The sequence below is a fragment of the Poeciliopsis prolifica genome, unplaced genomic scaffold, assembly GCF_027474105.1.
Source record: "Poeciliopsis prolifica strain line A6 unplaced genomic scaffold, Auburn_PproV2 SCAFFOLD017, whole genome shotgun sequence".
Lineage (NCBI taxonomy): Eukaryota > Metazoa > Chordata > Actinopteri > Cyprinodontiformes > Poeciliidae > Poeciliopsis > Poeciliopsis prolifica.
In genome coordinates this window covers 7,039,309-7,183,487 of record NW_026562392.1, presented here as the reverse complement: position 1 = coordinate 7,183,487, position 144,179 = coordinate 7,039,309, and the positions used below count along the sequence as shown (strand labels likewise).

Genomic DNA, 144,179 nt, shown 5'->3' with positions numbered 1-144,179 from the left:
AAATTGTCAGTTTGTAGGGGTGCTTGTGGGTGGGGGGATGGTCATTATGCTTAAAATAATGAAAGGATCTGTGTTAATGTTCTTTGGATGAAGCGTTGTGGGTGAGTTTCTCCCTCCACCGGGATCCTGTTTAGTGTCATCAGTGATGTTTGCAATTTGTTTTATCAGCTTTACACAGTCTCATTCGCTTCACTGAGATGTTGCCTGTGGCATGGGTTTGATGATTCCTTGTGTAAATTCAATGCATTGTTTGTGAAGGGTTGTGCAGACAATGTATTAAGATTTTTTTCCCACTTTCCGAAAGGTGCAGGGAATTGCAAAGTCTCCACTTTTGTTAACTTTTTTCCGACATCTTATGTTACAGCACGAGAGTTTTTACGCAGCAAACTCACCTAAATAAATGTGACTTGAAAGAGAAAGGATACATGCATGAGGTGCCTGTTGATGGCATTAACTTACATTGAATTTTCATTAAGGGTATCAAAGTAAATGGGGCTGAATGTAGATGCACTACACACCTTTCAGATTTCTCCTTCTAGTTTTACAAGTACGTTTTTTTTTTTTTTTTTAATGTTTGTGCAAATATCATTGCAAAAACAAAATCTCACCAAGTATTTTTGGTCTAGTACTTAGCACAAATATCTTCATAAGCTTGAAATACAAAAGTAATTTACAAATAATTTTTCAGAAAAATACAGAAGCTTGTTTTAAGTGACTAATTCCTTAAAATTGGTAAAGAAGTACTTATTTCACTTATAACAATGCAAAAATGTATTGTTATAAGTGAAATAATCTGCCAATTGAACTGGTATTTTTTCATTAAAGATTTATGTAAAAAGTTACAGTGTGAACAAGCTTCTACATTTTAGCAGAAAAGTTACATTAATTTTGTCTTATTCCAAGTGTACTAAGTTATTTGTACTAGAAAGTACAAAAATACTTGCTCAGATTTTGTGTCTTTGCAGTGTATTTTGGCCTGTTAAGTTCCAGGTTAGTCAGTTAAATAAAATCCCAATAATAGATGCTGGATTTTGTCCCTGTGATGTGATAAAAAAAACACAGAAGTTCAACAGGTGTGAATATATTTGTGAGGCTGTTATGTGGAAGCGATGTTGACTCTGTTGATGGCTTAAGTAAAGACCAAATGACGCTTCTTTCAGGTTTCGTTCTTCTACTGGCTGTTGTTTCTGGACTTCACTGCACCCATTCAGCTGACCACGCCATTGTTTATCATGGCTGGACTCATAAATCTGAGTTATTACCTCTGTTCTCTATTTTTAAGGGTCTTGTAAAAGTGCAAATGGACTAATATATTTGTTGAGAAAGGTGGCTGTGGGTGGGAACTTTCTATTAAGCAAAACCCATCGCATGGGTATGATGACATATTGGGACTGGTCTGAAAATAAAATATCTGTATGGGATACATTGTACCTTAACATTTCAATAAAAACATCAAATGTAATATTTTTTTATGACGTCTTTATTTCTGTCCTCGATTAACCCCTGAGACAAAGGTTAATAGCAACCCTAAATTATTATTGGCAAAGCATTCTGTTATTGACAGCTTTTATACGGAAGAATTGATGGCTTTAGATCTTGACTTTTCATCCAACAGTTTTGCCTTCGGGCAAAAACAAATGCAAAATGGATGCATGAATCAGATATCCGAGCAGCCATGGGAGACAAAAAGATAATGAAGCGACTGCCACATCAATTAGCAAGAAGCGCGAGGTAGCCTCAGATAATGCTAAGCTCTGCAAGAGCCTGCAGAGTTAGAACAAGTGAGGCTCCGTGTTTGCCGGCGGGCCTCGGCGTCGGCATGTCTGTGCGTGATTGAGAATGAATCAGTAAAATGAATCCTCAGAGGAGTTACGTCTGACTGAATTCTGACTGAGTCTCAAAGCAGAGCTGAGAGTTGGATGATTTTTCTGTGGGGGAGACGGGCCGGCAACTTGATGGATTTCCCCACTTGTGAGTGACGGCAAAAAAAAAAGAAGAAGAAGAAGAAGGACTTCTTCAGAGAGCAACCAGCAACTGTCATTGTGGCGTTAAACGAAAGAAGCGTGTGATTAAATTCATAGTGTGTTTGTGAGCTCATGGAGACGAGGACGGGAAGCACAAACAGATTAAAAAGAACCTGCGCCGGCCCAAGGTGACCCATGACACAGTCAGGCGTTAAAAGCTGCGATTTGTGAAAGCGACGTTGTTCTGTGTTGAAAATTATTATAGTAAGCAACAGAAGCAAAACGGTGAAACTTTTTTCATGTCTTAAAAAAATTATTCAAAAGTTGCTAGACAATTTATCCAAGTATGTATAAAATAAGCTGGTAAGATTACAATAACATTCTAGGATCGTATGGAAGTAACATAATGCCCTTAAATTTAAAAGAGAATAATATTAAAATATCAGATGAGTTCGTCTTTCGAGTTGTTAGATCTTTGCTCCCCTTAAATGCATCGTACACATTTATTTCAAAATAAACGCGAGTCATGATGCTTAGTCATTTGAGTCAAATCCAGAGATCACTTTTATCAATGTGTAGATGAATAGAATAACTGAGTGGAGGATCCTTTTTTAATATATAAGCTTATTTGAAGTCCTAGTGTGAATTCAGCTCCTGCAGAACAACCAGCCTCTCAGCAGCATCGCTGGCTTCAGTCCAAACAGCAAGATGGCGTCAAGTATTTCCAGGTCAGCTGACTTACTTAAACGGAGCAAAACAAGAAGTCCGAACACAGCAGAATGAAGAGGAAGATTTTTAACTTGAAACTGTAAAGTTTGGTCGGCTTGCTGTGGTTCCTCTCCAAGACGGGCCGTTATCAAAATTTGATGTTAAAACATCTTTCAGACTCCAGCGAACAATATCTCAGGGGCTAAATTATCCTTTGGAAGAAAACAGATAAGAAGCTCATTTCTTTTTCCAATCTCAGTCCTTTCATCTTTTTTTTGTTTTGTTTTGTTTTTAGAAAACCTTTCCAGGCTCTATAAGTCTGATCTTTGATGCAGCGATCAAAACCGTTTCATCTCGCAGTGCTTCTCCAACTCCGCTCTTCCTACAAAAGTTATTTCTTCTGCTGATCTGAGCTTTCGATGTGGTCTCCATTTTACTAAACCTTTGTTGTCCCCTCTGTGTGATCTTGTGTCTCTCTGCAGATGATGAAGAGAATGTGACTACAGCAGTTTTGGCTCTGAGGGTGACTCAGACTAATCAAGTTTACAATCCATCCTGCAGTTTTCTCAAAGAGAGAGAGAGAGAGGAGAGGGGGTTAGTTAATGGATCGGCAGCTCTGTGGAAGAAAAAAAAAAAAGAAGGTGGGAGAGTGACCTGTTGTTCACTGGGAGCAGACTGACAGGAAACAGACTACTAAGCGACACCGTGGGCCGGCGGTGGGTGTGAGGCTGAGCCTGACCCCTTTATCAGGAAACAGCACTGAGCTGCCGAGTCCAGGCTGCCGCAGCACAAATCACGCAGCCGCCTGGCAGTAAAAGAATGGAATTCAGCACCAGCTTGAATTCACACAGCCAGCCAAATGACAGCCTGGTGGAGAGAAAATAGCAGCTTTCAGATCAGTATCGCTCACATCAGTCGATAAACATAACGGGTTTTCACCTGTGCCATCAAATTTTCTATTGCACAGAAGTAGAAGAAATATATTTTTTAAAAAGAGAGAGAGAGTTTTAAGCTGGCTGGCTCAAGATGAGTTTTTCCTTTTTTTTCCCCCTCCAACGGTTGGCAGGCGGCTAACCTGAAGAAAAATAAATCATAACCTGCCCGGTGCCAAATGACAGCTGAATCTTTCATCATAGTGTCGTGGCAGGGTGTCAAATGGCCCCCCCAAAAAATCAACAGGTGCGTTTCAAAAAGCTCAACATGATGAAAAATAGCTTTTAAAAAAAAGGTACACACACTGCATGTGTGGGGTCAGCTTTGTAATGATGTAATGTATGCTATTTTGTGAATAATAATTCACCAGTTTCATACACAGCTAATATGCGAGACCAAAGGCAGCAGACAGCAGCGAGCAAAGACAAGGGAGACTCAGGACCGAAAGAGAGACCCCAGGGTGGGATTCAACTACACGTTTCAGATTTACCTTTAATTGAGACCAGCAGTGTGTGATAATCATCCTGTCTGATCAGCATCTTGATACACTACACCTGTAAAGAGGGATGGATGGATGGATGGATGGATGGATGGATGGATGGATGGATGGATGGATGGATGGATGGATGGATGGATGGAGGATGGATGGATGGATGGATGGATGGATGGATGGATGGATGGATGGATGGATGGATGGATGGATGGATGGATGGATGGATGGATGGATGGATGGATGGATGGATGGGATGGATGGATGGATGGATGGATGGATGGATGGATGGATGGATGGATGGATGGATGGATGGATGGATGGATGGATGGATGGATGGAAAGAAGTCCTCTCTCACTGGGATTTAGACAACTTTGTGAATAATATTTGAGAGAAATGGGTCCATGTAGAAAAAGGTTTGGAGGTTTGAGTTCAGCTCGTAACATAAAAGGGAACAAAAAAAATATACTTATATATATTTTAGTTCACTGTACATAGGCTGATGATTTATTGCTTCTATTTCAAACCTCTGTGTTTCCTCTAAGGCTGTGTTATTGCTCACCTTTTTTTTTTTTTTGGTTGCATCACAGGTTAAAGTTTGAGTCCAGTTGCACAAAAAATGATTAAAATGTTCTCTTGCTATTAATGGCTGTCATCTACATAATTAAATACAGCAAGTATATTTGACAAGCCTTACAAATGCATGTACAAGTCAAATATTATTGTAATTAAGTCAGGCAAATCGAGCAGGCATGTTTTCAGACTGTGGGAGGAAGTTCACGGGGGAAGTGAACTGTGTCACTGCGCAGCCCTACAAACCCTCACATGACTATACGATCCACAACGAGGGCCTGAAAACCCTTCTTTAAGTTGTTGGGTTCTACCTTTAAAAAAAAAAAAGTTTGTCACCAACCATGACATTCTCACCCTCTTTGATCCAATCACACACTTCTATCCTCAGAGTGTATCTGTAACTTTTGTTGTCTTCCTGTTTGGCGGATGGTTCTCTCACACAGCTGGGCGTTGGGGGGACAGTTCATGTGTCACACCATCACAGCTGGTTGACAGCTGGAAATTCTCCCACTGGCTTCTTTTCTTTAAGTAGCATCTCTCTGCCGTAGAACAGCTCTGTGTTGGAGGTGTAGCGAGGTGAATTTCTTTATTTTTTATTATTATTATTTTTTTGGACAGGGGCAGACTTGTGGCTGTCTGCGGCTCGGCTCTGTCTGCCGGAGCACGCAGCTCACTCCAGCTGTTTTGTTTTTTTCCCTCCCACTGCATTCAGAGCTTTTTTAAGGTGTATAATGGCTCTCTGACGGCTCTTTATTCTTTGGTGCTTTCATAGCTTCATCCTAATATGACTGCTGAATGCGTTATTCCTAATGCTTAGACATGAGATTATTGTTTTTTTTTCACAGCTTCGATTCCTCGCTCTGTGGAACCCAGAATATAAAGAAACGATCAACATTGATGAGCAGTCAGCAGACTTAAATGGACTCTACAGAAAAATACCTAAATATGTATAACTTTTGGGGGACTTGAACACTAACATGTTATTGTTTTTAGGCTAAAACATGAAAAAAGCAGCATATAGTGCCCCACTCTAAAGAAATGTTTTAATTATGTTTACAAAATTGATAAAATTATAATCCTCAGAATTCTCATTTTCTGTCGAGAGTCTTGTCTCGTTCTGCTGCAGAGTTGCAGCATCTGAATCCAGAAGACGCTGAAGAACAAGAAACGTCAGAACATGAACAAAAGCAAAAATTTTCTGCTCTCGTGAAACAAGGTGCAAAACAAGTCAGGGACATTAACAAAAAAATTTTAAAAAGTACCTATAACACTAAACTAAAACAGCACTTTTGCATTTTCTTGATTTCAAATATTCCTACCTTGTGTGCCGTCCTTCAACAGGCTGCCACTGTTTCCAAATCCAACATCTTCCACTATAGAAGAGTTTGAAAATTCAATACACTGAAATGAGGCAACTTTCTGTAATCCTGTTAGCACTCCTGATGCTGCTCTTTGCTGCTCATCTGCAGAGATTCGAGCTTCACTCATCGCTGATTATTCTTTAAAAAATTAAACAAAACTTGCACAGCTATAAATATTGAAAACACAGCAAAAATCCATCTTGTATTTTCTTCTTGTCAACACTAAAATATCTTTCTCCATCTCCAGGCCTCTACAACAAGCTCTACCTGCTTATTAAGAGTTTAAGTATCATGTACTTCCTGAACAATGAAAAAAAAAACTTCTATTGATATAGAATCCTATAACTGTTTATTATTTAATTCTGCAGCTCACTTCAGGAGCAAAACCCTTGGAAAATGCTCAGGACCATAGTAATGACCCCATGTGTGAATCTGTAGATGATCTTTGTCAATATCAGCTCTGATATATGTTTTGAACTCTATACTTAATTAAGAAATTCTTAATGCCCTGAAATGGAGATTTTAAAAGGTAGATTTAAAAGAAATCCTTTTCGTAGCGTTTATGTTTAAACTTGGATGATGATGTTTCAAGACTTACATTTCAAAAAAGAGCTAGCTGTATAACGTATTGCAGTTAAACTCTGCAATTTTTCTGAAATCACTATGATTGACTGAAAAGCTTTAATGCTCCCAGACAACAAACCTGAATGACAGTGGAGGGTCTGCAGGTTCTGGTTTATCTTTGGTCTCCTTTGCTCTGTCATCATTGCGTTGGTAATGGTGAACAGGTTCTCTGCTTTTCTGAGGGCTGCACACATGTGCTAAACCTACAGGCCTGTACAAAATATTTTTTCTTTTTTTTTAATTTTCCAACACAAACGTATAATCATTCTGATGATAGAATTAGGTTTTCACCGTCACCAGTGCAATGTTTGGGCTGGAAATTAAAATAACGGTGATATTTTCTTTTGGTGCAGCCAGAGTTCAGACTTGAACATGACAGAGACAGGAAGGAATCTTATCTTAACGACTCTGAGCCATAATACCTTAAAATATTTTTCTATTGGTCATTGCAAAGGGTAAAAATTATTCTTATTTTAATGTAAATTCAAACAGGTGTAAAGAAAAGACATATTTTGAGAGATGAGTGTCTCGTTCTTTATCAAAAATAAATCTGTGATTGAATACAAATAATTAGAAATCTAAATCCACCAGGAGCAAGAAAAATTCTGGGCATAACTGAATTGCAAGAGTCACATTAAACTCTTCAGATGAATATGTAAGCAGTTCATCTGTATCTGCTGCAACAATATTCAAGTTCCAATAAGTTTTTGTCAAGATCATATTGTGTTATTGGTTTTGGTTACAGGTTTTTTTCGCTTCAATAGTAACAATGGGGATTTGTACAGTAATTTGAATCATCTCACATTATAAAAGTGATGGAAAGTGTATAGATAAGTTACAGTCTGCACATTTTCCCAGTGTAAATGTCCAGTGAACATAAATTCAGAAGATTTGCTCAATTTTTCCCCATAAACCGAGTCAAATCAGCCATGCACACCATTATCAGTCCAATATAATAGTGGTAAAACATCCAGACGACGTGTATGTGTGAGGCTGGAGGTAAGCTATGTCGAGCCACGCTTGCAAACAGCAATTTCTGACAATTTGAAAGGTCCTGGAGTCAAAAGACGCGTTTGGAAAACCCAATTTCAGCGTGGAAAGAAACTGTGTGTGAATTTATCCGTGTAGAGCCCACAGTAAACTGTGTGGAGAAACGCTGACACTTCAAAAAAATTACAAGCACTTGTCCTTGGCCAATGGCTCTCCAGCGGGGGGATTCGAGAGCGTCAACTTGATTTTCTGTAAATCACTTACCTGTGGGCCATCATGCCCTTAAAAAAAATGGTTACGGCTGCTATAAGCTTACGCTCCATCTCACCCCCACAGTAACAGGTCGTCAGCTGCATTTGAGTGCTAGAGCATCACCGCCCCCACCCTCAGGTGGCGTGGAAGAAATCAAATTAAAATATTGTAGGAGGGAGCGAGAGCGCTGTGCTGCATGTGCAGCAGCGTCTGCTTTGTTTACCAAAAAGCCACCGTCTCTGGCGCCGAATGGCCTTTCTCGACATGAGCAGCGGTTGGCAGATAGGGACGAGGCCTCCTGGGGCTTTTGATTTACACAGCATTTTGTCATGCGCTGCGGTGTGTGCGGTTCAGGTCACAGGTGGCAGCCAAAAAAAGAAAAGAAAAAAAATCATTGCGGCAAAATAATGCGATTGAATGTCAGTGAAGTCGATGCGACTTCACCCGGGTTATGGTCAAAACCTGAGTCCAGGGGGAATGAGTGGGGGGAGAAATGTAAAAGAAAAAAATGTAATAATTTGCCTTCTCGAGCTGCTAGAATAATGTAGTGGACTCATCCAAAAGGTCAGTGGGAACACTTAATTTCATCAACATCAGCAATGTTATCTGAACAGGCAGAGCAAAGCATAAAACTCACCGAGGGACGGAAAGTCTTGAATTCCTCTAATGTGCAACGGGGAGATGCTTCATGCAGAGATGAAAAGAGACAGGCAGATGAAAAGCTGAAGGGTGAAAGTGGAAATGATAATAAAATCCAGGGCATTACGCGTCCAGCGCTTCAAGACGTGATTAGAGCTTTCCATTGGATGGGCCCCTGTGTACAAACATTTCAGTGGCATTCAGAGGGCACTGCACTGCTAAAAGATCATCATTGGACTTAGTACTCCCCAAAAGATACTAATGGAGCAGGACTTTCATTACCCTTTCAAATGGAGTATCATAATTGAGAGCCTCCCCTTTTGAGTGGTTCCCAATCGAATAAGGCAAATGACATTGCGACGTCCCTCTCTCTCTTTCAGTCGTCTAATGATGTTTCATTGGATTTTCATGAGAAAAATGGAGAAAACAGATGCGGCAAGGGAGCCTGTTTACTTGTTTGACATGCATGAAATCTATGTGCAGATGTTAGACCAAAGCTGTGTGTGCTCAGCTTTGGTCTGCTCAGCTTTCGGCAGACGTCCAGAGTCGTGCGTGCAAATTGTTCTTTCTTTACAAATCTCGGCGGTCGCAAAAAATTGCGCTTGTGTGGCCGATTTTCGCTTTCATCATCACACGTGAGCGCTCGTGGACACTTCCCCAATTAATCATTTTTGCACAAAATGTCTGCTGGACCCCACGTGTCGTCGGGTGCAGGCCGTGAAGAAAGGGAGAAGCGCAGAGGGGGAGGCAATTTCACACAACATAAAATGGCAGCAGTCACTGGAAATTTTTAAGAAAAGAAAATTTGAAGGACTTGCAACATTTTATTGTGTCGGTTTAGAGATCAGAGCAAGGACACGAGCAGGAGGGGGGAGAGAGACTGTCAACTACAAGACAAAGACAGAAAAAAATCCTTTGGAGAAGTAAAATCATAAAACTGCTGCATCATGTTTTTAAATGCTGGGTTTATTCTGGTTGGGTAACGTTTGGGATGTCTTCTTTCTTCCCAGGCCGCCATTTTGAAACTGTATCTCATCAGACTTCACTGAACCTCTTCCTCAGGTGGAATGAGGAAATCATAAGGGGAGAAATGGTGTTGTATGATAACGTTAATGTCAGGTATGAGTTAACACTAAACAACAGGCCTTTGAGCTTGAGGCCTGTTAGCAGAGCCATGCGCTCGCTATAGGAGCTCTCCAGTTCTACAGTCATTAACGGGGTGGGAGACATTGACCAAGAGTGATAATTTTTTATTTTATTTTATTTTTTCTTGTCTCCCACTTCCTGCACTGGGTCGAGGGAACATGCCATGACAGCGCTGGCCTTTGAGATAAGCCTGTCCAGCCGGTTGCTTTCAGCTGCCGATAAGCTGCTGCAACACCAAACAAGATGGCCGAGAAGCCATGCATCGGTTCTTTGAATATGCATTTCAACATACACATTTGCTAAATAAGTCACTTAAATTTCAAGTTTCAGCCTTAATGCATAAAAGATAAGCTATGATTGTGTTTGTTTTTTTTTTTCTTTTTTACAGTGTTAATTACTGAGAAGGAAATTTGGGCATCCAAATGTTATTTTCTATAAAAGACAACAAATTTGTCCTCTGCTGCTTTTTGAGTCCAAACTCATTGTCAGGACAGCTCATCTCTCTTAATTGCCTGAAGGTGTGTGTGTGCGTGTGTGTGTGTGCATGGCTGTCCAGTGTGTTTATAAATGGTCAATTACAGATTTTAATATAAGATCATACATCCTAAAAACTTATATGGTGATAACTCGGTTTTGCCTAAAATGAAATTTATCTTTCTTGTTGTTGAATCTATCAGACTGAAGCTGTTCCAGTGAAAGCAGCAAGAGCACACATGCTAGTTTATCAGTAAAACATGCAGCAGACATCCTTTTTTTAATACCTGTTGGTCTTTGGGAGACATCGCACACGTTTTTTGCTTGTGTGAACACTCAGTTTATCGATCTGAACTCTGGACTTATCAGTGCGCCTGCAGTAAAGCAGGCAATTTATAAGTCTGACCCTGAATTGTAATATTTCTGAGACCGGTCTGAATCTTGTCTGAAAGCCAAAGGCATCAACACCTCGACCACATTTTTGACATTAGTGTCGGCGTTGTGAAAACGGACGTGTCCATAAGTGAAGATAACTGCGCAAAAAAGGCCAATTTAACCAGCAAAACCTGTTAAATAATCTGCAAGGTAGGAAATCAAGTCAGTATGGGTGCCAGTTGTTCAGGCTGAATATAGTCGATGTACAATGGAGGAGAGAAAAGTTTCTTTTCAGAGGTCTAAAACGACCTATATACCTTCAAATAAAAAAGGAAAAACAGTCTGGAATAATAAAAAAAAAAGTATTTCCCTCAAGGACGAGCAACAGCACCGACACGGCACTACGGTTTGGTAACCGTATTTGAAAGAATCCAAATCGATTCAATCACCTTGGAAAGAGAGTAGTTGTCCTAATATGGCAGAAGATGCAAACAACCAAATGGGCAAATAAAACAATCTTGAGACCAAACATGTCCCCAGAGGAAATGGCAGGGAACGGCGGCGTACTCCAGAGGAGATCGAAGGGATTTGGGACGCGGCCAAGTGAAAAAAAGGACCAACAAAAAAAGAATGAAACATTAAGTGGAGACAGTCAAAGGAAATAAAGCAAAAAAAGGAAGAAAAAAACCACGCTAAATCTCACATAGAGAGATGAATAATTCAAAAATAATGGGATGTTCATTACTTCCATCTTACTGGCACCCAGTGGGGGGATGAACACACCTAAATTAGGTGCTGCTTTTCATTTTGAGAAACAGACAGACGACATTACACCGAGAGTGAGGAGGAGTGCGCGAGGAGGTGAACTGAATGTTAATGTTTACCTGCTGGAAAGAAATATTCAAATGTGCATCAGTCAATCTGGGGACACAAGCTGAGGCCGAGGCGTGGAGTGCATGATTGAACATCAAAGGGCCGAGTGCTATCAGCATTTATCTTTGAGATTCACAGCTGGTAGATAAGTCGCCCTTTAATTGTGGCTCTGTCTATCATAGGTCACAAGCGGCCCATCAATCACTGTACCCGGGGCAACCTGGCACCACCAGACTTAAAAGGAACAGAGGGAGGACGACGAGGAATTATAATAGATGGCTCCTCTTGCATATCCTCGTTTTCTTCATTAGTGGGGAAAAGAAATCTTGAGAAGTCAACAAAAGAGGGCGAAGCGTTAAAGTTTTCGAAATGAAAAGTTTGTTGAGCAGGAATGGGTCAGTTACCGGTTTCAAACTGCAATTATAAATTAAAATATTTTTAATCAGACGTGAGAGAGACACGTGGAAGAAGCTTTGTGGCGCACGGAGCAAACACAGAGCTGCCCCTCCCTCCCTTATTGCTGCCAATAAGCTGACACTTCCAGTTTTCACTCACCTACAAAAAATTGTGCATGTTTGGAAATATCTCCAGGTGAAAAAAATGCAGACAGGGCACAAAAATGTTAGGAGCGTCACCCATCACTCTTGTGTCATATAGAGCTACACTTGGGAAACCCCGAGTGGCATGTCTGTCTATTTTCTTGCTACCTGAGCAGATAGCCTGACTTAGAGGATATATAATCAGCTTGATGTATCTGTGTTTTTCTGACTGTATGGAGTAGAGAGTAAACCCACCCCCACCTGTTGCTGTGCACCCGCTGCTGGCTGAAAGAACACCACCTTACGCTCCCTGGCTAACACAAAAGAAAAACGTGTCTGATAGAAATATCTGTGGTTATAGAAAGGGAACATTGCACGAACACTATATTGGTGTCACTCGTCTTAACAAAGTCAAATGCTATTGGTGCATTCATACTTCAAGTATTAACTATACACAACACTAAAAAGTGTGTCACAAAAATGTGTTTTCACAGTAGAAACTGAGAAAATAAAAATTATTTCAGACGTGCATTCGACAAACCATCTGCACTTTCTGCACTGTGAACATCCAGGTCATGTTTAGTCCGAGGGGCTTGGAGGCACAGAGAGAGGACAGTGAGAACGGAGGTAAGCAACTGGGATCGACACTAAGAAATGGGTTTCAGGTCGGTCTGCTGGCTTTAGTGGGCATTGCACCGGACGGGCAACTTTGCACAGATTTGACTCTGTTTATTCTGAAGCACTGCAATCAAAAGCTTGACAATTGTGGCTGTATAGCTGATATCAATGCAATGAGAAACAATTCAAGCAAAAACCCGCGAAGAAGGAAATGTGAGGAAAAAAATGAGAAAAATACATGTCCTCATAGCAACAGTATACGAGCAACATCCCTTTGGTGACTGAAATCCAAATAGTTTTGTCAACGTACGTGTTTTAAGATTCTGCAATATTTTTACACGAGGGAACGATGCACTGAGAATCTCAACTTTCTCAATTTCTAATGCTGACAAGTCTTAGACAAACACGCTTAATAACAAATGGAGTTTATTATTAAGAACCTAATAAAAAAAAATTCCAAAGGTGTTTTAGGGCCATAGAGTCCCAACGGTAATCTACAGGACAACGATTTGCTGGAGAAAGTTCAAGAAAACTGAAGTTGTGGAGGATGTTTGAGTGTTCGTCACTATCCTGCCATCCTTTTAAAACTTAAGTAGCTGTTGGAGCTGTTTTTATTGACTCACTGTAAAATACCTTAGTGGCATTTAAGAAATGCCCTTTTCACTGTCCTGTCAAAAGGAAGATGAGAAAATCCATACAAGTTTCATAACTGTAAATTATCAGGTCTGCAGCCAGCAGCCAATTGGCTCAGACTTGCAGACATTTCATCAATGATGGCGAGTGATAACCCCAAATATTAGATATCATCATACAGTACCATGAGCATGGATGGAGACACAAATGTCCTACGAAAGAAGAAAAACAGAGAAGCTACTCTTTCTTGGAGCAGGCAGGAAACTTTCCACATGGCAGTAGAAGCAACATTCAGCTGAATGCCTACAGGCATTGATTTTTTTTTCTCGGTTGAGTAAACTTCAGTGGGATTTCCCTGCAAGGCATTTCTGCTTTTGCTTAAAATTTTTAACCCGGAGATTATGACCATCTTTTATACACAGTGAACTGGGCTTCGGTAACCCAAAGTGACAGTTTTTCTTGAGATGTGTCAAATACAGACAACTGAGAAACGGGGCTGCATCTTGGTTTTCTAAACCTCTTGAGCGAGCTGCTGCCCCGTGGGGTTCATATTTAGGCCCAAAGTTATTCATACACCGGGCAGAGTTGGAGTTTTTCTTGCCGTGTGTTTGGAAGTGGGACTAGCAGATGCTATAAGAAATAAAAAGAAAATGTACAAGGGGTGTCATTGTGGAAAGTGTTATTGCACTTTATTGATTTACCCAAGCTGAAAAGCCACCATGTCTAAAATGATTTGCACCCTTCTTACCCTTACTTACACTGAAATTTACTTTGATTAAGTTCTCTGTATCATGTTGCGTAACATCTACAAAGCTTTATGTTCCCACAAGCACACTGGGCCCTCTGGAAGGTGTTCTTGGGGTGAAATGCAAGATCACTGAGGACAAACAATCCAGTTTTAGATTTTTATCTGAAGCTTTGTTGCGCTTATTCAGAGAAGCGCCTTCCTCACTGGTTCGTATCCACGGCGTCCATCTGTATGCAGCGTCTGTTCATGAATGCCGAGAGTCCACTTTATACGGCTAAAGATCACCGGCAATGGTTTTGTTTTTGCTTGTTTTTGCCATGCTTGTCACAAACCAAGTGCAGAGCGCTGATTGATAAAACCAGCTGTTTCCTCAAACTCCAGGCTGAATTTAAAAGCAAATAAAGTTTTGATTTGGAGATTCGTTGTTGCCCTTACACGCTGAGGTCGAAAAGATAAGACAGATGAGACAGCAGGAAGGAAACCATCTTTAGAAAAAATACATGCTTATATTTTCACTGTCAAACATGCAGAGGGAAAGAACACTGAGAAAATAAAGTCTTCCACGCTTCAGCTCTAACATTCTTTGATATGAACAATTCCTTCTGGCTTGATATTTAGGTGAACCTTGACCCGATTTTCAAGGCTCAAAACGGGTTTTTGCTTCATCCCTCCTCCAACCAACTCTGACCAACAGTCCATCCACACGCTGATGAAAACAAACATTGTCACAGCATGGAACTAAATCTGTCCAGACGTTTTTTGCAATTATCTACAGACAAAAAACACTGTATGCAAAAAGGCGTGCCAGTTTCTACTTTAAAAATACATCTTGGCATGCAAAAGAAGAACAAACAAACAAGAAAAAATAAAAATAAAAACATTCCTTGTGTGCAATCATGGCCTTCACTAAGACTCGGTAATCAAGAGACAAAGTATCTGAACACTACATGTAGCATGTGATTGATCTTGAGCAGTAGTACCCTCGGAGGGCTGGGGATAAGGCACGACATTAACGGTGGAGTGGGATCACGACGAGGCGCTGCAGCCTCGCCTGAAGCTCACGGATGCATGTGACAGACAGGGTATCATGCTCTGAAACCTTTCTTGAAAGGCTCCTGTTGCTGCCGTTCTGGGGATTAAACCAGCCTCATAATGGCCTGCGGGATTTGTGCCACTGCTGGGTGACAGCCGTCAAATTGGGTGGCAGGCAGAGGCGAATCGCAGCCCAAAACACAGTCCTCAGTCCATAGAGTTGCCAGTCAAAGATGAAGATCTAAAGGCCACAACGGGAAAAAAAAGGAGGAGGATAGATAAGGCCAATAAAGAGCTGTCTCCATGACAGGTGGCGCCGAGCTTCGCCACGTGAAGAGACGTATTAAGAGGCCGCTGCGTTGGGTTTTGCGTAAATAATCCCTGAAATGCTAAATTCCCTAACCCACATCTCTTCCTACAACTGCATCTGCTCTTGTTTTGGGGATTTGCAAGATTATTTTTCCACAGGAACTACTTTACATCCTCAACAGCCACTCTGTGCAGAATCCACAGTTGCCATGGCAATATCTGGGCAAGAAAAAAATAAAAAATCTGGAGAGAACGAGGGAGGGACGAGAGAGGGGAAAAAAGAGAAAAAGTATTCACAGATGACAGGGAAATAACGGGTTTCAGGAGCCAGATGATTCTCTCCATCACCATTGGCAGCTCGGTGGCAGCGCTGTGTATGAGCAGTGATAGATTACTGCTGGGTCAAGGTGCTGCGGGCCACGCTTGCTGATTAAATGAGCCCAAACTGATGTGTCTGAGATCCCATCCCAGCCTTCTCCTCAGGAAACTAAACAGACAAATCCCTGGATCCTAATTAAAGTATTTCTCCCCAACCGTTTTCCCGCTGTTTACCCAGCTAAAGGCTTCCTTTCCGAGCTCAGCTCAAAGCACGTGGTTTAGCTTGATCTCTCCACACAACAAAAAAAATATTTTTTTTCTATTTTTTATATAAATATATAAACAAGATGAACTGAAAATTGTGGAGGGGGAAAAAAATCTTTGGGAAGGCATAAGGAATCACTTTTATATACACAAACTTTGCTCAAAACTATTGCATCAGCAGGCCAGAGGCTCAGCTACTGTGGTCTTTCTGGGAAAAAGTAGGAGGGAAAAAAAAGAGAGAGAGAGAGAAACTTCTGCCTGATATTTGAGGATTTTCATTTCCACCAAGTCACAGAAGACTCACGGTCTATTTGGCAGGATATAGCGTGGGAGGGACAGGGAAATCTCAGATGCAGCTGCTGTTTATCAGTTTGAGTGTACATCTCCCCTGCAAACAGTTTAACGTCTCAGAACAAAGTAGCACAATGAGGAAAAGACGCTCAGCACATCTAAACCCACATCATTACCTCGAGTGGGACCAGACACAGAATGAGCGCGGGGAGCCGAAGCATTTCAGCGCTGTGTTTTTGTTGAAGGCACTCGAGACAAAACCGAAGGATGAAGACTTGGTTGTTGCTAACCTGCTGCTGACATGACAAAATGATCAATCAAATTCACTATACTGCTTCGTTTAGCACTTCTAATGGACCAGAAATGATAGATGATTGTTGATAGTTGTGTAGGACTGTCTAATCTATTTGCTGACGAGTCAAAGAAAAAGCCAAATAATCACTGATTCATTTTTGCATTCAAGTTTGCTATGATCTATATTTAGATTACTCTAACACATGAATTCGATTCGATATTGAACTCCTATGGAGAGCTTCGTGTAAGTCTATTTGCATTTTCTAGGCAGAACCAATCAATCAATTTTATTTATAAATCACATGTCAGCAACAAGGCAGGTTACATCATAAAAACACAAAAATAAATCGTCATTAAAACAACAGAAAGCACCAATTGAGAAACCAGGAACAACCATAACGTTGCATTGATTACAATTCAACTCTAAGATGAACCTCTGTCCAACTTTCTAGTGTTTTGTGTCTTTAACAGGTTTTCCTCCCCAGTTGCCTTTTATTTAGCTTCATCTATTTACTCATCATTTTTGAACAACTTTCCTGTCCATGCAAGATAATAGGTATAGGAAGCATTTTTGAATACATAAAAACCATTATGCATTCAAGCCACAAAGGTTTTTTTTTTTTTTTTTTTGTAAAGACTGTAGTTTCTTCCTCCTTGTAATAATGTGCTTCTTGTTGTGGTTGTTGGTTGCAATCTGACTGCAGTGCCTGAATACTTTTGCAAGGCACTGCATTTACGGTTTGAGAGCCTGAAAATTGCTGCAGGACATAAAGACAATCAATGACTCTGACGTTCGGCAGAGGGGACCCGTCCTCGGTGGAGACATCATGTCAAAGCAATCAACATCTCTTCGACCTTGGGGTCTCTCAAGTCAGTCATGTCAGTTTGATTGGCATATGTGCCGCAACAAACTTGCAGCTAATCATGCCGCTGCTGACCTGTCACAAACGATAAAATAAATTAACAAGAGGCAAAGCAGAAGTTGGGACTGAATTTGGTGATCAGTAACTAAATGTGTATATTAACTTTTAAACGGTGGCTCTACAGAGGTTCACGTCCGTAGGTGTGTGTGTGTGTGTGTGTGAGCATATTCCTAATTTCTGCCCCACTTTAGTATCCTGTGTATCCAGCAAGTGATAAATGCCCTGTGCTATAAACACAACCCAGTAACTAAAATTGGGCCAGAAGGAGTACATTTATACATGGTCTCCCAACTTCTGCTGCTTGTTTGTAGGCTGTAACTGTCTTCTGAAATATTTACGGTAGTCAGAGAGGAGGATGGATGTTTTACAATCAATACCCAAAGAATAGAGTGAGGACAATTCATGTTTGGTTGAGTTTAGCCCAAAACAAACACATTCTTATAAACAATAATTGTTATAAATTTTGGTCGACAGTGTTAAGGTAGATTTTGGCTAAATTTGTTTCCCTATTTACCTGATTAAAATAGCCCTTTCTACATTTTTTTTGCAATGATTTTAGCATAAATCATGGATAAAAAGTTCAATGAATTCTCCAAAATAATATTTTTTTTTTTTTTTGAACTTCCGGAGTAAAATGCAATGTCTTAACAATTTGACATTTCAGTTGCGTGTTTGGTCACACTTGTACTTTGAAATTTTTTTCCTGACTGCCCAAAAAAAAAAAACAAGTTTTGGAGAATTAAAAAAAAAAAAAAAACTTTTTTGTTATGTCAGTAACAGATTTAACGTAAATCTATGCTATTTCATGACAAATACTTTTTAGTAACAAAAACCAGTAAGGCATTATCTTGAAGAGGTAAATTATTATAAATATTTTCACGTGGCACTTTACACATAAATAAAAGGTTGAGCACAAAAAGAAGACTATCTTGTTGGTCTTCATTCTCATGTGATACGATGTTGATGTTTCATTTAGGCGTATTCTTGATATCGCACTTTCTGAAAAGAACATAACATTTGCCTGAGCCACTCCGAGGCGATGGATGCTTTTCTCCAGGATCGCTGTCCTGCGGGAAGGTCCAACGGTGCCCAAGGCCAGGTTGTTCTGCAGGCTGATTGGAGTCTGTCCCAGGTGTCTTAATGTAGTCCTGCTTTCATTGGCTCATCCGAAATTCAAGGATTGAAGCCCCAAGGCAAGCAAGATGAATGTGAGTAATTTTAGTACAAAGGTTTTATGACAGGAACTACAATGCTCGACTCCAAGGACACAACCCGCAGAGAACCGCGGTTAACCAAGACAAGCACACAAAGCACTGGTCAAGAAATCAATAGTGACTTCACCTTTAAATGCGCTTACATCACATCAATGAACTGATTTAGCTCGCAGCTAAGCAGGTAACACAGGGACGGTGACTAAGGGATTTGACTTACAGCTGTGGAAACATCCAGTAAGTTGATGAATGTTGTTCCAAACTGCATTTAACAATTCCGCCTTTAAACTTTCCCCAAGTCTCATATTATCGAGAAAAACTTCACACTTGACCTGGTGGACAACTTTCACTGAAATGTTCTTGGAAAAGTTTTGCATTTTCATGACTGTGCGGCTGTCAGGAAGAAAGATGTATGTGTAGATTTCTCTGAACTGGAGGGATATTATGTGGAAAAAGGAACCATTATTTGATCAGCGACATATCGTCTCCCTCTCATATTCTGCTTAGCATTTTTACAGCTTTTTTCCTTTTCAGCGTATTTAGGCTTGTAACTCACACTGTAGTAGTTGTATTCTTTTTTTATGGCTAAAGTCAAGGAAAAGGTGAATCAATAAGAGTCGAGAAGAATGTTAAAAAGAGTAACGTCAAAAAGAAGAAAACAAGCTCTGGGCGACTGAGCACACAGCCGGCAACTGCCAGAGTGACAATGTATAAGATACTGAAATCAGACATGAATTCATTCTGCTGTCCAACTTTAGTCAATGTCAGCCTTGGGCTGATTTGACATCTTTTTCCATAAGGAAGACATTTAGCAAGCAGTATTTGCATGAAACAGTTCATCTGTAGCGTTTTCTCATCTTCCCGATTAAGGGCTTGGATGAGAAGTCAAAGCACTGATATACAGTCAGACATTCATTAAAAAAAAAAATCAAAAACCAAGGTACTTGAGAAACTTTATGCTCACAAACAGCACCTACAGTTACCTTAATTCTCTGGCTACTGATTCCACCTGTTGTTGCTGCAACATGGCCTGTGTTGTGTTCTCAGCTTCGAGCTGTTCCCTCTCTTGAAGCCATGAATATAATTGTTTTATAATCACCCATTCACTTTAATGAAACTTCCTGGATAGAGGATCTAACAGCATGAAGAACATAGGAGTGCTTACTCTCTCCTTTTTACGTTAATAGTCTGTTTAACAGATTATTTGTCGAGACAAAAATTCTTTTGACATTCATGGTTTGCTGTCACACATTGTTATCATCCATCATAATTTCATCTGTACCAAAATAAGAGACGATATTATGATTCCCATTCATGAGGGGATCAGGGGGACAAAGTTGGACACAGGCATTGTTACCACCTTGCGCTTGTCGTCTATTGCCCTTGACCTCCCACCCCTGCAGTGACAACATGGTTTACACAAACTACTTTGAAGTTATATTGCTGTCTGCTGAGAAACCATTTGAAGCTTTGTCACCAGTGCACAGCAGGAGGTTGTCCTGTCTGCGTGACCTCACATAATGATGGTGGTCCAGTTAGAGGACATGGGGAGGAGGGGGGGGATGTAAAGTTCATGCAGAGTGAGAAGGATAATCATTAAATTCACCTTTAAAGGTCAACATCTCTTTGTGCTGACTCAGATGGAGACAATTCAAATGGAAATTCAGTTGCAGCTTTTCAAATTAAAAAAAAAAAAAAACTCCACAAAATTTCTTTATGCAGAAAATCTTATCACACAACAAATCAATCACAGGAACAGGTGCGCCTGTCGAGGTAGCAGAAAGCTTAATTAATGAACATCAGCCAAGCCCTCTGGTGTAAATTAATATTTTTCCTTCATGCCAGCCTGATTTAAGGCAAGAAGTGATTTCCGGCTCCAGTGTTACTGTTCTAATAAGCGTTTATCATATTGCTTGACTGGTAATTACTGTTAATGACATTGTGCCGCTGACAGGCAGGAGCACTACAAGTTATTACTTGTCTTGGCAAAGCTGATGACAAGTGAAATAACATCACACGCTGAATTAGGACAATGCTGTCTAAATGCAGGTCCAGAGAGGAACGTCCAGGCATGCGGATGTCTGGCGCTGGAGGGTAATTATAACACCACGGACTGAACAGAGATTGTTCAGTGAAGGGTGCGAGATGAGCTGGTTTTAGGATCCCTGTTGCCAGGATGGACACTGGTGATGAGCTCCGAGGAGGAAAAGGAGGACTGTTTATAGCTTCAGGGGTAAATCTCAGATGTGTGGCAAGCTGCGGAGGATAAGCGTAAGAACAGCTTACACTTACTTACATTTGAGGTATTTAGCCAATGCGCCCATGCAGGGCGGGTTAATGCGATATTCATGGACACTTGACAGGCTGGTTACTGATCAGTGCAGGTTTTACGCCGCCTCCATCAGCCAGGAAAGTTGAGAATGAAGAAGGTTTTGAGAAGGTTAGAGGTTTTTTTTCCCCCTTTTTTTCCTGGTGTTTGAAGCGTACAGGTCCACCAGATTGTCTCGTCTTTGATCCACATTGCAGCTCTTCAAAGAAATCCTTAAAGTTTATTTCTGGGAGATTTACAGTCCTAAGAATTTACCTTTTGCGAGTACAAGCAGAGCTTGTATTTTGAAGCCAGCTGGTCGCCCAGAGTAAGCAGAGGCCTGTTCAGATCGATGAAACTCAATATTGCTGACAAGATGTAGATCAACACACGCAGAATGTCTTTCTACCTTCACAGGGATTTTGCATGAATTTAAATTTCTTTTTCATTCATTCTTGAACCTAACCCCGACATTTACATTACACCTAAACTCAATTCACACCTCAGTCCTAAACCTAACCCAGAAACATAATTTCTTCTTATGGGGCCCATAGTATTTGTCGGAAAAAATGGGCTTTAAAATATCAAATGAAATTGATATCGTTCTAAAATAATGACCCAAGTCATTTTTTGCCAAAAGTGATTTTTGAATAAAAATCCCTTCCTCTTTTATACCAAGATGATTTAGGTAAAAAAAAAATCCCTTTTGGCAAAAACTGACATACGCCATTATTTTAGGAAGGTGCCAAAATGCAAGCTATATAATATACAGATCTTTTTGGGGTTTTCTCCCAGCAACAATTTAGTCTTTGTCATGCTGAGCGACCAAACCGTAATCCATCTTTTTACCGGATGAAAGAGTTTTTTGCTGCAAATTTTGCAGTGCATGTCCCCATCTGTCCTCTCCCTTTTGCAGAGCATTGTTTCCACCTTCTGGTTCAAGGTTAGGATGCTGTTCTTGAGATTACACTCATCCTCAAACAGGTTGATCATCTGCATAATCCTTAATTTATGCAGTAAAATGCAAATAATTTAAAAAACACAATGTGATTTTCTCTATTTTCTACCACAGTTGTGTGCCTTCGATGAAAATGACAGACCTCTCCACTGTTTGTAAGCGTGCAACCGTGAAAAATCAAATGGGTATCAAGTACGTATTTCCCCCTATAATTTTAATATAGTTTTCAAACATTTTGCAACATCTGTGTCCTAAAATGATAGATTTGTAAAACATCTGCCAGTCTTTCAGCTTATTCACTGGGAGTTTCTAGAAATTCAGCGCCACAGAAAGCAACATTAACTGTTTCAACCGGCTGAAACAAGGTTGGAGCCGAGTTCATGCAGAGATGAAGCAGCAGGACAAAAAGCCAGCGGAGGATCAACTCTGCAGGAGTCGTATATGTAAGGTAGTGGTTTCCAACCATTTTCATCATCCAGCCCAAAAGAAACTCTGGCAGACGACTTGTGATTATAACTGGTGGAAGCGTGCAAGCAAGGTAGTTTTTCACAGGCGTAGAAAAACAAAAAAACAGCCTGAACAGTCGTGTTTTTATCCATTTGTGACATTGATTTGGTTCATTATGTGGAACAGAAAAATAAATTACTGCCAAACATTTGAGATCTTCTGGAGGTCATCCCAAGAACGCATCCTTGCAACTTTACAAACTAATCAGGCCCAGAGCCAAACCGATAAAACCCTCGTTCTGTTTCTCTGTTGTCAGTTTTGATGGCTATAATAAAAATCATTTATTCTTGTCTTTAAAATGTATCAGTTACAAAAAAAAAAGTGTAAAAAATGTTGGCAATGACAAAAAATCTTCTTTTGTTAAAATATCTTAACTGCTCCATTTTCATGGCTAATAAAACTTAAGTGACAAATAAAAAAAACTTTTCAATGACTTATCCCTGCTAAAAAAATAACCTCATAGCATCACTTCAATGGATTCAGGAGAAAATGCCATCAAGGACAAGGCTGTTAACATTACTGTCATTCAGACTGAATTAGAAGAGGAGAATGGCTATTTTAAATGGAGTGGTGCTTGAATATCTTTTTATAAACTGTAATTAAATCCAAGGATTCACATGCAGACTTCGTTTGCATCAATAGGACTTCACAGGCCAGATCATTGTCACAGCTAGCAAAATTCAACCCAAATCAGTCTTTAGTGAAATCATCATGAGCTTCGATTACTTTTAAAAACAACACCAGTGAGCCTCAGGACTGTCTGCACATTAGCTTTCAACAAAAGGACTCGGTTGCCTCCAGAGCAGGAACGGCAGCAGGCAGGTTTACATGTGGATGTTGGCCTCATTTTAAGAAGGTTACACTGTCAGTGTACAATAAATTACACTGACATTCTGCACAAGGAGTGTCTTAGGCTTATGTCCTCTGTGAAATCCTCATTCAGACAGTTTGGGAAATCCATCCACAGAAAAAGAAATAAAGAAGGTGAACGCTACGAGTCTCATGTTAAACCAACAGTGAAACTTCCTAAAACCCGTTGTTTGGGATGAACTCGTCTGAGACAGTGGACTCACAATGTTGCCCAAAAGGCACTAAAATGCAGAGCAACTCGAGAACAAATTGGGATAAAAACAAAACACTGAAATTTTGGGTTCTTGGCCAATAAACACTCCAGACTTCAATTCTATTGAGAGTATACCGAATGATTTCATAGACCAATAAAACTGAACTAAAATGTCTAAAATTGGAGGTCAGTGTTTCATAGAAACATCACACTAAAAAAGTATAGAATTACAAAAAATATATAAAAATATCATAGTAGGGAAGATTACAGACAAATGGTGGAAGTCATGACTTATTCCACAAGTTCCCCTGTTGGCCATTTGTGAAGACATTACCTTGTTGAATAATTTCTGGAGTTTTCCCATTAAAGTTTTTGCCTCAACTAAAACTTCTTTTAGAAATAACACTCAACTTTGACTCATGCTTCTGCCTCCGTTCTTTTTATAACATCTGTTGTTCCCACGCGAGGCAGCACAACAGACTGACTCCACCTTCGTGAAGTTTGAGCTGCAGACGAAAAGCAACCAGCAACAACAACTTCAATGTTTCTGTGTAATTATTTTATATTCCAAAGGAGCTCTAGCTTAGCATGTCAACATTCTGGAGGAAAACAGCCATTCGCAGAGCTCTCTCCGAGGTTTAAGTTCTACAATTTGCTGTCGGTCCAATTAGAAGAGGATGGTTTATTGTGTCAACACACAAGGAGGCAGGAAACGTGGAGACGCAGGATTTTATTTGAAACAAAACAAGGTGTCAGACATAGTTTTCCCACAGATGTAAGCATAAAAAAAAAACCTGGAGATTTCTGCTGACAAAAAAATAGATGAGTGATGCTCCTGCAGCTGGTGGCGAGGTGGTTTTCGCGTCCCCTTTGTCTTTCGGCATCTTCACTCTTTTGTCCGTCCTCTAGTTGTGGCCTTGGAGCGCCTCGGCCATGAACAGCTTCCCGAGGTTCTGCGAGGTGAATTCCTTCACGTTCTGGCAGTAGTTGTTAATTTGCCCTGTTGGAGGATTGCCGCATGCATTCACACGCCCCCACACACGCAAACGCACGCACACGTGTGCACACGCATATGTACATAAACACACATGAGCATTTGTACAAACACAAACACGCGGAGGCGGGGAGGAGAAAAAAGAAAGGGGGAAAGAAAAAAGAAGCAGAACAACAACAAATTAGCGGTGAAAGGAGTAAACGGTTGGGTCAGATCGTTGTCGGAAGGGGTGGGGGGTCGAGAGCTGAAAGGCGTCAAACAGCAGGGGAAAAAAGGGGCGGCTGAGCTGGAGACTCAGCCAATAAACTTTAAATTAATGTTAATTTTAAGATAATGGCAGAGATAATTGCTAAACAGAACCTGAGCCGCTGCGAGCAGAGCAGAGGCGGCAGATGGAATTTAGAGAGGAGAGGCGGGGGTGGTCCTCTGACGCTGGTGACAAAAGTCTTCAGAGCGTTGTGTGTGTGTGTGTGTGCGTACCTGCGATGAGCAGTGTATCCATGCGCGGTGGTGCCTGAGGGGGCTTGAACAACTTGGTGATGTCCTCCTCCGGTAGCGGGGGCTCCCCTCTGCTCTGCCGCTGGGCGTTCTCCTGCTGCCGCCTCTGGACATACTGCAGAGAGGGGCCCACAAAGGACGGCATTAGTGGGGGCAGATGTAGAGGGAGCAGAACGTTGGGGGGGAAAAGGATGCATAAGATGACGACAAGATGTGGGAGTACCGAAGGAAATAATAAAATAAATGTTGCAGGTAAGGAAATGGAGAGCGGTAGCAGGGGAAAAAAAAGCGGGAGGCGTAAAGTCGGAGAGCACAAAGTAAGAAAAGTAGAAAAACAGAGTGATGAAAGCAGAGATGGGGAAACGGAGACAGAAGAGTTATAAGTGCTAACAGGAATGGAGTGATTTGTGGCGGGCTGACAGTTGGTAAATCAGTGAGGTGCCACGTCTCCGGAGATCCTAAAAGCCTTGTTAATTTGGCGAGATGAAGGCGAAGAGGAGGAAGGTTGGAGCAGACAGAGGAAGTAGCTGGGATTCAAGCAAGTCAAGTGCTTTCAACCAAACATCCCACAATGCACCTGTACAGGTTCATCAGATAAACACAGAAGCATTTTGATCTTTTATTTCCTCCTCTCCGTGTGGCACAGCACGACTGGATCACTGAAATGGAAATGTGCAAAACTTTTCACACATCTTCCTCGTATAACTGCTTTATAGTTCCCGAGAAGTGTCTAAACGTTACTGGAAATTAAAGTTTTAAAAGCCTGGTGCTAATATCGAACGAATGTGTTCATGTCAGCAAAACAAAGGAGACGCTCTCTGCCTTTTCGCCCAATCTGCTCAGCAAAGAGCACATTTACCAAGTTATTGTTGAAACGGAGTTGGACTGAAGCCTCTTGTTAGTTTACACTTTACATCTGATGATGAAATGCAATCATCTTCCAGCATCTTTCCTGCATTTTGTAGTGTTTACCTCTTTCTGTAAATTTAGAAGCATTAAAGCACCTGCTGGTCATGAAGGCGTGTTCTCACTTTTATCAGTCTACAGACTGTTTTGAAATGTTTCTACAGTGCTGAAGCAACTAGGCAATTTATTACCGTTACCCCCCACCCTGAAAAAAACTGTGAAATAAGATCTGGTTTCTATTGTTAAAATCATATCAAGATCGTAGAGACTCCCTTCAGATTTTACGAGCTCAAACGGCATCTGCCATGTCTCTCGATGCCCTGGAAGCAGGAGGAAATCAGATTATGATGATTTCTTGGCCAGGAAAAAAAATAGGAAAAAAAAGCATTTAATTGTAATAATGGTAATTTCTATCTACCATTCTGTGTCAGGTCCCCATGGTAACGAAGTGCTACACTGGCTAATGGATGGATGCCATTTTACCTACTTAACCATTTTTTTCCTCTTGAAGTTTAGGACACTTTGTACCTTCTTTAACAACCAATAATTTTAAGTCATTTTCTCTGATCTAGAACTAGTCTGCTGTAAGGAAATCTGCTAGTGAGAGTCCAAAACTATTTCGGTTTGATCATGGGTCATTATCTGGCATATTCTATGCAATTCAATTGGCATAAAGGGGTTAGATAAGAGCCCACATGCATAGTGCACTGCACATAGGGCACAAAGAAATAAAGGGGATCATGAAAAACCATTCAAATTAATAATAACAACAACATATTTAAGTAATAATGTGTGGAGCATTGACTAAGGAATGCAAAAGTAACTAATTTCCCAAAAAATAGTTACTTTTAATCTGACTAGCAGTGCTACAGTCTGTTCATTTAAAAGTTTAAAACATAATTAATTTGGTGATTTTCTGGCTTCAAGAAGCTCCTCCTAATTAACGAAGGCAAAACGAAATGGTTTGACTTGAACTTTTTCTTTTGTGTAAAAACTACATTTTGTGTTTACTTGTGAGGCCTTTGACTAATATTCAATTTGGTCTGACCACCCGAAACACTGAAGTGTCACAAACTTGCAAATAGACAGAAACTTGGGAAAGGGGCAAACACTTTTTAACACCACTTGCAGAAGCTACAAACTGTTGGCATTTTTTTATTTCTTATATTTGAGAGGGGATCAGATCTCAACCATGCTTGATTACCGCCTCGTTCTCCAAGCACACCGTGCATTCCCAGTAGGTCAGCTCACCCAGACAGAATACCCTCATAGTCTGAACATCTCGTCCAGACTGCAGCCAATGTCAGTTTTCGAATTACAATTAGCATCCAGATTGAATTATACAGCAGGAAATTAACATCTTACCAATTTCAGATAGCCACAGAAAGAAGTGAAGAAGTTATTTAACTTCTATAAAGTCATCGTTTAATGCAGGGGTCTACAACATGTGGCTCCGGAGCGGCATGTGGCTCATTAGACCGTCCACAATGACTCTTAATAACTTTGGCTGAAACATAAAAAGAACCAGCTAACTTTATAAATAAAGCCGAAGTAACAAATTCAGGGTTTTAACAGTTTTTTCCTGCAAATATTTGCATTAAATTTTCACACAAAAAAAGACAATAGAAGTACCAATAACAAGCTTTTAGATCCGTTTTTCTTGTCATGCTAGAATTTTTGTGTTTTTTCATCATTTCATTATTTTCAGAAAAAAAATCAATACTTTTCTTTTAAAATGTTATTTTTTAGTTCTAAAAATTAGAGATGAAATGGTGCTTCTTTGAAAATAAATGTTTTTCTAAAGAAGATATTTATTTAAATTAATAATTTGTTTATTTCTTTTATTTCAAAAAGTCATGTTGACATTTGTGACTCCAAATTCTTTTTTCTTTTTTTGGCTGACGTGAAAGCAGAATGGCCCTTTAATTCATAAAGGTTGCTGACCTCTGGTTTAATGTATATTAGATGTATCAATCTTATGTTTATTTTTTAAAGACAAGCTTTTGGTTCAAATAAGAAAATTTTGAGTTCTCTTCCAGCAACAGTTGTTTAGGAATAAAGAGAATATCATATTCCTGCTCATCTCAAAGGGCATGTTTGCATCAGTCACAATTTAGATTAAGCCCAATTACCCTCTGCTCACCTTTGGCCCAGGTCTTTTCTGTTCAAAAATTCATTTCAGCACACATCGTCTGTATTATGCTTTTACACTGGGTTCCAACATCCTCCCTGTCAAAATGCTGACATCCTCCCGCCGGTTTTCCACCTTTCTTTTGGCACAACAACCCAGACGTCACGGCAGCTTCAACCGATAGACTTTTCACAACCTCTCTTTGGCAAAGCTCTCTTCTTCAGCTGCTCTGGCTCGCCTTATACGCGTTTCTTTGAAAAAAAATTCCTCGGGTTGGTAAATCTTTTAATTGTCGCTGAAATCTTCTATTAGGCACAATTTATGCTTCCTCAGTTCAGCGGATTAAAACACTGCAGCATGCCTAATCGACAGCAAAGTGTGGTGCGGGCTTCTTTGGATGCGAATGAATCAGAACGGAGGGAGCCACACGTTCCCGGCAACAAAAGGACCCAACTTGGCTGCGGATCGCGCGTGCCGAGGAATCTGTTATTTACCAAACACAGAAGGCTACAGGAGAAAAATGGAGCCCCCTCAGCACGATGGTTTTTTGCAACTTTCTATGATGATTAATAAGGTTCCATTTGTCCGTGAAGCAGCAGGGTCAATAGCACAAGATTACAAGGGGCACGCAGCGTAGATATCTGAGAGGTTTAATAGAAGCTCACTTTCCTTTTCCCTGTGTGCTTTATTGGTTCATAATAGGGTACCATGTGAAATGTGAAAAAGCTGACACTATAAAAGAAGGGCTTGTCTGTGTGATATTGTATACGAGTCTGGGTGCAAGAGTGAAAGCAGAAAGCTTGGGAGACTGATAAGACGAGAAACATGGAGAATGATGGATTCAAATGCTCTGAAAGTGTGAGGATGAAACGTATTCACTTCCTCTTGAGGGTTCATAAACTCCTGCCTATAGTTACGGATCCACGTTTCATCCGACTCTGCCTGGTTTGGCGAGAAGCTCGCTGTAACTTTATCTCCTGCTTGATGATAAAACGATGGCGGTGACTCAGCCCGGATCAACATTAATACCTCAGACATTTTCTCGCTTCCATTTCCACAGACTAATGACTGAATAATGTAGCCGTTTCGATGTAGGTGTATGTTTGTGCGCACATCAGAGTCACAGTGAGCTGCTATGCTCCCATTTCCTCGAACAATACACATTGCCGCGTGACGCTGGCGGCTTCCATTTGCTGCCAGATGTTTATGATGCAACCGGCGGAGGTTGTAGCTGCAGATGGCACTATGTGCACCCAGACTGTGTGTGTTGCGCTTGTTTTCACTCTATTAGGGTATTTATTTTTCTGAAATTGCGTTTGCTCCTGCTTTTAAGCTAAGTCGAAACTGTGATGAGGCTGCACCTTCTGCTCAGAGCAAGATCGGCTTCTTCAGAGAGCCTTTTAGCAGTCCTCGTCCTCCTGTAACTTTTTCCGCCTTTTGTCACTCGACAAATTGAAACGTGCATATCGTTTTTGGACAGGCATGCAAAAGATTAACAGAAAATAGTGGAAAAGTGGAAAGATATGAATACATGGTTTTAGTCTTCAACAGCAAGATTTGTATTCAGCAAGAATTTAGTTACCTAATAGATTTCCCGTATCGCTCATTTAGCTAACCTTTTAATTTTTTCATCTTTTTAGTTTGATAAAAGTTACAACGGTTTTCCTCCATATTGCTGTGTGAGCAGTCTTCAGTCTGCAGCAGAATGTGTGTGTTTTACCTTCAAACCGGTGAGGCTTGAGCCATTAGTTGTTTCCATCGTTGCTACCTTTTCAAATCAAACATGGTGGGCAGAGTGTGCATTTACTCTCTAAAGAGCCAAGTTTTCAAAGGTTAGAGTGGTCTAAAGCATGAAAGTACGTCAAGTTACGAGATAATATGGAAGGTCTGGCAGCTTGACGAGATTCATTATGAACTGCAGCAGCAAAGTGGAGAAGGGGCAGACACTCCTCAAAGCTGAGGATGAGCACAAAAAATTATTGAGACATATTTTTTTTCCAAGTCCTAAATTACTTTCTGAAGTTGGACAGGTTGTCTATTACACATTCCTACCCTTTCCACGTGTTTGATTAGTTGCCTGCAGGCATTAATTCACTTATTCAGAATAAATACGTTTTACTCCGTTTTACGTCAATCATATTTAATTGTAAAAATAAAGTATCTAAATAAATAAACTTTCTGCAAAACCCATCCAATAAATACAAATTATTTTACAGCTAAAATTCCTATTTTCTAATTAGTATTATTGGTTTTATCATTATACAGTTTTAAATAAATGCAAATGCACATCTTGTGTATCTGTCAATACATAAACAATAAGTTGACTTTTTTGTCATGCTGAAGGTGGCACTGTAAACACACGCTTCACACTTTAAAGTGTTACATCTAATTTTGTCAAATGCAGAAATTGTCATTAGAAAACCTTTTTTTAAGGTGAAATTTGTTTTAAAGAATTGTCTAATATATAAATTAGATGATAGAGTAAAATCACGCAATCAGACCTTTTCCTGGTTTTCCATCAAAGATCCTTAGCAAAATGTGGTCCTGCCACAAAAAAAACGTGCATGCCACACTTTTCAGATTTGTATATGTAAAAAAGTCTACTCAGTTTCGTCTACTTGACAGTTATGCAGTACTTTGTGCTGGTCTCCTACATAACATACATTGAATTTTGTGGTTGTAAACGACATGAAAAGTACTGGGGTAATGAGTACTTTTGCACAGCCCTGTATACACAAACTCTCCTTGCTCTTAATGATTTCTGAACCTTACCTGCAGTATTTAACCTTCTGCTGTGGACACACATGAACAGCCACAGTGGGAAGAGTTTACATTATGGCAGCTACAACAAGTCAATGCGACCTTATCAGAGTGAACTCAAGGTAACAGAAATGATTCGTGACGACCGTTTGCCGTCGCCTGGCCTTTACTTACACTGTTGGTGCTTTGCTTCTTCTACACTCATTTAGTTTATTACGCTAATAAGAGTCTTCAGAGAAATCTCTCGTTGATACATTGAAGGGGAGTTCACAGCTCTGAAAAGCTGTAACGATGGTGTTCATTTGTCTGGAAAAAGTTAGATGTCTTGTCTTTTTTTCTTTTTTTTTTTATCGTGCTCTCAGTGGAGTAACACATTTTAAATGGCTGAGTTTGAAGTGATATCTTGTCAGCTACTTTAATGTGTCGAAAAAACAGACCTTAGCTTCTAATCGAATAAAAATATCTAAAAAAAAAAAAAAAAAAGTGGTGATTGTTGATGCTGTTAATTGGTGTAAAAACTGATGTTCACTCGACACAGATGTCAATAAGCACAATTATGCAACACTCACAACGAGATGTTCAGATCTGGGGATTTGCATATCCGTTTCTTCCCTGCAGTGATTACAGCTTCAATTTGGTTGTGTCCACATCCTACAGACACAAACCTGCTGTTCTCCTGCTAAGAATGGGACTGTGGGTGCATCTGTTTGCGAATACGTGTGATAGTTGAGCGAAAGAGTCTGTATATGCATGCTGGTACGCTGATGTGCCTGCTGCTCCTGCTGGCTCACTGTGTGGGTGGTGTGGGCACTTTGCTTCCCTGAAAGCCTCGCCGTGTACAAGTTCGCTTGCAGGAGTTACCTGGTGCTTCTGCTGCTGCTGCTTGCTCAGGTTGCGGCTGTAGGTGTTATATTTGACAATGTCTTGGTTCAGGTCGTCCACCCTGTCCATCAGAAGCTGAAGACTCTTCTCCAAGTGGTTGCTGGAATGAAATGACAACTGTGTCAGGCAGAGTTTTTGTCTTGCATGACAGAATTTGTGAAAAACATCAGCGAGAACCGAGACGTATCCCTCATCTCTACTGACAAGTTCCATTAAGCTTTAATTTAAAGATATTTTACAAGCATATAGAGACTTTATAACTACAGCCACAGCATGTTGCAGATCATAAATACAGCATTCAACTCATAACCAAGTGTTTGGTTATGAGTTGTACGTTTGGTTATTTTTCACGCATAATAAGAGTCTTTCAGACCATAAATTTACAATAAACATGTCGGCACAAATCCCACTTCACTGCTTACTTTGTGATTAACATCATACAAATCGATCCAGCGGGATCACAGGGATGTGTGATTCAGCAACTTTCTCATAAGCACTATGGATAAAATGTGTGTCGAGTATGAAAAGGTAACTATTATATTTTTTATCAGATTCAAGTCTGAACTATGGCTGAATCACTCCAAATCAGAAAATTTACATTTAACTTTAAAACTCAATCTACTGGGGGAATTAAGAATTTGGGTTTAGTTATATTTCAAATTGTCTTTTTAAAAATAATAATAATAAAAGTGATAAGACTTTTCAAAAACTCAAACATAAAAAGCATGATACCAAGTCTTACCAAATCCCAACAACAACAACACTTCTTAGAGTGGATGCTGTTATGGAGTGAAGACAACCTAACGTTTGTTCTTTTCAGTATCAGTAAGTTGAAAACTAGAGTCAGATGAAGCAAAGATGTAAGGAGACATTTAAAGGTAATTATTTAGTATAGCTTAAAATTTATGTTTTTAGGGACAGAGCTAAAAAAAACTTAAACACAGTTCTTATGTTTTATAAAACACAAATATGTGTCAAACCAGGGAAAATGAAAACCAATTTTAATCAAAAATTTCATTTAAAACTTCTTCTTCGTTGCTTTTTTTATTTTCTACAATATGACTACTGTTAGTTTATTTTTGTTTCTAAACGTCTGTGTCCTTGATATTTTTGGTTCTGTAAAGTGATTTTGTGGTTTTGAAAAGTGCTTCATAAATGCTTTTTATCCTACTTTGGCAATACTAATGCAACCTAAATTTACTCAAAAACAGTTCCTTTTACAATATGAACCAATTTTCAGGTCAGTGAAATGTCAGGATAGATGGATGCATTTTCCATAATAACAGCTGCTGCCTGCTGAGCCTCAAACACCTTGTGAATCTCTCCGATTTAGAAAAGGTTTCTATGCATTTTATGGAGTCTGGGGTCTACATAGTAAATGGATTGGCTCCAATAGTCTCTTTGTTAGCTTGAGTAAGGTTTATTTATTTATTTATTTATTTATTTTTTTACAGTGCATGTGTCGTTCTCAGACAGAAATGTCAGAGAGGGGGAAAAAAGAAGAATATCAAAACAGAATGCTTGTCATCTCCCACCTGATTTTTAGGAACAGTACGTCTCTATCTTGCACCTTGAGTTCAACCTTGACAAGGCTGCAGGTCTCGGCTATAGCTTGAATCCCTTCTTTGTTTTCGTTTGTTGAATTACGTTGTTTCATTTATGAAGGTTTTGAGTGCAACACAATGCAGCATGTACTGCGAAAACACTTATTCCTGCCTCCGTTTGACAAATTCTACCAGGATAACTTGTCTTTGTATAGGTTTGGGGAAATTTGCAGAGTTAACACTGTTTTTTTTTTTCATCAGGGTTACAAACTCACAACTCATTTCTTCCAGAGTTATTGGGGCTACAGTCCTATGCTTCTTGGCAACAATTTTTGTTTGTTTTGGCTCAACAAGAGCAGAAGTTTACCTTACATGACAGATGGATTCTTCTATAATCACAGCCAGGAGAAAAATCCCTACTTCCATGTTCCAAACTTTTCTTTTGTTTTGTAGCCAAAATATCAAAATTCAGGCTAACAAGATTCCCATACTGCAGGCAGGAGATTTTCTTTTTCATTCAGTAACTGGTTCAGTACTTTGTTAGACAGATGTGTTGTTGACAAATAGATGCTTCATGCTATCCACTGCCATTATTTTTCCTTAAACTTTCTCTGCAGGGAATCCAACAAAGTTAAAAAAAGAGTGGGATGATCTAAACCACCAGTTTAGAGACAAAGATCAGAGCTTTCTGAACTTGATGGATCTCATCATGCTGTTAGGTAAGATTTTTTTCAAAGTCTTTTTAATCCTAAATTTCTCCACATAACATAAATAGTCATAGATTGTTAATGTCTGGGAAAGTTACTTTTCGCTTCGTAAGTATCTTTGGAAAAAGAAAAAATCTTGCGCGAACAAAGTCGGGAATGTGAAAAAAACAGAGCTGAAGCCTGTATTCTGCCCAAAGTCATGAATTTCCATCTAACTGAGCTTCCAACCTGACGCCGCTAAGTTTGCTAAACATCGTTCATCTCATATTTCAAAGATATCTCGGATCAAATAAACAGTATTTAGACTCTAATCTTGTGATAGAGATAGACTAAACATGGGCCTCCTCAAGTCTTGCACATTAAACAAGCCTAATCTCAATTTTTAAGCATGAAGTAGTGGTTCTCAATTTTAATTCCAACTATGCCATCAGTTCAAACTCCATTTAACTTGTGGTTATGGTTCAACTAAATAGTGTCGCCATAAAAACTTGGCTGCAATGTTAAACTTACATAATACATCCTACAATGGAGAGTGAATGAAATATGAGTCTGTGAGTTTCTTCATACATTGTTGATGTAACTAGTAATTACTAGTTGCAAGAACTAGTAATTACTATTAACATTATTACCACAAAGAGCTAATTGCAAGCATTAAATGCAATTTTCCAAAGATCCTAGCGTTAGGGCAAACTCCTAGCAAAAGCATTTAATAGCACTTTTCCTCATTAAAATTGTGTTCATTAGCAGAACTGTGGTAGAATATTCAAGAAAGGCAGACTTGTTATTTTTCTGCAATCTGTAAAGAAAAAATAGCATTTATATTACTCCCATTACATAACATTCCTAATTATCTTCTCCTGATCCTTAGTTTACTAAAGACAAGCAAGATAAGTCTGCAGCAAAAACTGCTATGATTCTTGTCCCTTTTTTGTAGGTATGTGAATGTACTGCAGAGCAAGCATATTGCACAATTGTTCTGACTCCTGCTCTTTTAATATCAACTCAAACTATGAGCAAAATGTCAGACATATAAATCGTTTGGCCAGAGTCCACACAGGAAAGAGAAACTAAACGACCGCACTGCTGCATAAAAATTAACCCCCTCTCCCACATCTCTCAAAAATATGCACATCTTAAAGACAGCTCTGGATCATCTCAGCTTAGCGTCAGCCTCCTTCCACTGCTAACACCTTAATCACATTAAAATGCAAACATGCACTGCAAGTAACCATGGGCATGCGCATAATTACGCAAACGCAGCTGATGATGATTTATGGGGTGCTATTTTCATATGCCTCAACTATCTGTGACACTACTCATATTAAAATATTGCACCTGCTTGAGGTGGGTGCTAATATCTGCGATTACATTATCTGCTTAAAGGGATAGGTGTCTGTTGCAAAAGGAGGACGCACTTCATTAGCCAGCTGCAGTTTTAGCAGATTCTGAAGCGGGATGCTCACTTTTGAACTGAAGAGTAAAAGCATTTCCAAATGAACAATGGTTGGGAAGGCCCATCATTTCTGTGTTCTGATCTGGTGCCAGTCCGGTCGTGTTACACAGTGAGGGGCGCTGTGATAGAGTTTGGCTTTCCTGCATGAAAACTCAATGGCTCGAGACCAAATCACAGGATAGCGCTTCCCTGCTGTGGCCCTCCGACTGCGTAAGGAACGGCTCCCTCCAAGAATGGCCTGCTTAAAACTAGTTTATTAAAGCGACATGATGGCTAATGCGTGTGATATGTTTAAATATTGTATGCACGGATAATGATGCAGTCAGAACAGGAGTCCTCAAAGCACCATTTGTTTATGTTTCAAACCAGTCGATATTTCAGAGCAAATCTTAGGTGTGGGAAAAAAAAATGATCAGTTTGGTTTTTTTCCCCCTTTCTTTAGGGGTTTAATTGTATCCGTTAGGTTAGAAGGTTGGCTCAAGTGAGAAGTTTTCAAAAGAGATGAAAAATGTTGCACTAAAAATTTGGAATAGTTTTAATTAGAGTTATAAAACAAAGGCTAATACTTTCACATGGGTTGTATTAAGAATTAATGCACTGATACTTCAGGTTAATATTTGTCATAAAAAACAAATTGTCTGAACACAAATTCAAGTTTATGTCCAAGTTAACTTGCAAGGAAGTTGAACTTTTTAACCCTGAGACAGTCGATAACAATTAACAAAACATCTTTACTGTGGTTGTCAGGGAAACTGCTCCATGTCATCTTGTTAGGAGATATTTAAAAAGCTTCTCCCTATTTCAGTAACATGTTATGCCTTCACCACAAACTATTTTTTTCTTTAGAACATGGAGGATCAACCAGAAGCCATCAGAATTTTTTTTGAAATCATAACATCCTCTGTGATTTTCTAAGACTGAGGCTAAATTAGTGACCTGATTGATTAGCAAGTTTGACAAATATATTTATTTCCCAGTGAACTGGACAGATGAAATAACCAAATACACGTTTTCTTAATTACCTGCTCTGGCAATAATAAGTTAGCATTTTACTTATATAATGACTAACAATTTAATTTGAACTGTCCATATAACCACAATTAAACAAAAGTAAAAATCATTACAAGGGTTTGTTGGGATCTGCTGCCTGATTTCACCACCTTACCACCTCTTTACCTTCTAAAACGTTTCATGCTGCATTAAACAGCAAGTGTCTACAAACATATCGCAGTCAGATAATCTGAATGTATGGTAGTTAACTAATTACTACACTTAGTGCAGTCCGTGCAGTTCTTAATCATATTGCATCAAGTGATGCATCAAAGATAAATTCGCTATGTATTTTGCAGACCGAGTACAGATGGTTCATTTCAATATGAGTGGGATTATGCATCATGTGGCATTAGCGAGAAACACAGCGGATACGGAAAGCATTCAAACCCGTTAAAGTTTTTCACTCTTTGTTTCATTGCATCCATTTGCTAAAATCCAAAATGTTTATATTATTTATTATGAATGTACATGCAGCAGCTCCTCTTGACAGAAAAAAAACCCAACCAGGAATGTAGAAGGTTTTTGCAAATGTATTAAAAGAAAAGAAGAAATATCACATGGTTCTGCTCTTAAGACCAGAAGCCTTTCCAGGACAATTTGCAAAAATTTCAGACAAGCCATTAAATTTGAAAAGTTCACTTTATTTTTGTTTATTTCTTCAAACTATAGGTCTAAAACCAGAATAGTACTTTGTTTTCTTTAAAAAAAAAAAAAAAGATTTTCAATGGAAATATGTCGAATGGGTCTGTGGCTGTTTATCTGTCTCACAAAAAAGGATAAAGTGAGCAACTTTGCTGCAAAGATCATCTATGTTGGACACGCAGGTGAGATCAGTGGAACTAAGAAGGTGAAGAGGTCGGATTTTCCCTCAACCAGCAAAACAATGGCCTCTGTCCCCAGGATTACAAAACTATTGGAGTCCTGAATTTCAGGGAAGGAACACATCAAACCAGAGGAATGAGAATACAACACAACCTTTAAAATAGTTAAAAAGAAAACCTTGCAAACATGATACGACACGTCTTAATATATGATCGCATTTTTTTCCTCTAAACTATGCATTAGCAGTTAAACATCAGGATTATGCATTTCAGAACAGCCAGTTTCTGCTGACAACTTAAAAAGGTTAAATTATTCAGACCGGTCCACAAGCATTCTGATCAATATTGTATTAGAAATCGAGAACCGACTAGGTATTTCCAATCATTACGCGCTCTATTTAAAGGTCAGCTTCAATGGCACCACATTCAGTGCACTGCAAGTCTGTTCATACATACTCAAATTCCAGTGGGACAATGAAGGACAAACTCTAAAATTGTACTGATGTGTGAATAGAAGAAATTGGTTGACATTCAGTAAATTGAAGGTTCAGAGGGGAGCTGTTTAACAAAGCTGCTGCGAAAATGACTTCCATTCTCCGAATGAGCATTTTATTCTGATGGAGACTTTTTAACTGATGGAGCGGGGCACAAAAGGGATAGATGGATCACTTGCTTCCATAGCTGCATAATTTGTTTCAAAGGAGACATGAAATCCCCTCTATACATGAATAACAGCAGAGTGCATCATTAAGTTGGTTAAAATAAAGCTAAAAAAAAAAAAGCATAAAATTGGCTGTTACAAAAAAGATTTACATTGAAGCTGGTCCACATTTCAAAACCTTGTGCAAACGTTTTAGTTCATTTTATGTTTAAATCCAACGCTGTCAATATTTTATTGCAAAAAGGGTGACAGGTTGAGGAGAAGGAACTACGAAAAGCTTTGATTCAAAATATCTGCTCTGAAACTACATTGCAATGGCTCAAGTTCATCTGTCAAGGGTAATTTTTTCCCCCACATTGTATTCAATTCACAGCAACATCCCCATCACCATCTCCTCAGTGACCCCATTTCTCTGGCTTGTCCCAGCGCTCGGCCCCTTTCTTTTACTGGATACACATCATCAGGGTTGCCTGATAGCAGCTCACTACGTATTTTGCAGACCGAAAGAGCAACTGTGTCATGCAAGAGCTTGGATGTGTGAACAGATAAAATGGAATGGAATACATCTTGGATGACTTCAAAGAGGAAAAACAAAACATTATTTGACCTTCGTATGTCTTGTTGAAGCTGCAGTAGGGAACTTTTTAAGAAATATTACAGCTAAAACTGTTGCTGTTCTGTTACAGTATAAGACAGATAATCTTTGGGGAAAAAAAATAAAGAAAACTCATATCTGTGGTTCTACTGTCATCTGCAGAAATACACCGCTCCTGGTCAAAAACAATCAATGAGGACCAGGAGGAGGCTTTTAGCCCCGTCAATCACTCTCGTGTATGCGCAGCAGCTGTGCTAATGAAGGAGAAACAACTCAACATTCCAGGAAATGTTTATCCACTATGCTAACCAGATTTGTTTAAAGAGAAAATCTAAAGTATTTGAAAGAAAATACAGATTTGAGGTTAAAATACCCAATACGTAGATTGCCAATATACATTGTATAAGGTAGTGTTTGCAAAGCAGGTCATCCAGAAGCGCTCTTCATTTTCCTTGGCGCTGATTGGCTGTATCCGCAACAGTGGAGACAAGGAGGGCCATGAATGTCAGCTTCTGAGGTAGCAGTTACCACTGAGCATAATAATGCATGTTAAGGCAAATTTGGTGTTTCCAATATTAAAATGGGCAGTAGTGTTTTCAAGAGGGACTCAAGTATTCATGGATCTCAGCTATTCATGGACACCCAGCGAATACTGGAGGGCCGCTGTATTTAGGTGTTCAGAAATATTTCTGGTTGCAATAAACCAGGATAGTCATGGAACAGAAACTAACATGGGGCCAACTATCACTGCTAAGTGAAAGCAAAGTTGTTAAGCCATGTCCACTGAGCAGCTGCTGGCGGGCTGCACCTGAGCAGATAGCCTGACTAGTTAACAAGCTACTATCAGCTTAGTAAGCTTGAGTGAAAGATAAGAGCAAAGCAGCAAAAACCTTTAATGATCTGCACAATACAAATGTTTATGTGGATACTAAGGAATAATTTGGCTCTGAATATTAAGAAGATCATGAAGGGGGTCAAAGGTTTTAGGAGGGGGGAAAAAGGATTTCATCCTCAAACATGAAACTCTCCACACACACTTTATTGCTGGGGACTCCAATCTCTGAAGATCTTTCCTGGACAGCACACAGGAAAGAAGGATGAAAAAGGCCCAGCAGCAATTCCACTTCTTGAGAGTCCTCAGATGGAAAAGACTGGAGGGGATGCTGCTGGTGACCTTCAATTGCTCCACCATTGAAAATGTGCTGGGGTATGGTATCGCTCTCTGATACGCCGGCTGCACTGAGGCTGAGAGGAAGAAGCTGGGCCAGGTGATAAAGTCAGCTGGTAAGATAGCTGGCTGCCTTTTACACTCCATGTTCAAATGTGTTTACAGCAGGACAAGTTACTGTTTCTTTCCTGTTTAAAATAAATTATATCAAGTCAGGCTTTTTACAGTTTTAGTGGAAATACCGTTGTCCAATAAAACCAAGGCATTTTTACAAAAAAGTTAAACTGTGAAAATCCCATACCAACATTAGCCTAACCCCCCAGCAACAGGACATTAAAGTCAACAGGCACAGTTAGGGTCAAGACCAAGAGTGATGGAAGCAGAAAACCTTCTTTTAGCAGTTTTTATGGACTAGCTAAAGGCCAGCACAAAATAACTTGGGGACCTTTAGTAAAGTTGCTCTACAGTTTTCTAGAGTTGAGCCACGTGACATTGACAGAAACAAAAACCTTTAAACTACACGTCAGACGTAAATAGAGTACCATCATTATGGCTTCTCCAAAGACGCGTTGGGACAAAATTAAAGCAAACATTGTGAACACTGTTTGGATCGGCTACAGATGGGCTCTCGCTCCTATTTTAAGAGACTCGACAGCTTAATGGCAAGAAGCTCTGCTGAGATCTCCCTAAAGGAAATCACCCTGTAATGAAATCCAGTGGGAGGTGAGCTGTTGCTGGATGACAACACTCCACATGTGAGTCAGACCGTCAGCCACTCCGGGAAGAGTGTTTCCAAATTCCCAAACTGTGACTGGGAAAAGGTCACGCCACACTTCATAAAGCTTTTATGGACTACCTTTGAGAGACTGCAAACTGCAAAATAGGCTACTTGAACCACCAACTGATGTAACTCAATCATTGTCAAGTTTCAACCAGGATCGACTATTTTTCTTTTGGTTAAACAGAAAAACTCCTCCCAACTGGAAGCATTTTGCCACTTGCGAAGACATGGTCGCTGCAGCTGTAAGTGGAACTACTTTTAACATAAAATGACCATAGAACGCAATTGGGCACGTCGAAAAAGATCAATGTTAGCAGCTTATCTGTGTCCGACACCATCCTTGGTATTATGCTGAGCTTTGAATTGAATCTGCATGCATTTAGCTTTTGTTGACATCTCAGAAATAAATGTGAACAGAAGAAGCAAAACATAAACCACACAGGTTCAGATCCATGGACAGAATTGCCATAAAAGTGCCTGATAAACCGCTATCTAGTCCTTTCAGTTGCAAATAAGGCACTGCTACTTTGCTACATTTTATTTTTAATTATAGTCATTTAGCAGCTGACAGAGGAAACCTGTTTATTTAACATGGGCCAACTGCAAAGATTTTTATAGCCTATAAATGCTTTACGCACCACTACAAGGGAAGATTGGACCATAAATTATAAAATAAAACCCCTCAATTTAATGTAAAATAAAACTTTTTAGATGCAGCAAGAAAAGTAAGTGTAGAGATAAAAATCTGTGCCAAATTTGATTTTAAGACAAGCAGTATATCCAGTTCCAAAGCCAGCGGGTGGATCAATCATGCTTCGGGCTTGTGCTGCAGCCTCGGGGCATATTTTACTCATGGTGGAGTAGAATCAGGCCAATAAAAGAAAACATCACACCATCTGAAAAAAAAATGCTGACGATAAAAAAAAAAGGAGCAGGAAAGAATAATGATCCCAAAGAAAAGTTTAAATTACCAGACCGGCCCAGATGCCTCCTTACAAAAACAATCGGAGAAAAATCTGCAGAAAATGAACCGATAAGACTCTCAATTGGCAACAAAGCATTTACAGGCCAAAGACAGCTGCCGACCTGAAGGGCGTCCAATCCTTTCCTCCAAGCGCTTTTGCATTTTAGTCTTGCGGAGACCATAAAAGATGCAAATAAAAAGTAACGCTGTTTAAAAAATTGAAGACTTACAGCTTTATGGAGAACATTTTGTATTCTACTTGCTTAGCTGCTCTCATGATTGGAAAATTTGCCCTGCGGTGCCCGTACTGTTTAATGCATTTCTATTTACATACGTTTCAGCTCAGGTCGATCACACAGACAAGTGGTAATGGACCAAGCCAGCTGCTTAAATAGACAGAAAAAGTAAAAACCCTAAAAGCATTTTTTTTAATATAATGAACTACCAAGTGTCTGATGATTGAGCAGACGTGATGTTGAAGCTTAACAAATGCACTCCAGCCTGCGACATTGCAAACATAGAGTCGTTTCCAAGATGTTTTGGCTCCATAGATGAATTTACATTCATGCAATCAATCACCACGATCAACATCATCATCTGTGGTAAGAACAACCCTGCTTGGTGAAGTGAAACTGCACTCAGTCAGCCTTATACACAGATGACATTGATGAATGGGCCAGCAGATTGGGAAATGAGACAAAAGGAAAAACATTAAATAAAACCCATTATCGTTTCTGGGTTCTTTTTTTTTTATTAATTTCTTTTTTTTCTGAAGGAGGGGAAATGAATAGAAAAGGGTGGAGCTGTCAGCCGAAGATGTAGAGAGATGGACATTACAATCCCAAACCAGAACAGAGCTGCACAGCAATCTGACAACTTCAGGAAACAATTTCATCTTGAAAGGCATCCCATTGGCAATCATGTCAGAAAGCCTATGGGGAGGCCTTCTTCTCCACCGCTCCCCCCGCCTACTTTTGGGGTGATATCAAAAAGCTGTGCTTTGACTTCAGAGCAGTCATCTTCGAAAGTAAATAGCATGCAAGATAAGTGAGTCTACCTGACAACTTTAACAAATGATTGTATCTATGTTTAGGAGCGGCTGGCTGTGCATTCTAAGAAGAAGCAAAAAAAAAAAAAGAGAGCGTTCACACATCGCTCGGATGCTCAGAAGGACTCGGAGGAGAATAGCGATTCCTGCGGTGATTCTGGGTAATGTACGGGTAAGTGCAGTGCGCTATGGGAGCAAAACAGTGTATAAATCAGCACTTCCAGTCGTTATTGTGCTAATTTCTCACACCTGCCCCTGGGAAGCTTTTTGATTAGCAGCTTCACAGCTGTTGCTCCACTTGCAGCAGTTTATCTCCATAAGTGATTGCTGATAAATTCTCCTGAGACTGATGCAGAGCTCCTCTGAGATGTAAATGTGAGACTTTAAGAGTGGGCCTGTGAGCAGATTCGAGGGGTGGATCTTTGCTCCTATGGCGCTCATTACTGATAAGAGAAAGTCTGATGGCTCGTTCTGTTTCTGAAAACATATCTGAATAAATTAGCAGGGACAGTTTCAATGTACCTAAATTCTAGTATCAAGGTCAGCCAGGCAATACTGATGGCACGGCACAACTAGAGTGAAGTTGACCTTCTTATCTGCATCAAATCTAGTAAACTTGGTATCAAACATTTGTGCAGAAAAATGCTTTGTTTATAATGCTGCCATTTTTTCAGAACATTTCTAAATGTCTGTAGGTCATAGAAGGTCAACCCAATTGTGAAATCATACAAATTTAGTATCAATCAAGAGCTACGTTTGTGTTGGCTTGTGCTCCGAAAATCTGTGTTTGTGCTGCTTTTGTTTTCACAATATTAATGAAAGTTCAAAGGCCAAAAGTTCAACTAACTGCTTTTTTAAAGCTTATTTGTAAAAAATCTGAAAATAGACGAAAGGTTTCCCAAATCTCAAAATGTAAGTACTTCTGATTGTGAATGACAGATGATCAGATACAGTCCTTATGTGAATAACTGTGAAGGATGCTGGAATGGTTCTTCAGTGATGGACAATTAGGAAATTTTAAGTGCCTAAATTTCAGCTGCCACATGAAGATACTCTGCATAGTCGTTTAAAAATAAGAATTAAATGTCGAGGAAGGACAAATTACTTTTTTGTTTATTGTCAACAAATGCCACCAGAAAACTAAAAGGAAGAAATTAGTTATCCCATTTACATTTTCCGGCCGTGTACCACAGAACTTCATTATCCTCTAAAACTATTAAGACCACAAACAGCCACAGCAGAGCAGTAGGTGTCACATTCCTTCATTAACTCGGAGAATAAACTTTATTTTGCAGTCTGACGTTGTTTATATGAGACGGTGGATGCACAGAATGTGACCTTGTCCTCCTGGATATGTCACCTGCATATTAAACTATAGAAAATGATCTCAGTTTGACCCAGACATGGCAGCTCTCTAATGGTCAGTTCCTTGGCTAATAAGCAATGCAGAAATAAACCAAACATGTTGCGGTGAGAATTTACTTTATAATAATAAAGCTATCACTTCATAAAGCCGATGCAGAACCAGCCAACTGCACTGATCAAATGTATTTGCTTCTTCAGGAAATGGCTGCTACTGCCTGAAGCTGGAGTTGGACGCGTTCCCTCACCACTTATTTGAGATGATGTTAAAAAAGAAAAATGGATGCTTTCTGGAGACTCCAAACAGTCTTTTAGTAGCTCTCGCCGTGGTTCTCCAGGGTCTGTGTTCCATTCTAATGGCTTTTAGAACACTGTTGTGTTCTGACAATAATTCCCTAATGTCAAATCAATTTTAATTTAGAAGTGGCTGCAGGCCATGTCAGCAAATGCATCTTATGGCCTTCAAAGAGAGTTGATGTAGTTTTAATACTTGAACAATGCTTTTAAGAAATTCCTGCTTTCTTCGGAACAGAAGTACTCCCCATTACGGTGGTATTTATGTGCAAATGGATCTAATGAAAGTGACAGTGTGCTCAGTGTTGGGCCATTTGGGGATTATGCCTTTTCTTTCAACAACCAGATTTCTTTTAGTTGAGTAGTGTTTTGAAAAAGAAACAAGAATTTGATTGGTTGAGAGTTGAATCTATGTCATACAAGGTCATTAGAAGTGAGTTTGAATATGTTCACTGCAAAAACAAAATCTTACTAAGTGATTTTGGCCTAGTCTTTAGTGTAAATATATTATTACACTTGAAACTCACTTAGTAGTTTTTGATCAAGAAATATGAGATTGTTTTAAGTGAACACATAAAATGGACTACTTCCACTGGCAAACTATCATTTGGTCTAGAAACTAGACCAAAAATACTTGGCAGAATTGAGTTTTTTTAAGTGTTTGAAGCCCCAAAATTACAAAGTTAATATCACAATCAAAAACACTTGGCAACACTTGGTTAAAAGAAACAAGCTAATAAACTCACTATTCCCACCAACTGAGTGTGCAGAGACATGTTGCAAGTATTTACCTCTGGAGGACTAACAAATCCTGGCGAAAGGTGTCAACCCTGAGTCTTTGTGTTAAATGTTATCATGGGTTTATGTCTGACCTGCTGGAGAGGTTGAGCAGTTCATGCTTGTCGGAGACGGTGGACTTGTCCTCCAGCTCCCACAGCAAGACGTTGATGAGGTGGGAGTTCTTGATGACTATGGGCACCTCCTCGAACATGTTTTCAAAGCCGACGCTGGCCTTCTTCAGGCTGGAGAAAAGGAACATGAAGATAATAAAACCACATGTTATAGTTGGTTTACATTCAATGAACTGTGGTGATGTACCATTAAAATTCAAGTTGTTAGTCTGCATTTCCACTCAGATGAGGACGAATGAAAAAAATGACTAGATGGAGGGATGGCTGGCAGGATGACAGACAGACAATCAAATGGATGGCTGAAAGGATGAATGCATAAGAAATAAAGGCCAAATGAACTGATGGATGGATGATGAACAACCAAATAGATTGATGAATGAAGGAAAAGACAGACAAATGGAGTCTTGAGAATGAACCAAGGAGTACATGGTGAACAAATGGACAGAAGGACACATAGGATGCATGCATGGCCAGCTACAGAACAGACAGACAACTAAACAGAGAAATATTCGTATTTGTACATGGATGGATAGATGATAGATAGAAAAAGGATGGAGAAGAAAAAGACATTTCAATGCCCGGATACGTAAGAAATAGTGGGTATATTTACAGATAAATGAATGGATTGAAGAATTGTTGGAAAGACAGACAGTTGGACGCACTTTGGCAAAAGCAAAGATGAGTGGACACATAAAAAGACACATGGATTGTGGAAAAACGCTTGGATATATGTTGGACAAATGGATGCAAGGACAGACTGGAAACTGTTCCCTCTTCCTGTCCAATATTCATCCAAACCTGGAAACATTCTACTCTTGCATAGCACACATGCTGCAAATAAAAGCTAAAGATGGGCTTGGTAGACCCTTGCTCTAGGATCAATACACATAACTGCATTATTCTGCCTTGTTTACTGTACCACAGACCAGCATGTCTGTGCCATAAATGGGGAAGAAAAGAATAATGGAATTCTTTTAAGATATTATATTGATTGTAAGTCTTTCATATTCTAAGTAGAGCATCACCTCAGGCAAACATAATAAGAGACGCTGATGCACAAAAGTAGGTTTCTGCCTGGAGCTTAGAACAGAGGACGACTCGTCTTGGAATAAATTATAAGAGTCTGTAGGAAAAAAAATCTATAGTTACATAAATACTGCTTAGGAATTTGACACAGTTATCAATCTGGAGTACTTTAAAGTATTTGCTGCATTCTGTGACCTTTCCAAATGTCTGCAGCGTGACATAAAATGCTGCCCACAAGGAAACAGAAGGACAGTGCACTGTACCATAGGCAGGACAAATTACTCAACCATACTGGACACTGGCACACTTAATGTCAAGCTCTCTGTATGTTGGGCCCCACTGGATAAAGTCAAAGGTTCCCTACACGGGCAGATTAATTTGATGCTGTAGATTGTGTGCTGAAGTGGACACTATTGACCACTGCCTGCACAGCCCAGTGGAGCTGGAGGGAGGTTCAAAGGGATCAGGCCACTCAACTCTTATCTCTGATGCTTTTCATTTTAAAAACATGAACAACATTTGCGAGCGTACATAACCTCAAATATAGAATAGAAAGATGGAGAGGGTGACTGAAGCTGGGGAGAGCACACTTGAAGTTTAATAACTTTGTAGGACAAAAGAAATTGAAAATCACGAGAGGTGGACAACATGGACTTGAAGTTTCACTATAATATTTGTGGTACTATTGTTATGATGATAAAAGCAACAATAAGAACTATATTTGTTGGGGTTTTTTTAGATAACTGTATGGCTATGACTAAATGGCACAATATCCATAGCTCCACTAACACAAATACTGCTCTAGAAAACGATTCCCATTTATAATACACTTCTTTAGGTCACCACCCACAAAGAATTGTGAACTGAACCACTAAGTTGCACACATGACATTTAACTCCATTTAATTATATGCAATAAATTAAAATCTTTTAACAAATTTATCACAAACAATTAATATCATATGCTTGTTAAAAGCATTGATTGTAGCTACAGTAAACAGTAGGAACTAACGAAAAGCTGCAGAAAGGAGTAGGTTTTCGCGTCATGGCCAAACGTTGGCTCAGGAAAAGACTGGGGGAAAAAAAGACAAACGTATAGAGAAATAAAAATAAAAGAAATAGCGAAGACCAATAAAACAGTGCTGTTAAAAAGTCCCTCTGTCTGTAAATACACTTTGTAGGAGTCAGAAAGCAAATCGGAAGGTTCTGAACAGTCCGTCGCCTAACGCCTCTGAGGTTTTATTATTGGACAGATAACGCTTGTACTTATCTGAACATGTGCGCCATGTCCTCACGTGTGTGTCTGTGTCTATGTGAGGCCGGCTGCACTCAAACTGCTCCGAATCGCAAGGAAAACAGTCCCCTCATTACGTTCATTTTTAGCCGCAATTTAAAAGCAATTACGATAAGCCTTGAGGTCAGAAAAAAGCGTAAACATGGAACATTTGTTCGACGGGCAAGGGCGAGCTGATAAATCATCATCATCTTCATCAGCATCCATCTCCAACTGCCAGCAAATGACTCCCCTATGGACGCATGGTGCTGCATTTGCATCAGCTGAATAAACAGAATCAAGAAGGGGCGAAAAAGCTTGGTTTTTAAATTTACATAACGGTAAGCAATGTTTGTCCATGAGTGGACACGCAAATGCAGACACAGGATAGGCGAGTGCATTGTTCTGTGATGTTACTAACCCTTCGGGGGTGAAGTCCTTCTCTTTGCAGATCTCCATGAGCTTCGGAGTGAGTCTGTAGGCTTTCAGGGATAGCGAGCCTTGGGCTGTTTTGATAGGATCTACGATCAGAGAGGGGGAAAAAGTTCTTAAACAGAATCATGTATAATCAATAAAGTAAGAGATCCAACTTTTAATTTCATTGTTTTACGTTCAAGTTTTAAGTGAGCCAGTTTAAAACAGACATACATGACGAGATTTGCACATAGGTCTAGCAAAAGGTCTTCGATGTCCACTGGTTGAACTCTATCAGACATGCCAGACAGCCAACCAAGCTTATTGCTGCACCGAATGCAATTTTCTGGCCGATTCCAGACAATATCATCATGCATTGGTTGTGTTCCTAACTGTGCATCCCAGTTCTTTAGCCTCAAGGATACTGGTGTCCTCATGGACCCATTGACTAACTTGTAAGCTTTTTTTTTTTGAGGGTGACAGTTAAAGGTTTGATGACTGTTCTCCATCCAGGATGCTGTCTCACAGAGTCAAGAGTTCTACATTTTCCAAAATGTCTTCATTTGCAATATTAAAGAGTTCCTCTCATTGGAACTGAGGGACCAGTCCCAACTCCTGAAAGACAGCTCCACATCATAATCCCCTTTCCACTAAACTTCACAGTTGACACTAATCTGTCAGGAAGGTTCAGTTTGCTTAGCAGCTGTCAAACCCAGTTTGGGTTGCCACACAGAGAGAAAGGTTTCATCTCTCCAGAGAACATGTCTGGATTGGTCTAGAGTCCACTTGCTGATATGCTTTATCCCCTGTATCAAATGTTTTGCATCAAAAAGCTATTAGTGTTAGCAAAATCACAACAGCAAAGGACTGTTTAGACAAAATACAGCATAAAGTCTAGTTCAAGTGTGACACATTCACTCTGTGCTCATTGAAAACATATCTGAAGAGTGGAAATGACTAACTGTCCAGCTTAACTATATATTTTCTTGATATCAAACATCCTTATTTTGCGATGCTCTTGGTGATGTAAGACTTATTTACAGCTCCTCAGTCATAGAAGTCAATTCTAAGAACTTCTATATCCATTGGTTGTGAGCTAATCTGAAGACCACATGAAGTACAAAAGTCTGTAGCTATTCATTTTGCAGAAAGCTGTTGACCTTTGCACTAAGTGCCTCAGCATCCACTGACCCCGTTGCCTTTTTTTTCCCCTTTTTTTTCCCCCCACAGATTACCTTCAGATAAAATCAGGTAAAACATATTTGTTGTAAAAATTTTGGATACTGCACTACCATAAAATATATATTTATTTTAACTTTGACACAGTGAGGATCTCAAACTGGTTTGTGTTTAATTTCCTGCATATAGTCCAGTCACAATTAGATGTTAAAACAAAGTGCAAACATACAGCTCATTTAATGCAAATGATTCACTATATAGTGAATTTTCAAGGATGCAGCCATGTTCTGTCGATGCCCTTTAACTAAAAGCTTAATGATGAAGTTTCACAGGCTTGTTTTCTAACTTCCTGGCCATTAAACAAGTTCAACCACTGGATCTGCAAATGGAACGTAATGACATGACAATAATAATCAGGATTTGTTTCCGTTAATGAAACACAAAGGTTTGTATCTGCCCTCTGTCCCCAACACCATCAGGCAGACATTATAATAGCTCCAACACAGAAAGCATTGTGTTCCTGATGACAGTAAGAGGTTCATTGAAGACTCGTTTCGAAATGCTGCTAACGTACTTGTGACAAAGTACAAAAAAGAAGTCTTGAGCCGTCACTCAGCTCTACAGTTTTCTTCCGAGAAACCAGACTTTAAGTCACACTCAGGCTTTGTATTATAGCATGTTCGTGGAAGAATATGTCATGCTCCTTGAACGTTTTCTTATTTTGCCTCTTTACAAATCACCAGCTTCAGTGGATGCTATTAGGCTTTTCAGGAAATGAGAAAACACAAAGATGTGCACAATTCTACAAAGTTAGAAGGAATATGATGCTGGGGTTTAGTTTATTAAATAAACAAAAAACTTTCTTTTTCAAATACCCTGTAAATAAAATGCAACACAATGAATTGCCTTCACTGGTCATCCAAATATGCACCCTGACCACACCAACTCCACATTAACTTTTGGCAGTGGAAGGATCATTCTTGAGAACCTAGATGCAAATTTCTTCAAGAGAAAAGGGTAAAAAAGCAATAAAATAATTCAGATAAAAACAGATTCAGGTTTGAAAATTCCCCAATCCAGCATGTTATGTTAGTCAAGCTCAAAAAATACCGTCAAAAAGAGTTTGTGGTTGTAACATGACAAAATGTAACTTCTGTGAAGCCAATCCAGTTAATCTAGTGTGTTAATCTAATGTATTCATCTGTGAATACGAATGCCAAAGACCTATTAGCAAAAGATGGATGCTGCACCTTAGAGCTGTTGTGTCTGGATCTTCCCCTACTTATACGGTGCATGACTCACAAAATGACTTTCTGATATATGCTGTCTTAAAGGTATGAAGATTGTTTTTACGATCCTCCACACGTCCCTTTTCCGCAAATTTTATTTAAAAGCAATGCGGCATCTATATGCTCTTCAAAACCGCTGAAGGAGAAGACTGGAAATGAGGAATAAAGTCAAGAAAATGAAAACAGAAAAAAAAAAGTCAGAGGACTTTCAGAAAGCTTGAAAAACTATTGATGGAGAAAATATTGAACTGTTACAATCAAGCCTTTCTGCTTGGAAATGTAACAGAAAGAAATCTGAGATGGCATGAAACATTTAAAAGGTACAATGTCCCACAAATGATTTTAAACGTAATACACAGTCAAATAAAATGTCTACAATAATTATCCAGGTAATTCATAGAAACTAGATGCACGCTCTGAATTTTTTCTCTTTATGCAGCAGATGCAATAACAGATTCAACCAACTGAAAGTGAGCAGGCTACAATTTGCCTGCAGTTTTTGTGTTATTTATTCACTTTCCAAAAAAGTCAGCCGTGACAAGCTATTTGCCTACAGATTCGACAGTCGAAATAAAGACTGATGGTTGACAGCAGGTCTCAGTTGTTCCTGGTGAGAGCAGAGAAGGCCAACACGAGGATCGCGCCTTTAAATCCGCAGGAAGTGTGCCGGCTGAATTAAAATATTGAGTGATCCTGATTGAACTCTAAAGAGCCTCTTGAATTCAGACACAAAGCCTTGATCTATTTCTGCGAACAAAGACCTGCTTCTTCCATGTGATGCACAGATAATTTTATGCATTAGTCCTTTTGGTCAGTATGCAAGAAAAACATAATGCACTTATGTTTGATCTGCAAATGTCAAAAAGAGACTCTGATCAAGACAGAATAAAGTCTGAAGGAAAATGCCTGTTGCTTCCACATAACACCGATTAGCTGGAGAGCTGTTGTTCACTGCTCCCCCAAATAATCAAATAAGAGCATCTTAAAAGCATTTTACATCTTCCTAATCTAATTTTAAGAACGATCCTGATTTAATATAGAATCTAAGTTTATAATTGAAAATGTTATTTATTTCAGTTATTCTGATCAAACGATGAAGCATACGATTCAACAAACAGTGTAATGTTTAACCATTTATATTGACAACATTTTATTGCTTGTGGTTTACAGCGATTGAAAAACAAAAATTTTGTTTCACAGAAAATTAATATATAATATTAAATTGCTAATAAAAAAGTAACTTTATTTGACAGGTTGTTAATAAGTCTGTCATGACACAGTCATAAACATGACATAAGGCCTGTCATGAACATGACTAAGTCTTCATGAATATTTCTGACTGTTGTCATAAAGTGTCACTCAGTAAATCATGGAAAATTAAAAATTATGTAGCTTTATGTTATTAACTTGTTATTAATTTAATCAGTAATACTTTTATACCAAATTTATGTCAGATCATGATTTCTTGGTTAATGACAAGATGTCATAACAAAGACATTTTGAATAACGTCAACTTTGTTTTAAAAGTGTCATGATTTACCGAAGAAGTACACTAATGGGTTCGCCAATGGAGATGGAACCGGCCAGAACCGGTCAAAGCCAGGCCCATGGAGAAGCGGCTCTAGATACATCTACAGATGGTGAAGCACAATCTCCAATTCTGCTTGATATTTAGAGAAAGTGGTCATTTCATTAAAAGCTGATCAGCTTCTCAGTCTAAGTACCTTCAAAACATAAACCTCTAATTACCTTTGTGTGTGTCCATGTCAACCTCATCGATAAACTAAACTGACTAGTTCAACGTATTTAACCAACTGGTTTTAACAACCCGTCGTCCTGTACAGGCACCGGATCGGTTGGCTGGCTGATTGATTCTTTCATCAGTCTGAAATGACCGGTGAGCTAATGACAAAGAGAACTAAGAAAGAAAAAAAAAAGCAATCGATGTTTGTTTCCCCTTTGACTTTAAGCAGAGATAATGTAAATTCCTTTGGGGTGCTTTGATCCGTTAAGTGCTGCATTATTGATTGACATTAGCGGGAGGCCTCTTTTAGAATGAGAAAAGGCTGCGGTGCCCCGCTGCCAGAGCCACCGGCTGCCAGAGCCACCGGATGGCTGGACCAGGCACAGACTTGCAGCTGGAAAATTCTTCTCATCTATCTTGTGTCTGAAAATGATTTTAAAAGGTAGAACTTGACAGGGTTTGCTGGTGAAACTCAAAGCTGTCTTTTTTTTTTTTAATAAAGATGGCAGTTCTGTTTTTGTCTTTCACCTGAAAAGTAAAAGACAAACACTGTGAAAGTAAAAATCTGTCTTCATCAAAGATTTCTGTTAGCTTCCTGTGTCACGATGACAACTTTTCTTTTGCTGCCCATAAATCTAAGGGGAATAAAACTCAACAAAGACAGAAGTTTGTTACATGATGAAAAATTAAAGCCTGGTGTCCAAATGTGACAACATGCCTCCAACTCTAAGTGTATAATCTGCGTCAGAGTTACGTACCAAACGGCTAACTGATGAACGCTTTTATCTAATTAGCCGTCGATATCCATGGGATTTATGTAAAATACTGCCTCTGAACTCAGCCACTCGGAGTGGTCATAAATTACCATTCATTTAGACATAGGGGGATTGAAGACCAACACGGTTTATTGGTGAAAGGCTTTCATTTTTAGACAGTATTCGGTTTAAATACTGTCTGGAAAATTAACATCCTCTGTAGTTGCATTGTCATGTGGCAGTTACAAGCAGCTCTTAAAGACTTTCACAAAGAAGTTCATGGAGGCACATTATGTCTATTAGTGTCATGTTATTGGCAAGGAGCCACCCGGCTAATTCTGTTTATGTCTTCCTTCTTCCCTCTCTGTGGCTGACCTTACTTAAAGGTTAACAGTACCTTCCCCACAACATTTCCTCACTGGTGCGACGCCTATGCATGTCACATTGAAGGGGTTGGAGAAGACGGCGCTTGCCTGCCAGACCGAGTACGTCGGATTAAGCAAGGGGGAGGGGAACCCCCCCAAAAAACGTATTTCGTTAGTGTAATTACTGTGTCACTCATCTACTCCCAAAACCCCAGCAATTAATTTCCGAGTCCTGTTCTGTGTTACGGGTGTCTTTGCAAAGAAAGATTTGGTGTGTCTGTCAAACTTCTTTTTATTTCCAATTGATGAGGTGTTTTATTAGCCTCTGACCAGTTGACTTTTGACCTACTGCCCTCAGCCTCCGTGATTCTGGAGTCTTAATTCCTTTCTGTATGTGTGTTGTGTACAGCTATTACTCGCTGCTCATCAGAATTCGGCGAGTGTGCATATTTAGACTGACATAAGGTCGTTCTGAGATTATACTTTTGCAAAAAACACGATTACAGTCATTGCCTTCAGCAGATACAAGATTATGAGGGGAAGAAGAGAATATGCGGTGCCCCCACTCACTCTACCACTCTATTATCTAGTCAGCGTGAAAATGTCTCCAAAAACATTTGGAAAGAGTTTTCAACCACAAGGACAATAGTTTTATGGAAATTTCTTTATAGATTAAGACAAAATGGAACTTAGTTGTAAAGTGGAAGTGACACCAATTGATTTTTTCAATTAAAAATCCAAAAAGCATGTATTGTATACTAATATACACACAACCATCAGGAGTTGCCTTATGCCTAGTTCAAATGAAAATACTTTTATGTTGATTTTTGTCCCCATTTCCCCATTCCGACTATCTTAAAGATGCCCTGATGTCCCTAAAGCTAATCTTCAGAGATATCCCTGGTATGTCAAGAGTTATCTGATTGACTCGGAAGGTTGTCTTTTTGTAGTTATTTATTTCGATGAACCATAGTGCACAAGCATTCGCCATTTCTTCTTCTCAGTGGGCCATGTTTGCTTACTCTGAACTCACGTTTGGTGTTGACAGGTTTGCCAAGATTTTTTTGTCTAACATCTGAATACTGATGAGTGCATTTGGTTTTCGTGTGGAGTGTTACTCCTGTCATGTGGCTCGATATCACACATTATACGACCACACCTAAGATGGTTCATGGTATGATGTCAGATTTTGAAAATCGGCCTTAAAATCTTGCAGTGTCAACCAAGAGTCTAGATTTGTCTCTATAAATGTAGCTGCTCTACAAAGGCTTGACAGAAAACATTAGTGAATAAACCACATCATTTGTCCAACACTCACGATGCGATGCATGGTGGGAAATAAAGACGAATCATAAAACATTATGGTGGTGGCAGTCTGCTATGAAGAAAGAGTGCTTTACTTAACAAGGGAGAAAGCTACTGGCCAGACTTGATTGAAAGCTGGATGGGGTAAAAACAATGCAAACCTGGAAGAAAATCTGTTTTGTATCTTGCAAAAGACAAACATCAAATTCCAGTGGGAAACAACCTGGAACATAAAGCAACAATGGGCAACAATTTCCGTCTCTAAATGTAAAAAGCAGGTCGAGTAAAATCTCCAAAGACTTTCAGCTATTATTGCAGCACAAGGTGGTTTGATAAAGGTTGGACAAACGGGGGGTGAATACAAATGCATGCAACGCTTTATCTTTTCTTTTTTTTTTGTGAATAAAAAAATGATAGTGTGGCAGAATGAAGTGTCTCTTTCTACTTGTATTATATTAATAACTTGAAAGGCTCTTTATCTGTAACCATCAAAATGACAGATATTTTTCTGAAACATCTATTATCCAAAACTGACAATTGCTTTTCTAACATTTAAAACCAGAGCACAATATGTCAGTACCTTTCTCTGGTTGTTTTCTTAGATAATAGAGATCAAAAGACACTAAATTGGTCCTGGGGTTCTTTAATCGTGCCTGACAATGAACACTAAATGACTTTCATCAATTCTCTTGCGGAATACAGCGTACCAAATCAAAACAAGCCTTGTAATTTTAACCTGTATGTTAGTTTTCTTCTTTTCCCTCTACAAGTCGTTCCTTGAAGACTCAACGATACATCTTGGAGTACAGCTCTAAACTCCTGCTGACCTACTCTTAAGCATCTGCTTTCCATCTGCATGAACTTGTTCATTAGTGGCCGTCTATGAATTGGTGCCTGACAAGTGCACACCACCGCAGTACATCTCACCTCTGTGTTCTTGCTCTACACTAGGTCAATATAACACTTCCTCCCACTGAGAGCTATAGATTGAACCAGACGAGCACGTGCAGGTATTACCTCCAATGACCGATGTTTGAACCCGGCTTCGCCGTGCAAGCAAAACCCATTTTTCCAACATTGTTTGTCTCACTTACTCTGATCCTTTTTAAATTACAAGCCTGCAATGATTGGTTCTGTCATTGCTTCAATTCTGTGTTTGGATTATGTTTTTGACCTCTTCAAAATAGACCATCTGTTGTGACAAATGTCAATTGCATTGATTTGAACACTTTAACCTTCATTGCGGGAATACTCACCATAGATCAGAACAACAGACTCCTCAATGGCGTGTTGGTAGCTGAACTGGGAGTCTAGCAGAGCTCGGCTGACAAAGGAGCCGTAGAAGGTGGACTGGTACCAGCCCACATGCAGATGGTCAATGTTGACGTGACGCAGGGAACGCATCATCTCCATCTGGTACTGGACTGGAGGAAGAAAGAAAGGAGAGAGGTGGAAACCATGAGTGATGAGGGGGGAAACTAGGAGGAACGGGAAACTTTTACAGGATTCCAAACTCATTTTGTCTGGATCTTTAATTAGATAGTGGCCATCTGGAAGTGGACGCGGAGTATAAACACAGGGATAAAAAGTGAGAAAGAGAAATATGGTGAAATAAATTAGCAGCTCAGATGTGAAGGACAAACATGTTAAAACTAAGCAAATGAAAGGCTGCATCTTCTCTCAACAAGTAATTGAGGGGATTTCTAAAACTGCAATAATCTCGTGCTTTAGGTCAGATCCCAGACAGATACACTAGCATCTTTCAGCTCCTGGGCATGAGGTACATTACAGAGAGTCTTTTCATTATGGCGGACACCTCCCAGCTTAAAACACCCATCCTCATTGGCTTTGAATAACAGCCAAGGCAAGCGTGCAAAACAGTATTTGTTGCGGACTGGCTGGAGGAGGTTGATAAATCAGGCCTTGATTGGGCAGCTGTGGCCTCTAAACCCCAGACTGTAGAGTATAACCCTATCCTGCTGAGGCTGTTAACAAGAACAAAGTGGAAGGGTGGATTAGAGGGAAGGTGAGGCACTCAGGGTAAAAAGAACAAAGATGGAGAGTGGTAGGACAGCTGGAAGAGTGGAGGAAGGTGTTAAAGAGGAGAAAAATGAGATCAATGAAAGGGGAGATGTATAAAAGAAAAGGGAAAGATTTATCTTCTTTGCTGACCTGAATCTGAACCCATTGGTTATTTTATACTAAACAGGTAGAGCTTCACTTGATCATTTGACAAAGTACAGATTCAAAGAATTATACATGTTTTTAAAAGAAAATAAGCCTGATAAAATGCAAATATCTTTATTTCTTGTCTGCTGCAACATGTCTATACAAACAGCCACCATAGGCCAAACATCAGTTTACTGTCTAATGACTCTTGCCGGAGCACAAGAGTCTGGAAGAGGCATTGTCCTCTTCCAGCACAATGCCACTCTGAAAAACAACCTCTCCAGGACTGGAGGACGGGACGTGGACGGCCACGCGCACAGATCCCCTTTTCATGCACTGTCCTGTGGGGGAGGGTTGGATGCAACAATCTATCCTTTTAATCTCACCTTTTATTTAGAGATTGACATGGTCCAGGAGACAAAAACACGCGTGGTGAATGGACAGGAGAATACAAGGTGGGGGCAGGAACGAAGGAGGACACGGTGTATGAGGGGCAGGAGAGGGAGTGTAATTCAAACAACAAGAGACGTTTGTATGTGGGGGAAAAACTTCAGGTAGCTAATGCATTTCTTGTGGAATGGATCAACAAAGCCAGACTTTTAGATACTTTGAAAGACTCAGACATTGTGAAAACATGAAATTGCATCATTATTTCCGAATGCTGTCTGTGAGCTTTAGCACATTGTTTAGTAAAATATTTGATCAACTGTTTGTCTCAAAGGCAGGAAGGGTCAATCACATCCTGACCAGCAGGATGTGTTTCCATGGCATTAAGAAATGTTCTCTACCCAGAATATTGCAAGCATTTAAAATGCAATAGGGATTGTGATTGGGTGGATTGTTTCGCCCTCCTTACAACCAATATCTATTTGAGCATTTGGTACCAAACTATGATGTTTATTATATATAAAATGTATCTGTGTTAGCGCTGGGTGACTTCTATGGTTAATAATTTGCATTATGAGGTATTAATGATCGAATGCTGTGATTGCTTGTCGAAGTAAAATTTTCTACTTTTCAACATTGAATTTCCCACAAAACTGCATTTGCCTTTAGTGCTGTGAAAAACTCAGATTTTACCTTTCGCATTTAGAAAGGGAGAAGGCAAGGACGGTACAGTGGGTTATTTAAGTTTTATATACCTGTTTGAGTATAAATGCAAGGAAACATTGGGTTTTCCTGCCAGCTGTTTACTGGGTAATACTGAATCAACTAACTTTAATCACATGTAAGCAAGCTTTAGAAAACTCGGATTTGTTTTCTGTAACATGTTGTCAGCACTGCAGCTAAAGCCAAACGTAACACTTTTGCAAGATTTAAACATGGGCGCGGTGTGGGGGGAGGGAATGTTGCAGAATCTTTGACAGCAATAGGATTACAGAATTATACATATTTATGCAATAAAGCATATGTCCCTAACCTTTACCTGATTTCCTCTAACCTAAAAAAAAAATAAATCTCATCAAAAAACCATGCTGTTTATTCAATCATTTGAAAACTAAAAGAGGTTTCCTTTCATTTTTATGCTTTGTTAAACAAGTGAAAAAAACAAGAAAATCAAAATTTTCAGCATTCATTCCATCAATCTGCAATCAGAAGTAATCAAGTGAAAATCGGATTAATTTTATCAGTGTTACTCTGCATTTGAGGACGAGATGAAATAGCCAATAAATAACATTCCCACAAAGAAATACGCGATGGTTAAAAAAATAAAATGAGAAAGGAAAGGACGAAGCTAACAAAACACCGCGTGAAAACGTGAAAGTGACAGACTGAGAGTGGGTCTGCTGGAGGGGGGCCGGCAATATGACCAGACTTCTCAGCAGACTAAAACAGAGCTCAGCGGAGGGGGGAGGCATCCTGCGCTCTAACCACCCCATTTGTCTCGGCACTTCTGCTTCTCTCAGTAGGAGTTCTTACCTCTCAGTCGCCACTGAAGCGTACACCTGGCCCAACACCCCATCATTAGCAGGGAAATTGGGCACAAACTCCCAGACAGAAACTGAAGGCTGAGCGACTGACAACAGCAGGAAGAAAACCACAGACTGTTTATTCCAGTCAGCATAGTTGTTTATAACCTTAACTCTGATGAGCAGAGGACTCGTTAGACCTGATGTTTTGGGGGGGGTTTTTTATATAAAATGATGACTTCACTTTTATAGTATGCTTGTTTTTGTATTTTCCCATTTTACAACCTTTTCTAATACAAAAACAACAACCTAATAAACTGTACTGGTCTTTTCATTTTCCAATCTGCAAGGCAAGCTGGAACACATTGAAGAGTTGCTTGAGTACTCTCAAAGTAACACTCCAAAATGATTTTAGAGAGGACTATATAACCGCAATTTAAATCTGTGGAGGCATCGCAAGTCGATTTGAAGAAAAACTAGTAATTAAGGAGAAGTGTTATTTACAGCTAATTACCACATTTCTAGAGGATACTTATTTAAAGAGCAGTAATGGGCATTTAGATGACATTCCTACCAAAACAGGGTAAAAATATAAAGCAACTATTCCATCCATCAACCTTTACTTGTAGTAATAGTCCATGCCTTTTCTTTATCCATCTGATCTTTAGTCTATTCAGAGAGGCCCAAAGTCCCTCACCGTTTCATCAAGTCATCTTAGACAAAAAAAAAAAAAAAAAAGTTGTTTTCTTTAAAAGTGTTCAACTGAAAAGCTGGGTCGAAATGCTTCTGTGTATCCTTGAGACGTAATACGGCTGTTGTTTTTTTCTCAAGCTCTGATGTGAAATCACAGAATGTGCTGTGAAGAGACATTGATCTGGCAAAGGTTATAAAGAACATTTTGAAGTGGTGAGATTTCTACAGCACAGAAAAAGGCACCACTAAAGATTACTGAACATTTAACTGTTTACTTTGAATTTCAGAACATGCATCAATAACATGCATCCACTCGGCAAAGACCAATCTAGGTCATAAACACGTTGCTCTCGCTTTATTGAAATGAATTACGTCTCTGTACAGCCAATGATGAAGCATGCAGCTAGTTTTACAGGTTGGAAACTCAACTGAGTACCACTGATCACATCAGAGGGAAATTGAAAAGGGTGCCTATAGCCTTGGGTTACAGTCGTGAGATCCAGAAAGCTTGATTTATATCTCATTACACACCAGCCGAGGTATCCTCTCTACTGGAGGTGAGCTGAAAAACACAGACTAATAAGATACAAGCTGGCGCTGAACCAGACACTAGGAAGGACATATTACATTTTCTTGCTCTGTAATTTGACGTGTCATAAATGATAAAGGGGGATTTAAGTTTTTTGTTTCTATTTTTTTTTTCATTTCTAATATCTAGTGTTGTGTAATAGGTTCCAATGGAGGTCCCATGCTGGCCAGTCCGTTGTGGTTAGCTGAAATAGGGAAGAAAAAAAGAAGGGGAAAAGAACAGATGGGCATCCTAAATGAATGGCATATCAATGGAAGAAGGTGAACAAGGCTGATAAAATACCCAGGCTATTACACCTAGTGTAAAGCTGGGTTTGTTTGCTCCCCACCTGGGGAGGGCATAGCAATAGGATCAAACAGAATAGGCTGACAGGAGCACCGGGGTGCCTCAGGGCAAGACTTTGCAGTGAAATCTGGGGCACTTCCATTTTTAAGACGGCTACTTTGGAACATACACCCAACCTAAATACTGTTCCAGACCAAGTACAACTACTTTTATAGAAACTATAGCCTTATTTTTAAAACACTTAGAGGAACACAGATGTTTTCTTCCTGGCCTGGCAGTGTGAAACAAAGAGGATGTTTTTCCTCTGAACCACCAAACGAGATAGTCTGGGTCTCATAATGGTCGACTTCAGTCAGGATTAGCTGACTCTGCTGCTTGACGGTGTGTTGCGGTAATTAAAAAGAAATGAAAAAAACTAAACAATATAAGCACACCGGGTGTCATGCATATGATTTCTTTCCACCGATGCACATTAGAAAGGGCGGGGGTAAGTGTGCAGACATGGAAAAGCTCACTGGACTTCAGCCATAGGTAGTTTCTCAGGCAGCAGTGATGCTTAGAGGATAAAACCAATTTAAAGCCACCTATGTGTTTTGACCTTTATAATAGCTAGTGCAATCCAAATTTTATGAGCAAAACTCTGTAGCATCAGCTGAGTCCCACTCCACATGGCTTTTAATTGTACACTGTCCACGTCTTGGACAGTTGTTGTCACACTATGTTCTATCTTGCTATGCATGTTGGAATATTGAAAATGTTTCACAGGGATTTAAAGTAGGTAAAATAAAGAGCATTGTGTAAAACAAGTTCTGACTTGTCTAAAGTTGTGGTTGTTCCCTTGTTCTGAACAGGCTATTTAGTTAGAGGCTCCGATTTGCAGCCTTTTATACTTACTGATGTTTAGTAAGTATAAAAGGGGGTTGATTTTTATGAAAAGGAGAGCTTACTTTTATCAAAACAATCCATCCTGCCACATAACAGCAAACATGCAAGAATGGTTTAAAGAACTGATTGTTGCTCTGTGTTCAAGTTGCAGGTGTTTTCGTTTGGCTACATCATGTTTTTTAGCATCCAAATACAAATGGATGTCTATCGGCGGTCACACAACTTCAAACTAGCTCCTCGCTAAATATTCGAGAGTTCTAAAGTGTATGGCGGTCCAGTGTATTATGTGACGGTTGTTGTAAATTGGGCCAGACTGGGAAAGTATGATAGTCACATTCAGTTTCTACAAGTGCGCCAGAACCAATTACACCAGCGAGTATGCTGCAAAGCGGAGGGAGAACAGGCCGACTCAGCAGACAAAGACCCTGGCAGATTGGAACCAGACCCAGTACCTGAGGCAATTATTTGCCCGCGACATGTCAATAAGTTGATGATACTCGGTGCAGACCAGTTGGTTAAAATATTCATGAATCCTGCTCAGAGAATCCTAATTTTATACCGTGTTGTATTCTCCCCACAGCTTCAACACAAACAGAAAGTCAAGCAGACAGACAAGCTTTCATACAAATCATTACACACTGTACTCAGGGCAGGGCAAAAAAATAAACAAAAAGGCATGCAGACAATCAAATGACTTTTAGCCAAATAGCTGAACTTAGATTTAGTTGGCTGAGGAGACAACAGGCTATTGGCAGTCAACCAGCTCATCCACCTAAGATCTAATACAAAGCATAGAGGCTAGTAAATGCCACAGGATCACTACCTTGTTTTTTTATAAACCATGAATTATAGGTGAAGAAAAAAGTAGAAAAACATTCTCTGACATACACACGTGTGTATGTCATGACATATCGAAGTTGAAAAGCCAGTAGAGATCTCAATCTGTGGAGCGACATGACAAATGTCCAAAAGAAGATTATCTTTAGAGCTATATATATATATATAAAAAAACAATCCTAAAACGAACACATAAAAGTTAAAAACTCTTTCAGAGGTTGCAATTAGGGCTGAAACGATTCCTTGAATGATTTGAGTATTGATTATTAAAACTACTCGAGGCAAATTTACCAGCATCAAAGCTTCGTTAATTTGTTTTATTATTCAGCGCACCGTGTTCCGGCTGGGATATTATTTACGTTATGCGGAGCTCTGACTTCCGCCTCTGATTTGTTGCTGAAAGCTAAGTATTAGAGGCATAATGTCCAATTTTCAAGTTGGACATTATGCCGTGGGGATTTTATTGATTAACGATAATGCCCCGGGTTTTCATCGTTTACGGGGGACCAATAAGCATCCTTAAAATGATGGGAGTGATGCCTGCAGCTCGGTAGTCTTTCTCCTCCGGTAGCTGCTGGTTGAAAGCGAATGGCAGAAAGAGCGCTGCAGGAGTATTTACACAGGTGAGGGGATAGACTGAGCACGACGGGCGGCTGAGTAGTAGACGGTTGTAGTGAAAGTGTAACTTTGCAGACGAACCGCACAATCAATTTCATATCAGCCAGGTCTCAAAAAAGATTAGAACTATTAAATACTTTGGTAATTGTACGTCACAGCAATTACAGCCCCAAAAACAAACAATGCTCTTGAAAATCATTCCCATTTATAATGTGCTTCTTTAGGTCACCAGTCACATAAAGAAATGTGATTTGTAACACTAAAATGTACACAAACCGTGTTTCTATATTTATTGATGTTAATTGATGCTTTAATTGAACAGACAGTGGAAAGAACACTAAAACTAACAATCCTGACAATAAGAAAAGTTTTGGAGGGTTTTAAATATTAATTGGGATTTATAGTGACAACAGTAAATCAAAAATTCTTATAAAAAATGTATCACAATAAATTATAGACGATGTGATAAATGTCCGCTCCTTCTTGCTGATACTGTGAAGCCATGATAGTGTGGTATTTTTACACAAGATAATCTGACACCAACTAATGCCTTGAAGGGACAGCAGCTCTGTTAAAGTCATAGTGACTATAACCAAGCAGCCGTTGTATATCCAGTAACTGCATTTGATAACATTACGACAGGGCATCTTATGTGGCAACAAAGTATTGGGTCTCACAATGCAGGGCAGGATTAGACAACCTTCATAGTATTTTTCAAAACGCTCAAAATGACACTTTCACTCATGCATTATGAGGGCAGGTGGCAATATTCTGTCGATGACGGCAGCATTAGGACGAGAACAGTCAATTTAACAATATCGTCGAGGCGAGGAGGAGGTGCGGGAATGCGCCGCAGTTTGCTTTTCCTCATTCATTTCTGCTGCCCTGCTGCCTCTCCAATCAATCAATCTGGGTCCTGAGGCCAGACTGGGAATGAGTCTGCCCATTCCCCTAGTGCCACCTGATTGTATGTGTGCGTGTGTGTGTGTGTGTGTGTGTGTGTGGGGGGGGGGGATGGTGTGCTTACATGTGACAGAGACAAAGGGAGCGAGTGTTCAAAGGGGAGCATGTAAAATCATGACAACACGCTGGAAAGGGGGCAGGTTTGATGCCTGAAAGCGGCCTCTGCTGCGTGCGTGTGCAGTCCGTCAGCGCTTGTGTGTCTGCGGTGGCGGCCGTTATTAGCCAGAAGCAAAACCTCTCACCCTGGGCAATAATGTTAACAGTTATAATCAACCGCGGCACCATCGGCGTGAGCGAACCACACAGTTTATGCTGTAATACTCAATGACACAGGAGGTGAACCGAGGTGGACCTTGCAAGCTGCTGCAGACCACAGCGACTGTGTGCAGGCGGTGAGAAGTCTTCTGGTGTGTGCTCGGGTCTGAATGCGAGGATACACATAACTGTGTCACAACACATTTTAATCACCTTGACAGGGCTGACGAGGGCCTTTGCCTGGAAAGCATTGGGCAGTTTAATACACGCACAAACACGGGTCAGAGTTGATATCCACCGAGGTCGAGTGGAGCAGATGAGCAATAGAAAAGTCTGAAACTTGGAGAGCTATATTTTCTTCGCCCTCTGTTTCCTGCTTTTATTTCTGAATGTAGTGAATGGCGCAGAAAACAGAAAATCAACAGCTGAGAAGGGGGACAGATGGGCCAACCAGACTTGAATTAAAAATAATTAGAATTTTGTTTATTTTAATCCCTTATTTACTCTGTTCACCCTTCTCTCTTTCCCCTTCTGTCATCACAGCAGTCGCAACACTGGCAATGTACTTTAAGATCTCAGTCACTGTCGTCTAACTTAAACATGGGGATTTCAGACAACCAGGGATGAACTGATGCTCAGCTTATAAATTATATTCATCTTCACAAACATGGGCAATTTTATGACTAGTACAGGCATGTGGACCATCTCTGCATGGACCTGTACATATTCTTCACCCGTTCACGCAACAAACCCCACAAAAAAAAACCAAACAGAAAAAGCACTTAGTGATTTGCAAAACCTTTGTTCAGAAACTCATGAAGATTATAAAAATCTTAGAAATGTGAGAATGATTCATTTCTAAATCTTGCTACTGCACTGAAGAAATTTTTGAGGTCAATAAAATTATTTCTTTCTTTTTGTTTTGAACGTAAAATGAATTATTTTTCTAGAAAAGTCCAACTACTGTTTTGGTTTTATTAAATTATTGCATGTTGCATATAAACGTAATAATATTTGTAGGTTTATTATAAAAAAAATATCAGTCAGCTGGTAATATTAATTTGCAGACATCGTCAAATCTGCCATAAAGTTTGGACACCAATGCCAATAAAGATTTCTTCATTAACCAGACTTAAAATTAGTTTTTTGTATGTTGTTGATACTATTCTCAATCAGTCAGGGTTATGAATAATGTAAAAAAAATTAAAGTGTTTCCACTCTGTAATGACTTAAAGAGTCTAGTTTTCCCCTTATGCTTGATTTATCCCGACTACGCCACATATGAACTCCCTTTGTCCAAATGAACAGAAAACTCTTTATGTGGGAGCGTCTTAAAATCTCAATCGGGTTAATATCAGAACACTGTCTTGCATGTTAAACCCTCCGACAGCAAAAGAACAAGCTGTTTCAGGAAACTAAAAAGACTGATTCCGTTTCCCAGGCTGGAATTGTGAGCTTGAGAAGCTCAGAGGCTTAGAGCAGATCATGCACATGGTAGATCTTTATTAATAATTTAAAGCCAAAAACAAAACAAAAAAAAATATCAAAACCAATGTTTAAGAGCATTACAATTTAAAGACATTTCATTCTACCAGTGTTCTGCTAAGTGAAGAACGGTGTAGTCTCACGGCAGCTCTTATTTCTCCTTCTATCTTACTCTCAGGACTCGGCACATCACCTCTAATTTAATGAGTCTAAACTCTTGACCCATTCATTCAGCACAGCTGAAGCCACACTTTCACTCTGCACTATTTCCTAAAGTCATCAGACTCCCATCTGTTTTGTAAGGTGAAAACAGAGTGGCTTTTACCATCTATGTGCTTACTTCCGCTTGTTTTGCTTTGTTTTTTTTTCCCTCTAAAAAGCCTCCTTGGGAAGCACCAAGCATCCTATAAATACATTTGTGACTTTTTTTCGTTCATGTTTAGATAAATTAAAACACTATGCTGACTACTGCTGCTTACAACAGAGAACAAACATAAATATTTGAAACTACCTTGTTTCAGTGCTGTTTGCTCTTCTTTATTTAAACTTGCGGCTTTTTGAGTTGAAATGCATTCTTCTAAATCCGTTACAGATACCCGCTAATCTGCAGAGTCCTGCACCTCGGAGTGCTCATTGATAATCTGTGCACTTCAGGGTCAACATAATTCATTCACAAAGAAAAGCCTGCGTTTGTGACCTGAATGGTAACTGGCTTCCAAAGCGAAGAGGAAGTGGCCTCAGTAAATAGGAATGAGGACAGAACACACATTCTCCATTGAAAGACAAACACGCTAACATCTTGGAGATATTATTTCATCCGCGATCTGCCACTAAAGACACAATAATTCCACGGGTTGCCAATTTCCATCTTAAGCCACATTTGCTTGGTCGTGTTCCCTCTGTTCCAGTGGCACAAAACAATATGCTAAGGCTGTGAGCTGAAGAAACACTTCAAGCTCAATTGCTACCTATATAAACTAGATGTAAAATGTTCTATTGATGTGTTCTGAATCTCTTCTTTCCATTTCTCTATCGAGAAAAAAAAATATTTACTTTCAGATGACCAGAATAGCTTCCTTACACCCACATAAATTCAAGTACAAAAGGTCTTTTTTTTCCAAAAGAACTTTTCACAGCCTCTAAAGTTGTTCTGTGCTCCTGTATTCTGGGGTTTTAGATCCATTCTTTGTGTCAAATGGTCACAAACACCAGGAAAGTGATCGGACTTCTTTAAAGCACCTCGGAACAGAAGCACTGCCTTTATATTACGTTCTTACCTGTCTGAGTAAAAGGTCTCCTTAGAGATACAGAAAGCTCTGAATAGTGGGTGATGAGGGGTTGACAGAGCAGCTCGGGTTTAGAAGACAGAAAGTAACGGTGGCTTCTAGGTGTAGCGGCAGCTTTTACAGCTATGAGACCAAAAGAGAAACACTAGCCATACTCCAGTCCACATACTGCTTCAGATGGGAGTCTGCATCGACAATTGAATATGCCGGTGCAACAAGAAACAAAATAGACACCAAGCATAAGTAATAACTGGTTAAATCAACAAAAAAGGGGGGGAAAAAGGGGCGCTGTGTTAATTGTTCACAACCAAGTTTGGATGTCCTTCACACATGCAGATCATCACTCTCTGATGGGCAGACTGGAGGATAAAAAAGCTGGTCTTAGGACCTTGTTGATGGCATTACTGAGCAAAGCTAATATTTTGTTGTTTTCAATATCGATGACCCATATTTTCTACATGCATTTACTGTATTTTCTACAATCATCAAGATATGCCTGTGATGAAGAGAGCAGGAGACATATTAATAATCAATTATCACACATGATGGGAAGGCTCTATAGCCTTAACTAAGATTAATTGCACCTAATCCACTATTCCAGGTGGAACATGGACCCCAGTGGGTACGCTGGAGTTTGTTGCCTGATGTCTACAACGTTTTACCCAAATCCAAACTTCCGTCCAAGTAGCTAGTCGTATTTTTGGTCACTGAGTATAGTACATTTGACTGGGTTAAAATTGTACCCAAAAGGCCACCAGAGTAATTAAATCTAAAGCGTAAGCAAACTTGATAATAAGACCAGGGGAATACAGAATATAAAGCTGTAATGGGTACAAAAAGTGCGAATGAAAACCATTAAAATAAATTACGTATCAAAGCATGTAGGTCTTATGACTGTATCTTTTAATGGCTTCATCATCGACTGCTAAATGCAAAATTTCACAGTGTGTTCCTCCAGATAGCATGGATCCCAATGTCTCACAGTCTTTCCCTCTGGAGAAAAAGGAGGACAGACGCTTTCGCTCTGCGTTTTGTCAGAGCCAGCTGGTGCTGATGTGAGCTGGGCAGATAGCTTGTCCTCCTGCCACGGCATTTTTGTCTGCACATTCCTTTGTCCGTCTAGAGCAGGACAGCAGTGATAAATGTGGCAACTTGTCGGGAAGTAAATGGTGCTATCGAGTCGCGGTCTGGTCCAGTGTGTCGGCCGAGTCGTGGGGCTAATTTTCCGCGGAGCGGCTGTAATGGGTTGTGCGTGTCTGTTTGTGTGTTTGCGCCAGCGTACCACACCGGGGTCCATGTTCCACCTGGAACAGTGGATTAGGTGCAATTAATCTTAGTTAAGCAAGCATTGTGGAGGGCTGCCTTTCTTTCTTGTGCACGCACGTACAAATATACACACCACCACAAGCAGACACACAAACTCTCAGGGATGCATCGAAGAGAGAATGGGAGCTTGGTAAGGCGGCTTCTTTGTGTATGCAACACTGACAAGTTAACCATATGCACTGTTGACAGCCCCGCTTGTCACTTGGTTTTGTTTTTATAACTGGAGACGATGAGGAAGGGAAAATGCTGTCACGTTTTCTGCGTATTGCGGTTCATCTTTTTTTAAGGGACAAAAAGGCACACAAATTTTACTTGATGTCCCTGTCAATATTCCGTCTTACGATATGTTTAGTCGCGAGAGTTGACATTGTGCTCCAATGTACACGGCACAATGTGTAGCAGTCTCAGATCTCAGAGCAGGCGATGTCAAGCAAGGCAAGCCAAGTGAAGCAAATTAAGTCAAATACTTCCTGCTACAACTCTTTCCTCCTTCGAGACAGGAACAGAGAGCACAAGCCAGTCTTAGTTTACAAGAGTAGCTTCTTAGACAAGTGTAGCACAGCTGATAATGTTCTCTGTAGTTTTCACAGCTTCAAGATTGACTGAATACAAACTGTGATGTTTTCATGTCATAAAATGGGAGTTTGTTACAAGGTTTTGGCCGCCAAAAAAAAGACAAGCAAGAGACTACGAAACAAAACAAATACTTTAGGGCTGATCTGACTGACAGCAGACTGAGAGACTTTCAATCTATGGCCAGAGGGATGGATTGAGTATACCCATGCTCTCTCCTCCCACTGTTTTCTTGCTCTTCTACTGACAGTTTCCTACGCACAGAGGGAGCCACTGAAAGGCTTCTTCTCCCTGGTTCGACAGGATCCACAGAAAGGACTCCAGTTCTGCAGCAAATCCTTAAAATAGCCTGGCTCCTGGTGAAGGGAGCCAGATTGGCGTTTCCTCAGTCGGAGGAACAAACAGGCTTCTTCTCCCAACTTTGGTGAATTTAATCTACAGCTGATCTACTGCACTCAACTTTAACAAAGGATAGTTCACATTAAGACAGAAAAGATGCACTACTTAAACTCATCTTTGAACATTATGAAAATATAGTAAATCAGCAAATTTTATTTTTTTATACGGGCAGTATTATCTAAAATGGACTGTTTTGAGCTATGCATCATGTTACAATGTTATTCCCTCAATAAAAATATACCTAGAGCATTGGTGGTGCTTTGATACGGTCATACATGTTTGAGAAACCTTTGAATCTCCAGTGGCATCCATTCAGCTGTGCAAAACACTGGTTCAGACCCCTCCCCTGCAAATCCACCATTCAGCTCCATCAGACTAGCCAGCAGCAATTGGCAAACATCTGGTGAAACTGCACATCTGCCAAGCTCATTATATGGGTTATGTCTTCAAAATAAAGAGGATTTTAAAACACAAACCTTGTTCAAAGCCACTAAAGTGAAAATGGATCCTCAAAGGGCCTTTCAGCGAGATAAAGGTCAAACCATGATCCTGCTATATCAACAAAGAAAAGATTAAGACAGAAAAATAACCTTTCTTCCACATCTGTGAATGACATAAATGTCCTCAAAGTTGTGAATATATTTTGGTTTTTGGGTGTAACCACTGTGAAATAATCCCCATTTAGGGCTTGTTCAAGAACACAGTGGTGCATCTTTACTGGAAGAGGTAAAGTCCTTTACATTAAAGAATGGCCATTCTTTAATATAACGTGCTAAATATGTGCATTCAAACATATTTAGCACCACAGAACATATATTTACAGGTGTTTGTACTATAGGCTCCCCCATTCAGGACTATCTGTGCAGAACAATTAATTGCAGCAACACCCACATAATTTGTCCTGACAAAATCCCATGTGTCTACACCTGTGTGCAGCTACAACTGTCAAGACTCGCATGAGTAAACAATGGCCCACCTGTGAATAGCACAGCTCGACTGAGCGGCGATGAAAAGGACGCACTTCAAATATGCAGACATCTCAGGTCAAAGCCTTCCAAATGTTCGGGCCAGATGATGCTGTGCAACACCCAGGGGTTGGATTAGCATTAAAACTGTTCAATAATTTAAAAAATGTTGGCAGACAGAAACATAAGAGGATGAAAAAGGTTACCTCCTGCTCCACTAGTTCCCCATTGTGTCCTTTTAGAGGTGGAAATTTATTTATTCCTCTAACTTAAGTCACAATTATTCCTCAACCATCTTTTTTTCTAATGATTTACTAGTTTTTACATCCACTGATCAATCTTAGCTGGTCATCCTCTCCAATCTGGACTCTCCATCATTCGCTTAGTCTCACTCACCCTCATAACTTTCTCTCTCTTTACCATCCCCTCATCCATTGCTCTTCCCATCCTAAAGTCTCTCTCTCCCCTATTTTTCACATCGTTGTTACATTCTCCTCTCTTCCTTTCCTGTAACCCCCTCTAACTTCCCACAGCCCACCTAGATAATGCATCTAAACCCCCTCTCCATACACCCCACTCCACATACCAAATTTAATGTGGGGCAGCATTGTGATGAGATGAGGGAGCAAATGAATAAAACAGTGGAACCGGTGCTGATGACGACTGCGCTCGGGGGACTCGCACTCCTGATTTATAACACCAGGTGAACGTTGAGGAGCGGGCGGAGGTATGGCTCGGCCAGATTTACATAATAGTTAAAGAGAAGCACACTTAAAAACCGAATGCAGAAGGCATTTGCTGACAGGAACTTTTTTATTTTTGGTAGATTTGGAATAGACCCAGGTTCCCACCAAGAAAAACAACAACAAAATCCCCCTAAAGCGTGATAGTGCAACTTTAATTCATGTGCATTTCCCTTAAAGGTGGGCTTTGAGTGATTTCTAATTAGCCACTGCGAGGGAGGGCGGGAAGAAACGGAGGAAATCAATTCCCCATTTGGAGCAGGTAGAATGATCTATTGAAGGGCTCACCCCCAAAGACAGACCTTATCAGAATGATAGTCCTCCAACTTTTCAGACAACACATACGGACATGATTCGCTGCATACTGAGAAGTGTTTGAGATGGTGGGGGTGAAGTGGAGGGATCATGGCAGGGGAGGTTTTAATCCCCCTGACTTTAATTAACCCGCCATGAACGCGGCTGCCACCAATGACAGCTGCGAAAAACCAAGGGCTAACCTTGCAGACCTCAGGAGAGGAAAACATTGATATAATTGGCCAAAATTAGTTCTGATTGTCTTCTCATCTGTGCTGCTTTATGGCTGTGGTTTATGAAGTTGTATTTATTTTAAGGAATTCAAAAGCTATCCAGTTAACTTTTTTATTTTTATTTTGGATTGGCCTTCTGAGACTTTAATACCATAATCAATTATTGATTCACTGTCGGGTTAAAAAGAACATTTTACTTAGATCATGCCCATCTACTGCAGAGTTTCTAATCGTGCCTCGTGATACTGATCAGGAAGGAGTTTAAAGTGAAAAGTATCAGGTACTCTGAATTATGTAAAGCATGCGGCTACCAAAGTACGGCAAAGGGACCCGTTTGCGCAAAACTGCAATCTCAGGTGGATACTTTTGTTTCTCTTGACTTAGAAACAAAAATGGAAAGTTGTGGAATTCCATGAAATGGTCAAGACTTAAAGGATTTATGTTGTTTATGATTTTTAATAAATCCAAGAAAGTGAATCATCCTGTCGATTCATGTGCTTATAAACCAAAAATTGTGAAAGAAAATTGTGTCTGCTTGATTGATTTCTACATCTTTAGCTGTGCATACTATTTTGATGATCTCTAACACATTTGCCTTTTCCCTAAAAATATCTATGTTTTCATCTTTTATGATAATGTTCGCATTAAAACAGATTTTTTTTGCCGCTGCAAACTCTTGCATGTCATATGACCTGCTCTATATATTAAATCATTGATGTTAATGCAGGTGGAAGAAGCTGAAACACTAGCCTTTAAATTGTAAGATGTTCAAATCCAGGTTTATAGAGTACGTGAATACATTTTAAAGCAGGGTTTGCTGACAGATGATTAAGTTTACACCTACTGTAAAAAAAAAAAAATTCTAAGTCAAATTGTAAACAAGTAAAAAAAATTTACATTACCGTTAGCCTAGCACTTTGGTAAACTCCACATAAAAACCCGGCCAGCAGAAACAAGGTGAACGGGGGATTTCTGAACACTGCAGCATGTGTTTAGTCAGAACCATCTGTAAAAACATAAGGCTGCTCTGCAGAGTTACCACCTGGATAAAATATCTGTCACTGTCTTGAAGAGTGACTCCCGAAGATGGAACAGAGTCAAAACCTCAAAGTAAACGATATACTGATGAAATGTAAAATGTTATTTTACTGCACTTTCAGGCAAATGAATTTTCTAGCATATAAGTGTCACTGATTCTGAGATTGTAATGACTGAAACAACAGAAAAATAGTAATTATGACAACCATAATTTAAACAAAGTCAAAATTGAATTTTCCTACATAAAAGTCGTGCAGTTCGACCATTTCAACAACTATAATGTGTGTCAAACAGGAGAGCTAAATGTATGTGTCCTGTCCAGAGTCTGAATGCCTGGGATTTCAATGTTCTATTCAAAATTATGGCATCACATGTAGATTTCACAATGACAGCTGCTATTCATTATGTTGTGCAGCCTTACACAAAACAGAAAAACATAATATGGACCATGACAAAGGCCAGGAGGAAGAGAAACTATTCACAACTGTCTTTAGGAGAACAGCCACCACTGTTCTCCTCAAAAATAGACTTCAATTACTTCTGCTTTGCCAACACAAATTACAGAACCAATAATATTGAGCCTACTGCGGCTGCAGATCAGCAGCTACTTTGTCATTTTCAAATCTTTATACGGCAATGTACTGAGGCTTTTCTACCTTTCTAGAAATCCCTGGAACAGATCTCACTTTTTTTGTTCTTTATTATTATTATTATTATTATTATTGTTGTTGTTATTATTGTTTAGTTTTTATTTCAGCTAGCAACTGAGAAATCCGATGTCACCGGTTTTTTTTTCATATTTAGGATGATCAGAAACCGTGCATTTCTTATTGGGATTTTACGTTTTAGACTAAGACGAATAGCTGTGAATAAAATTGAAGTGAGTTTTGAAAACAGAAATTTTACATGTTTGTCTCGTACATGGTGTATGGAAAACCGCTATCATTTTTTAAAACGAACCCAGCTTTGTGGTTGTAATGTGCCATGTGAAAGTGATTAAGGACTAACAAGTAAATAAAAGTACTGACAATAATATATACTGTGATTCTTGCTGGATATTTGTTTCTGAAATCAGAAGAAATACGTAATAGAACCCTTCCATTAGTTTTAAATTAGTGCCAGCAGGTATCTCTTGCAGGATCAAGAAAAAAAAACTAAACAAAAAAAACGCATCATAAAAAAATCCGAGCTGAATCTATGTGGTTAATTGGTTTGCTGAGAATTTAAACTGAGGCAGCAGGAGTGACATAAACAACAAACACCAAACTGAGACGAGGGTGCCAATCATCAAAATCTATCTCATTAATGACTGCAGGTTGTTTACACATGAAGAGGGCAGCTTTATTTCTTCTTCTTCTTTTTTTTTTAATTATCCATCCTGCTAGAACTAGAGTAGCTACCTGACAGTCAAACATCCAACCTAAAAGCTCTGTGGAGAAAAGAAGACCACTGGGTGTTGTCTGAACCGCCTTTTCTACAAAAACACATGTCTAATTACGGACGCAGCGCTCTCTGCAAAACAAGTCTGGACGAAACCTGTTTGTTTCGCCAGCCTGACAACTGCTCCCATCTTCTTGACCAATGAGAAGCATGACTTGAAGCTGGACAGAGAATTTGGCACCAAGCAGCACCTGCGTTGGACAGATAGCTTGTAGCCTGGCTTGAGACAGAAGGACAAGCAGAAGGAAGGGGGCTGGCAGCTAACTTTGGAGAGGGAAAGCATGAAACGGTTAGCACACAGATGTAAAATATACAACATGCAATGATATAGGCACCAAGAGCCAGTCTGTTAGCAAAGTTTGACGCTTGTACCATATTTGTCATTAGAGGGGGATTCTTCTAATCAGACAAACAAACACTCCAAATAACTGTGTCCTTGGCGGTGGGACTATAGCGGGCTTCCCAAAAAAAAAAAAACACTGAAACAAATGACTTCCAGAAAACAAATTGATCCATTTCTGGGATATGATTATCCCAACAGGACATTCGCGGGGCGCTTCCATTTTTCTCTCCAACAGTAGATAAATAATTACCCCTTATGGGGGTGGGGGGGTGGATGGAGGATTTGGTAACACACAGGGTAGAAGGTGAGCCTGTGATTTCAGAGAAGGAAAAGGGAAACAGAATTGGAGAGCAGAGGCACCACTTACATGTGGCGAGTCTGGAAAGCGGAAAAAAAAAAAAGGAGTGGAGTTAGAGCAGTTATAGATGAAAGGTGCGGGGAAAAAAAGGAGAGAGGTCTCATTTCACCTTGTCTGCAGGATGCCTACTCCTGCAGATGAATGGGAGGAGGAGGAATTGGTTTGATAAAGCGACCCCCTTACAGACTGAAGAAAATGACAGCACCTTGTCAGTTTGATACATCCATAATATTAGTCCTGCGAGGCTTTAACACGTTTTTATCTGGGACGCCACGTTTGAGCTATTTACACAGCTTGCCTAAAAACGGTTTAAATATGCGTCCGCCACGCAGATGGTGGGAATCAGATATTTATAGTTATGAGGTAGTAAGAAATTTTTTTCTTCTTACCATCTGATATTAACTGCATTTTATTATTTCAGCTCAGTATAAAACAGCACTTTTTTCTATTTGTTAAATGCCAGAAATATAAGAGATATGTATTTTTTTACGTTCCATATCCCTTTGCAGAGACAGTAGAATTGGTTTGAACAATATCACCTGGTTCAAACATTTTTTTCACTAGCCTTGATAAATTTCCCCCCGAAAAGAACTAAAATCCGCACCATGCCTGCAATTCCTACAAAACAGCACCATGTGGAAGAGCTTACTGATAATAATAAAGGTGTTAACTACTCTTAAGGCACAGGCTGTAAGGAAGTAAATAGTTATTTAAAATGTGTACTTTACTTGTTTATCTACAAAGTTATGTTAGCTGTCCTTTTTAGCTTTACCCAATACGCCAAGACTTCATTGGTTAATTCTGCTTTTTTAGTATTTGCTCTTCTGACCTGCATGCTTTATTTGAGAACATCATCAGCTTTACCAAAATATAAAAGGTGTGATACACACGGAGACACCTGTCTACAAATCTGATGCTGACAATCTGACCAGAGGGAGCGAGCAAGTAGCAGGCTCCAAACAACAGGAGTGAATAAGAGTCGCAACGGTGAAAAAAATAAATGAATCCAAGAGAATGCAGCAGAAGAATTACAAGACTGTCTGTGTGTGTGTAGGAGGGTCGCTATATTATATTTAATGATCAATTTATAGTCTGATCATGAGCTTCTTGATCCTAATGGAATCAAATCGAGAAATGCCTCAAGATGAAGTCACGCACAGTGTGGGAGGCAAGTGCTGATCTCGATGGGAAAATAAATAAATAAAAGTAAATAATGAGTTTGCTTCCGAAAGCAGACAGAGAGCTAAGGAGAAACATATTTTACCTTGTTAGAGTTATTTTAACAACAGATGGTTGCGCAGCAGCCTTACTGAGTAAATCTGCTTTATGTAAAAATCAATCTTTAGCAGATTACTGAGACAAAGTAAGCCTTACAGTAACCTAATTTTATTCTGGCCTGTCAATAACTCACTCATGGAATAACGTATGATAATTATGTGTACTGAGTCACACCTCATTAGACCTGCCATTGATGAAGTTTGTTCCTTTAAACAGTCAAAGCCATGAGGAGGAGAAATGAGGGCTAATTTCTGGGTAATTTTATGAAGGGACTTTCACTCATGTGAAGGAGAGGAAAAATACGGCACACTGTATTAAATCCAAGAATGCCCAGCAAGTCCAAAGAAACTCAGAATCAGATTTGGTATGAGAAACGAATCACCTTTTACAATATTTAGCTTTAAGTCCATCCAGTGTTTCTGGCATACACTTCATATCAGATTCCCTGGCTAGCTAGCCAATGTCCTCCTCTTCAGTATTTCACTTTTATCCACTTCACTTCTCTCGAGTGTGAAATCCAATTGTAAAAACCCAAAGGTGCGAGCAACTGCCATTAAACACATGAAAACATAAAGCCCATGGCCAGACATGAAATGATGACAAGACAAATGTCCGCAACACTTCTAAAATAAAAAAAAAAAGAAGAAGAAGAAAAAAAACAGGAATGCTGGAAAAGCGACTGAGCTGACAAGAGCGATATGAATAAACGGTAAGCTTAAGCTACCCAGCTTCACATAAGAAGCTGAATGTTTTGGAACAAATTTCTGGCTTTTTATTTATTTTTTTAATCCCATTTGCAATTGATTTAAGTTAACATTTTTGTTGCAGCTGCAGAATAAAAAAACCCCACAGAAACCAGGTTTTTGTTTCTCAGGGGTGGTGGGGACATTAAAATGACTACTTTCCACAGCTTCATTCATGCCAACATCCTTAATAATCTCTCTGTTCCAGCATGCAGCTTCTTTGTAATGCTTCGTCACTGATGCTGCAACAAAAAGACACGGAGCACGTATTTTATTAGCATGCTCCTCGTGTGCCTCTGTTGCTCAAAATGCCTCGGGAGTCACCGGCTGGAGTTGCACACATCTCCCTGTCCGTACGTTTAGTCGATGATGGAGGGACGGGGTGGGCAAGGGCACGGCAGATAGGACGACTGGTGTCCAAGCCAAGGTTCTTTATTATTCTTTTTTTCCTCATTGTTTTCTTTCATGTGAGGCTCATTCTGCTGTGTGCGCGCGATTACTAGTTCTCCTTCTAGCTCTTCGCTCATTTTGGTCACACTTGCGGCTGCCGGCTGCCCCGTGAGCGCGGCTCCACACTGGCACCTGTTGATGAGTCGGCGGCATAGCACATGCGCGCACACGCAGATGCGCACAGAAACGAGCTTGCATGCAAACACAGAAATTGATTAATCAAAATTTTTTAAATACGTCCGTCGTAAAGGTTGTCAACCCAAACCATTGTTCCTTTTGGAGACACGTAGCAGGGGCGACGGTGAGTCAGAGTGAGATGATTCAGATTTACACACACACACACACCCTGGTCCCAGCAGACCTCGGAGGCAAACGGTATCCAGGGAACATGATGCTGCCAGCCAGGAGAGGGTCCTCTGCTCAGCCGAGACGTTCTGCGTCCACAGGTTGATGATTAACTCGGTAGGCATCAGAGTTAATACAGACGGAGCTGCAGCAATAGAAAGATATCATTCACCTCCTGCGATTCCAGTGGGAGGCTCGCAATGCAGCAGTTTAAAGCTTCTCCTAGAAACACCCAGGCTGGCAGAAGAAGGTGAGGATGATGAACCATAAGGAGGCTCTGCTTGATAAACTTCACACGACTAGCGGAGAGGATCACTGATGTTTCCCTCAGGAGGGATTAGAAGATCTTCTATCAGAGAGGATCTCCTGCACATCAGATCCGTCCTTCCAATGTCTCAGATACTACAAAAAAGGCCAAAAGCTGTGTAAGAAACACATCCCAAAGTGTTTTGGGACGCGTTTCTTATACAGCCACATTAAACCTCATGTGGAGGACCCCAGAGTGTGGTGGCGCGCATACAACTAAAGATATAGAAGTTGAATTTTTCATTGCTTGCAACATTTCAAACCTTAATGCTTTTTTCTATTTCCATCTGCTAAGGCTGGTACTAGTGCGATTAGAGACTTAATTCAACAAAATATGAAGAGCAAAAATCATGTCACAACACTGGGTACTTTTAAATCAAGGCAAGCTACTGTGTAATGTTTTTATGGTCTAAAGCACTTTGAACTATCTTGTTGCTTAAATGTGCTTTACTAATAAACTTGACAAGAACCCAACAGGGTGAAGTGAAATATGGCTGCATAATATTAGAAAAACCACAACCAAATATCACATCCAAGCAGATCTACCAATTACCACATAACAGTTGGTCATATTACTATGACAATAGTATTTCAATATAGTGTTAGGCATGAAAGTGAAAATTTGAAATGTAGTTTTTCATGTTATTCTTTCTGGATATGTTCAGTAGTTGCATTCAGCTCCAGCTCAAACTGCACACCTGCATCTCAAAGTTCAATCATTCACAGCTCACAGCTCTTGTTCGCAGACTGTACGACCTGACAGCTCACACTGTACGCGATACATCAAACTCTTGAATCTGGAACAGCAAATAGAAATGCTCAGACGCTCGCCAGAGAATCCTGAACAGGAACAAACATGCTTCCTTGGCCTTTTCTGCCATTCTGTGTGGCAAAAACTTTGAAAATGTTCCTTTTTCAGCAGCCTGAGAGGTTCAGGTAAATTTGGCTCATGGCACTTCTTTGACAGCAACATGCCGATTTCACACTGAGGAATGATGAGCCACAGAGGCAATGTGTCAACAAGAGGCCAAAACATTTAGACCTTTTGCTAAGCCAATTAACCCAGAATTTGTGGGTTTCATGCAAGAAGGCAGCCAAAACTAATATAGTGGATTTATTGCAACACATGTATCTGGCAACAGTCATTTTTGCCATCAGCATTATGATCTTCAAGATGCTTAAAATAAATGATTAAAAAAAATAGGGCTGAAAGATATCAGGAATGCATGTAAACAATCATGAAAAAAATTGCAATTGCTGAATACAGCAATATTGAGTGATGACTAATCAACCAAATTTTCCTGATGCTTTTGTTTCCTTTGCATCATTACATTGATTGAACTCGCTTTGCAGGCATTAGATCGTTACAGATCTCCATCTTTGGAGGCATTTTAGTGCAGGAAAGGAGAAAATACGAGACTGATATTTGCAGAGTAGCTTCAGTAAACATTGAGCGCAGCAAAAGTGGTTTGGGACTGTTACAGTAGTTGTAACTGAGAAAACAACTCCACGGCTCTCCAGAGGAACAAGATGGAGCTTCAGGAATAATAGGGAAGAAAAACTGGAAGAACTTTAACCTGCAATGGGACAAAATGGATTTGGACACATGGGAAGCTTGTTTTATAGAACCTGACATAAAGTCTTCCTAGTAAATTTCAACAGAGCTGGATCCCTGCTAGCAATATGTGTTGGCTCTGCTTTGCTAAAGTAGTAGATGTTACTTCTGATTTCAGAGTCAGCTCCATTCATAACTATTTAATGATTGGAAGTGGAGGTGCTAGGTGGGTGTTTTTTGCTGAATGTGGAAATGCTAGGATAATTTACCAACAATGGAGTCCAATAAATAAGTGTTGGCAATAACAGATTTTGTGTTTTGTTTTTAAATACTGTTATGTTCTAGATACAAGTTTGGGACAGGAAAAGCAGCATTCACTGTTGGTGTGATTTTTATTTTTCTACAATTCATTTACAAAACCGGGTTCGGAGGGGCAACAGAACAGGAAATTTCAGCAGATCTTTAAATCCAAGTAACCAGACTGAGAGCAGATATCATTGTTATTCATTTATTTATGAAGCAATCAGCGACTGACTGCCAACAGCCCACCGTTTTTGTGACTCTTTTTGCAGCATAATGTACTAAGATTCCTCAGTTTGCAAAACAACTTTGGCTTAACAAACTGATCATGAACAACTCTTAGCAAATAAAAACTGAGCAAACACATCCAAACGAGTCAGCCTCTTGGAAGGTTGAAAAGGACATTCCAAGGTCGGCCAAAAATTTAGTACAAGTAAAATATTTGTACTCAAATATTACTCAACATTATAAACATTTCAGAGAATGATCAATGTAACCTTATTGTTAACTCAGCTCTTGTTTTAGAAAATCATACATTTTTTTCATCAGTATTATTATACAATGGCAGTTTTGACCTGAAGCATAACACTTCAGCTCTGGCTTGTGCTGCAGGTGTGCAGAGGTTTCGAGGCGACCCTCTCTAACGGCAGCGCAGATGAAACGCCAACAATTAGCCGCTGCAGAACACGCGGCGCAGGCAGCCGACTGGCCCAGCTGGTCAGCTGTTTGCGTGGGCAGATAATTCAAACTGAAGTACAGGAACAAAATGACCTTATGTACAGACATAAAATCAATTCACAGTGAAGCAGCTGATCAACTGTTTTTACTTTGGACACTGTCTCTGGCTTTGATTTAGAATCCCAGCATCACAGAGCGGAGAGAAATCATCTTCTGGAGAACAAGGGACCTGTGATGTTATCAATATCCAATGGCATGCTCTCAGTTAGGAGAGCAAAAGTTGGCAGGAACAAGAGGAACATTGTGAATTTGGTGCCGCACCGTCAGATCACCTGCAGCCTGTCACCGTTTGCAGATGGGTCAGGGTCCCTGTTGGGAGGATTTCTGTCCCGGCTCTGTGAAACTGCCAGGAACCTCAGCGAGGCCGTCGCCACCGAAGCCCTCTTTAACTTAAGAGTGGCAGATGGGAAACCCGGCCCTTCAAAAGTCAGTACCCCAACAAGCTTTGGCTTCCAGCAATGCAGAAACACACAGTGGGCCGGCGTTCCTTACACTAATGACCTTTAGCTACCAGCGGTGAATGTGTATCCTTCCTCGGTTTTTGGCAGCTGCTCATTAGTAACCGAGGCCTGTTAGACTCTCCTCCCTGTCCGCCTTTCCCTACAGTTTCCCTACAGTTGCTCGCCTCCCTCCCTCAGACCAGCTTGCAGTGGATGTGTTGAGTCTAACTGGGAGCTGAGAGGAGTAAGGCTCCGGCAGACGTCAGAGGGCATGGAGGCTAAGGGGAAGAAGGGCTAAATTGTAGAGGTGAAATCAAGCAGATTTCCCTTCCACTTCACAATTACACACCTTGTGTTAGTCTATCACTTTAAATCTGAGCAGAAATTCAACATACGGCTTCTGATTTGGTCAAATTGGACAAAGTTCAACAGATGTGAATACTTTTACAAGACAAAATCAAAAAATATTCATCACAGTGATACATTTTTACCTCTACCCCTCGTGGTCCCACATTTAACTAGCTTCACGCTAAAGAACAGAAGAGCTAATCCTCAGTTGAGCATCACTGTGGAGTGAAAACTCATGTTGAGCAACTCTCTCCATTTTGTGAGCCAACAATAAGATTCAAAGCCGATAAACAGTTTAACCCGGCTGTCGCTCACCGTGATCAGATAAAGTAAACTACTCCAAGTCCAAAAATAAAACCATATTTTCCACAGAAACGTCTCAAATTAATGCTCCCGCCGCCATCTGGTACATCAACCCGAGAACTTCGGAGCTAATTAAAAACCTAATCATCCCAATTTGCGGTTTATAACCGCAGCACAGTGGAATTTAAATGACAACAGCGCTGTTATCAGTAACAAGGAAGTGGTGAAATGTTACTGGAGCGTTCAAATATGATGATCTCATAAATTTGTTGTCTCGCCAGCGGATCGCGCAGCCACGGCAGCTCAGCTGAACTTTCCCACGGAGCTGGCGCTCGCTTTCAGCCTCTGAGCTCATCGCTTTCGGTTACCTTCATCAAAGTCGGCGTCGTCCTCGGTGTGCTGTGGGAAGGGGAAGCAGTTAGTGATCTCCAGCCGGTCGTCGACCACCAGGCCCAGCAGGACGCCCTGAACCACCTCGCTGCCCTGGCCCTCTTCCTGGTAGTGCTTAATAATCTTCAGCACCACCTGTGAAAGCAGAGGGAAAGAAGAAAAACGAAAGAGGCAAACATCATTCAGACTATTTAACTGGAGCAAGTGGAAATAAGTGAAAAGGCGAGTTATAGAGACCTTTTTTATTTTCTAGCAAGAAATGTCATTTGAATTTCTGACCTGGAGTTTCATTTCCATCCATTTCTACTTTATTATGCACTGATTTATGTCATCAGGTTTAAATTTGTCTCTGCTTGTCAGGTAGATTTGTCCTGATTAGTGTAATTTAAGAGCATTACTGTCCTTTTTCAGAAGCTAAAACGTTTCCATTTCTTCCTGATCTTCTGCAGAATTGCTGCAGCACAAACAAATTAAGCCCTTTTAATTGCCAGACAAAAGGACAATACCGACAACAGTTTCGTGACCTTTGAATATAGTTAGCTGTTCTGTGAAAAGTAGATATTAAACAAATTACTTAATTGAATAATGTATTGCTCAGTAAAAGTAATCCATTTCTCATTAAAGATCGTGTTCGGAGTTCCTTTCTAAAAGGAGTATTTTCATCCAGCACGTTGGAAAATTGAAATACTGAAACAACAAAGAATTATGTACCACCACTCCAGTCAGACGACTATAAAATGTTAATAAGCAACGTGGGAATTCTTGTACACAAGCCTTTTAGAACAAAGAAAGCATTTTACTCTGTCTAAATGTGACAAACATGTCGGGAATGTGCAGCAAACGCGACATGACGGCGAAAAAGTCCACAAATGTGGCTTCTCCCTATGGCTTCCCAGAAAAGCCAACAACCTGATTATTTCCTCTGAAGTCTACATTAGAAAGCACTTAACCACATCAGACTAACGACAAGACTAAGGTTTTTTCAGCATTTCCATGTTCGACATGAGAGTTTCAAAATTCCAGTTTTGAATCAACATGTTTAGATTTGTACAGCACCTTGCAAAAGAATTCAAAGTTCAGTTTTTTTTTTTATTCAAATTTTACATTCCCCCTCCCCGACCTATTTTACCCTGATACTCCTATATCAGTATTGTTTCGTAGAAATTGTTTTTACAGCGAAACATCTTTTAGATTAAAAACAAAAAGTAAAAACAAACAATCATTTTCCTTTACACTTTTTATGATGATCCATCATTTAAAATCCCACCCAAGTTTGTGGCTATATCACACAAAGAACTGAGAGAAAAGCAACATCTGACCAAAACTTGCGAAAGAACTTCCTGATCTTTGTTGGCCTCCATCTTGAGAGTCCGCTTTAACACACCTGATTGAAACAAATAGGTCGTTAGCAAGTCTCTGCTGAACCTGTTGACAGAGTGAGGAGCCAAATCAGTCATTAAAAGTGTTCTGGAGCGAGGAAAACGACAGACACAGAGCTGGCAAAGGAGCAGAGAACCCTGAAATACCTGCTCTGTTTTCTGTTATTCAGAACTAAAACACTTCCTATACTTCTGAGAACCCAAACCGAAACAAATCCATCAAAATCGTAAGACGCAAAACTTATCCAGCTAAAGTCAGATTGTGCAATTTGGGTTTCTGTAACAATAGATTAGGCCCCATGCATACAATGCATCACCAAATCTATAGTATTTAACTGAGTGATCAATCTCACAAGTTTTCATGCATTTTCTCTCTGGGCACTGAAAGCAAAAAAATATATATATAATTTTCTAAAATATAAGTGTTTGTTATTTGGGCTTTGAATTAGGAAAAGGGCAAAAAAAAATCTGCATTTATTTGCAAATAAAAGAATTCATTTGAATTTAGGATCCAATGAAATGACCAAGCAACTACTTAAGACTTAAAATACAAACAGAATTTATGAAGTTTGAATGTAGAAGAAATGTAAGCAGATTCCAAAATACAACAGATGGTTGACCTGCTGTGACACCAAAACACAATCAGTTCTTGCTGCCCCACACGTCCATTAATACCCTCTCACCCCAAAAAAGACTTCTAGTTTCACATCTAATATTTCCCACAAGGTTTTCTTGACAAAAGTTGGGTATACTTTTTTCAAGTTTACCCAGTAGGCATTTTCACCTCTTTACAATCTAATGGAGAGTAAATCATGGAGCATGGAGAGCAAATCCTTAACATCAAGGTTCTATTGACATCTGCTTCGTTAGTTGTTCCTTTTTCTTAATGGATTAACTCATCCTGCTTAAAAACAATGTTTTGCTAGATTACATGTCATGAAGTATGTAGTAACAGACACACACACAGAAGACACACTTCCACTAATCCACAAACCTGTTAACAGAGCTTAGCATGCTCAGCGTTTCTGCTAACGTTTAAAATGTTCAGCGCATTTTGCTTCCCGTAAAGTTAGTTTTCCAGGAAAAAAACTTTCCAAAGCACTACTTTACTTGGCTGTTTGGTAAACTTTCAGTTGAATAAAGTTCAACTTCTTGTTTTGAAGCTTTGGGTATCGACTGTCAAGATGTTTATATTTGTGCTCTTATTTTGAAGTGGGTAAAGACTGTTTAGTGCAGTTCAGTTTCCTCTCCCCACATAACTTTATTAAAAAAAATTAATAAAAATAAAAAATAAAACATATACAGGAAAAAATAAAGCACAAAAATAAAATATCTAAAGGCATTTCCTATAATATAAGTTATGTCAAAATTAAACCGGTGCTTAAGGGTTACAGTTTTTCAGCTGAATACTGTGCTGCTGTAACACTTTAGTGCTAGCAGAACTATTGTTTTGGATTAGGTCTTTAGGGTTAGCACTGCTAAAGTTAGATGTGCCCACCACTAGCAATATACATATTTTGCATATCATATATGCACTGATATTGTATTTGCCACATCTCTAAGTATGGAAAGTCCTCAATAGCTTGCAGAAGACTGTCTAATTCTACCCGTGGTATTTGAAGGGGAGATTCTGGGACACATTACTCCAGCAATCACAGATGGGTTGGGTGGTGGAGTAGGAAGCACCACCTGCAAACTCAATTCCTGTGCATCCAACATGAACAAGCATAAAAGGCCAGCTGGTATTCAGCACCACTTGAGGAGGAAATAGTCTACATCTACATCTTTAGGAGGGCAAGGGGACATTAAATGTATATGTAGAGCTTTTTGAGCATATATTGTGATACTAAAGCCCCTCATACTTCATAAATATGTATAAAGTTAATTTGTCATTATAGGGAGGTAATTATTAAAGCTTGACAAAAGTACTCTCTGTAGGATTTAGAAGGTTTGTTTAGCCTCTAAATCAGTGTCACTAATGGCAATAATGGTGTCCTTTTTCTTTTTCCCATACAAACAAGCCCACAAAAACTACATCAACCAATTAAAGAACATAGAGGCATCAGAGAAAAAAAAGTCATGCAACCCGTCTACATGAACAGAAAATGGTTCGAGAAGAGAAAAAAAAGAAGCTGAAAAGCACAGTGTAGACAGGGAGAGCATAAATCATACTGATAAGAGTGTGGGCAGGTCACAGCCAGAGGCATTAATAACACACACATACACAACTGCACAGGAGCAGGGGTGGCAGTTCTGCACCCATGATCACAACAGAACAACCAACACTACTATGATGGAGCCCTTCCTGGTCACATCGGCCCCCGCGCCGCTCACACACACACACACGCATGACGTGGGCCCGTCCAGGGAGATGATTTATTTTCGCAGAGCGCCGGTCTTGTCATGCAACAAGTTAAGAGCTAGGGGCAGTGAGGAACGCGACGATATGAGGTGGAGCAGAGAGAAAAACAAATCTCATTCCCTGCCAGCCAGGCTCCCCGAACTCACTTTTCTTTTTTGGAGCGCGAGAGTGAGAGAAAGAGAGAGGAGGAAGATCTGATCAATAGGTTGAAGTGGGGAGAACCAAGAGTGAAAACAGAACAAGGAGGATGGGCAGGAAGAGAGACGCGGCTCTGTGTCAGACAGATGTGGCAACAACCGAGGAGGCGAGGATCACCTTCTCCCTCACGCACCTGTTCAGGCCTTGGCTCCATTTCTCAGCCGTCTAATAGCTTTTCCAGCTTCTCATCCCATCAGTGAGAGCAGATATGCTTTCAGTTATCTTAGCTGTTGGCAATCTCTCCATCGCGCACTTAAAAGGCGTCCGTCTGGGAACAGATTGGGAGGGTGGACAATAATCGAGCGAAAACATCTGCAATAAGGTCAAACAAAGGGAGCAGCGTTCAAGTTGGGAGAAATTCCTGAGTCCACAGAAACGCTTCAAAAACCAGTGGGAGGTGTGTGTGCGTGTGTGTGTGTGACTGGAGAGACATCCGTAGTACAAGGAAGCGGAAGGAAGGAGAGGAGGTGGGGGGGCTTCAGTGGATTCAGCTTCCTGGTGCTGAGTAAATGCCATCAGGTATTGTAAGCTAATCCCAGAAAGCTTTGAGTTTGTGCAAACCTGCATGCACACACACCCACAAATAAAAAAGAAAAAAAAAAAAAAACACACAAACTTTCTTCAGCGTCATCTTTTCATGCTACCCTCTCTCTTACAGACACAAATTTATTGATCTAGCTCACCGGCGGCTAACCTGGCAAGCTCACCTCACGGGAGCCCCAGCTCCCTAACTTGATGTGTGGACGGCGTATTATAAATCAACAAGCTTAAAATTGAATTGTGCAAAATCAATCGCAATGCAGATCTCCCTTTGGCTATCTTTAATTCTGATCATAAATCTTCTCAGGCTCACAAAAAAAAAAAAAGAAAAAAAAAAAAGAGTGCATATTCCGACACAACGGGGCACAAATTAGGAGAAAAAAGCAGAGAAAAAGAAATGATCCCTTTGATGAGTTTTGTCATTTTTTGTGCACCGCTCAATGTCCAGCTACTCTTTATGGTAGCTGGACATAGGGTACTGTGGAAACGGAGAGATCGCTTTAACGAGACACGAGTCATCTGTTGGGTTTGCCCGTGGACAAAGACGGCCGCAGAATCTTTTCTCCTGCCGACTTGGAGAGATCTCCACACAAACATGTTTGTCCATGGAAACGGGGCGTTTTAATTCATGTGGAAGTAGAGTGTGCACCTGCTCGCTCTGCTGATTGTTTCCCGCTACTTCGTTTCAATTCGGGCGGAGACTCTTGAAGGAAATGAGATGACACCTGGTTTGAAGTGGCTCGCAGAGGCATGCAAATCAAATTAGAAATAAGCTTTGTGTTTGTGAAGAATGCAATTCCAAACATGCCACGCGTCGCTCAGATAAGAGCCGCCTGCTTTCTGCGCTTGCCGCGCATCGCGGACGCATATCAATAAGTTGGAATAATCAGGGACTGTAATGCGTTTCAACATTCAATTCAATCAGCGAGAGATGGCATCATATAAGTGTATGTTTTGATTTAAACACTTCCATATTTTCCATAGAGTTCAAATATTCACAGAGACAATGAATTTTATTACAGATATGTTATAATATGCATAAAAACTGCTGATTTGACAATCAGTGACATGCTCCACGATAAGGGCAGGTCACAAAAGGTCATTTCTAATGAACCTCTTTGTTCAGAGAATATCCACGAAAATTGATGGAAAGTTTACTGGAAGGAAAAAAAAAGTCACTGGAGTTCAGTGACTGTGACGGTCACTGAACTCACCTGACCAAAACAACTATAGAAAATCAACAAGTTATAGTTAGGAGTGAGATGGGGGACACCATACCCAACAGCAGAAGGAAGCTCAGCTGTGCTTGAGCACTCCACGCCACATTGTAGTGAAGTAATAATTCATGTAAAAGGAACTCTGACCGTTTATTGAGTTCTAAACCTGACCTGGTTACAGCAGTTCTGTCAGGAGGAATGGGCCAAAATTTCAACAAGCTATTAGAAGTTTGTGGAAGGAAACGTATCGACTTTAAATACTAAAGAAATGTATGTAAAAGTCTGAATTAAAAATATATATATTTATCAAAACGTATCTCACTCCTTAAGCTGGGATTTGTGATTTAACAATTCTAAGTGACCTAAAAGAGGAAAGATTTGATCTAGTGTCAGATGATGAGGGGAAAAATGATTTTTAATACAGTCTGTGCAAATATTTTAGATGACTGCAGACTGTGTGATGAATCTGAATATAAGTTTCATTTTTTTGAACTGAATTACTGAAATAAGCTACCTTTTCTATAACATGCTATTTTGCTGCAGTGTTTTTAGCACTGGTGCACAGCAAGTGCTAGATCTCTCTCTTAAGCTTATTTTTAAACAGCTTAGATCAGAATAGATTTTTTTCTTCTTTAAACCAGCCACTAAGTAAGAGGAAGCAGCCACAAATATCGATTCAGGATTTCAGAAGCGTGAGCCGGATTGTGAAAAAATGCTTTTACGACGGGAAGTAAAAGATCTGCTATCTCTGTGGCATGTGATCTATGTCACATTATTGTGTGACATATTCCTGACAAGACCGGGGCTTATGGGCCTGAGGCATGTGTAAAAGCCTCAGGGGAAGAGTGGAGTTTTCTGCCACTGTGTCTTTTTCATTCTTATATAGGCTTTGAAACTAAAAAAAGACTGGCAGAGTCACAAGGAACGATAAGATTAAACTCCTTCTGAGAGAATACCCCACTACCCACCCTTTTTTTTTTTATTACTCCCAAGAGCTTTTCACATTCATGCTGCTAAAAATACATCCCGCAATGTGCCCTGACTTTATTCCTAATTCACGGCACATAATACAGAGAGACGCCTGACGTACGATGCGCGTCAGCATGAATGAAAAGCGGCTCCTCTCTAGAGTTTCTTTTTTGTCCTTTCAAACACAAAACTTGCTTGATCTCCATGGGTGCTCAATGGAAACCCGTTGCTTTGTTGAGATCCAATTCGGCAGCGACACGGAGCGCTGAAACCTCTTCAAAAGCAAAAAACACAAACTGTTTCCTCAACGCAGCGACGCCGGTGCTGTCGTCTACATGCAAGCCCAGCAGCTAAACCTCAGACAGGTTGGTCATGATGCAACGCAGCGGCAACTGCTGCAAGTCAGTGCTTTCAGGTGAGACAACGCCCATATGGTTGCCTGAAAAGAAATTTTTTTTTAAACCCCTCTCTACAACTGCCCTGTTTTTAAAAGGGACTTGATTAAAATAGCTGGCTGACAAAGAGGCAAAAAGAGGGATTGGGGAAATCTAAAATAGTTCCAGCATTTTATATTTAACTGAAAAATTTAGATGCAAAAGCACAGCCAGTGATATGAGGACAACTTTAAAGAGACAGCCAAGCAGAAGGCAGAAAGTCCTCTGCACAAATCATGTCGCTGCATGCATGCATCCTATAAAGAATAATGTCCAAATGCTGTTTAGGGTCCAAAATGAGGGAGAATCCAAGTGAATCCCAATGAGACAAGTTTGTCCTCTACTGTTTGCACAGAGGTACTACACAATGTAAAGACGAACGCACACCGGTTCAGAATTCAGATGATCACTGGGGAGAGACGAAAACGCAAATCGATCAGATATCGGAATATGGAAAATTTTCCCCTTTATCAGTAAGTCAGATAAAAAATGCTTAACCTATTCAATAAATACATCAAAACTAAGATTCCCCACCATTTTTTTCAGTCAATAAAAGTATCAACACATCATTTGAAACACATTTTCAAGTTGAATTAAAAGAAAGAAAAAAGTCAGATAAAAGCTTGGAATATTTGAATTGATGCAGAAATGTTGGGATATTTATGTCATTTTAATGTTTTCTGTTGGATTAAAAATTTCTAACTCGATCAAACAACCTGCAGAAGTTTTTTTTTAATAACAACTTTTTTTTAAAAAATGTTATTAAACAACTATGATCAGAAAATCACATTTTCTGATTTTCTTAAGGAAAATCAGAAATTGGCCTGTGCTGGAAGGATGATTGATGCATGTGTAGTTTGAAAATATGTAAAAAAAATTTTTAAAAAAGGTATTTTTGAAGTCTACAAACAATACAATTCCTATTAATCAGCAGATTTTAAAAACAACAGTGCTCAAATTTCTTTTCCTTTTTCTTCTTTTTTTTAAATATATGCTTCAAATGTCATGGAAAACACAAAACAGAGGCAAAGACACCATACAGTGCACTGACTTACAATGTTTTGCCTGCTTCACCACCAATTCATGGTGATCTGTTCTACCATCTGAGCAACATCCATGTAACAGAACCACAAATTCACGTTTTTAGAAATGAGCTAGAACGTTTTTGTGTGTCCTAAATCAAACAGAAACTTAAGATAATGCAATTCTTGTGTTTTACACATGGAGCTCACATCTATGTGGTTGTTGTTTAGTGAGTTTAATTATGCCACCATTCTGTAACAGATGTTTTTCTTTACTCTGGCCATTAACAATGTCATTTCTCAGACCATTTTTGAGAATTGAGACATCTCTGATTGCTTAAGGTAGCTATTTTTGAGATGGACTTCGCTTCTCTAGGACGCCGGATTTAAATTCTGCAAACCAACGCGTCTATATTCAGTTTTATTCTGTCTTCGCCTCTTTGAGCTGCACTAAATGATGACCCGCTCACGCTTTTCATCACTGCATCGGAACCACGTGAACTGCATTGGAACACATTTGTTGCCCGACATGAAAGTCTGAGAGAATAGCTCTGTTCACATGATTATCGTGTGGCGCAATTGTAAACAGGGAGGTCCCTGTTCGCCCGTGTAAAGTACTGAAGCTAAAAGAAGCTAACGTGTTTTTATTATACGTTTATGAGCTCATTCAAGATGGATATCTTTATGTAATGTGCTAAATTTAAAAAATGACAGGTCGTGTTAAATGATAACAGTTGAGTTTAATAAGTACAACTAACTGTTCATCATCTCTCCGCCATGATGATGCTAACACCTTAGCATCCAGCTAACACCGGTTTAGTTGCTGTACAACACCAACAGTCTGCATAAGGTCCAAATGGAGCAACTCGGGTCCTTACCAGTCCCTCAATTTGGATCTGTTTGACCGGAGAGTCCAGGGTACCGCCTGTAGAAGCCATCGGTGTGGTGGGTGTTGAACTGGACTCCTTACGGGAAGCCATTAATCGGGTCCACGCGAAAGAAAAGGGGGAGAGATTTAGGCGACGCACGTTTCCCTTCCTCGGTCCGTGTGGAAACAAACGAGAAAAGTAAGTTCTGTTAAAAAGACTTGTACTCATTTAAGAATAGAAGTAACAAATCTCTTTTAAAAATAGATTTCACTTTTGGTATGTTGAAGTTCAACAACAGAAGAGACCCAGATAGTTATAAGCAGTGATGTTTAAAAATGCACTACAAATAGGTTAAGACTGAACTGATAAATATTGCACTTTTATAAGCTTGATTAATAAATGACTTTAAAAACATTTAGCCCAGTCAAATAGCTATAAACATGAAATAAAAATTAAAAAAACGCTTTGCATTGTGGTTATATTTGCACATTCTGCCTCAAAATGTTTCCCTCAGCAGAAAAAAGTGATTACACACCAAACACAATTCCAAAAAGTCTTGGGGATATTGAACGGGTTTATTTGGCAAATATGAGATTGGTCTGTATTTTTTATTTAAGTGACTTAGTGGAAGTATTAAGGCCTGGCTGTGTCTAGTGAAGCCAAATAAGCAGCAAACTCTTGATTTTACAGGAACAATTACATTTTTCACAGGTTCAGAAAGGTTTTGACTGCTTCCACAACCCAAAGAAATGAGACCATTTGAAAACTGACTCTTGGTTTAATCTGAAACATTAAAATGCCACAAAAGCACAAACAGAAGACATCATGTACCCTTATCTACACAAGGATAGAAAAGAGTGTGTGTATTTGTTATGAAAGAGGAAAAATCTCTAAAACACTGGAAGTCTCAATAAAAAGATGCAGAGTGACTTAACCAAGTACTTAAAACACTTTATTTCAAATCTTTACAGATGTATCACAACTAGAATTTACCCAGAATCTAAAAAGGTGGGATGGTGAACTTAACTGTAACAAGTACATTACCTAGTTACATAATGCAAAAAGGCAAATAAGCAGAAACATAAAAAGGTATAAAAAAAAATAAACATTTACATAAACCTTAACTGATAAACTGCCTTAATTATACATCTGAATCATGATATTTAATGCCAGATAAGACTTTCAAATTTAATGAGGGATTTGCTTTTTTTTTTTGTTTACGAGAGAGCGAGCGCAACAGAGAGAAGTTGGGCAAAGTTACACTTCTGAACAGTAAAACAGTACCTTTCCAGAACATCTAGTCATTACAGAGACAACGTGACACATTGGGCCTTTCATAAACATTTTTTTAGCTGAAACATGGGGATTGATGCAAAACTTGGGGAATGAGAAAACAGAAATTTAACTTAGAAAACAAAATGCAGTAAAGTTTACAAATTGTTGACTGAAAAAGGGTTTGCTTTATAAATATACTTGTAAAACATTTGAACCAAGAATACTGCATGATCCAATATTCATTACAGTAAAACCATGTTTTGTTTTTTTAAAGGTTCTGAACCCTCTTGCCCTTTACTTCCCTCCCCTTTCCCTATGGAAAAACAAAATGAAATAAAAACTGGGCTGACTGGAAAACACAATAAAAAGGCAAAGAGTTTAGTAATTTAAAAACAAGAAAACAAGTATGCCTGTTGCAAGCAGAGTGTTTGTTTCTTCCAATGTCTAAATGAGGTGGAATTTTGGTCCGGCCGTGGCGATGATGTCGCTGTAGGGCTCCGTCTGAGTGACCTCGATGGCTTGCTGCTTCTTGAGGACGAGGAAACTGTAAAACTTGGCTGCTGCCTGCTTTCTGTTGTTGTTTCGGCACAGTTCTAGCAGACTGACCGACTCCGCTCCGGTCTTCGCCATAACGCGCTGTGGAGGCCAAGAGACGTCGGGGGGGTCAGGGAGTGTACGATTATCATGAAAACAACAAATGAATACAGATTCTGGATCAATTTTACGATCAGAGGTTATTTACCTGCAGGCCGTGAAGCATCTGTTGGGTTCTCTTGTTCCATCTCTTCTCTTCTTGATCCTGGTCTCCAGCCTGGCCTTCCTCTTCCTGAGAACCACAAAATAGCAAAGAGTTACAACACTCTGTAACTATTGTATCATTTTCTCTTCACACACAAGGCTTGAACAAAAGTCTGTAACATAAAGCTAAACTACTAACTTTGATTATTGCTGCTACGTCACAGCATGTTAGTTTGATTAACAGAATTAAGGATCCAACTAACGATTGTTTTAGTAACCAATTATTCTGACAATCAAATAAAATAGATGGTACAGTCTAGAGATTTACCAGTTGGTCAAAAAGATTTAAGTACATAATTATTATTTTTTTTTAAAAAAAGCTACATTTTATTGTCTAAAATGCAAAAACTACATTTCTTTAGAAGATTCAAACCAGGTGAAGTTCCACTTTAGTTTTGGCTAAGATGTTTTTTATCTTAAGTGCAAAATCAACATTTTCTGTTCAGTTTTATTTGTAAATTATTAATACACTTGTTTCAGAAAAATTTCCCATTTGAAAACGACAGTTAATTTATTGATTAAATTTTTTTTTAATTATTTCAATAATCAATTAGTCACAGTTAATCCGATTTAATTGTTTCTGTGGTAAATAGAATTTTGCAAAAATATAGAAATTTCCCATTAATTATGGAGCATTAAACCATTTTTCATTATTATTATATTTTACTTAAGGCTTTCATTAAATTCTAGCCCTTCTCTAGTGACAAAAAGCAATAACTTTTCATTCTTGCAGGGAAAAATAAATAAATAAAAACAATTCTAGTTTTCCCTCACCTCCTCTTCTTCGCTGTCATCCTTCTTATCCTTTTCCTTGTCGGTGAGAAGGTCGAGTTCTGGGACAAGCTGAGTGAGGTTGACACTGGCCTCCTCTGGGGGCAGATCAACCTGAGGCATCTCTAGTCTTTGTGACAAGTCTGAGCGGTCAGCCACTTGCTGCTGCTCCAGGGGAGTCATCTGAAACAGCAAAACGAGCAACTGAGCAACCACGAGGGTAAAACTAGGAGGCAACAGTCCATTTTATTCCTCAACTTTCTCATTTATGAAATTTACTATTCCAGAAAATTTGGTCATTTAGAACAACTCAGATTATTTTCACAACCTAAACTATGAACATAAATGATTTGTAACATAAACAAGAGAATTTTCCGCAGCTTTGCTCTCATATATATAAACTCACAGGAAAGCTTCCATCCTTGTCAACGGGCTGCTTGCGTTTAACACCACGGGGGGTGGATGGAGGAGGCATCACCGTCTCATCCAAAGTTGTCCTGCTGCCTTCCATTGTAGAAGCTGCCAGAATGCTGGGCTCCTCCATAATAGTCTGGTCTGAGAGGGGGAATCATAATAGAAATTGTGAAAACACTGCATTGCCCCTCTAAACACTGGAACACCATCTTTCCTTTCTCTATCTCGACTTACCAATAACGTCTCTGTTCTGAGTCATGATCTCCTCCCTCGGCACCTCCGGGTTCTCCAGCTCTTTGAGGAACTCGTCCAGACTGTCCGCTTCGCCGCCCTTCCTGCGCTTCCTCAGCTCGTCTGGCACCAGGGGAGTCAGGCAGCGGGTGAACATCTGACAGAGATCGGACGTTACAATTTGGAAGAGGGGCTCGTTTTTAAGATGAATGCACACTTTGCTCAAAAGTTTGTGCAGCGAATTTAATTCAGCCACAGAACAGATGCAAGAAAACATAGCTGTGCATTCGCACGCCTTCTGTTTAGTATTCGGAGCGAGTGAAAGACAGGGGAGGCGTAACCAATCACTTGCTTTAACTCCTGGAGGCTGGGTGCTCTCAATTTGAATTTTAAATCAAAATGAAAACTGGGTCTTAACACGTTTCTCCTCTCTGATTACAGTTTTGAACCAACCTTGACAAGATCTGCCACCAACAACCTTATAAAACACTGCCTATAGTGGCGATTCGGCATTAGATCTGGAAGCAACACTTCATCAACCGTCTCTCGGTACCTTGAGCAGCCGGGCGTTCCAGAGCGGCTGAGCAGGCAGAGAGAAAAGCTTCTCTACTCCTCCGGTCTCTTTCCACATCATGAGCTTCTTAGTGGGAGGGGCCAGGTCCAGGGTGGTCACAATGTCAGAGTAGTCGGACAGCTGGGCTCGGATGGTCTTACTGTCCAACTCTTTGACGCTGTCAACAATCAACTTCCTTTTACGTTTTGCCTTGGTCTCTTTCACTGGAAGGGACAAAAACAGGCAATGAAGACTGCTCCTCTATTGCAAACCATAAAAGAATAACAAATATGGCGTGTTCGTTTAAAATATAGCAGTTAAATGGCCCATTTCTCTGTTGTCGTGGTCCAAGTTATGAAAAAAGGGAACAACAGCGGAAATTGTTTTAAAAAATGAGTATAACAAAGCTAAATGCTTAAGAGATACAATTTACTCAATAATTTGTTCACCTTCTGAAACCTGGAAGTATATTTTATTGTACTAAAGTTGTTTATTAAAACAATACAAAAAATATGTTTCTTTAAAAGTGTCCACTACTAATCAGCCCATTCAAGGGGTTTAAAGGCAATTTTCATACCAATTACAATTACAAAATAAGTAATTTTGTCAATACGAAAGCCAGTTATTGGAATCACAGGAACCTCCTCTTCTTTCTTGCATCACCTCACCTGGGCCATGAGGACAGCTAGCTGCTACTTTGACTTTAAAACTGTGTAACACAGCAGGCAGGTCTGGTGAAGAGCCTTAACCCCCTCGCTATAGCAGGAATTTGAGGAATTTTGAAAAAGTCAGCAAAGCTGCTATTACCATGACAGCAAAGTATTAAACACTCCAGGGAGCATAAGTTCTTGTTCAGTTTCATCATTGGCGACTTGCTAATATTTCACAATTCCTTTGCTCAGTAGTAAGGTCGATCTAATCTATGCTTTAGGATGAAGACAGTACACTTGTTGCACACAACAATAATTGTAATAATTTATCAAGGCCTTTATGATCTTTACAGTTGTGCATTTTCTTTGAAAATAAAAACAAGTTTTTAAATTTTTAAGAAATACTCGTAAGTAAATGGTTTTATTGTGTCCATCTTTTTTAATCGTAACAAGAAGAAAAAAAAAGAGAAAAAAAAAATCGCACTTTTACATTCTTCACAAAAAAAACAAAACAGTATTTTTCTTAGCATGGGTTCAGAGTTCAGATTTTTTGCATAGAGAAAACTATAATCACTACTGTAAAGGAGGAGCAATTGTTCAAACAACTTTTAGTGTAATTTGATCACACTTCAAATAAAATTTGACAGAAAATGTATATATAAAAAAGTTTAAGTAGTGTCCAATGATTGACAAGTTTTAATTTAGTCTGGCCTACCAGTGATGTCGATGGGCTCCAGGGCAAAGGCCTCCTCTTCATTGTGAACCAGAGTCGTCTGTTCCGTTTGGTCGGCCATTGCTGGCAGCGGCTCAGCTGGGCCAGAATCAGGACTGTCTGGACCCGCTTCTCAGAAACACACACCAAAAGTTATTTATCCAAGATGTGAACACTAAAAATACAGTTGGTGTTTCATTTTTTAAAAAAAAGAATAAAACACTCGGCTTCACTTACGTGAATGAAGATTGTCAAAGTCATCCTCATCATCCCCGTGATCTGGAGGCATCATGACGCTCTCTGTGATCGCTGGCGGATCATCAAAGATGCCACCTCCATCTTCAGAACTCAGCAGTTTGTCAACTGAGACAGATAACAAAAAAAAAAGACATCAACTTCCACACAAAGGTTTAATATTAGAACAACAGTTTTTTTTTCATGGAAAAAAATTATTGAATCTAAAAAAAACAAGATTGTTACCAAGCATTCCACCATCGCTGTTGCCCATGGAGCCGTCCCCAAAGTCGTCATACTCCATGTGGTTGGATTTGTCGGGGGGGTTAGCTGGGCCTGGCTCAGCCTCCAGCAAGAGGTTGGGGTCAGTGGTTCCCTGCATTATATCAACTTCAAACGTGCTAGCGTCACGCATCATCTCCCGGTCATCCATGCCAAAGTCAGCTGAGGAACCCAGCAGAAAGGATCATAAGTTTTCTAGCAGAACAACCGTAAATATGTAGCATTACGCTCTAAAGTTCTTCTCTTTATGAACTCTACTCTGCAAGGTCAAGAAGGTATGGACAGAACTTACTCAGCAAGCTGAGTACGGACTGTTGTGAACTGAGTCGTGAACAAAGCAGCTATTTCCTACCAAAGTCGTTTTCTTGCAGCAGGCTGAGATTTCCAACGTCCTCCCTCAAGGTGATCTCTTCTGCTCTGCTCTGGTTCAGGGTGAACTGCTGAGCCACATCGATGTCACTGTTGACATCAGACGACAATCAGGTAACCATCATGGAACAGCCTTAACATGCTCTGACTAATTCCTTTAACATGGTCAGACGCTTTAATAGACAAATGATCAACTAACTAAGAACTTTAAATATGGTCAACTTACTCTAGATCAGGAAGTGGCTGGTCAAAGTCATGGAACTCCTCAGGTAAGGTGATGGCATTATATGCAGCCTCTCTATTTTCCTCAGGCAGATCAACCACACCTGGACACAGAAATAAGGAGTGACTATATGCAGAACACAACGTTCCATCCCACCATTTTTTTTTAATAGAAGCATATCAAGCAAAACCTTTCAGACAGTTTACCTGGCCTGAAGGCCATTTTGATCTTGATGAAGGCTTCATTACAGTCAGCCAGCAGGTACTTGGCCTTTCTGTGGTAGATCCGCACCACTCCGAGGAGCAGGTGACCCGAGGTGCGCAGCGCCATCTTCACCTGAAAAGCAGGAAGTAGGAGATACTGCAAAAAACTCACTGTTACAGGACACACCTTGTACTGTAAGCACAAGCCTGATGTAGCTGATCAGAAAACATTATAATGTACCATCATCAGATGCTATACTATTTCAGACAGTGGGATTTTTCAGTTTCGATGCATAGAATAAAAGAAAAAAAGTTTTTGAGATATTTAAGCTGGTAATTAAAAGATACAATGAAGGCATAATTGATAACAGATCAATCATTTTTGCCTGACTGATCTGTTATCAATCATGCAAAATTCATTTGCATGACTAATTACAAACAGCATGCAAATACAGTTTTTCAAGAAAAATGTTTTACACACACACACTCAAAAAAATACTATGCAAGTTAGCTGCTACTATTAGTGTAACGTGATGAATTGGCCCTATGAATGGACACCAGCCTGGTGATGGTCTGAATGATGGAGCAGGGTAAAAATTCCCATCAGCACCAGCACTTGGTTTAAATTGGTTCAAGCCTCCTTACCTTAGGTGAGATGATGCTCTCCACACTGCTCTCCAGGTTGCATTCAAACACATGGGCCTTGGTCAGCTTTTTGTCCCAATGGGCCGCCAGCCAGATCTTGGCCAGCGGCCCACGTTTGCTGAGGACAAAGTGGGCGTAGAACATTGCCCTGGTTGCCCTGGTTCAAACACGCCAACTGTGGTGTGGTTTACCTGGAAAATTATGAAGATACATATAATAAATTGATTTAATTTGCATGGTTATAGTAACGCAAACTAAAGGCGTGTTTGGACACTACAAAAATTAAACACCAGAAAGCACCACATACAAATTAGTTTGTCATGTTGGAAATGTCCTGCGGTTAGCCTGTGTGCTTCGGTGGGCGATCGATCACAGAACGTATTATTAAAAGCTTGCAATAAATAGTTTTGTTCCAATAACTGGGTGGGTAATTTGTCATTTTAGCTCAATTAGTGCCAAAATGGCCTTCTATGGTCGAGTAGTGTTTCTAAATGTAGGTTGATTAAGTGAGACAGAAAATGGTGGTGGTTCTTCATTTTAATGAATCTAAGCAACAGGTCAGAAAACATCACATTTTTCACTAATTCGCCCAAAGCTCATATAAAAGGCAAGAAAGAAAAAAAAATCGGATGATTGCAATATCTGGTGGCCTGACTGGTCTCCACTCAATATTTTCAAAACATACTTATACCAAAAATAAACTGATAAAATACATGACCAGATGATTTGGCAACCTGGTAAGAGTGCAAAATGAATTAAAAAGTTAATTGTTTATATTGGTTTGATCTAAGACTATTTCAGCAACCATTTCTTCCTTCCATACACTCATTTTTTATTTTCTCAACATATTGTTTTGAGCGTTTTCTTCTGAAGTCGGTGATAAGTTATTCAAGATAAAAGAAAACGCAGCGAAATTTAGGAAATTGACTCGTTTATATGCCAGATAAATTTGTGTTTTGTGTAGAACGACTTCATCAAGAATGGTCAAATATCCAATGAGGGAACATGTCCACGTTTTTTAGTAAAAAATAATAATAAATGGCCCCGTTGATATGTGTTGACTTCATTTTCTAATTTCTCTCTCAAACAACGTTGCATGTTAAAAAGAGCTAAAGAATTGGACGATATCAAAAACTCTTTATTTGTGTCCCATTCATTTTTAATCCAGGGGGGGAAGATAGTGGAAATGCACAAACTTCTACCTTATTTTGAGACACACTTTAAACTTTTCGCCGCGAATCGAAACGCCACTTATTTTGACAAAAGATAGACAAAAAAATAGTCTGAAAATAAATGTAGGTGACTTTATATGCATTCAACTGCGAATAAGTACAAAAAGCGCCAAAGGGATGGTGCGCCAGTAAATAGTCGGCGCCATGAAGTGGGACGAACCAAATTAGCCGACTGCTAACTACAAAAGGAGGAGCGGCGTCGTAAGCTTGATACATCGCTTGGACAAGTTTAGAATAAAACCGTTCATTTTAGACCGAATTGCAACCATCTCAAGCAACACAACAACAACGAAAAAACTCCACACAAGTACGCAAAGTCTTTGGGAAAAGGCGCCGCTCGATGGCTGCTCATACTTTTTAGCCCCTCATCAGCTCAACACTGTCGTTAGCCGATGTCCAACGGCTCGTCATACAATGAAGGCCGCAACGAACAGACTCCAGCGTGCATGCCAGTTTCGTTACACAAAGCACCTAAACCAGTGCGTGAAAATGTCCGCCGCAGACACACTTACCGAGAGGAGCCCTCTTAGAGTGAAATCACAAAGATTAGGTAATTTCTCCCAGCGAGCGCTCCCCTGTTGTACTCATTAAAACAGCCAAGATGGCGCCAGCCGCCTTCCTCCCGCTCAGCGCTGTCCTTTTAAAATCGACAGGATGTTTACAGTCAAAAAACGGCGGAGGAGGAGGAGTCTTGTCGGGGAGGCTGATACGCACCACACAGACGACATCCTGCTGTGAGCGGCGACGGGAGATAGAGGGCGCTGTGACACAAAGCCTCTCGCAGGAAAACAGGCGTCTCAATCAACCGTGACAATAAAATCTGCATTGAAATACCGTGCAGCTACTAGTAATATTAGCAGCCATATTTAATCTTTGAAATTACTAAATACTTTTCTAAAGAGGTCCAAAATGCACACAGTCAAAAAAAAAAAAAAAAAAAAGAATAGCCTCCTAAATAAAATTATTTTGATCAAATGGAATAGTTTTTTTTCTGACTTGCAGTTCTAATTTTCATCTTTACGTCTTAGTTCTTTGAGTTTGTTTCCTCTTTCTTTTTAAATCACATCATGTTGAATATAGATATAAATGGTATTTGGACATAATCATTTTATCGCAACTGCTTCATGAAGCCACGCAAGTCTCAGTTGTGTATCCAATGCATTGTGTGCACCTGAAAGCAGCAAACCAAATCTTCCCAGGTGAACTTTGGTCGCGACAGTAAAGAGGAAAACAGGTCCGCGTTTCCTTAGGGAGATGGAGGTCTGCAATGACCAGCGCGTGCCAAGCATGTGATGCACGCAGCAGCAGAGAGCCTCGGAAACCAATTTCCCAGCACTGTATTAGATGCCGAGATGAGAAATATGCCTGACAGACAGAGTGACTCATCTACAAACAAATTGCGAAATGGGTGCAGAGGAAAGCGGATTTTGTCTCATGGGCATCTGTTGCACTGGAACGGCTGCCAGTTGAGCTTGTTTATAATTTACAAGCCACAGAGCCACTTGTCGCTGTGCGAGACAGATAATGAGGTGGCAGGATGGTTACGTTGTAGCCTACTTCGTTCAGCTCCAGATGCTTGGAGTCCTGTCCCAATGAGAAGTTCATGTTATCTGTGCAGCCGCATGATACGCATTATGCATGTAGAGAGAAGCACCATGCATCATGCATCTCTAATAGTCTCTAAAAGTATTCAACATACTTTTTATCATACCTCTTATGAGGCTGATACACTATAGGTCTAAATCTAGACTTTGTTCTAAATTGATCACTTTGTATCCATCCTGTCTGTCACAGAGCAACACAGAAAGAACCAGGACAAACAGCACACACACACACACACACACCAATTGATCCAACGTTCGTGTTTTTGGAGTACCCGGAGAGAATCCACGCATTCACAGGGAGAACATGCAAACTCCATGCAGAACCGAACCAGGACCTTCTTACTGCAAGGCAACCCACCAACTGCGCCACTCTTCACTTTATATCGCAAAGCCTAATTTTTGCATTACATCAAGTCAGCATGGTATAAAAAATAAAATTTTTATATATCCATCCATCCATCCATCTATCTATCTATAATTTATTTTTTTTGACTGTAAACATATATATATATATATATATATATATATATATATATATATATTTTATATATATACATATAAACATATATATGTTTTATATATATATATATATATATATATATATATATATATATATATAAACATATATATGTTTATATGTATATATATATAATATATATATATATATATATATATATATATATATATATATATATATATATATATATGTTTATAATATATATATATATATGTATATATATATATATAAACATATATATGTTTATATATATATATATATATATATATATATATATATATATATATATATATATATATGTTTATAATATATATATATATATATATATATTATATATATATATATATATATATATATATATATATATATATATATATATATATATATATATATAAACATATATATGTTTATATATATATATATATATATATATATATATGTTTACAGTCAAAAAAAATAAATTATAGATGGATGGATGGATGGATGGATGGATGGATGGATGGATGGATGGATGGATGGATGGATGGATGGATGGATGATGGATGGATGATGGATAGATAGATAGATAGATAGATAGATAGATAGATAGATAGATAGATAGATAGATAGATAGATAGATAGATAGATAGATAGATAGATAGATAGATAGATAGATAGATAGATAGATAGATAGATAGATAGATAGATAGATAGATAGATAGATAGATAGATAGATAGATAGATAGATAGATAGATAGATAGATAGATAGATAGATATGCAGTTCTTTACTTAGTTGCTGCCAGCGGGTTGTTTTTCTTCTTGCACCCATCTGTGGTGATATATACACTCCTGATCAAAATCTTAAGACCAGTCAAAAAATTGCAAGAATTTGCATTTAGCACTATTGGATCTTAAGAAGGTTCTAAGTAGAGCTTCACAATGTTAAAAGAAGAAATCGGCGTAAAAGACAAAAAACTTTTGAGCGGGGAATTAATTGAAAACTGCATTTATTCTCAAACATGATTTTTTCACCTGATCAAAAGTTTAAGACCATATCTCAAAAAACCCGAAAACCCCCCAAAAGAGAAATCAAAGTATCAAAAAAAAGGACTCAGTAATGAGTAGCTCCACCATTCTTGTTGATGACTTCAAACAATCGTTCAGGCATGCCTGATGCCAGTGTTTCCAGGAGACTAGTGGGAACGTTGCTCCAAGTGTTGAAAATGGCTTCACGAAGAGCATCCACTGTCTGGAACTGATGTCCATTTTCGTAAACTTCCCTTGCCATCCATCCCCAAATGTTCTCAATTGGGTTTAGATCCGGGGAACATGCAGGATGGTCCAAAAGAGTGATGTTATTCTCTTGGAAGAACTCCATTGTCAGGCGGGCATTGTGAACTGCAGCATTGTCTTGTTGAAAAACCCAGTCATTACCACACAGACGAGGGCCCTCAGTCATGAGGGATGCCCGCTGCAACATCTCCACATAGCTAGCTGCTGTTTGACGCCCCTGCACAACCTGAAGCTCCATTGTTCCATTGAAGGAAAATGCACCCCAAATCATGATGGCGCCCCCACTGTGCCGTGTAGAAAACATCTCAGGTGGGATCTCCCTGTCATGCCAGTAACGTTGGAAGCCATCAGGACCATCAAGGTTAAACTTTTTCTCATGAGAGAAGACAACTTTCTTCCACCTTTCAATATCCCATGTTTGGTGCACCCTTGCAAAGTCCAAATGGGCAATTTTGTGGCGTTGAACAAGACGTGGCCTTTGAAGACGTTTTTTGTTTCTGAGGCCCTTCTCTCGCAGATGCTTTCTGATGGTTATTGGGCTGCAGTCACCACCAGTAATGGCTTTAATTTGGGTAGAGGATCGTCCCGTGTCTTGACAGACAGCCAATCGGATCCTGCGGCTCAGAGCTGGTGAAATTTTTTGGGGTCTACCACTTGACTTTTTTGTTCCATAACCCTGAGGATCATTTAAAAAATGCAAAATGACTGTCTTACTGCATCTGACCTCAGCAGCGATGGCATGTTGTGAGAGGCCTTGCTTATGCAGCTCAACAATCCTGCCACGTTCAAAGTCAGTGAACTTTTTTGCTTTTGCCATCAGGAGGTCTTGACAGTGTAAAGACTTCACAGAAAATGACATGGAATCCAGATTTTTGCACAGCTTTTGGCTTTTAAAGACTATGGTCTTAAACTTTTGATCAGCTGAAAAAATCATGTTTGAGAATAAATGCAGTTTTCAGAAAATTTCCTGCTCAAATGTTTTTGTCTCTTGCACTGATATTTTCTTTTAACAATGTGAAGCTCTTAAGATTCAATAGTGCAAAATGCAAATTCTTGCAATTTTTTGACTGGTCTTAAGATTTTGATCAGGAGTGTATATATATATATATAAAATCTTGAAAGCAAGTTGCTGTTATCACGTGAAGGATCATTCTTTCACAGCCTAGAGAAAAGCAGCACAGACGCATCCTGCCTCAGGCGACTTATCTTTGGCATACATCATGCAGGCAGTCACGCAGGCAGAAGGCCTGATTATCTCCACATATCAAAGCAGACATGTGCAATCATCTCCACACCTGTATAAAAAAAAATTATGATGTTTGTTCACTAACGTTTCCCTCCGAACAAACCTTTGAGGGCTTCACGGTATGTCTGAACGTATCGTGAGATTAAAATCTGACGGTACACGATGTATCGATTTCCTTTTCCTTCCACTTTGTGTTCATGAAATCTCAACGTTTATGGCTGTAACGTGGAGAGGGGGGAAAGGGGAAAAACCTCGTCCTAGGGGTGATATGGATGTACTTTTGCAAGACATTATGTGCTAAATTAATATTTTCACGCTATGAATGAAACATCTTGCCGTGTCTTAATAACGTGGTTGTTGAGTTACTAATCGTGGATTCTGTTTGTTGCTGAAGTGTTTAAGCGAAAAAGAGACGCATCACACACACACACACACACACACACACACACACACACACACACACACACACACACACACACACACACACACACACACACCGATGAAAAAAAAATGTTTCCAACAGAATAAGAAAGCAGATCGGCCCACTGTTGAGTTGAGAAAGCGCCGAAAAGCAGCAACAAAGCTCTCTCCTTCAAGCTTAAGTTTTTCTTAAGAAAAAGAAGAAGAAAGTTCACTTTTCATGGCGGGGTGATATCTGATGAAAAGATGACAGAGAGGGGAGAAATGCCTTTTCTCCAGTTTAGCCTCAAGTCAGAGGGTTTTAATCCAAACAGCAGGGGAGGCGAAGAGTCCTGACTGCGCGCAAACTCTGATCCATCTGGGCTGCGAGATGCGCATCTCATCAACGGGATTAAAAGTTGGCCTGATTTGCATGTTATTTAATCAGGAGAGACTGTCGGGGAGATAAGGGGAAAAAAAAAAAAAAAAAAAAAACTTTCGGTCGAGCGAAACTCCGCGGCAATTATGTCTTGACATTTCACAGGTCGGCTTATCAGTTACACTTCCGTCAGCCGCACGTCCACAACGTGGACAATGTTCTGTGAAAGGGGCCAGAGTGTTTCTCTCAACCAGACGCCGGATGATTCATCCTGGGGGACCATTTAAGCTTCGAAATTGCGCAGAGCTTTGGAGTAATGATTTTTTTTGAAAATTTTGCCCAGTTAAACATCTCTCTCTCTCTCTCTCTCTCTCTCTTTCTGTGTGTGTGTGTGTGTGTGTGTGTGTGTGTGTGTGTGTGTGTGTCGCTGCAGCAGTCGCTCCTGAAGCGTTTTCTCCAGCTGAGTTGGCACCGGGGGATCATCTCAGATAGATGCCGTTATTTACGCAGCGTGTCTAAACCAATCATCCTGACGGAGAATGATGTAAACACGACAGTTTCTTGGCGCAGGCTGAAGTGCGGACTAAAAGGGAAGCTGGAAGTAATATAGCCTACTTAGTTTACATCTTGCCGAGTGGCTGCAGTGAGTGAATGTAGGAATATACGAAGTTGGGAAATAGAAAAAAAAAAAAAAATTAAGGTTGCTGGCTGATTAGTTGTTTCTTTGCCCACTGCAACTGATTTTGCAGCGGTGCTTTTTAAATTTTCCATTTTGCCTTTTAAAAATTTTTTTTTTTACAAGGATTTTAAGTGATAGACAAACACAAAGTGGAGTCATACAGTCTTAAAACCTAGCGATAGTTAAAAAATACACATAGCCTATATATATTTTAATAATCTTTTTTTTCAGCCCCATTCACTCTGTTTTATAGGTGTGCCACTGAAAGTCTTTTGGAACATGCCTCCCACAGCTTTTGACTACAAAATGTTAATTTTCTTCCACACTCTCTGCAGGTCAGTCAGTCACCTGGGCCACAAGAACTTCCACTCCAGTCGCACATCATTTCAATTCAATTTAAAAGTACTTTATCCCAGAGGGACATTAAATGTGACTCATCTTCGGTGGCAGTCAGTGCCGCAACGCATCCAGAGAGGCCTCTGACTGAAGAAGCAGTTTCTGCATTAAATGTCAACAGCTCAGTATTCAAGAAGCAGTTTTCACATCAGCGTCAATTGCAAGCTCTACTAATCCATTTGTTTTTGCTACTTGTCCTTAAATTGTAAACTTATCTTGGATTTGGGGTCATAGTTCCAATATTATGCGACTTCCGAAGGTAAGAGAGTGGGCTGTAAATTCTTTAGGAGCCTGAAATGTAAATTTGATTCATACATGTGAACACCACACATTCTTCCATTCAACTTCAGAAATGGAAGAATGCGCGATTAGTTCCATTTTTGCGGCTGTGGCAAAACGGGACTTTAAAAGATTTCGGAGGACCCTTTAAAAACAAAGCAAGAGGTAATAAACGCACATGAAGTTCGTTCATATCAAAGATTTTTATTTGACAATTGTTTCAATCTGTTTTTATAAAATTAATGACCAAAACCATGATTTTCTTGAACCATCTTTCTATCAGTCTAAAAAAACACAAAAAGAAAAGAAAGAGCAAAGGGTGCAGGCTCTGAAGAGAGAGAGAGACAGAAGGAAGCAGGCGGATAATCGAGTCCAGAGATGAATCCTGTCAGACGTCTGTCCATAAATTACTGCATCTGTGACGAATATGAGGAGGAGGGTTGGAACCCCGCAGCCTGACGCAAGGCAGGAAGCGGAGACAGGTGTAAGTTCCTGGGACTGTCAAACATCCCAGGAAAGTAAAAAACAGAAAATGGTATTAATAAACAGCTAACAGTAAATCAGGGGTTTTAGCATTTGAATGATTTGGGGTGCCATTATGGTTTGATTAAAAAGAAAACAAACAAAAGAAAAAGAGAAAACATTTTCAAGAACTGCCATTAAAATAACAAGGTCAGAATTTTTGTGCAAGACTGACGAAAATAAAAATCTTAAGTGTATTTCCTCTGAAGGCACATCAATACATAACCTCGTCCCTCTGAAACATTAAAAAACAGAAGAAAAGAAAAAAACAGAAAACGTCATCCTTTATATTGCACCAAGTTCATGTCTAAAACAGAACTCTGTTTCAGCACGATGTTCATTCAGCTGGGATTGTTGGCCAGCTTTCACGCCGATGACACATTCTCAGAAGTGGAGAGCGACACCAAGCACCCACTCCGTCTGTGGAGCTCCGGCGCTAAAAAACAAAAAAACTCACTTCGTTTTCACTTGCATTCTAGTCAGAGCGCACGTGATTAGGGAGGGAACGTGTGGCATTCCCCACTGCAGATGAGAAAACATAAACAAACAAATGCTCCATTGGCACATAAAGGGAGGAGAATGAGCTCATCAAAACCGTCTCTTCTTTCATCTTTAGAAAGCCATCACAGGATGAGTTGGAGGAAGGAGTTACTGGCTTTGACATGAAACAGCTTCACAAGATCTTAGGATAACTTGATATGACATGTCAGAGCAAAAAAAAAAAAAACTAACAAAAAACACTGATCTAGATTGTTAATTGAGCATTTCTAAGTGAGAGAGCCTAATAAACCAGCAAGTGTAAAAAACCCAATTTGACAGCAGATCCAAAACAAACGAGGGTCGATTTAGGCCTGACGTGAATGCAGCTGGTCGATCATGAAACATTCTTCATTGATTTTAATCAGAGCTACCGAGAGATTTCATATTTGCTCACAAAAATATGGTAGACATGCTTCTGTGTCAGGTGCTTGGTTCTGGTGAAATTGGGCCAACACATAAATATCCCTCATTCACCAAATCCAAAAAAGGAAGAAAAAAAAAAGTTCTGTAGATTTCATAGCGGTTTTTGTTTCGATGGACCGGTTTCTGGCGTGTTGGCAAGCCGAGTCTCCCTTCACCACACATGAAGCATCTGCATTTGTCAGACTAGCATGTATTCAAGCAAACAGTCCAGGTTCTGATCAGTCATTAGGAATGGAAAATAATAATCTGCAATTCTAGCGGCATCTCTATTCCCATGTGGGCTACCTAGTTGTTCATGTTGGCTCTGTGCGAGGGAGATTGTTCAGAATGGCACATACAGACATTTGTTTGTTTGTTCGACTGCAAATGTAAAATATATTCTCATAAAACCGTTTTGATCCTCGGGAAAATGCAACACATTATCAGTAATATGGAAAAAAACATCACAGTGAGACAACACACACACACACACACACAAAAAAGACAGCAGGGCTGACATGGTGTAAAATCTGCACCCAGTCTTCCATCTTTCAGATTCCCAGATCCACAAAACCTTTTGATAAATGCTGAGGCACTGTCAGATCAACAATCATCAGCTGGTTTAGGGCTCTGAGGAGGATCTTTGCCCATCCTTGTTTAAGACAACAGAGGAGGAAAAAAAGAAGAGAAAGTCATGCTGGCCATTTGTACACTGTATAAAAAAATAGTTGAACATGATCCGAAATAGTGTTATCTTCATAGTTATTATGAAGCAAAAAATGTTCACAAACATGTGCATAATGTTCAGACACACAGTGTCACTTGCACTGGGTTTGTTAATGTTGGGGACTTTTATGCAGCAAGCTGTAATTTTCAGACTCTGTGACCAAAGGTGAGCAAATTTACCTGTTCAGGTAGCTAGTGATGTTATGAGTTCAGTCGCCTGAACGACAAACACAAGACAGCAGCAGTTGAAAGGAGAGACAGAGAAGGACAACAAAGAAGACGGGGGTAAAAATGTGGCGTCCTTCATGTTGGTTCCAGTTTCCTCACTTCCTGTTTCCCTGGAACCAACTCTAAACGTATCGTCTGCTCTTTTCTTCAAATCAGCCCCCCCACCTCTCCACCCATCGCTCCTCATCTGTTGTGTCCGCAGAGCACAGGGAGCTGGGGGGGCTCTGCGGGGGTTATAGCCTCTCGATTTCTCTGTATTTCTTCCTCAGTATCGACACCTGGTCTTTGAAGAGGACCGGGTCCAGCCTCATCTGGGAGTGGACCAGAGGCATGGTGCCAAACCAGTTGGCAAACTTGTTCATGCAGGTCTGACGCTGGGCGAAATGGTCCGGGTCGGCCCAACGGGACGCTCTGGAGCTCTGGGACAAGGAAAGAGTAGTGTCAGAACACAAACGAGTTCCAACAGGAAGAGGAAGGAAACGACTAAATGAATAATTCGTTTTGTGCTCCGGTGACCTTTCACAGGTTTTTTTTTTCTGAATCTAGGCACATTAGAAGGAAACAACTTCAATTTACACACTGTCCTTTTGGTCTTGAACTCACTATGTGGCATTTTGTAGTGTGATGTGTCAATTAGCTATAAGCTGCTACACTTTTCCCACAGTAAAATGAAAGCATTTTCAAGGCAAGTTTTCAAACTTTTCCAGCATTACACTTTGGAAATAAAAACAATACAAATTCAATTCACTGTCATATGACTATTTAATGTTATTAATAAATATCTTTTATACTATTTTAGCTTATATTCAATTTTCAATTTATATGTAGTGTGCACCTATTAAGACGAATAGAAAAAGTTTCATGCAAAAAAAAAATAAAAAAAGCTTCCAACTACTTAAAAAAAAAGTTTAACTTTAAAACGGGTCAATTTGACCTGCAACATAATAGGACGGTTAGGAGACTTTAGAGAGAAGCTAAGACCTGTCCAAACCTTGAAAACATTCAACTGAAATTTAAGCATTTTCAAGGGTTTCAATCCTGTATTAGTAATCCCTGAATGGTGACGGTCAGATTCAAAGAAATCAGATTAATCTCACCATCCAAACACATACAAATCACCAGTGAATGTGAAAGGTTGCGTCTCACCTGTCCCATCATGGTTTCCTTGTATTGTTTCTTTTGCGTGACCTTAATGGGCGGTAGCTTGGTAACGGCTGACACAAGGAAATTCATAAGAATGTCTTCGCAGTTTGACATTTGGTCAACCATTGTCGTCAGGCTGTCTGGAAGGTAGGAGGTGTACAAGAAGTGGTAATATCTGTGGGAGGAGTGTGACAAGGAGAACAATGGAGCGCTTAGAAGACAAGGTGGCCCAAAACCGCGTTGGTGGAAAATGAAAAACAAAAGCGTGTACTTGTGGTAGATGGCGGCCCCGGTCAGCACCATGGAGTAGTCGTTGGTCCACTTGGAGGTGTAGCCCCAGCGCTCCTTGCTGCTGTCCCAGAAGTGACTGCGGGCCGGGTAGCCAACGATGCGGTCAGGGAAACTCTGCCACACCGTGAAGGCAAAGTCCACCTGTGGCCAGATCGCAGATTTAAAAACTTGAAAAAAAAAAAAAGTCGTAAAGTACTCGCACCAAAAAATGATAAAAAATGGAGTGAAAAAGAACGCTTTCTTCATATAACAGGAGGCTAACCTCTGTGGTGGACAACACAGTGTCTTCATCCAGACTGAGGACAGCGTCTGTGGGGATGGTGTCGTAGGGAAGGAAGCGGCTGCTTATCACCTGGTAGGAGTTGGAAAACAAACGCACAGAGAGACGTGTGACGGTTGCCGACAGTCAGTAGACAGTTACATCATTTTATTGCAGCTGCAGACAAATGTGCTGGCATCCCTAACAGAGATGAGTGAGTAACCTTCAAAATAAATTTGAATTTTAACACAGCAGCAAATGTTTATTCAGAGGGGAAAAAAACTAAATGTTTTTTCTAAGTCACTACTTGTGTAAGTGTTGCTAACCCTGCTTTAAATACTTGTTGCAACCCCATTTTGCCAATATAAGCTTTATTCTTTGCTTCTCTTGCATAAGGTTTCAGCATCTAGAGAGAAGGATCTTTGACCGTCAGTGTTCCCTCTGATGCACTCTTCTGCTCACGCCACAGGTTTTCTACATCAGTTACGTCTGAGCCATAAAACAGCCCAGAAAGACGGTTGATTTGGGGTATTGTGTTGATTTGTTCCCAACGTTTACATTATTGTCCACAACGTTATTCATACTCCTGAATGATACGGATTTAAAAGTTTGTACATTTAATCAAGGACTGTTTTTTGAGAGGAGAGGAGATTTGCATTTCAAAAGATAAACCAAAATAAAAGGAGTATCAACTCTGAAGAAAGAAATCAGTTTTGTTCAGGCTTTAGAAAGAAAATGGTCTAATTTTTCATTCCCTGCACAACTTCTGGAAGAGACTCTAATCATTGATATCACTTCCAGCCAAAAGAAACACATTAGTAGAATTTAAAAAAATACGTTAGACCTAACTCTCCCAAACATATAAATCATTTTGGGTACAACTAGAAACACCTTCTGGTACTTCAAATAGTTTATGATGCGATGCTAGGGTTCACAGGGCATTAAGAAGAGAAACAGACTCACAGTATCACTTACTGGCCTAGGACCAACTCATAGTTTGTTTGCTACAAAATAAAAAGCCACTGTAATCCTCAGGAAAAGTGAAAGTCATGGATTACAATTTTTAAAAAGTACAAGAACCTTTGATCAACTGAGATGTATATATAAACATCCCCTTTAGTTGTATTGTTCAAAAAAAAAAAAGTTGCAGAATTTTTTTCCCAGTGAACAAATGTCATTGTCAGAGTTCACAGTTTTTTTTTTCCTCTCAGAAAGAAATAAACAGCAGGTTCTTTGTGGTGGATTGTATTACAGCTATTCAATGACAAACTCCTAACATGAATGTATCAGCTGAGAGTAAAACTGGCATTATGGCAGCGTGCTGAAGTGAGTTCACTGTAGTGAGCTGTCAGACTCAACAACGAAGGCTTTCTGCACGTGGTAATTTGTTCTTATACATCCAGCTGTAACAACCTGTTGTGCAGCAGAGAGGGAAGCCAAATATCTTGTGCTTTCCAATACACATCAGATGGATGTTTAGTACTGCAAAGTATATTCTGAAAAAAATGACTGATATTTCAGCGAGACCTCGAGAAAATGAGTCCAAATATTATTTCCTGACATTAGCAGCTTGATGTCAGAAAACTCTTTATGGCTGTCAGATTTTTCTAAAATGTTCTGACCCTGTGAAGCAGCTTTTTATTAATGCTCCCTTTGGAGTAATTTAAAATGTCATAAAAATTAATTTAACATCATTTATTCAACAGGCTGTAAAACCGGAACTTTATGGACTTTCCAGAGCGCTCATTACAACCGCTTTGAATGGCGGGACACAACCAAAGAATTAAATGATATTTACCTCATCAATGTCTTTTTTCTTTTAACAAATCAATATTTGACCTGAAGGCATAAAAGGATATTCAGAAAAGAATTCTTTCAGAATATCCTTAATGGATTAACTCTTGTACCTGACAGCAGTTTTCCAACATTTCAAACGTGCGTAAACAGCCCAGGTCAAAACGTTGTGACTTCTAGGGCAAAATGCAGTGATGTGCTCAGTGGCGGAGGATTCTGACTCAGAGGTTTACCTTGCTTTCTCCTTCTATGACAATAAAAGGGACCGAGGTGGAGGGCCAGCGGTGTTTGGCAGGAAGAGGCTTGTCGCAGTTCCAAAGAACGATCACCTGCATGGAGGAAACAGGCGACATGAATCATCTTCATTTGCATGTTTCCTAACGTAGAAGTTGTTTTGATTAAGGCGACTGTTGTCTTTCAACACTAATTTAGAGCACAACTTTTATGTAAATCTACATTTCTGTTTGCGGAACTGGCCCTCCACACAAAAAAGAAAACGATTACTGCTGCAGTTCACAGAAGTATATTACTCAGCATTATTATTTCAAACAGCTTTATAGCATGACGTCACATGTGGCTCACATACTGCTTTTGTATGTGAGGCACAACAACAGCAGCTTAGTTACACCTGAGGTGTGAATAGGAATATTAAAACAACATGAGGAAAAAATAAAGACCGACAGGTTGGATCTGCTGCAGCAGAATATTCTCCAAATGATCGTAACATCTTTCTGTCATTCCTCAAATGTGAATAAGTTCATTTAACAAGCAGTTTAAAGACAACAACTGATCAGGCAGAACCCAGAAATTACACCTGCATAATGACGTCTCCAAGCTGCTCTGCTGTTTCCGTTAGCTGGTAAACCGCTTAGACTGGTTTGTTTGGGGATGGGACAACCTTCTTGTCCCATTTTGCTCAATGATACTTTCATGGAGTAACACACGAGGACCACGTGGGAATCAATGTGTCAATCACCTGAGCACAGTACTGGGATTTGGCAACGGCTACAAGCAGCTTCATCACTGGCTGGGACTGGGAGACCAGTGGGGTGACCACATGAATGATTGCTGTAAACTTCGGGTACGGCTTGATACCTGCAGGGGGGAACATAATACTGTCATTACGTGTTCTGCTTTGCAAACAGTAACGCTTACAGAGTAAGAAATCTAACTGCAATGGATGACTATGGACCTATACAAAATATGTGGACATTTAAACAGTCAAAACGCAATGAATAAGTAAGTCTGGATTATATCAATTAAGTGAAAATTATTTTGTGTCAGCGTAATAAAACTTTGTTAATTGATTGTTATCAGCTCGTAATTGGTTTAGTCTCGTATTCAAACAAATATTTTTTGGAAAAAAAGAAAAAACTCCTTCAAGGTCTATGGAACCCGCTAGAAAGATAACATAATGTTTCTGGCTGATGATCCTGATACCAAGACATAAACAGAAAGTCAAGTTCAAAGAGAAATAAGTTCAAAGGGACATGTAATTATTGTAGTATGAAAAAAACATGAGTTGTAAAATTATGCTGAGAAAACCAAATCTGCAGCAGTTCTGCTTTTGAATTAAGTAAGTACAGGTTATAATTCTATAACATGACGGTAGGTGTTTATATGAGGCGTCTTAATTTACTAATTCTTTTTTTGTTTGTTTGTTGTTGTCTGTTTTGGGACAGAGATAAAAATCTGTCAAAAATGTAAAATTATTGTAAGGAGATATTATAAGGTATTAAGTGACCTGAGCTCACAATACAAGGCGTAGCAATAACCTACTGACCCAGCGTAGCGTAGAAGAAGGGGAAATCCCCCAGGTGAGTGGAGTAGTGAGGGAGAGTGAAGAGCCCACCAGGAAGGCTGTTCCACATGAGGCTACTTCTGGAGTTGTGCTCCAGAACGCGGTCTTGGATGATCTAACATTATAGAGGAAGGCGGATCATTAAAAGAAAACATAAAGAACATAATTTTAATCACTACGACTGATCTGCTTCAAATTATATTTTTTAGAAACAAACTCAACTGACTGCAGATGCCTGTTTTTTCTTAAACGGCATGTCTTGAAAGTAATAAGTTTTGATGAACATTCAATAGTTATTTACAAAAAAAAACAAAAACAAAACACAAACAACAAATACTTAAACTTTAAAAAGCTATGGTATGTTGCTGATGATGCAATAAAATAACACCCTTCAGCATCTCATCTTTGAAAACAAAAGCTTTGAAGTTTACTCTGTTTTTTCTGGCTCAGTTCTTAAAAGTCAACCATTAAGAATTAATTTTGTTTTTCAGACTGAAAAAATAAATAATATGACTGTCATACGTTGTTTTTTCTCGCACAGCATTAATCATTCCCTGTTGATAAAAAACACTTTTGAGAACCGAGGTACAAGATATTTTTATAAAATGTCAAGGATCGTCAGAATTAATAATGAAGCAACAGAAAAAGGCTAAAACATAATGCAACTCGTCACTTCTGTTACGTTTGTTGTAGGGCTGCAATGCTTAATCAAATTAATCCAAATTAATTGATTATTAATTGATTAGTTAAATAATCGTTAACTAATTTAGTGCAGACTCAAAAAAACTGTCATTTGGTAAAAAAAAAAATCATGCAACAATTGTATTGCAATTTGGGAAATAAAAAGCTTACTTTCTTATTTAAAAAAGGGACTGAATTATTTATTTATTTGCATCTTTTAATGTATTTCTAATATTGCAGAAAAAGGATTACGTGGCTAAATGAAAACTTTGTAGAATGTGAATTTTTTCATCTGACAATCAGTTGCAGCCAGAGTTTGTAGTAAAATATTTGGAATCACATAAAAACAGCCGGAAAAGAGTTAAGATACGGAGAGTGCAAACAGATTGGAGATAAGCTGCTTGGTTCTGCAACTTCATGCTGCTGTGCTGTTTGAGAAAAATCCACCTCTGTACATCAGTGCTTTTGCTTTTATCAAAAGATAAAGGCTAATGGTGTGACCTATTGCTGGCTCGGTCTCACATGCAACACAACATTGAGATAACTTCGAAAAGCTGCTCTATTCCAGCAGTCTCTCAGGTAATTTACCAACAACTTTAAAGTTCAAGGTCCGCTGCTGACATGAAGGTATAATGCCGATGGTGCTTGTGAGCTTAGTGACAATGAACTATGCCGACACAAAGCCTGCTGTACTCATAAGGAACTTTAGACATTCCCTCGGCTGCTATCTCGCACCCTTGTCAATTTCTATTCTTCTCGGCTCTCATCTTCAGCCGTTTGCAATTCTAAGCTGGCAGCAGCTTGATCATCTGGTACTCACCGGGAGGAAGGCAGATAAATGGAGCTTGACAGAAACAAACTACTGATGTGATTGATAGGCAAGACAAAACAGGATGCTGCATCAAAAATATTGACAGCCCTCTCCTTACGACAGCCCTCTCCTTCTAGATTGTATTACTCAATCGAGAAGCTACACAGTTCCCAGCTGTATGCAACTGCAAAGCTGGGATATCCATATGGTTGATATCCAGATTTTTCACTTGATAACCCTTAAAAGACTTGTTTATTTGATCTAACAATTAAATAAATAGCTTTTATGAACAAAATGTGGAATTTTTTACATTAATGTAGAAAATAGAGCTGGATCTAACAATTATTTGTTACCAATTATTTTAGCAATTATTCTGACAATTAATCGGATTAAAAAGATTGGCACATTGTGCAGATTTTTAATTTAAGCTACGTTATACAATATTAGGAATGCATTAAAAGATGCTAATGACAAACGCAATGAATTTTTTAGGCGAGTAAAATATTTTTTGCCTAAAATGTAATAACATAGCATTCCTTCAGTGAAAGCCTGATCATCTGTAGGGGGATTAATCTGCAGCTAAAACATGCTTGTGACATCAACATGTGACAAGCTCCGTCCTTTCTGCTTGACTTAATAGCAATTCAGTGTAGGGCTGTTTTGTTGATTACTTTTGGATTAACCAATTTATAATTGGATACCAAAAGGTGGTAAATGGGATTTTATTTATTTTTATTTATTTATATATATATTTTTTTTTACAGAATTTAAATCAGGTGAAGCTAAAACTGCAGCTTGAGGAGTTTTGGGAAGAATATTAAATATTTAAAGACAATTTCTTTTTACACATATTAAATGCAAAATGCACATATATTTTCTACATTCCTACTCTGATTATGTTGTTCTTTCAGCATTTGGCCTTTTTTGAGTCTGTGTACTCCAGGTGACAATTACTCTATCACCAAATTAGTTGACAATTATTTCAATAATCCATCCGTAGTAGAAATACAAGGGTTAAGGTTAGGGTTATACAGAATAGATGACAGTGTGAATTCCTATGTGCGTGTTTGGTATGTGTTGTTGTACCTCCAGCGTAGTCAACACTATCTTCTCCACAGAATTGAAGTAAGCCTCCCACAGGAGCTGCGTCTGCTGTCTCAGAGACAGGATCTTATCCTGGTGGATGGAGCGTACTGTCGAAGGGATCTGGGACAGAGATGGGATGGGCCAAAAAAAAAAAAAACAACCAACAATTAGATAACTGACCCACTTTAGTGAGAACATAAAACATTTAATGTATCATGCAGGCACTCTAATGTGGACTTCCTACTACAGATGAACACAAGAAAAGGATGTTTTATAATGATGTGTAAAATAACAGAAATCCAGTCTGCTTTAAACAGGAAGAACATTAATAAGTCTGTTTAAGAAATTGGGACTCCAACAGATAACAGGAAGGTTGCATGTTTTACAGGGGAGATGTGTTTTATCTAGTTGAGCTTTCATGCAACCAATGGAAGGTACTCATTAAGGAAAATAAAGCAATCTGTGCCAACTGCAAATATACAATGCTAAAAACATCTAAAATGTGTGACAAGTTCAATGACCCGTCATCACGAGAAGGCAAAAACGAAGATCTTCCGTTTAGAAGAAATTGGACTTGGTTAAATTTAGAATGTGCAGGGCCAAAGTAAAAAAAAACAACCTGACATCGGAAATCGGTAACACGAACCTAATTGGAGCATTTCTAACAAAATTCAACAAAACAAAGCAATCAAACCCAATGTAGGTTTTAAAGTTTAGTTATTCACAGTGTTTCTACCTGCAACAGTAGTCTTTCATCCCCAATCACAGCTGCTGTGTTCCAGTCGATGATTTCTGAGAAGGGAAGCTCCCACCCGTTGCTGAGCATCACTGGCACACAAGCTGCCTGCAACATCATCATGTGCAAACAAAAGATGAGCATTCTCCCATCTTCTGTGCATTTAGTCAAACAAACAGCCCTCAGCATCTAATTTGGAGAATCAAGCTACTCCAGAGTGTTAAATTTCTTATATTTAGCTGGAACTTTTCAGGGATCATTACTTTACTGTATATTCAGGATCTACAGGAAACAACTTAGATCTGAGACATTTCTAAATCCCTGTGTAGTCACATATAGACCTGTCATGATAAATTTTCCTGGATGATAAAATGACCCAGAAATGATTGTCATAAATGATAATATTGTCACCTTGAGGCCATTTTAACTAACAATGATGGCATATTAATGCAAGTAAAACCGCTCAAACCCCCTCTACCCCACTAATTTCAAAAGAACATTTGACACATCCAAAAAAAAAAAAAATAAAAAAAGAACAGAATATTTAAAATGGATAATGAAATCTAACCAAAATTACATTTCAAAAAATATTATTCAGCTTCCATAGGGAAACAGAAAAATATGCTAGTTATCACTTTTATTAAAAACAAACAAAAACATAAAAAACATATTAAAGGAGAGCATCTTGTCAAAATGTAAATTATCAAGCGATTAATTGATTTATTGCTTCTCATGACAGGCTTAGTCACAAAAGACAACTGGACATATTTCACATCAGTGTTTCATTGATTTACTTGCTCAAACTTAACACAATATTAAGCACCATTTCAGAAACAATCATGTTCAGAAGGACATAAGCAGAAGCAAACCAGAACATGAATCCCCTGTTTCTAATAGCTTAATATTCTTTCAGTATGTGTGTTTGTTTGGATCCATGTTCTTACAAACTGATTCAGTCAGCTGAGTGTGTGTGTATGTGTGGGACAGTAAAAGCAGCCTCTTGCCAGCAGTGACAGGCTCTGTAATCTGCTAAGTGGGATTTCATTCACTGATTGGTCACTGGGCACGCACACGCACACACACACACACACACACACATGCGTGCATGCGCATGTTTGTCCCGGCACAAACATTCCTGCACTGGATTGCGTGTGCATTTCTCTAATCTGCGTAGTGTCATTAGCATAGGTAGCAATCTGCTCAAAGGCTGCCAAGCTTTACCTGCTTATCTGCTCTCATACAGCAATCCACAGCAGTCCTGCACTCCAATCCTCTCCTTCGTCATAATATCACACCAACGCACAACAGTCATTAAAACATTTCAGCTGGGGAAACCTTTCAGATGCATAAAACATATTTTCCCCTCCAATTCTTTCTGCATTGCACAACCTGATCTACAGTGTGCTGCACTGAGATTCTCCACTACTTTCTGGCCGTCCACCTCAAAACCTCCCTATGGCACTATGACGACACAGTAAACCATGTTCGACTAACTGGTTGAAATGTATCAACGTCTGCCCGACTTCAGGCCAGGAGTGTGAATTCATAGACACACACACTCAGACCACAGTCCAGAATTGTACGACAGCAAATGTCTTCCTGTCAGCTCACTTGGTCTCGCCACTAACTCCTCAGGGAAGTAATTATTATTACAGACACACTGTCTACCTTCTTCTGAGGTCAAAGGTCATAGTTATTCTAAGACCACTGACTACAGTATTCTAAACTGAAATATCACTGAACAAAAATTAGTTTAGACACCAATATTTTGTTTGACATAAAACAAACTGTTTTATATACATGCAGTATATACTTCTGCATCATATGCAGAAGTATATTCATATTAGCACAGCCTGCTCAATGTGTATGAAGGGGGGAAAAAACAATTTTCTGCTTCGAGTGTGACATAATCATAAACATCATCAATACATACATAATCTATAAATGCGGTGTTAAAAATGGCACTCTGCATCCTGCAGTGGAAGCATTAAACTGCAGGAACCATTAGAAATTTGATTTGAGCTCAATTTACAGCCAGCAGCTCTCTCAATAAACATTAAAATCAAGTTTGTATTTTATCAGACGGACTGAAGGATTTCCATTTCTGCAGTGCAGTCTCATTGTTTCAATGGTAACAATTGCATTTATTATCAGGTTATAGCCATTTATCGAAAAAAAAACAAACAAAAAAACGTAATGACAACCATCTTAAGCAATTCATCACTTATTGAGTTTAAAAGTGATATCTACAAAATGACAAAAATCAGTTGTGAATGCCCCTTTTGAGTTTTGTTAGAAATTGTTTTTTGTAGAATTGCAAAAGTTAAAGGTAAATCGTCTAAATATTGACTTGAAAGGAGTAATTATCTATGCAATCACTAATTTATACAACCCCTTATGTAATAAGGGTAATACATCCAAGTAAATACTTTTTATAGGTACTGTAACGTTTAATCGGTTAGTATTAAATTATCAAACAAAATTTATTTTGCTGTAATATAATTTAGTTGATGTGGACTGTAGGGTTGTGTTGGATTATACTGGAATGCATTTACCTGATTTGAATTCATTTACCTTATAAAGGGGCTTGACTGATGTTTGTTATGAATAGGCGGTATAGAAATAAGCTTGACATAATTTACTCTTTTATCATTGGGAGGCTTCTCAACCATATGCAAAACAATTAATTACTAGTTTTGATAATGGAAACACCTGTGGTTTTCTTGCAAACAATGATATTTTCTCTTTACAGAAATATAGATTATCCCTATAGTCTGTGAATATGGATTTTAGAGGAATTAAAGAGCCTAATGATGCTACATTTGAAAAGAAATACTCTTTGAAGAGAACTTTAGCAGCTTGCTTTCTGTTTCTACTTGATAACAGAAGAGCCCTGGTTCTTCTAACACAGTGAAAATGCAGAGAATGGCAAATAAGATTAAAGTCATTGAAGTGAAACTACCTATTAAGTGGATTTCGACATTAGCTTGTACTGTGTTCGTGGTGTAAAATCAAGAGAGCCTTACAATCTCTAGGAATCACATGACTCACACCGATCTGATTTTGGGACCACAATGAAAAAGCTGCCAGTATAAAATATTTTTTTGCCATCCTAAATAGTTACATAAGTGAAAATAATTGAGAGGCTTTAATTCTGAAAGGTTAAAATTTTACATTTTACACACCAAGATGGTCTTGTTTTGTTGACATCAACCTCAGTAAGACATACATTAAACAATAATGCCCATTAAAATACATTTTTAACCCTATTAGTCAAGTTGTGGGAATAAAATTTAAGAAGAATATTTGGGGTGTGGAAGTTTTGCATCAGAGATACAATTTTTCTCTAGATGTGACGTTAGATCTACTAGCAAGAGTAGCTGTATATATATGGCTGCAGGTGAAAGGAAGCCTTTTGGGGGCGTTAGAGAAGCTGGTGTAATATCCGTCAATACTTTTGAGGGTGAGAGTGATGCTTTAATATTCGGAAGAATGCAAACACACAGCTGCGAGTGTAGAGCGATGCGATATTGCTGGACTGGGAATGAAAAAAGAAAATCAGCAGAGTTTCTTGTCTCATCTTATATTTTTATAGTTATATTCCTCTGGAGAGTATTTTGTTTTCCACAAGTTGAAGAAACGTATTAATAAAGAGTCAGAAAAAGAGTAGGTGGCTGACAAGCCAGAAGTGAAAAGACGACTCCAACATGAGAGACATAATGACAGGGTGAGGACACACAGTCGGAGGCAGCTAAAGAAAAAAAAAAAAACATTGGAAGCACAATAACAAAATCACTGAGTGTGGGAGATGGCCTGTGGGGCCCAGTTGGTGCTTTAAAAAAAAAAAAAAAAAAAACACCAAAAAAAGAAAGAAAAATGGTCAGAATAGTTAACTCCATTAATGTTCAGCAAAACCTGGAACATCTATGAGTGTTTATCTTTTGGTGTGTCTTGGGATGTAATAAACATACACAAATTCAGCTGTTAAGAAGGGATTCCAGCGCCAGATATTCATCTTTCTGAGAGAATGGTGCTTAAATCTCTGCTGTTGATGGACTGATTACACAACTCATATTTGATTTTGTATTAGCATTGAGTAAAACAGCAAACTGGCTAAAGATTCCTACCACTATGCAGAGAAAATATGTATGTGATATAGATTCTAATTGTGCCAACTGTTTCACTGGGAATAGGCCTCTCACAATAGCAAATAAATCGTCCCTGTAATTACTGTGATAAACATTAACATTGCTGTTTTGACTATATTCGAGACATAGCTAATGATATAATGCAAGTTAAACCTCTAAACGATCAGTAAACTTTAATATTGTAAAGAACCCTAAACACTGGAACATATTCTAAATATCCCAACTAAAACACAACAAACAAAAACAATAAATAAACAGAATTAAAAATGACACAAAACAGAAAATAAAATGAAGTTTGAGGTTTCTAAAGAAAAAATATTAATCATCATAGTGGAAAAGATCAACTTTGTTTTAATTCATCTTCTGATTAATTTATGAAATGCTTATTGGGACTAGCCATTACTATTCAGTTTATTTTTTATTTTATTTTAGAAAACATACAAAAAAAATGCTAAGTCGTTATTCTGAAGTGGTGGTAGTTTTAGAAACAAGTAAAATGTGAACGCATGTCTGAAATGCTCACATTGGAAGATGTGTTTGAGTCTCACTCACCTGCAGAGCCTCCAAGAAACGAAAGGAGCCCAGCCTTCTACCCCGAGGAACCAGACAGAACGTAGAGTTGTAGAGCATCTCTCTGTAGTCATACCTGCACATCAATGGAGAAAGACAAATTATAGGCTCACAAGAAAAAACAAACATGGCAGAGTTTCAGAACATTGATTGAGCAAGGAATTCCTATGACACATTCATATTTTTAGCATAAATCTCAGTTGTCGATTGTTCTCCCCTTTAAGCATAGTTGCCCTCTCACCTGCCCGACTAAAACCTGCATGCTTTTCCTTCTCCAATTCAGCCCTCAGTCAACACCGGCTCTGATTAGGAAAGCTGCTTGGAATTCCTTTCCCCGATAATGTATGTATGCAGGCGAGAGGAAAGGTGTTCTTTTTCTGTTCTGCCTTGTTAGGCTTTAGGTTGGGGTTCATTAAGTAGGACTGAAAATTTGAAAGTGTAATTTTTCCGGGTTTTATTTTTCCGCCCCCAACAGCCACACATGCAAATGTGTGCTGCGAAGTGAAGCCGCAGTCACATTTGCAAGACATAACGAATGTAAAAGTAAGGAGCAAAAGCTAGAGAGACACTGCAGAGTCCTTGAGCCATTTTTCCAACCCTCTCTTACCTGATGTTTGTTTATGCAAACTTATTACAACTGATACCAGACTCCAAGCCCTTATGCACCGTGAAAATGTCATGCTGTTTGCTGCTGGCACATCTCAGATAGTCAATTTCTTTCATGTTTTAAGGCTTGATCGTTTATGAAAAAGCAGCATTAAATTCTTCCACTGAAACACTGAAAATAAAGTGGACATTTAACAGCAAAACTGTTGGATGTTTATCACATGTGTATGGTGATTCTGACATTTTTGCAGAATCAAGGATGCTTTTTCTATCAGAACATCTTAGGATGTTCTGATAGAACATCTGACTCCAGTCAGCGTTACTATCTGGACATTTCTGTTAAAAAGTATAAATTGTGCAAGACCGATTTTTAAATTCAGATATTGTTGCTGGAGAGTTTAAAATTCCCCGCCAAAAAAGAAAAAAAAAAAAAGAAGAGCGCTTTTATAAATTCATTGTAATACTCCTTGAAGGAAAAAAAAATGATGAGGTTGTTTTTTTTTACTTATTCTGATCACTTTTGGAGTAATCTAGCCGACCCAAATTGATGAGTTCTACATCAAGTTGCCTCATGTTTTTTCAGCAACACGGCGGTTCGAGCTTTGTAGAGCAGCGGGTCGCTGTGGGAAAGACATCAATTTAATATCAACTCCAGGAGCATTTATTGGTTTAATTTATAGTTGAACAATATATTGGTATCAACATCATAGCAGCTGATGGCGGTCTTTTTTTATTGTATTTTTTTAACAAATCTGTATTAGTCATGCATTTAAAATTAAGAAACTTTTATTGCGGTTTATGCTTCTTGACGGAAAAGAGGTTTGTTAAGCGACAATGATGCTGCGGTTGTTTTTTTTAGCTGATGTCAGTTGTATGGTTGTTTTCTTTATGTTGAAAAGGTTCGGAAAATATCAAAAAAGATCAATATTGGCCACAATTGGAATTTTAATATTTTAATCAGCCTGGATTTCCACATCAGTGAATCCCTACTTCAAATCTTTAGTTTCTGAGCTGAGGCTGAGCTCTGTGATGTCTCACTTTTAAGTTTTTATTCCTCTAATACTGCATCTGTTGAGACACATAATTAACCTTGGCAATCATTTTTTAACAAAAAGTCTAAGAGCCAAAGAATCAAATGATCGACTATTGTTAGAGACAACACTACTGAATCTCTGCCATAGAGAGCCACTGGGGAAACAGGATTCACCACACAGTATGGAGACATTTCTGCAAACGCTCTAGATTGCAGTTCCAACTTTCAAAAGAACAGAATCAGCAGGGGAGATTGTTGGAAACAGACAGAGAGAAATAAAAAAACATGTAAAGTTAAAGCAGTTTGTGTAGCGGAGATACTGCACTGGAAGACCATGTGCACTGCTCTCTGTGTGGTCGGACATATGTGAGAGAAGGGGAGGAAAAAAAAGGTTTTATCAACTCAACTGAAAACATTAAAAGGGCTGCAAACCTCAGAAGCAGCATGAGGGCTGAACCGAACAGGGATTCATGATATAATTGCTTCACTGCTGCTTGCAGGATTACCGTTTGTTTCTCTCTCCCATTTTCTGCAGTAAGTTTAATACATGTTTATTTTTATTGTAGTCGTGTGAACAATTAGTTATATTCCTTAATCACATCGTCAGAAAAACAAAAAACATTGACTCAGAGTAAAAACATATCAGTTGGTGATCAATAAACCTGGACAATCTCTGCTATATCCAAACCAAAGCAAGTATCCAAACTAAACTAACATAGATTTAGATCCACTTCTGGCCCAGATTTGTTGTAAAACTCAAGAGCTTGCCAATGCAAACTTGGACAGAACCAGATGTTCCCCCTCCATTCTTCCTTTTTCTTCCAGATGGCAGCCTCTGGGGAAGAGCCCTCATACAGTATGCCACTGGATACTGTATGAGATTTAAAGGCATATGTTCAGAACCCATCTTCCACTGGAGCCACATCCAGTAGCTTCAGCTCTATTCTCCCACTCACTGCTGTACTTGTGTCACACAAAAACATAACAGATGTCAGTGAGGATGTTTTCGCACACCACGCACCTCGCAGTCATGTCGGATGTCAGCAATTAACACTGCATCGTATGAGGCAAACACTGCCTCGTCCCATATTTTCAGCACGGCAGCATCCAGATGGTCGCTAGCGAGCGCAGGGGTTTTACAGCGCACAGCTAATCATCATACTGTAATCACAAACTCTGCTTATGCATTTGAGCAACCTTCATTTCAGTACATTTGTTTTGCCACAATCATTTTTAATAGGTGGAACAGTAACAGAATTAGTGCCAAGTTACTTTACATGAATTTATTAACGAGAATAAACAAAAACTACTTTGTGGCATATTGTGAATGCATACAATCTGAAGAAAGAATATGTTATTGGTGAATATTTCAAGTGTTTTGAGGTGCAAGTCTTGAACTCTTGCAACAGCAGAGCTGCTGCCGGTTGGTCTGCAGTGCTTCATTCAGAGTGACAGCATGTGGTGAACATTCAAACCCCACTGAGGTTTAAACCCAGACCGACTGTCCAATCAGAGTGACCACACTGTGGACTGTCTTTGACCATCCAGGAGCTGCTGACTGGCTGGGAAAGTGAAGTGTTTTTATGTGGCTGCTTCCTTTGTGCAGTCAGTGACAATTTAATGAGGAGGGTAAAAAGCAAACTATAAGCTTCTGGTTGTTTAACAGATAATCAAAGCGATTACATTTTCAGCGTTCTTTTCACACACTGGCTGCAAATAAAATCAACAATTTGGGTTTGTAGAAACACATATTTAATCAAGGTGTTGTATTAAAATGTCACTGTTGTTTGCAACACTCCTATTGAAGCTCTGAAACTTAATGCAATATTGATGTGTGATACATAGCAATCACCAGTGCTTACATGAAATATTTGGTAGGACATAATATTTCAAGTTCTATGCATGCATATAATGCAAGTTAATGATGCAGAGTACATCTTGTAAAGACGTTAACTGCCATATTTGAGGTGTCGTTTTTATGACTGAGACGCTAACACTTACAAAGGCGTGATGAATAACATGCAGAACTCATATAAGCAATCTAACCTCTGAAAAAAGAAATAAAAATCAACCAAGTTTCCACAGAGAGACAAGATAATCAATTTTCCACGACTACAAAAGAACAGATGTGCACATTCAGCTAGTGCTGTGTTTTAATTACAGCAATGTAGGTTGGGTCAATAATTAAACAGTCCATTGCTGGAACGCGTCTCAATCTTGTAGCTCGCTCTCTGTGAAATAAAGAATAAAGTTTCTTTGGCAGAAAATGAGCAAATCTTCACATTTAATGCACTGAGGAACTTATACTAGACTAGTCATTCATCAACAGAAGCAAATGGCTTTCGATACAGAAAAAGCATCAAGATTCAAAAAGGAAGGAACAACAAAATGAGCCGGGTCAAGAAGAGAGAAAAAAAAATAATCATCAAGCAGTATCCTAGCAACAAGGATGGATAGTGTGAAAAAGCAAATGCGTGGCTCACTTTGTCCATTGGAGGAGACTCAGAGGAACAGTGTTGGTCTTCTATGATCTGTGCAAAGGATCACATATAACATATGTAACCCAAAAACTGAGAGGGAAGTGTTAACCAAAGAGGCACTGCCACTTTTAATGAGCTCCAGGGTTGAGATGGATGAAATCTTGGTGTTAAAAGTGAAGCCGATGTTGGAATACCTGCGACTTCCTTTAAATATGAGAAAATAACTCGAAATGATTAAATCACAAATTTGTCTTTGTTCAAATAAACTGTTTTTTTGATTAGCTCAGTTTAGAAACCAAGCAAACATAAACTGTAAGATGTGAACATTTTTTAATCATCAAACATGCTTACAAATGCACTGCTGTGCACACTCTTCAGTGTGGAGGCCATCAATGAAGGAAGAAAAAAAAAAGATAACCATTTCGGTATGAAGTTTAAAATGGCATCAAACAAAGAATTGGGATGTCTGATGCTGTCAAAAGCAACCCTGTGGACTCATCAAACGCTTCTGAATCAAATGGTGAAATTACTGCTTCAGTCTGCAGTAAGAAAGTTTGCCTAATAATTTACTTTTCTTTGTCTTAATGCAGAAAGGCATCTCAAACACTGAAATCTGTAGCATCTGTTCCACAACCGTAGTAAAAAATTGCTTTACACCAACAGCATGTTGTTTCTGGCTCCAATATAAATATTTGATCGCTCACAACAAGAAGACCATAAATATTTTCAATGCTGTTCTGATAGATTTCTATATCCTCCCTCTAAAAGAAATCAGACTTGGCAACGCAAAGTTTAAAAATCTTTTTTTTTCTTTTAAATCAGAGATTAGCCCAACATTTTCTGATCGGTGCACCGCTTTTAATCACCATTAAAATACCTATTGAAAAGCAAAGAAGCAACAGATATCACTAACTTTTATCTATGGTGACATTTTTACTCAAATATAGAAATAAAAATAGGTTGGAAAGAGCACCATATTAACCACAACAACATTGGTAATTATCTCCTGGCCTGTGATGAGTTTCAGAAATGCGAAAAGTAAGGAATACAGTTAAAATGTGTTGGCGATTTATGCCCCTCAAATCTATTTGTGCATCCCAGGCAAGTCCTGATCATTTCAATTCACTTAATAATCACTCAATCTGCTACATATTTGAATATAATCAGGAACAAATGAGAATCATTTTTGCAACAGCCACATGTCCACAGCTCTGATCCTCCAAACCCAGCTTTTCTTTTTTGCAAAATTACTTTCATTCCACTTGTCAGATGTGTAATAGTTACAGGACGCTAGTACGATTTAGCCTTTTTTTTGTATCTTACTCGACGTTAGTTCAACATGTCAATTTCTTGAAGTTGTACACAATGTACAAATGAAGAACAGCACACGTATTTAAAATGACAACTCTCATAAATCGTAAACGAATAACTTTCCAAGACGAACTTAGTTCCCGATAGGAAAATTCCAGCAGCTCTAAAACAAGCTTCCTCTCTCTCCTTCCCCCTATTATTTCAGAGTTACTTCACATTTAATTTTATGCTCCCTCTTTACTGTCACAGTTGCGCTACATTGATAGGCTGTTGCCAGGAACACAAGCTTAAGGCAGAGGAATTTCAGGCTAAAAGCCACCAAGTGAAAGTGAGCGTCAACAGATTAGGAAGGGAAGGAAGGGGAAAGCAGCAGCTGAGAAATGTACACTGGATCCAAGTTAAGAAAAGCCGGGAGGCATCTCTGGTGAGAATGTCACAACTCAAACACACGGATAGAGCTTTATTTTGGTCCAAGCCTGCATCAGAGCAACTTAAATTATTCAAGAATCCCCATTGATGTAGCTGTTGGAGCCAGAATCCAAATCCAACAAACTGAGATAAAACCTGTACTTCCTTTTCAAACAAATTTGAGCACTTTTTTAATTTACAAGTAACCACAAGACTATTTTTGAAAGCTAGTGCTAGCAAATAGAAAGATCTACGTTCTGGTTTGGTCTGGTCTTTCAAAATCAGAAAGAGCATCAGGTAACTGTGGGCAGCGATTCCTGAAAAATGTGGAAATGTGATACACGAGTCATGGTTTTACAGGGCTTGCAGAGTCCTGGATTCCTTCTATAGGAAGCTCAGTTGATGTCAGGATTCAAATTACACTGGGAGACGAGGTCTGGCAATGCAATACAGTTGAAAGCTTCTTGTTTTAGACATGGGAACATATAATCTTTAACAGTAAGAATGACTGTGGCTGCTATGATGCTTAAAATAGTCTGTAGCCTGAAGGTGGCATATCACAGATTAATGAATAAGGCCATCGTAATGAGGTTCACTCTACTATTTTGTCTTAATGGTGTACTTAATCATGGCTGTTTCACCTGCAGCTATGGGATTTTTTTTTCTCTGGCATTTTATAAAATGACTTCATTATTCGAATTGTATGGCAGAACAGCTATGGCTTAAAGAAAACAGTGAATCATGTTGATGAACCTATAAAAAGTTCCGACTCATTTCTCCATTGGAAAACATACTTTTCCAGAAGCAAATTTTAAAAAAAAATTCTATAGTTTTTAAGACATTGAGGGCATTTCAAGCAGAAAATGTTAACTTTGAAGTTGTAATCTTTTGGTTCCATAAATCATGAAACAAAAATGCTGCAACTGGTTTCTGATTTTGGAATTTGGTATAATATGTCAGTAATATTTTTTGTTTAAACAATCTTAAAAACTGTGACTCTTGTAGATTTTACATTTTTTTTGTGTAGAGATCCGGACAGCAGTTAGTTTCAATGCTTTGTCAGTTTTAAGGACCACTTCAACCCAAATATAAATCTAAGGTGTCGTGTTTAGAAAATGGGTCCTTTTTGACGTTTAAATTCTGATATTCTTAAACTTTTTCAATTACTCCTAAGAGGTTGAAAAGGCATTACCCAGAGTCAAATCAGAAGAGCAGGGTACTACCAAAATAGCTTTAGTAAAAAAAACTTTACTCATTTCCTCAAGGTACCTTGGACTTACTCATCTCCCTGTGGTTAATGAGTTCAAAGAGAGCTTCATAAAACATTTATCAACACACAGTCAGGGTCTACATCAGAACCACATTACCCTAACCTCAGGTTAATTCACTGGAATATATTGTTCTTTGAGTCTTTTATCTCTTTACTTTCAAATCTCCATCCATTTTAAACTCCCTCTAAAAATCAGAAAAGAGAAGTCTTTTCCCCCGACAAGGCCTCAAACAATTTCTCCAGAGATATTGCACAACTAATCAATCAGTTTTACACAATTGCTAAAGGGAGGTACATAAAAGGTTGAAACTTAACATGAATTTGGGAATGACAGAAGGGGTTGAGGGGAAATAACCCTGATTGTGAAGTCTTTCTAAATATCGCACAAGTTTATGTCTGAATGGAACCTAACGGGCAAAGTCCAGAGGTTATTTACAAGTGCAGAAACGCATCTGTCCGGGTCACGTTTCATAGAGCTCAGAGGTTGGATGGATGGAGCAAGAAATAAACGGTCCGTAATGAAAAATTTACATTCAGTGACAGAGGGAAGCCACACAGAAAAAGGAATGTCCTACATGTATAATGGAAGAGACAGGAGAAAAGGAGCCGGATGCAAAGAAAAAATGAACAAAGAGTGACAAAGCATAAAGGCAACGAGAATATCAACGACATGATAGGAAAACAGAAGAAATAACATATCGATAGATTCATGTGAAACATTTGAAAATTTATCAGCAGAGATGGAGAGAAAGAAAAAAGTGAAATGTATTTCTAACCATAAACAGCAACACATTGATGTGTGGACAGCTTCTAATTAGTTTTTCTTTTGTTCATTGATCAGAAAATCTCATTCCAGTCAGCCTCCAGAGAGACCGTCTTCCTCCTCTAATGAAAACAGCAACCAAGACAAAAAGGATGGTCGGGGAGACGGACCCATCTCGGATCAGACGATGGAACGTTATCAGCCGAGTCTGCTATCAACGCAGCATCAAACCTGCAGGCTGCGTCTGATCTGATACTCATTGTAGGGACGTGAATAAAGCTAATGCCGAGCTGCAGGGGATGAGATTTCTTTGGATTAACTTTCCTTTGTAACATTTTGTGATTATTTTTTGGAAAATATGCAACATAGAATGCGTTGGCATTGATTTTATATTTGTATGTTAACAAATGTGACTGGTTCTAGGAAAGATTTTTTCTCCCCTCAATGAAAGAGTGCAGATTTCCACAATAGTTTTGGTGAGTGACATGAAAACAGCTGATATGAGCCATTTATTTTGCTGTCTAGATTAGCTAGCCTGCACTCAAGCTGTGTAACACACATCACTCTAGCTTCGCAGAATGCTGACTAGGGCTGTTGTAAACAAATATTTCAGTAATCAAGTAAGCCATTGATTATTCTTACAATTAATCGAGTCATCGGATAAAAAAAAGAAAGTAAAACATTGGTAAATCTAACATAACCGCAGTAGTACTACCGCATTTCAACATCAGTAAAATTTTTCACAGTTGAGCTTCCCTAACAATAACTTTCCTGTAGTTTAGAAAATTAACTTGTCAAAGACCCAAACAGTATCATCAATCAATAAAATCCTCTCAGGCTGAACTTGAAAACTGGACGTTATGCTGCCAACGCTAAGCTTTTGTCAACAACTCAGGCGGAAGTGGGAGCGCTGTGCAACGCAAATAATAATCCGGCCGGAACACGATGCGCTAAATAATAAAATATAATTTAACGAAGCTTCAAGGCAGAAACATTTTCCTCGAGGAATTTTAATAATTGAGGTGCTCGAATCTCTCGAGGAATTGTTTCAGCCCTAAAGCTAACTTAAAAAAAAAAAAAAGCATAGAATTGTACCATTAAAAAAATAGAAACTAGATGATTATGTGAGACTCAGACATAGAACATAAGGCTATTTAGCTTAAATTATTTCAGCTTTCATCTGTCAATATATGGAAAAGAAAATTAGTTTAACCTTTCAGGGAAGTTTCACTTCTAAAAAAAGGGGTGTGCACCAAATTTTCTATAGACATAAAAAACAACATAAAAAAACATCACAAATACAAAAGAACATTTTGAGAAGCCCGTCGAACCCATTGATAACTCTGATGCCTCTAATACTGGGGCATGGCAGCAAAAGTAATCCAAAGAGGAGCTTCATTTTGCTGCAGAAAGTGTAAATTAGTGTCTTGCCAAGTCGAGCTGCCAAAAATGAAGTGTAAACACAGTCTTGTAACTCTCAAGAGGGAAAGATTATTACTGCGCAATTACGAGACCACAGAGAGGGAAGCCCAACTGCTTCAGTGGCAGAAAGCGAGATTACAGGGTGGAGGCTGCACAGATGATGATAGATAAAGTGAAAAATGCTGCCGCTTTCCCATACAATGTGAACAAATTGCAGGAGCTAGCAGAAATCGGTGGCACTTTGATAATATGTTGGCAACGCTCTTCAATATAGAAGATAAGAAGGGAGAGGAGAGGATGTGTTGGGTGTGTTATAAAAACTCTTTAAAAATATTAACACCATATGGGGAAAGTTTAATTTTTTTTTGCTGATGTAGCCACTTCAGAAACTTTTAAAATTATTAATCAAAAAGCTGAAAACGACCATACAAGGAGACATCAGAATGAGAGTCAGTGATTTTATTGTCAATATAGTGATACAGGTCTTTCTTAATCAGCAAGACTTAATATTTATAGGTTTTAATGATTAAGAATGTACACAACAAATCAGTTTCCAGTATCAAGGCATCAGAAGGCTTTTTACTCTTAGTTTTACTTTATGAAAGATAAAAAACAAGTAGTTTTCTCAGGAATAGGTTTGATTATTGAAGACATTCTCTAAATTCTGAATATATTTATTCACTCTTGTTTAGTTTAGTTCACACACAAAGCACAACAAACGCCTCTCAAAATGACTGCTTAGCAGACACTGCCTCAAAATTATAAAGAAATCAATCGATTTTTTAACCCATTAAAACATTGCCAGTTCCATAAAACATCCGACCAACTTTCAACCCACAGTACCTTGTGCACCAGTTTTAGGAAACCTGTGTTTCCCAACGCAGTCAAAATGTGCCTTTCTTTCTCTGACTCAGTCTGTTTCAATGCATCAATATAAATGGATAACCATTGTGGCACAATATTCCTTGGTAGCTAGTCAGATGTGGGCGGTTTACTGTGCCGACATACACGCTAAATATTGAGGTTTGAAGTCAGAAGACGCTTCAAAAGCAGGGCATTAATAAACACATGGGACTCTTGTTAGTGTTACTACTACAACCTTACATTCCTACAAATAGTCATAAAAAACATCTACGGAACATGATCTCCATTTTCAGATATATTACAGGCTTATTGATGTCATCCAATGCAGTAGCACATGTCTCACCCAGCATATCCACTGCACATCCTCCATAAACTCAATGTGCCAGACAAGCGCAGGGTTTGAAGATTGTACACAGTACAACATAACTCCATAGGGTAGCTGAATGCCTTTATATTATACAGACACTGACCTGGAACTAGATTTTATCAATCGATAATGAAATCTATTGTCACGACTGCTGCATGCTCATGCAAGCAGCCTGAATCGCTATAAACTGCGTGAGTCACAGCAAACTAGCACCATTCAGTGATGGAGATAGTTTGGTTTTTTTCCCTAGAGATAAAGCTAGACGTGAAGTTTAGGTGAAAACTGAATCAGTGAAGGACAAATGAAGACATCAGACCACAATATATTCAAGGTGATCATTTTTGCTGGAGATTACCTTCCTCACACTGTGTTGGATAAAGCCCTTATCTGACAAAGTGCTGCACAAGGAGGACAGCAAAAGATACCAAATCTGTGTGTGGATATATTTGTGTGCTGGTTTTATCCGAGGATTTAAAACCACAACTCAGCCAAGAGCTACTAACAGAGTGGCTGCTTATTTCTGACTGCCTGGTACAGTTTCCAAGGCAGAACAGTGAGACACACCAATATAGGTTTTCCAACTATTTTTGACAATGAACAGAGATAGTAACTAAAAACTAACTGACATCAACTTTCGTAGCACCAAGTTTTATCTCTGTGCTATCTCCTCCACCATGGCAACTGAGGGATTACAATCCTATAAGCTTTGCCTTCGAGCCGCTCCTCGGTTCTGCATGTAGCACTCACAACACACTTCATCGTACATGGCCAGCTAAGCACATCTTCAATGATTCGCTGATGAGTCAGCACCATTAAACTACATCTTTGACCTGAAAGGCTCCACTTGCAGCACTTCTCATAATGAAGGTCGAGAAAGCTATGAAATATTGATAAATCTATCATTTTGAGCCCCTCATTAATGAAGCCAAAGGCATTTTACTTTGGGATGTTTGCCAATTTTATTATCAACACATCAGCCAATTCCTTCACTCACATCATCATGAAACTGAGGCAGACCACAGTACCTTGTGCACCAGTTTTAGGAAACCTGTGTTTACCAAATTAGCCACACATCAACCTGCTTATTTTCAAACAATGTTGGCATGGCTGCCGTCTTTGAATTTGACGGTCTTATATCTTCTCGGCATGAAAAGTACAGAGATAAACGCCGTTTTACATCCTCTAAACTATAGAGTTCTGCCTTGGAAAAAAAAGAAACCATTCCCTGTACAAGAGATTAAGAAAGTTAAAGATAAATAATCTCACAAATGATCTCACAAGCAAATTACAGACAGGCCCCCCAGTAAACCACACTGACCGACTTGCCGAGTAACAAGCAGTCCCTCACCCACTAATACCTTTAATCCAAGAAATCCGACAAGCCAGCAATAGTTTAAAGAGACAAACCAGACTATCGCGAAAACTGCATACATCCAGTTTTAAAGCAAATAAATTTAAAAACATAAGAGCTAATAGGAAGCTTTAGTAGTAGCTTTTATTGAGAAGTTGCAAAGCACTTCTTGTTTTAAATATCTCCACTGTTTTGCACTGTACTTTGCTCTCGTCTCTAGTGAAGACAATCCAGGTGGTCATGCACTTCAGCAGCCACTTAAATTGGCGTCTCTTAATTATTAACAACACTTCAAACAACTGGGTTAATAATACCAGTTCTACAAAATGATTTTTGAAAATTTCTTCCAAGATCCAAACAATATTCTTACTATTGATTTCCACAAAGGGTCGCAGGAAAAGTGTATCCCCAGTAAAATGCAAACAGTACAAGTATCTACAGTACTGATCATTCCAGGGGCTGGGCAGCACACCAATATAGGTTTATTAAAAACAAAGGTCTGGTCTGTGTGGAGTGGTTTTGTGGTTTACCAGACGTCTACTCTGCACGCTGTATCATTTAGCTGTACGTAGAAGAGGCAGCTGGTGGGGTTATTGAAAACATAGCAAAGATATAGAGGACAGTTGCTGGAAGGGCCAAGCTAAAGTAATAATTAAAGGCTGTTGAGTGAAGGGGTCATTTTAGAACTAATCTGACAAAACACTGCATAGGTTACACTGGAAAAAACAAGAATTTAGAAGATGATCTTATTGGCTGAAGAGACTGGAACAAATTTAAAAAAAAAAGGGGGAAAAAAACCCTGCTGATCCAATGTGTTGGAAATATAGATAAGATTAATGGGAAAAAAGTCAGATATAGTTCATGTGCAGGAACTTAGATCAGCTACCCTCCCCCATGGATTATCATTTTCCCCCAGCTTGTAAAGCCTGCATCAGGTTGGCCAACAGCCCTATGCCAGGGGCTTTGGCCAATACTGAGGATTAAAAATCCTCCAAGGCTATAAATACACCTAGCAGACTAACGTCAGCAGCCTGCCAGCTATTGCACTTACCTCGTATGGCTGAATAGATGGCCATGTGTTTTCCCTCTTTTCTGCCTTTTATTTTCAATCTATCTCGTCACTTCTGAGAGGGCTTGTTTCCTTTGTGCTTCCATTTTCCTCCCCAACATCCACTTGCGTCTCAGTCTTCTGAGACTTAGCTACCCCCCAACCTCTCTACTCCCAATCTTTTACTTTATCCCATTCATGCTCTTGCACTTGGTAGTGCCTCCTAATTGGAAACAAGCTGTGAGAGGGCTTTCAGTCTGAGGTTAAAATTGCATATGATCTGCCTCCTGCTGAATCTCCCAGCAATCTCTCTCCTTTTTTCTTCCAGCAGCATAATTGGCTTGTGCACAGAGGCAAAGTAAAAATATACAAACAAGTACACGGAGATGAGGGAAGGAAATTGTTGACTAGCCCTTCGCAAGAGATGCTGGCAGAGATGTAAACAGGTAGATCAGGGTCTTAATAGGTTTGCACAAATCATATTGAACTTTGTACTTCAACTGCTGGTAACTTAATTGCAATGAATAGCAAAGAATAAAATAATTCCCAGATCACTTAAAGCAGTGTGGGGAGCACTGTGTGGTATCTTTATGTGGTAACAGCCAGTCAATCTATGATGCATTGAAGTCTTGATTGAAAACTGACATGGATTTGACATGGTAATTATTGTGAGGGCTTACATTGACTCTATCATAACTTCCTTTTTTTGCACTGTGAGAGGATAAGAGGGATTAGTTGCACAAAAGACCACAGCCAGGCACAGAAACAATTACTTCCACCCAGTTAGATGCCAGACTGCACTGTCGGGCCCAAAGGGCCGTATAACAGGCCGCAGCAACTCTGTTACAACCCAAAACCTTCACAGAGAAAAATAAATGAATAAAATGGTGGGAAAGAAACATGATACAGATTTAGGTTGTTCTACATGTGATCTCCGCTTAAAGTAAGACTAGGACACAGGAACTCTGATCTAAATCTGTTCAAATATAGCATTACACTAAAATTTGTTTTTTTTTCTTACAAGTGCCAAATGTTTAATGACTAATTTAGAGAAAAATGTGTCATACCTAAGTTTAGCATAACAGCACAATATCAAATATAAACACTCCAAACTGGTGTTTATTATTGAAGCAAAAGTAGGATGTCAAACCCTAAATTATTAATAAAGTAAGATGGAAATACACTAAATGAGAATCCGTCAGTGGTCGCCTCAAATGCAACGATTTATTTTTTCAACACGCAGCAAGTGGAGTGGAGATTCGGACCAGTTTTAACAATGCTGGCATGTTTTTAGAAAACAATCATACGTCAGTGGCCTTCTATATTCCAACTCAAAATAACGGTCTCATGTTTGATTATGTCAAAAACATAATAAAGTATCGTCGACCACATTGTTGCAGTCACGCACGACAAACACTACAAAGAAAATTATCAGGAAAGAGTTGGTGGGCTGGGATGTGTGTGATGCAGAAAAGGTGAGACAAAGCTCTTTGCAGGTTCAAGTCGGGGAAAAAAAAAACTAGTTGGGAACCTGTTTTTTTAGTTCTACACATTTATTCAATTACTTGATTAATAAAGTAGTATTGGATACTATGGGATACTCTCCAAAAGTATCCCATTAATAAAAACGGGCAACAGCTGCAGCTCTAGCTATGACGTAAGATTCCCTGCCTGACTTCAACTTCAAATCCATACGTTTGCATCGGCCATTTCTTGTAACGCTAGATGCAGAACTGCGGTTCATTCAAGTTGCTGTTAAATAATCAATGACACCGTACGTCATGTGGTCTGGACAATCTGAGGTAGAGGTCACCCGACAAGAGAACCACCAGTTCCAACATTGGTATCAAAGGTCCAAAGAATGTAAGTCGATATAAGCAAAGCTTGGCAATATCCAATAGTCGCATTTGCAGAGTTTGGGCATTCAGAAAACATGAACACATGACACTGTCAAAACAGAGTTCAGATGGAGCAGTTTGAAGAGATGGCAAATAGGTTTTTACTTTAAAGTCAGGATTCAGTACACTGCTGGTGTGTTTGTCAAAATGCCATTTATACACTTTAAAGTTTAAACATCGAGCATACTCATGGCGATCAGTCTGTGTGAATTTTGTCATTTTAAAGATGAAGCACTGGCAGAAAGAAAGCATAATATAAACAACTTAATACATTTCAAAGATGTAACATCGCATTGGGAATCAAAGTGAAACACAGCCAGTGTGCCTTCTGGAAGGCACACTGAGTAAGAAGCACTTACTCTGGCTAAACAATGCAATTAAGCTGGATTGTCACACATTAGAAATTCGTATCTTAATTGCTCCCCGATGCTTCTTAATAAAATGAATTATCATCTGAGTTATAGATAATATTTCTACATAACATCCTTATCTGGTCACTCAGCAGGAGCAATTAGTCCTCACGCACTGATACACAGATGAGATACTTTATGTTTTATAAGCACAGAAACCATTGGTAGGGACAAAGTAATGAAAATTAAAAATAAATAAATAAATCTTGGTATTTGTTGCTCTCCCCTTCTGTGTCTACCCATTTCCTGTCTGAACACTGCAATTAAAGGGCACTGGTATCAAGCAAAACATAAAAATACAGCATAAAGTCAAAAGACAATTCATTACAAGTTGGGATCAAACAGGACACTGGTCAGAGCCAGTGCATTCCTGCCTAATGCGATTGGGCTTCTCTGGGAAATGATTGAGCAAACAGAAGCCAGAGTGGCTTCCCCTCACTGGCACCAGAGCTTTGTCACCGCTAATCCAGTCCAAAGATCTCCAATCAAACACCACCAGTAAAAACATGGCACAGCCCTGGCCGACAAAAACTGAAATCCCACTGTCCAAAGCCGGATCACAGAGTTTGTTCATCAGATTTGAGCTCAGAAAATGACCTGGCTGACACCGGGAAATGACTACAGAGCTGCATTTCTGTTTTATGGACCATTCTCTTAATAAAGACAACAATCCTGCAAACTCATAGGATTATATTGGTCTAAAAAAGCTAATTTAAAGCAGTCACTTGTGCATTACCAGAACAGGCAAGTAACAAATTAGTAAAAACTCAATAAAATCTCTAACAATAGAATATTTGTACAGGAAATGACAAAGATAATGGGGATGCCAGGATACGGAGGACACAGAAGCAGACTTATCAATGGCTGAGTAAACAGATGGACACGTTGACTGTATGACTGTAATACTGCAGTGCCTCTGGCTGACATTAACTTTTCTCATCAGTGCCTCACAGGCCTGCATTAAAGGTCCATAAATGAGTAAATGATGTCAGCAAATATTGGAGAACTGAATAAACAACAAACCCTTGTGGCAGGACAGTATCTTTAGGACATTTCTAGTCCGTGTTATATTTCTTATAAGAAAAAACTAAAAGACAGTCTCAAGCAATCTAAATTATACAGAAAAATAATTATGGGCACATTAATAAACCACATATGTTTGCTATTTTTTTAGCTTATACTTTTAAGGACTTTAGTTCATTTACAATATTAGTTATTGCAAAGAAATTAAGTCAAACCAGGGGTGGGAATTTATAGTACTGTTTATTATGAAGACTTTTGATTCATTTATCATTTTTGATCAGTTTATCATCAAGATAAATGTCACTTATTGATGACATATTGACAAAAAACTGGCAGTGCCATTGGAAATTTTATTTTTGCTATTTTTTCCACAGTTTATTTCATGAAGGCATCAATAAATATTAGTAAATTTGGCAACATGATTAAATCCAGTTAGTGTGTGCAGCTTACCGATATAAATCATACTTTCTTTAAATAAGTGGTGTCTTGATTAAGGCCATTTCAAATAGGAAAGTTTTCCAACAATATTTGTGTCTGTGGTGCTATGAATGCTGTGCCGTGACAGGCACACAGTTAACTGGAAAAAACATAGTAATAAATGTATTTTTAAAAATCACATACTGTATCATTACTACAACAGTACCACAAAGTATTGAGACAAAATTCTAAGTCCATATTGTCCGCCCCAAGTCAAACCCCTTCATGAACAGCAAGCTAACTATTTCTAGACCAAATGAGATAGTAAGAGGAGGTGAATAAAAATCATCTGAAAACTTAATGACAGAAAAGTACTCACTTGTCGTACTCTGCGTTGTCCTTATCACAGCGTGCATCCTTGTGCTTCTGCCAGTCCTTCCCATGCTTACAGGTGGTGAGGAGGACCACGTCCTGCGAGTTATGCACATGGTACAAAGCATTCCTTGTGTCTGACCCTATTCCAGTCAGGTATCTCTTGCCCTTAAAAACAAGCACATACTTCCTGTAAGGGGGGATCGTATTATGCCTCAAATAGCCCCTCTCTCCACCTGTCCTGGGGTGTTCCTTCGAAAACAGGGGGATAGAAACATCAAATTCAGGCCTGAAGTTTTCTGTGCTTATGCTGGCTTTGGCCAGCATTGCAAAGCCAATGTCAAAGCCGAGATCTTCTGTGTAATCTGGCCATGTGCCGGAATATAAATTGAAGATTATGTGGTTTTTGCCCTCGTTCCAGAGAGGAAGGCTTTGGATTTTCGCCTTCAGGTTGTGCACATACTGAGGTGAAAGCTGGTCCCGATCCAGAGTGTCCAAGCTCAGGACAAACAGGCAGGCCAGTGCTGGGTCTGGCGTGTAGAGCCTGGAGCCCTCGATGGAGGTCAGAATGTTTTGGTAGCTCTCCGAGATCTTTTCTCCTTTCTGCTGCGGATACACGTAAACCTTAAATCCGTTCCTCTCACACAGAGAGAAATCAAAGCAGGACTCCATTCTGCATCGTTTTCCAGTGTACAGGAATGAGTTGGTGTCCCTCTTTTGCCTAGGAGATATGTGTTCGCCGAGGTCATCGCTCCGATCCTCCTCAAAGGTGCTGAAAGACTGTAGGTGTCCCTGGAGGCGCCGCCACCGCGCCCCGGGGTGATAACCGGCCAGGCTGCGGTCATCACGCCGGCCGGGACCCCGACCGGACAGCGGGACTTGTGTGCCCCCGAAACACAACAACAGAATGAGACAAGCGCCGGCGGAGAACAGGATTAAGTATCGTTTTTTGGCCTGCATGTGTCCGGCGATCAGAAATAAGGTGCGACTCTGCGAATCCGACAAGTTGCGAAGTTTGGGTCTCACCACCTCCTGTGGGAGCGCTCCGCCATCTTCCCCCGGGCTGCAAGGGCTGCGAGCTTTCGTCTCCCTCCTCCCGCTTCAGTTGCCTTTCACAAGTCCGGGAGCTGATCCAACGCATGTGGGCGATTTTTAATGTCCATCCACCTCGTCTTCCTCGTCGGTCGTGATGCTGCTGATGAAATGACAACAGCTCTCCCGAGGGACTAAAATCTGGACATCCTAAGTCGCGCTTTACTTTTCTTTGTGTAACGCCACCTTCGCGGAGCCTCAAGGGTTATTTTGCCACGAGCTACAGTTTCTGTCTTATCCGGATATTAACTGACAATATGAAATACGAGAACATATTGAGTTAAAGCAGCATTGTGAGCTAGACTTGTTGCCCAGACAGTTAACTATTGTCTTAAGGTTTCACTGGAGATTATAAACCAAACTAGTACAGGAGCTTTAAAACATTTAAAATACCGCAGGAGATATTACGCCGGTTTGTTCATATGGTGCCTCTAAAGCTGGTTCCAGCATTACAACAGATAAACCGAGACAATACATTTCTAAAGCCGACGTTCGCTAGCTTGTTAGCAAGCTATCTACACTAGCTTGTCTGTGAAAACAGTTCTAGTTAGCTTGTTAGCTCGGCATCAGAGATCTCTACCGCTGGCTGGAAGAAAAGGCAGCAAAACCAAAATCTGTCTCCTTCCGCAATAAAAACAACCTCTTTCCTCGGACGGGAAACGTGTCTTCTGCCTCGACGCCGGTAAATTAGCATCTACTTCAATTTTTCCAGTCATGTAAAGTGCTCAAGTGGCGACTCATACACTCACAAACAGTCGTGCGGCGAACAAGACGAGCCAAGCAGCTCGCCACGGCTGGGCCGTCCCACTACTGTGACCACCAGTGGCCATTAGATGACGTTCCTCCACGGCGCACGGTGCCTTCCCATTGGCCGCCGTCACATCCCCAGGCGGGCGGGGCTTCCACCACACGCCTTCACTTTCAAACAGGTAAGTGGGTACCTGTACGCAAGAGTTAAATTATTTCAGCAGTTTTGATCCAAAATGAAAATATTTATTACTATTTAATTACACAGAGAACGATATATTTCACGTGTTTTCTATTTCTGTTCATTTTGATAGTAGATTTAGTAGAGAAAGTGTATGTGTATTGCTTACCTAATCAAGGGGAAGATTTTATGATTTGAATGCCCATCTGCAGGCATGGCCACACTCCTCATGGAGGCTAGGTGCTATTTAAACGCGTAATAAATGTTTGTCCAATTTATTGAGCTCTAGCTGTACATCTGCACTAAAGTCGTGTGACAAAATGTTGGTACTTTCAATATGATGAGACGTTTAGCTGTTAACATGTGTTAAATGAAGAGTGTCATCAAAGTAAGGTGAGCACAGTTATTGTTATTTCTTTTGTCCATTTGAATGAAATCTCTTTGTTATTTATAGGTGGTCTTCACTTATAAATCGGGTGACTTATGAGGGTATTCCTAATATTTTTGTGTATCTTGTAAAAATATTTGTGGAAAAAAAAAACATTTTCTATGATGGACTAGCTTTTTTTGCTGCATTGTCATCATTATCATTTAACTGATGGCTCAACTCAAATGTCTCAATTATTTCTGAAACCCAGACATTCTCCCCTGCATTCCTTTGCATCTGAGATTTTTCCACTGTACATGGAGGATCCTTATGCTTTCGTTCATCCTCCCAAAGCATCCTTCAAAACACACTTCATTTGAATGTCAAGTCTGAATATTTGCTTGTATGTGAAAATAACAATAAAAATCCAGCATGATAGTCCAGCCCTGCTGATATGAATTGGCTGGTTCTTTACTGGGAGGTCCACCCAGACCCTGACGTTGTTTCTCGACTGCTGTGGTCTGATGTCCCAAGTGGTTTAGTGGAAGCTTGTAAAGAGCACCTGCATTCTTTGTGAGCTGCACGTTAACCATCCAGGCTCCTTTGGTAATCCACGGCCCCACTGATGAAAGAGTGTGAGGTAAGTGATGGTCACCTCTGCGGCCTACTGCCTTCTTCTTTGTTGGTTTGTCCTCTCTCCATCTCTCAATCCACGCAAGCTTTCCACCACCCCTTCGTCTGTTCTTCGTCGTCTTACCCCTGCGTCTCCCCCTTTCATCCCCTCTGTTTGATAACTGAATAAATGAATACTCCTCACGTCCCGTTATGTAGATGAATGTTGCTTTTGTTCTGAGCTCTTTCATTGACGGAATCAGAAAATTATTTTTGGATGCGGTAACTAGATTAAAAAGAAAATAATAAAAAATAGATGAATGAGGACAAATGAGGAAAAAAAAACAACAACTGACAGTCAACTAGATACCAGATGAATACAAATGGGTAAAAACCGTGGAGATTTGTTTTGTCCGACCGTCATCTGCTGCCTAATGAGACTGTGGAGATGCAGTTCCCCTGCTGATGCATTGTTTTTGCGGTGATGAGCTCTGGCCAGATTCAGAACAGTGGGGGGTGGGACTGAGCCAGAGCAGCGCTCCCACTGTGTAACACTTTGCCACGATGCCAATATCTAATTTGAAGGCACCCGGGTCAGAGCAGTGTTTACCGGTGACACCCGAAGGTGACATGCCAAGCTAAGCAGCTGAATTGAAATTTATTTTCCCCTTCTAATGCTTTCGGAGTTCACTATTTGCAGGCTGGTTATTAACATTCCAGCCCCATGCGAGATGGCACAGACACACACACACACACACACACACACACACAACACACACACACACACACATCTACACACATGCGCACGCATACACATCCTACTGTGTAAAAAGCAATACACATGTGTGCTCCCTCTTTCATGTTGAGCACAGCCTTGGATGCGATAATTTAAGGTCCCCCCCTCAACTCTCAGAGGAAGCCTTGGAGAGGAGCAATATCCATCTGTGTTGACACTAACATGCATAAATCACTTCTGAGCATGTCAAGATGAAAAGTGAAATGAAGGCTGCATGTGGCAAATATCTGTGTCTCGAAGCTGCATGACTATTCTGGAAATATTCTGCACGTCCATGTCATTTTCATCACACGGGGAGGGGAAAAAAATGTGTTTATTAATCTAAGATTCTGTAACAGGGAAAGGAATATTACAAAAAAATAAGTAAATAAATACCTTTTCACAAGGAGAATTTTTAAGGCTTTAGGGTATTGGTTCATTTGGAGGCGTTCTTGTTCATAGTCTGATTTATAATAACAAATTCCAGGAAACACAAACAGTACCTTGAAACAGTATTTATACCTCTTGAATTTATGCAGCTCAGCATGTTTCAAAATTCATAAGCTCGATCGCACCTGTGATGTGTTTTTCAAAATCTGTTGCGTTACAACCACACACTGCGTTTCGTCAGCAGTGCTTGTCAGTGAAGTGAAGGGGAAACGTGGTTTCCATCATTTTCTCCAAATAATTTAAAAAGTGTGCCTTACATTTGTATGGAGCACCCCTGACTCCGGGTAAGTAGACGCATCATATGTTGCACGTATTGGCAGGCATTCCTTCACATACTGAATTTTTTAAACTAATTTTTATTTGAAAATGTCTTAACCTCAGTCAGTGAACAATCATTTTCAAGCTGCCATGGGAGAAAAGTGCTCCATGATTGTATTTTCAGAGGAAGATTTCAAGAACGACTCAGGCAAGAGTTTGGGCCAGGTGCTATTCTGTGATGTAGATGTATGTAGGAATCTCTACAAATCAGTAAAACAGAGTAGCATGCCTTAGTAGATGTGTGTGTGGTTTTGTGCGTGTGTGTGTGTGCAGGTAAAATACTCACTACCTTTGTGTGCACGATAATGTATGCATGAGTGTGTTGGAACATCTCAATCACAGAGCAGAGATCAGGTTCAATTACATGTGCAACAACTTTTAGGTCTCCGTAGGCCCAGAAACCATTTATATGCTAATAAGTGTGACAGCAGTAATGACTTGCAATAAAAAGACATCTGCTGCTTGATCGAATCCGATATTAAAGCATTACCACAATCAGCCTCTGCTGTTTGTCTTGAAATCACTTGTTAGCCCCGTAACTCTGTGTGGGAAGTGTCTTGACATCTGGCAGAGGTGGGGTGAAAACCTGTCTACTGCTTTTCTCGCTTCTCTTTGCAGGCTTTGCAGGGCTTGATTTATGTTTAGATTGCCTGAAGAGAAACTAAACGTAGGCGCACGCTCCTTTATGGTGGAAGTGGAGTGTATTTTATTTATGGGGATGTAAAACAGCTGTAATGTTCTCCAAAGATCCTAAAAAGTTGAACTTGTTCGCCCTGACCTCATTATTCATGTCAAAAAACAATGCAGTGAATAACCATTTGAGATTTATTCTTCTCTTTTTTTTTTCTTCTTTTATTTGTAACAACTGAAGGTGTCAGATCGAACAAATAGAAGGCAGTTTTCATTTATCAGAAGGAAAAAAAAAACAACAAACAACCGACTTATGTGTGAAAATATTATTACATGTATGAATTAACTGCGATTGGGAACATTGTTTTGGTCAAGTTTCACCGCCCACATCCAGATTCCATTACTACTTGATCAAGAGATCACTAAAAATGAACCTTCCTGACAGCATGAAGTTTCATAAAGTAGAATAAAAATGACCTGAGATGGAACACATTAGGCACCGATCTAAAGAAATTCAGCAGAAGATGAGAAACAGAGTCACTGGGAACCATTACAAAGCCATTTCCAATGCTTTGAGACTCCAGTGAACCACAGTGAGAGAGGCATTATCCACAAATGGAGAAAACATGAAACAGTGGCGAATCTTCCCAGGAGTGGTTGATCTAGGAAAATGACTCCATCAGATGACA

General features: G+C 39.4%; 3 protein-coding genes across 3 annotated transcripts; all 3 read right to left on the bottom strand.

Annotated features, from left to right (window-relative positions):
- Positions 1–24,133: 24,133 nt before the first annotated feature.
- Positions 24,134–90,322, bottom strand: LOC129367646 (eukaryotic translation initiation factor 3 subunit H). The gene is made up of 8 exons (XM_055042232.1): positions 90,183–90,322; positions 81,162–81,318; positions 55,557–55,724; positions 47,671–47,770; positions 44,913–45,062; positions 31,569–31,689; positions 24,893–25,025; positions 24,134–24,418 (listed from the first exon to the last, which is right to left on the bottom strand). Exons 1-8 carry the CDS (start codon positions 90,282–90,284, stop codon positions 24,324–24,326), a joined length of 1,026 nt encoding a protein of 341 aa, XP_054898207.1. The 5' UTR covers positions 90,285–90,322; the 3' UTR covers positions 24,134–24,323.
- A 777-nt stretch (positions 90,323–91,099) lies between these two features.
- On the bottom strand, positions 91,100–99,415 carry LOC129367649 (double-strand-break repair protein rad21 homolog A-like). Its single transcript, XM_055042237.1, has 14 exons — positions 99,278–99,415; positions 97,534–97,724; positions 96,892–97,021; positions 96,689–96,788; positions 96,446–96,552; positions 96,058–96,255; positions 95,815–95,940; positions 95,581–95,706; positions 94,216–94,439; positions 93,666–93,819; positions 93,424–93,572; positions 93,021–93,200; positions 92,191–92,274; positions 91,100–92,084 (listed from the first exon to the last, which is right to left on the bottom strand). The coding sequence occupies exons 2-14, from the start codon at positions 97,675–97,677 to the stop codon at positions 91,893–91,895; spliced, it is 1,914 nt and encodes a 637-aa protein (XP_054898212.1). The 5' UTR covers positions 97,678–97,724; positions 99,278–99,415; the 3' UTR covers positions 91,100–91,892.
- Positions 99,416–105,721: 6,306 nt separating this feature from the next.
- Positions 105,722–140,198, bottom strand: LOC129367500 (exostosin-1b-like). Its single transcript, XM_055042006.1, has 11 exons — positions 138,326–140,198; positions 121,258–121,351; positions 116,558–116,665; positions 115,822–115,941; positions 113,226–113,358; positions 112,419–112,537; positions 111,676–111,771; positions 109,652–109,741; positions 109,370–109,530; positions 109,102–109,273; positions 105,722–108,374 (listed from the first exon to the last, which is right to left on the bottom strand). Exons 1-11 carry the CDS (start codon positions 139,276–139,278, stop codon positions 108,189–108,191), a joined length of 2,232 nt encoding a protein of 743 aa, XP_054897981.1. The 5' UTR covers positions 139,279–140,198; the 3' UTR covers positions 105,722–108,188.
- Positions 140,199–144,179: the final 3,981 nt, after the last annotated feature.

Bases quoted from the DNA above. Each gene is read 5' to 3' on its own strand.
- LOC129367646 (XM_055042232.1), bottom strand. From the start codon at position 90,284: ATGGCTTCCCGTAAGGAGTCCAGTTCAACACCCACCACACCGATGGCT. The intron at 55,725-81,161 runs GTAACCGAAAGC...TTCTTCCTCCAG, and splicing joins CGACGCCGACTTTGATGAAG to TCCAGTACCAGATGGAGATG. The intron at 47,771-55,556 runs GTGAGTATTCCC...CTCTGATCGTAG, and splicing joins GTCTGTTGTTCTGATCTATG to ATCCTATCAAAACAGCCCAA.
- LOC129367649 (XM_055042237.1), bottom strand. From the start codon at position 97,677: ATGTTCTACGCCCACTTTGTCCTCAGCAAACGTGGGCCGCTGGCCAAG. The intron at 95,707-95,814 runs GTAAGTGAAGCC...GTTTCTGAGAAG, and splicing joins CTTTGACAATCTTCATTCAC to CGGGTCCAGACAGTCCTGAT. The intron at 93,201-93,423 runs GTGAGTTTATAT...TTGCTGTTTCAG, and splicing joins ACAAGGATGGAAGCTTTCCT to ATGACTCCCCTGGAGCAGCA.
- LOC129367500 (XM_055042006.1), bottom strand. From the start codon at position 139,278: ATGCAGGCCAAAAAACGATACTTAATCCTGTTCTCCGCCGGCGCTTGT. The intron at 121,352-138,325 runs GTGAGTACTTTT...ATTGATGTGCAG, and splicing joins GACAACGCAGAGTACGACAA to GTATGACTACAGAGAGATGC. The intron at 112,538-113,225 runs GTCAGTAGGTTA...TCCCCCCTGCAG, and splicing joins CTTCTTCTACGCTACGCTGG to GTATCAAGCCGTACCCGAAG.